This window comes from Giraffa tippelskirchi, chromosome 1 (genome assembly GCF_054371585.1).
Source record: "Giraffa tippelskirchi isolate mGirTip1 chromosome 1, T2T-mGirTip1v1.2.pri, whole genome shotgun sequence".
Taxonomy (NCBI): Eukaryota; Metazoa; Chordata; class Mammalia; order Artiodactyla; family Giraffidae; genus Giraffa; species Giraffa tippelskirchi.
In genome coordinates, this window is record NC_137275.1 from 63,858,212 (window position 1) to 64,002,390 (window position 144,179).

Sequence of the window (144,179 nt, forward strand, 5' to 3'; positions counted from 1 at the left end):
TCTTTGATGCAGTTATGATGAAAGTTTCATGGTGAGCTAGGGTGCAATTTAAGATGATTGAAATAACAAGAATGCGTACTGAGGTCTGCTCTAATACAGCAAGAAAAACAGCCATGGGATAAGGATGAGTGAGAGAAGCAAGGGATGATAGAGCTTGTTCCTATTTATGTTACTATCGAAGAAGAGGGTGTAAATTCTAGGGTGGATACTTCATCTGTTTCCATCTTTGTTACATCTTCTGAAAGAACCTAGAACATTATATGGCCTATAGAAGGTGTTCAATAATATATTTACTATTAACAAAAGAACGGATGATTATTTATTTCATTATTTATTTTTATCTTTCATTATTTATTATGAATGAAATGCAGTAGATGGAGATGACGCAGTCACATATGATATTGTTAATTCAGCACCCCGTCCAATGAGAGACAGTATTTTGTTTGGCAGACAGTATTACCTTGCTTATACAGTTGTCTTGATTAAAAGAGAAATAAAACTTTTAACATGACTATGCTTAATAAGAGATTCTGCTTTTATCAGAATTAATAATATCATTCATTAATACAGATTGCAGGGCTCTAATTTCAACCAGATACACTAAGTTTGCTAAGTGGTATTTTGTACCTCTTAGAATTTAGGTGTAGGGTTAAATAAAACATAAATCATTGCATGCATTTACTCAGAAATGATGGAGCAACTTCCAGATGAAAATGTGTGTGAGTGTGTGTGAGAGAGATAGAGAGAGAGAGAAAGCAAGAACTTGAGAAAAAAGTTATTTCATTATTTGAAGGGAAAATTTATGTGCTTCATAAATTACAAAAAGAAACAGGAGCAAATTTTGACTTAAAAATGCCAGGACAGTGTACTGGGTGTACTGCTCACATATTCTAAAGCTGGTAGGATTTCAGCAATGCCTCACAATTTTGCATAATACAACAATTAGCTGTGCTGTAGCCTTAGATGCATTAAAGGCAAGTAATTTCTCAAATATTAATGTTAATGAGGTTGATTAAACCAGTTTTATCATTTTGAAAACATCTGTTGGGCATGACTAGTTGGAAAAAGAATAGTGATCAGAATTTCTGAAACATCCCTTTCATATTTTATTATAAAGAAGCAATTACCCTATGAAGTATAAAATGAATATAGAACACAATTATGAGTTTTTTTATTATTCAGATTTCAATGCAAATATTCAAAGACAAAAAATTAAATTTATACCAGTGGTTTATAAATCCTGTTTGCTACTCCATTTCCCCTTCATATCTAAGTTAGAATAGACATTGCATATTTTTGAGAGCAGAAGAGAGAATGTTTTCTTCCACAGGCACTAAATTTGTGCTTTCATTTTCAGCCCTGCACTGCAAGATATTACCAAACTGGCAGTATGGTGTGAAATAGGGCAAATATCCTAGTGGAACCAGCTTGTGATAGTCTCAAACACTTGTGTGCCTCAGTTTCCTTAACTGTAAAGTGGAAATAACAGTGACTTGTAGGCTCAAGTGTAATGATGTTTACAAACTGTTTAGGACCATGTTTCAGTTCAGTTCAGTTCAGTTGCTCAGTCATGTCTAACTCTTTGTGACCCCATGGACTGCAGCACACCAGGCTTACATGTCCTTCACCAACTCCTGGAGTTTACTCAAACGCATGTCCATTGAGTCAGTGATGCGATCCAACCATCTCATCCTCTGTGGTCCCCTTCTCCTCCCACCTTCAATCTTTCCCAGCATCAGGGTCTTTTCTAATGAGTCAGCTCTTCACATCAGGTGGCCAAAGTATCAGAGTTTAAACTTCAGCATCAGTCCTTTCAATGAATATTCAAGACTCATTTCCTTTAGGATGGACTGGTTGGATCTCCTTGCAGTCGAAGGGACTCTCAAGAGTCTTCTCTAACACCACAGTTCAAAAGCATCAATTCTTCGGCACTCAGCTTTATGGTCCAACTCTCACATCATGCATGGCTACTGGAAAAACCATAGTTTTGACTATCGGACCTTTGTCAGAAAAGTTTGGCAAATAGTTTGGCCAAATTTGGCAAATAGTAATTGAAAGAAAGCTACTGTTATGTGGTTTCCAAAAAAGTTTAATCCAGGGCTTCCCTGATGGTTCAGTGGCTAAGACTCCATCTCCCAAGGCAGGGGCCCTGGGTTTGATCCCTGGTCAGGGAACTAGATCCCACATATTGCAGCTAAAGATCCCATGCGCTGCAACTAAGACCTGCAGCAGCCAAATAAATAAATAAAAATAAATATTAAAAATATTTCAATCCAGATACAAAAATAATCTTTTGATTTTAAGTAAATACATTCAGCTATTATATAAATATTTATGGTCTAATATATTAAAGTGTTCCTATTTTGATTATATGGTAAAACAAACACAAGGACTTCCTGGGTGGCTCACTGGTAAAGAATCCACCTGCCAATGCAGGAGACATGGATTTGATCCCTGAGTCGAGAAGATCCCCTGGAGAAGGAAATGGCAGCCCACTCTGGTATTCTTGCGTGGAAAATCCCATGGGCAGAGGAGCCTGGTGGGTTACAGTCCATAGGATTGCAAATGGGTCAGACATGACTTAGCAATTAAACAACAACAACAATAATGCAAATATAAACTTAAATACATATGAGATATTGATGTTTCCATTTGTTGGGTCCTAATAAGTTCAAGTCAATACATTTAGCTCAAGACAACTAAGATTTATGGAGCAAGTATCAAATGCCAGAATTTATGCTCAGCACTGTATAGATAAAAATCATCAAAATTCCATTGAACTCACAGCTTTGATTGTGAAATAGAAGCAATCATTTTACTTTAATATGCGCAGCAAAATTTACCTATTTTTTCTAAACTAGACTATAAAACCTAGACTCTGGTGTCTACCTCTGTATATTGGAAAGGTCATTTGAGTGTGTGCCTGTGTATGCACATGTGTGTGTACTTTGTTTTGTTTCTTTGATGATGGAAACTGCATTTCCAAAGATGAATGTTATCTCGATTCCTAGAGCAACTAATGAAAACAGAGGCAGCTTTTAAAACATCAATTCTTTTCCATTAACTATGTATCAGCAGATACATTCATTTAATCACCAAGTATTTATTGAATACCTACTTGACATTCTGATAAAAGCTGAGAGATACAAACATACAAAGAAGTAAACCAGAAAAGACTCCACTCTTCCAGGGTTCAGACTCTATGGAACCTACAAATATACATCATATAAACACACTTATTAACCCAGGGAGCAAACACTTATATGTGTGTGTATATATATATATGTGTGTGTGTGTGTGTGTGTGTGTGTGTGTACATATAGATAACAGGTGCTTCCTCTATCTCACAACTTAAAATTTTACCAAAGGAAGAAAAATAAAATGTTTGTGTACATTCAGGATATCTGTATCTTCTCATGAGAAAGCATCCATTCATTTGTGTAATAAGTATTTACTGTGCAGCCAGATACTTTGCTGAGTACTGGTTACAAAGATACAAAAAAAAATCTTGTCCTTGGCTCAAGTTGATCTCAGGATTTCACTCTAGTGACAAACAACAACGAATAAAGAACATTAAATCTTGGAGTTTGACACCCTCCTCCATGTCTATCACCACCCACTAACATAGATATTCTTATATAATTCAACTCTTGAGAGTCACTGATCTTAAAGTGGGAGCTAGACAATGAAAGTAAATAAATGCAATAAATGCTAGAGGTATTATGGTAGAAATATTTACAAAGTTCAATAGCCTCACAAGTGTTGGTTTGAATAATTTAATCTTGCAGAAGGAAGGTGTTTGGCATACAAGAAATAAATGAGTGGACTTTTGAAATAAAATTTTAAAGGTAAGTGAAATAGTCTAACCTGATTTCCTAAGCTATTGATGGTGGAGAAGAGGCAGGCATTTAGAAAGCAGGAGTCCGAGGTTAAAATAAAGCATAGATGAGATGTACTTCAAGTGGTGTGGTGTGAGTAGAAAGTAATTTTTAAAGAAAGTGGAGAAACAGAGCCTAATTTTACACAAGCACACACACACACACACGCACACACACATTTATACCATGTACTGAATAATGTGGGCTTTTTCTAATGGGTGATATTGAATTATTTTAAATTGGCAATAAAACAATTAAGCTAGTCATTTTGAAAGACTTCTGTGGCAGCAACATGGAAGCTGCGTTACAGGGATGTAAAATTTTAAATCAAAATTGCTACATGATGATTTCAACAAACTTGTTGAGTTAGACTATAAAAATATCAAAGAAGGAAAGCTCAAGCATCCAAAAATTCAATTAGTTTTGTTCATAGGCAAATGAGATACAGTCATAAAAATATTTTTTTCTCTTAGATGGAAAAGTATACTTGATAGTCTTCTTCACAAGATTTTGCAATCAGTTGTTAACGGACTGGCACATAGAACATGTGGGAACCAGTTCTTTGATTTCTTCCTTTGCCAATGTAAAGACAGAATGTAAAAACCTTACTTGGTAAACATTCGTTTGAACCAAACTTTACCTGTTAAACATCTCAACTGAAAGAATATCTTGCTATGCTATATTCTTATTCACAGCTTTCTAAACAAAAGGTCAAATATTTTATTTTCAGGTTGTCATATAAGAGCTGCAAGAGTTTTAAAATAACTGGCAACTTGTGTGTAAAAAGTTGACTTAAAGATATCTGCTTATACAAAAGCTAATAAACATGTAAATTTTGTCTGAATGTGAATTTTGCTTGCTTACCAAGATTCCTGGACTGTTAGTTTAATCCATAGGGTAGTAGAATTCTCTAGGCTATTTTTCTTGCTATATTAAGAGTGTTCCTGAGACAAATACTAATTCAGCATAAAGATAACAATTTCAAGGAAAAAGTCCCAGAGAAAAAGAAGCTTGAATGGAAGATAAAATCTGTTAAATTTCTAGTGAATATGGAGAACATCTTAAAAGTCTAACAATGTTTGGTAATGTTTAAGGTTATAAATTATAGACTCAGTCTTTAAAAGTGACTAAATAGTTTAAAATTTATTTTGCTTCAATGATTATTAGATATTTAAAAACCAATCTTAATTTGGCATCAGTGACTTGTAATCTATACATAGAATTTGATTATTTTTTTCAAAGAGTACCTTTGAGTACACACATGGAGCCCTCACTCTTAAAATAATGATAATAATAAAAGAGCAATGTAAATTTCTATGAGATAGCAGTATAAAAGTAGTAATCATTTTTCCCCCAGCTACTATGGTCAGTTGTTAATCCACAAACACCTTTAAGTTTTCTTTCATATTTCAGTATCACTTCCTAATCTCTCTTAACCATCTCTTTCACCAACATTGGAACTTACTTTTTCTTAGTCTCCTTTACAATTTTTTATTCCTTTTTTCACACTTTAAAAATACACAGTTACATTACTTTTATGAACATATTTCCTGGTCAACATTGCTAATTCAGTTCACAGAATCAGAAATTTTCATCCAGTTTTAGAATAGTAGAACTGTACAATTCAACTGAATTATGTAGTTGATGCCAAAAACTCACAGAAGTCTTTGACTTTTTTTTTTTTTTTTTAATTTCTAATGACAGTGAACTCAGGGTTTCTCTCAAAACTGTCAATTCCACTTTAGAATACTATCTTAGAGAGTTTTGCTTATATAGAGATATGATTGTGTTTCCTAAATCTTAAAAGCTGTATCAGCTTACTTGGGCTGCCATAATGCAGTACTACATACAGAATGGCTTAAACAACAGAAATCTAGTTCTCACATTTCTAAAGGCTGAAAATCAAGTTACCAGCAAGGAAAGTTTCATTCTCAGGCATCTCATCTTGGCTTGTGGGTGGCCACCATCGCACTGTGAGTTCCCATGACCTCTTTGTGTGTGCATGGGGAGAGAAAGAAAAAAAGAGAGAGGGGAGAGTGAGCTCTGTGGTGATTCCTCTAATAAAGACACCAATCCTATGAGATCAAGTGAAAATGAAAGTGTTAGTCACTCAGTTGTGTCTGACTCTTTGCAACCCCATAGACTATTGCCCACCAGGCTCCTTTGTCCGTGGATTCTCCAGGCAAGAACACTGGAGTGGGTATCCATTCTCTTCTCCAGGAGATCTTCCTGATTCAAGGATCAAACCCAGGTCTCCAGCATTGCAGGCAAATTCTTTACTGTCTGAGCCACCAGGGAAGCCCATGAGATCAAGGCCCCATCTTTATGACTTCATTTAACCTTAATTACTTCCTCACTCCAAATATAGCAACAATGAAGATTAAAGTATCAGCATGTGTATTTGGTGGTACACAAATACTCAGTCCATGAAATGTACAAGTAAGACCCCTTGAAGCTGTATGGAAAAGTCTATTTTTCATACCATATAACTGCTATAATTATTTGAAACATGAGATGTTTTTTTGGTTTTCATACACCTCCCAGTAGCTACAAATGTTCTTCCTAGAACATCTCATTGGTACATTTCCTACAGCATTAGTTATTAGTTCACATGTTTCTTCTCCATTTGAGGAGCCATGGAAAGTTCTGAACACTGCTACCCTTATCTACTATACCTATATCCAAGAATAAGTAAGTATAACAGAAAACAGTTCAGTGAATTTTCCACAGACAATGGTTCACAAAAAAATAAAAATGTTTATGGAAAGTAATCTAAGAGGAGTCTCCCCGTGTGCTGCATAAAATATTAAGGTGCCATGTTTTGCAAACATTGATGAGAAAAGGATGAAAATGTTCACTCTGAGAAGCTGTTTTCTTCCATCCCAAAGTTGATAGCTGGCAGTCTGGCATCTTTGTTTACATCCTGGACATTAAACCTGAGCTATAAATATACCTAATGGGGTTTTCAATAGTTTTGTTTATCTCCACAAGGACAGAAGAAACCTGATGCTTAGAAATGTCAGATCTTAAACCTTGTTTCTGTGAGCTGTTTTTATTTATGTTCCATCTTGTGTTTCTCTGACACACACACAAAAGTCAACTTCAAAAGCTATTTGTCATATTTGAAATTCTTAAGTATTTAAGCTTTAGTTTGAAGAATCACCTGGAAAAATGTAGACAGGCAGCAAGTACATCCAGCACATTAAACCCAGAGTATGAATATCTAACATTTTTTATACCACATTTTTGTATTCCAAAACACCAAGCAAACTTGACATTATGTAACATCATAAATATAGTGTTATATTGTATAACATTATAAAACATTACTTTCTTCATGTTCTACTGTGAAGGAATTTTGTTTGTGCATATCATTGTAATATTTTTAATAACTTCAAAAATTCTATGACATAATTAACAATTTTCCATATGCAGAGATTCTGGGTGATGAATAAATTTCATCTTGAGTTTCAAGCATAACAAATATGTTTTGTTCATACATTATCAAAGTCAGGGTTTTTAGACATATTGTCTATGTCAATAGACATTGAATGTTTATTCAAATGATTAAAGCTATCATTTGTATCACTGATTTATCTTCAGTGATAGATCAGAGTTGATGAGCTTAGACATAGAGTACTAGAATGTTGTAGTTGTAAGAACCTTGGGGTAAATTTTCAAATAATTGATTTTGCAGAAGTGTTTTAGAAGTGAAGTGTGAAGCTAGTGAGTAGCAAAGCCAAGGAATTAATCTAGCACTTCTATAGGTTAATACAGTAACCTTCCTTGGACTCTGTCTAATCCATATTATAGTAGGCTATTTTCTTATAATTTTTCAGAATCACCTATTGGTTTCTAATAAACTATGAAATTATTTATTCATTACTTATCATGTGTTCCATTTTCCCTTGTACATTGTTAGTACAATAAGGCAGGATTTTTTTATGTGTCTTACTTACTAGTATATCCTAAGTGGTTAGCAAGTGATCAATAAATATTTACTTAAAGAATGAATGAGCTAATTGTTGTTGTTCAGTCGCTAAGTTGTTTCTGACTCTGGGACCCCATGAACTGCAGCATGTCAGGCTCCTCTGTCCTCCACTATCACCTGGAGTTTGCTCAAAGTCATGTTCATTGAGTCAGTGAGGCTAACTAACCATCTAGTCCTCTGCCACCCCCTTCTCCTTTTGCCTTCAATCTTTCCCAGCATCAGGGTCTTTTACAGTGAATCAGCTCTTTCCATCAAATTATTGGAGCCTCAGCTTCAGCATCAGTCCTTCCAATGCATATTCAGGTCAATGTTGATTTCCTTTAAGATTGACTGGTTTGATCTCCTTGCAGTCCTCAACTGACTCTAAGAGTTCTCTCCAACATCACAATTCAAAAGTGCCTGAAATATATGTAAACTTGTAGAAATCATTTTTATCCTATTTCACATATATTTATTTGATGCCTACGTATTCCAAAGCCTGTCAAGATATTAAAACTGTAACAGCCTCTTCAGTCATGGTACTTAACAATGCATTGAGAAGGCTGAATATTTCACAAGTAATCATAATTAATAACTGACATTTTAAAGCCAAATCAGTTGTCATTTATGTCAGTTCACATACTGTTCATACTGTGATATTGTTTTGATTATTAAATAATACTTCTTATTACAGAAAGTCAAATAGTTTATTGAGTTTGTAGAAATAGCAGCACATTTAAGGCTTTTGTGCAATTATCTTTGTTTATCTAGTCATGGCCTTGGTGTCAAACTCCACCATGATTGAATTTTCATATCAACCCTATTTCCAGCTATATAACATAACTCTGGCAGCCTGAATGCAGTCTCATCTGCTAAATGTCAATCAAAGGTTAAGGGAGGATTCATTTAGTTCTAAGGGAGAATTCATTTAGTTCCACCAAGGCAGTATTTTACCTGAGAATCTCATCCTAGATATCTGGATACCAACAATCCAGTCCGACTTCTCTTTCAAAAAGTTACATTAGAGGAAATCCTTAAGTCATTAAATCTATTTCAAGAAACTATTCAGAGTTGTGAAAGGCTTGTTTTTTAAATATCCTTTTAACATTTACTTAAATTATTTCACAGAATTTCTCTCTTTTTCTCTCTCTCCCTCTTATCTTTAATTTTTATCAATCAGTTACTCTGGAAATGACATTGCTAATATCTCAATTAGAAACTTATTATGTTATTGCAACGAAATTCCGGTTTTGGACTGTGAATTTTAAATCTTTATAACCAGGCTCAAAAACATCTGTATTAATCAAAATAGGAACCATTACAATCAACATATTTTTGCCAACGAGAAATAAGTTTGCTTATTCCTGTAGCATAAAAATCCATGCATCCAGATTTATAAACTCTTGGAAAGCATTTTCTGCTTCCTGCTGGTTGTGGAAGTGTTTTCCCTGCAAAAGTTATCAATTAGCTTGGAGAAGTAGTAGTCGGTTGGTGAGAGGTCATGTGAACATGGTGGATGAGGCAAAACTTCATAGCCCAATTTGTTCAACTTTTGAAGTGCTGGTTGTGTGATGTGCAGTCAGACATTGTCGTGGAGAAGAATAGGGCCCTTTCTGTTCACCAATGCCAACTACAGTCATTGCAATTTTTCGTGCAGCCCATTGATTTGCTGAGCACACTTCTCAGATGTAATGGTTTCTCTGGGATTCAGAAAGCTGGAGTGGATCAGACTGGCAGCAGACCACCAAAGAATGACCACAACCTTTTTTGATACAAGTTTGGCTTTGGGAAGTGCTTTGGAGCTTCTTCTTGATCCAACCATTGAGCTGGTTTGCTGTTGGTTGTCATATGCAATCCACTTTTCATCACATGTCACAATCTGATCAAGAAATGGTTTGTTGATGCTTTGCAGTTATTGCATAAAATAAGAGAAGATGACACTTCAAATTGATGATTATTTTTGATTTCTGCTCAGCCCATGAGGCACCCACTTATTGAGCTTTTTCACCTTTCAAAGTTGCTTCAAATGCCAAAGAACCATAGGATGTTTGAAGTTAAGTTCTTCCTTTGATAACTTCTTGGGAAGTTATAAGAGGATCAGCTTCCACAATCCTTTTAATTTGCCATTGTCAACTTCTAATGGCTGGCCAATATTCTCCTCTTCAAAGTTTTCATCTACTTTGCAAAACTTCTTGAACCACCACTGCACTGTATGTTCATTAGCAATTACTGGGCAAAATGCATCGTTGACATTGTGAGTTGTCTCCACAGCTTTATGATCCATTTTGAACTCAAGTAAGAAAATTGCTCAAATTTGCTTTTGTCTAACAGCATTTCCATAGTCTAAAATAAATATAAAGTAAATGGCAGGTAATAAGTTATTAGCAAAAAGACATAAAGTGAGAAATTCACATCAAAATGATATAAACATAACCACATTCATTTAAACTGTATCCCGATATCAAATGACAAATTTCAAAAATGCAAACACATTATTTTTGCATCAACCTAATAATAAGCCAATAATGCTCATATTTTCAAGTGAAGAACTGACTTGAGTTCTCATAACACTGAGAAGAATTGGATAGTATTTGGAAGTGATTAAATGAATTATTGAAAGTTTTCAATCACTTGATTATGAACACAGAATTTAATGTTGTACACAATATGGTCATAATTACTGAAATGTTTCTTTCTTAAAGCAGAAAATGTGGAATAATTCTAAACTCAATATTATGAAAAATGAATGTCTTCACTAGACATTTTGTAGGTGAGGTTATCTATATAATTCTAAGAAGAAGTAAAGATAAATAACTGCCCATAATTTAACATTAATAGTCAATGCATGCTCTCTAATTCTAACTATTCAGGCCAAATTCATTATATGTTTGCAAATTATAAGAGCTATAAGTCTTCACTGTTCACAGATGTAAGGATCTTGGGGAAAATATCGTTTATTAAGGAATCTGTAAGCAACTCAGATTTGTTATATAATTTTTAGACAAAGTTAAAACTGCTAAAATCATTGGTGAAAATAATTTGTGATTAAATTGAGTCTTTTTAATTTAGAAGATAGTCAAAATTATACATTTCCTCAGAAAGCATTCAACATGAATATAAATATAATGTTCTCTGTTTCCACACACACACATATACATACACATATACAATCATAAAGATACATTAAAAGTAAATGTATAGCATCGAACATAATTTAGAGTATTGTCATCAGTGGAATTTGAAATAAATTACCTTAAGTCCACCTGCCAAATTTATAACTGGTAGACATATATTTAGATATCTAGATGAATGATTTTATACATTGTATTATATAACTAATTTATACATATATGACATGGGCTTCCAATATGGCTCAACAGTAAAGAATCTGCATGCAATGTAGGAGACATGGGTTCGATACCTGGGTCAGGAAACCACCCTGGAGGAGGAAATGGCAACCTACTCCAATATTCTTGCCTGGAAAATCCCATGGACAGTGGAGCCTGGAGGGCTACAGTTCATAGGGTTGCAAAGAGTCACACATGACTGAGTGACTGAACATATGCACATACACATTCACATGTAACACACTACACTAAAACTTGGCAAACTGAAGATCTAAATAAATCTAAAGCTTATATTAATGTATTTTCAGATATTTATAGCTTAAATATATGTAAGAAATGGTTAATATGTTGACACATTTGCATTCCTACTTGTTATTTCTTGTAGTTTAATTATCATCATTGCATAAATGTCATCTTGAATTAATCACTGTGGCTTTGGAAGATAAGATGTGACATAGCTGGCAGTTAAATTCTTAGATAATAGTCCTAGCTCATGCAGCTCTACTACCCAAAACATTTCTGAATTGCTAGGTACTACAAAGTACAAAAATTAATGACCAAGATATCTGACTGCATGTGTGCATGCTAAGTCGCCTCCAGTTGTGTCCAGCTCTTTGTGACCCTATGGACTGTAGCTCGCCAGGTTCCTCTGTTCATGGTATTTTCCAGACAAGAATACTGGATTGGTTTGCCTTGCCTTCCTCCAGGGGATCTTCTTTACCCAGGGATCAAACCTATGTCTCTTATGTATTCTGCATTGGCAGGTGGCTTCTTTACCATTAGTGCCATATGGGAAGCCCATATGTGTCTCACTACCATTTAATTTAAATTTTAAAAACTAAATTTGAGAAGTAAAGACTTATGTTGTAATTTTCAGGTCAAATGAGTTCTGGCTCTGGCAGACTAAAATAAACACACTTAAATTTCATGCTATACATAGACTAATTCTATGTCGTTATTTTCTCATTCCCACCACTTACATGACATATAATAAAAATAAAAAAAAAGACTAAGTCCCATTATGACATAGATTAATACTAAGAATATTTTTCTACTGTTTTCATTTAAAACCATCTTTTTAAAATGTGTGAAATACTACATTACTGGAATAGCACAGAGGGCCTAAAAAATGGGACTCTGATTGATAGTATTACTGGGAAGTAAATATGCACCATCCCCATGCAGGGTCTATACTTTCCCATCTCATGGATGTTGTATCTGGGCTTGTGACTTGCTTTGAGTAAGTGATGTGTAAGTAGGCATGACATACATCATGTGGGTTCTTGCTCAATATTACTTAGGCCCTTGGCTACTCTCATCTGCAGTAAGAAAACTACACTCCATCTAGCAGTGCCTTTTCTACCTGGATGGGTGAATGAGGATGTGTCAACAGACCTGGAGCAGAGCATCTGTAGTTCATCCACAGGACTAAGGATGAAAGATGAATGTGTGTTGTTGTAAACCATTGAGACTTTGGCAGTATTATCTAAGCGAAAATTAATGAAAGAGTGTCTCACAATAGAAACAATAACAAAACAAAACAAAATAGAAAAACCATAACACCCTTTCAAATGTCACAGAACATGGATTATACTAGGATTTCCCTGGTGTCTCAGATGGTAAAGAATCTGCCTGCAATGCAAGAGACCCAGGTTCGATCCCTGCATTGGGAAGATCCCCTGAAGAAGGAAATGGTGACCCACTCCAGTATTATTGCCTGGGAAATCCCATGGACAGGGGAGCCTGGCAGGCTATAGTCCATGGGGTCACAAAGAGTCAGAAACAATTGAAGCAATTAACACTTACTTACTTACTTGTGGATTATGCTATAAAATAATATTTAAAGTTGTATGGCCTAAAGGTTTATAATGGGGATATGTGAAGACTAAAATAAGTTATCTGATTTAAAATGTATAATTGAACTTCTTTTTTTGTAGGTTATCTGCCCAATCAGCTTATATTTATTTAAAGCACAGCTGCAGAGAAAAGCTAATCCATTTATTCAGTGCTCATTCAATAAGTATTTGTTGTGACTACCGCAGTTTAGTTTCTGATGGACTTAAACAAAAATAGAGAGAGATTTAACAAAAAACAAACTATAGTATGTAAACATAATGGTTGCTGTTTTCCACTCCAGATGACAAATGTTTGCTTATGTTCTTGTAATTAGAGCTATTTGAACATAGATATATATATATTAGACATCTAAATGAAACTATAAGAATATTTTGTTAGAGTCAATACTGATTTATTTAATAAATATCCAATAGTTTAGAGTAGTTGCATTAATAATAATGAAAATAATAAGCACTTGAATTTATTTATCTCATTAGTATTCACAACTCACGCACTGTTTCTATATGCATTTTCTAATTTTACAGGAATTTACTGAGCCTGGATTGATTTCCCCAAACAAAACCTGTAGGATTGTGAGGAAGTTACAGTTTGAACAAATGTCCTTTGATTCTCTGATTGTTTCGATCACTCACAGAAGAATTTTTTTCCCTTGACTTAGTGGCAGCAAGTGGACTGTTCTGCATAGCTAGTAAATATTTGAAGAATAACCAACTATGATATTAATTCAGCTTCATAAGATCTTTCATCTGCATAAATATGCCCTAATTTCTACATGGTAGTTTACAGCACTCAAAATTCAAATTTCAACAAGCTGACCTTTTATTTTCTTTCCACACAAAAGCTATGACTTTTGCCCTCATGCAGTTTTCTTGACCTTCTGCTTGTGAGGGCAGAGTCAGTGCTTACATTGTTATTCTAATTAAGAGCATTTTTTAGACTTCTACAGCATTTTGAGGCTTAGAATGAATCAAATTTCATTTCCTCATTTTATGGAAATAAAATACAAGTCTCATGATTTCACAGAGTACTGTTTTTATTTATTTATTTTTTTAACACATCCATCAGAGAATTTTTTTAAATTTTTGTGTTCACTTTAGGGAAAACAATTTTGTATTTCTCAGTTTTATTTTGAGTAGATTTAGTCACTTTAATTCCAATTGCATTATGAAAGGTCCCTCAGAAAATAGCATGAACATGGAGTTAAGTGGGAACAGGAGAATAGTGGAAAACTATTTAAACTCCCAACCCAGTATAACTGCATCTAAAAAGTTGCCATTAGACTTCAGCTTCTGGTAACACATATTTCAATGAGTTTTAATATTTAGTTCATTCTTACTTTGAACCAAAACCTGGCTCTCTGAAATATCTGCTTCTGATCATTGATTTTCCAATCAGAATCAAAGCAAACTTGATTCCTCTGTACAATGCAACTTCATTGATTTGAAATCACTGAGAATACTTCTAACCTAAGTCCCTTAAATTCCTCTACTGTATCTCATTATAACTTATATCCTGTCCTTGATGATTAAACTGCTAGAGTTTCTTAAGTTTGTCAAAGTCATCCATGATATAGGGTGCTCTTTACCAAAAGAGCACTGAGAATATAGTGGGAGTATAATGTAAAGTTGCACAGCCTTGAATTATATAAACATTACTTCAAAATTAGCATGCAGCTTTTTTAACCCCTCACAAGAAAAGCTATTAAGTAACTCATTTGCCCATAGAACTGAAAAAAAAAAATAATACAGTAAATGAAAAGGTAAAAAGTATAACAATATAATTTTTCATACTCAATTACTGCTCTGTTTCCATTTGGGTCACACATTTTTAAATTGTATATATATAAAAGAAAAGACCACTAAGACACGCAAGATCATGCTTTTGACATTAGTTACAGAAACCCAGTTTTAGTACAGGATAACTCTAACTCAACCTGACACATGGCCTTTGAATTTTCAGCTACAAAAAATGAGTTCATTTTTTTGTTGTTGTTGTTGTTTTTAATTTGGGCTTAGTAAAATGACTAAGTCAAGCTTGCACAGCTAGTCAGAAGGGCATGTGCGCTTTTATACCCTGCCATGTTTTTGGCTACAATTTGGTATTTCTGGTTGGCAATCACCTGTTCCTCTGTAAGACAATGAATCCTATGGCTGACTCCAACACTGACAATAGTGTCTGTGATCCCAGGTATCTCCTGATCAACTGAGATGGTGTAATTGATGAGATCTCTGGAGATCAAGCATGGTGAATAGCAGAGGATATGTGGATTAACTCTGTGCCTCCAATGATATCTCAAGTCTGAATGAATTTTAACAACCTTCTGAGTCTCAGTCACCACAACCATCTTGCCCCTCAAGACACAAACACATGGAAGAAATTTCTTCTCACCCCTTCTGAGATAATGCTGGGAAGTTAATAGAGTTCCATATAGAGTTAAGAGCTGCTTGTTGCAGACAGTTTTCTCATTATTGTAAAGCATGTTAGTTTGGTTTTCCTGTAAGTTCTTAATCTTCTCTTGGTATTAGTTATTGGGATACCTGATAATTCACCTCAAATATGTCCCTTGTCAGATATTTGCCAAGCTTTTTAGACATTAAGCCCTTATTTCTAAATCTAGTTACAAATCTGATTTACCTATGACTCAGGGAATGGAGCAGATAAATAGAGTAAGACATTATTTTAGTACTTCTTTATGAGTTTCTGTTTTATATTTTAATATTTAATGCTTCTGTTCAGCTTGCTCTTTTCTTAGATATATGTTGTTTTCATTTTTCTTCAGGGACTCTATTTTTCCTAAGAGTTAATCATTTTTATGGCTTTCATTATTGACTAAACGGCAGAACACATAAGCACAATATTTCTTGTACTTAACATCTGACAAAAATGCAATGTTTGATGACCTACCATAATGCTACCAACTCAAGTGTTATTTCTCTAGGAAAACTAATATTTCAAGGGCAATGTAAGGGACGAGTAAGAATATGAAACATTAGCTAATTCATAGCACCAGATTTCACACTCATTGAATCTCCTAACTATAGGAGATGTTATTGATAGTGGCTAAAATATATGTGACATATAAGTTCAATTACTCTCTAAGTACTGGCTGTATTTCATGGTTCTTCATTCAGTTCATTTGGAAGTCTCAGGTTAGAAGAGTCTTATGATTCTTAATGAAGTCAATTTTTGCTGGATAGCTCTGTATGTTAGAAGTTCATTTTAGTGCTATCTCTTTTTATTTCTTTGCAATCTCACTTTTTACTCCTAATATACCCCTTGGTGTCACACAGAGGAGAAAAGTCTAATTCTCATTTCTCCTGATTAGATATCATTTCACCACCGAGTCATCATATAACCTAACTTAAAAGTTTTCATATATATCTGTTCTTCATTCGCTAATGAAATATTTATATTAATAATATATAACAGATAAAAGAACATAGCTTAGGTTTAAAGGATCATACTCTGGACCTAATATCTGGGAGCTTCACTGTTTATAAACTATGTGAATTTGGGTAAATTATTTAATCTTTCTGTCTCAATCTTCTTTCATGTAAATGTGAATAATAGGATAATCACAATAATATATTCCTTATTAGATTGGCAAGGAGAATTAAATTATTGTATCCAATAACAGGCAAAAATATTATTTCAAAATGCATATAGAATATTTAAAAGATTCACTCATGCTGACTCATAAAGCATGTTTCAAACAATTTTTAAGAAAATGGAAACTATTAGGCTATGATCTCTGACATAAAATATTTAGCCAAAAAACCCAATAATAAATATATAATTTGAAAATTATTTGATAAACACTTGGAAATTAAGTAATACATTGCTAAATAACCCATGAGTCAAACAGTTTATACTGAATGCTTAGTCATAGCTGAAATTAGAAGTATTTTGAGCTGAAATATAATAAAAATATAATTTTGCAAAAGCATTAGGATCATGAAGAGGAAAGATATTTACCTTCAGATACATATATTTGTTTTTAAAGGAAGACAAAACAAATTATCTAATCTTCCATTGCAAGAGGGTAGTAAAATAACAGCAAATTATTTTGAAAGAAAGATAAGGAAAACAATGAAAAATAGCATAAATTGTTAAAAAGATAGACTCTCCAAACCAAAGTTTGATTGGTTTAAAAAATTAGTGAAACGATCCCTGTCAAAACTGAGAAGAATTGTTGTGTAGGCAAAAGGAAGTATAATGATTGGGTGTGGGATGTAAACTGGGCAAGCAAAGTAAGAATATTGGGAAGAATGATAGGTGTATTTCCTCCTGACCTATCTACTGCTCTTCCAAATTGCTCCAGTATACACTGCTTTATATCCTAGTCCCAAACCAAAGAGCTAGGAGGTTGATGTCTACTCTTCCATTCTCCCATTGATAATCCCAAATTATTTAACAAAGATTACAGGAATCTACCAACATATGGAGGTCTTTCTCTTTTTCTTCAATGATTTCATTAGTGGTTTACAATTTTTACTAACTCAAGCATTAAGCACTTGGATAAACATGCTGATATTTCTCATAGTCATTCTGGAATCACAATTATTTTTTCTGTTCTTTTCTCCCACTCTTTCCCCTTTGTTCTTCAATTCCTTCCATCCTTTCCCTTCCTACTTTTCATCACTCCTTCCTTTTTTCTTCCTCTCTTTACTTCCTTCCATAAAGATTTAAGAAGCATGCAGCATCTGACAGGACCATGGGGATTTCAAGTTGAACCGAGTAGCCCCTGCCCTCAAGAACCTACAGCCAGTGAGGATAACACAAGTAGAAACATGAAAGACAGATACAGCATTTCTTTTAGCATCACCTCTCTGAATGTATCATCACATTTTATCATCATAGTAACCCTCTGGTACTAATATCACTTCCACTTTACAAATGAAAATAAAGTGAAGGAAAATAAAGAATTGACCTATGATTTTGCTGAAAATGAGTACTGAAACAGGGATTAAGCCTAGACAATCTGTAAATATTACTACCCTGGGCATGCCTCCAAATTTAAGATCATGTATAGGACTTTCCAGGTGGCCCTAGTGGCAAAGAACCTGCCTGTCAATGCAGGAGATGTAAGAGACACAGATTTTGATCCCTGGGTCTGGAAGATCCCCTGGAGGAGGGCACAGCAACTCATTCCAGTATTCTTTCCTGGAGAATCCCATGGACAAAGGAGGCTGTCCTTTGCCCATAACCTGTAGTCCATAGCCTGTTCATAGCCTGTAGTCCATGGCAGGCTACCGTCCATGGGATTGCAAAGAGTTGGACACCACTGAAGCAACTTAGCATGCACACATGAGCTTTTCATTTTTACTGAATTCCATCTCATTTCTTTCATGGCTCTCTCACACCTAACAACATACCCACCCAACAACATGTGGGACACCTGACAACCTGTCCCACAAAATGCATTACCATCAGAATCACAAGTTTTGAAAGACTGCTGATATATCAGGTTCACAAGGCCAAGGTTTAAGTTATATGCTTGCCATTTATCTTTTCTTTTTGAACCTCAGTACTTCCCTGGTGGCTCAGACGGTAAAGCGTCTGCCTACAATACGGGAGACCTGGGTTCAATTCCTGGGTCTGGAAGATCTCCTGGAGAAGGAAATGGAAACCCATTCCAGTATTCTTGTCTGGAAAATCCCATGGACGGAGGAGCCTGGTAGGTTATGGTCCATGGGGTCGCAAAGAGTCAGATATGACTGAGCGACTTCACTTTCACTTTCTTATTCTAAGACAGAGAACTTTATTTGTTTGAGAGGAACTGAACTGATTTTTTCCCTACATTTTCATCTTTGAAATTCCTTGATATGCAAATGTGTAAAATATTTATATACTTACAAGTTTGGACCAGTGTGTTATAACATTGGAAATATATATTGTATAATGTTTTATTATTTAACTTATCTCTTTCCCTGAGACATGGAGGGAAGATGTGGTGGAAAAATTGAATTCTGGAAAAAGTTGCAGAAGTTAAATATGAGAAGCAAACAAACAAACAAAAATATTAAGAAGGTATCTAAAGTGATGTTGAAGTTAGTAAAAACCATAGAAATTTAAGAGACAAGTATATGAAGGCCATGGAACACTGATTTTAAAATAGCTTTGGAAATATAAAACCAAGAAAATATACTCTGGATAACAGTATGATTAGGTGGTTGTAAATATATTAGTGGATCATATTTCAAGATTTTTGATTGTCTGTGTCACTTAACTTTCACGTGTGTGTGTGTGAGTAACAAAGCAAACCACACCAAAGCCAAAAATGTTAAATTTATAAACACTCTTGTAATTTATCCTTTTCTGGGTTGATAAATTGAAGTTGGGTTAGGTGAAAGGTGCTAACCAGTGTCAAGCTCAACTGAGTTCAGTTGCACTCACTCAAGCATCAGTTTAGCCTGCACCCAGTTTGGCTGGAGGATGGTTCACTTATGTTCAACATAGTCAGTTCCTCTTCCTTTAGTGGGCTTAGTTTTGTTTACATACCCTTGCCAAAAATCTGTATGTGATTTTTTTTCAGGCTCCATCATAGGCAATTATAAAGGCATTTCCTGATGAGCCTGAGGGAAAAGTTGCCCTTCAAGCTCCAGACTTGGGTTACAGCCAGTGCTTTGCAGCTTTTGAAGTGAGTTGCGGTCAAGAGCACAGGCCCCACCATGCTCTTGAATTTATCTGCATTTCTAGCCCTGGTGCCTCCATTCAGAGGCCTCTTTACCTAAGGGCAGAAGCCAAGATCTTTGGCAAGACCTCTATTTACAGCAAGACAGGAAAAGTACACCTCGAAGACATGTTTCCACTTTGACTCAGTACTTAACACTTTTGTCTGTCTCCACTGTGTCCCTTCCACCTCCACCACTTACTTGAACTCACGGTCCTTAAAACTACAAGAAACTTTTGGTTGGGGCTTCAGCAGTGAGATGACCCCTTAGATCTGTGTTGATCCATCTGGCCCTTGGCCTTCAAGAAAAATGGAAAAGTCCAAGCCTTTTTTAATTTAGCCTCTTCCTTACGTTATTTCAGGAAGCAGTTAAAAATTTGCCCTCTAATTGTGACTTGTCTTAATTGGTTAGTCCCACACCTGGAAGCTCAGCTCAGTTCTCTGCAGCTCAGCTGAGCTCTAGACAGGACTTCAAAGCACAGGAATGAAATTGAGACCCAGGTTTCCAGCTCGCACAATGTTGCCTTCTCAGTTTGGTCAACTCAGTCACTCTGGATTAAAGAAAAAGAGACTCACATAATGGAGGAACCGTAATGAATAGTAGACATTACACATTCTACAATGACACTCTGGACACTGTAGTTTAATGGCACAATTCAGAGCTCTATCATCTGCTCTTTACTATTTGTTATTTCTTGTTGATCAGTTGTATTATTCATCTGTTCAAATATATTCATAATCAAAGGTATGATTACAGTGTAGAATTTAAATTCTGGGACCAGAAAAGTAAAGTCACAGAATCTCCAGATAGAGAGGAGAAGTAAAACTGAGTGTTCAAATCCATGGCTAAAAAACTGGGAATGATTCTTTCAAGAGGAAAAAATTAGTTTTGAGATTGTCACGTGAGTGTATTCTCCTCGGTTCTGTCTTGCTTCAACAAAAATTTGAAGCGATGGACATTAGAGCCCTCAGCGTGTCATAGCTCTTGGACAGACCGTGTTATAGCTCTCAGGTCTCGAACAGACTGTGTTATAGCTCTTAGACAGGTCAGTGTTACACCTCTGTGTTACAGCTCTATTTTATTTAGAAAATCGCAGGAAAATCTATCCTTGAGGGGTGAGGGCATGCCGACCCAAAGACACGAAGAGAAGAGAGTGGGGGAGCGTGCCAGCGCATGTGGTAGTGGTGGAGGAGAGAGACCCCTGGCCCTTTGGCTCCTCTTTTTATGTGTTTTTTCCTCCCCCTAGGCCTGCCCTATGTAAATTGGGCTAGCCAGGAGTGCTCTTTGTTCTACCTGAGGTCCTCACTCCGTCCTCAGACCTTCCTTTGTTCTATTTTCGTCCTCAGACCTTCCTTCGTTCTATTTTCGCGAGCTTTTCCCTTCCTTGTCTTTTAGCCACCGCCATTCTGGACTCCTGTTTCCTATTCCAAATACCTCACAAGGTGATAGTTATAGAAGAAGGAATAATCTTGTTTTATATTATCCCAAGGGGAAGAATTATATAAAAAGTACAAACTAAGAAATCAAGATTTAAAATTTTAATATGGAAGACATTTGTACCAATTACAACCTTCTGAAAATAGAAGAGTGACTTGCAAAAAACTGATGGAGATGTAGAGTGACTGAAATATCAGAGATATTAAAATGAGAAAACTTTTAATATCTTTTACAATTTGCTTCTTTGGTTTTATGTCCTGTCCTTTTATTTTTTAAATCTACTTTTTAATTAAGCTTTTCTTATTCCATCAAAACAAATTAAAATATATAAATATAAGTAAATGAATTGTTTTCAGAGGAAATGAATAGAAAATTAAATTATGTTTCACATACATGCTAATTATTTAGAGATGCACTTACCAGGTTTATGTGTGCATGCAACTATGTGAGTGTTAAAGTATACAACATTGGAAGGAACTGGAAAGTGGAATACTTGTTCTCATAACATGTAACCTGCATTCCTTTTTAAAAAGGATATGATTTTGCCATTGATATCAAGCTATACTTTTATCAAGGTAGATGTATTTGGTATTAAGGTAGCACTTGACTTCAGGATAAGGTGCAATATTTTTGTGCAGTTTTAGGAATTCTTTCAATTTCTGAGGAGCATATTTTACTAACTGAAAATTATGTTAGCATTAACTCAAATGAAATTAACCTTTTGACTTTTGGCATTACTATATGTGTAAATGTGAGCACACTACACTTTAGCTTCTTCATTAGTAAAGTGAGGATAATAAGATTAACACTATTTTAATTTTTTTGTGTTTTCATTGACAAAGCATGCAAAAAAAATGTGCACTTTGCATTATAGCTTACAGAAAATAAATGACCAATAAGTGTTATTTACTTATAACTATTGTCATCATGATCATCATTACAGTTACCATTAATTTAATTATAAAATTATATGATATAATAATTCAAAGTACAGACTTTGGAATCCATCATTCTGGGTTCAAATCTTAGTTGAACCACTGAATAGCTGGTGACTACAGATAATTTAATTAAGTCATCTATATTTCAGCTTTCTCATCTGTAAGACAGGAATCGTATTACCAAGTTATTATAGTTGTGTGAGTATTCAACTGATTGATGTAAAATTCTTAGAACTATGCCAAAACCATAGCAAATACTCCAAAAGTAAAATTTCTATTATTAGACTTCCTATGATGGAATTTGCTTTTTATCATCATTGCATCAGAAGAGGTAATTTCTTGAAGAAACTGTAATAGACTGCAGTCATGAGGTTTTTTTTTTTTTTTCTGTTAGTTTCCTCATAAAAGGCATCTAAATACTCCTATAATTTATAATTTATTGATCCACATCAGTTCAGTTCAGTCTCTCAGTCGTGTCCAACTCTTTGCGACCCCATGAACCACACCACGCCAGGCCTCCCTGTTCATCACCAACTCCCTGAGTCCACCCAAACCCATGTCCATCGAGTCAGTGATGCCATCCAGCCATCTCATCCTCTGTCATCCCCTTCTCCTCCTGCCCTCAATCTTTTCCCAGCAACAAGGTCTCTTCCAATGAGTCAGCTCTTCACATCAGGTGGCCAAAATATTGGAGTTTCAGCTTCAACATCAGTCCTTCCAATGAATACCCAAGACTGATCTCTTTTAGGATGGACTGGTTGGATCTCCTTGCAGTCCAAGGGACTCTCAAGAGTCTTCTCCAACACCACAGTTCAAAAGCATTAATTCTTCGGTGCTCAGCTTTCTTCACAGTCCAACTCTCACATCCATACATGACCATTGGAAAAACCATAGCTTTGACTAGACTGAACTTTGTTGGAAAAGTAATGTGTCTGCTTTTTAATATGCTGTCTAGGTTGGTCATAACTTTCCTTCCAAGGAGTAAGTGTCTTTTAATTTCATGGCTGCATTCTCCATCAGCAGTGATTTTGGAGCCCAGAAAAATAAAGTCTGACACTGTTTCTACTGTTTCCCTATCTATCTTCCATGAAGTGATGGGACCAGATACCAAGATCTTAGTTTTCTGAATGTTGAGCGTTAAGCCAACTTTTTCACTTTCCACTTTCACTTTCATCAAGAAGCTCTTTAGTTCTTCTTTACTTCCTCCATAAGGGTGGTGTCATCTGCATATCTGAGGTTATTGATATTTCTCCCAGCAATCTTGATACCAGCTTGTGCTTCATCCAGCCAAGCATTTCTCATGATGTACTCTGCATATAAGTTAAATAAGCAGGGTGACAATAGACAGCCTTGACATACTCCTTTTCCTATTTGGAACCAGTCTGTTGTTCCATGTCCAGTTCTAACTGTTGCTTCCTGACTCACATCCAGGTTTCTCAAGAGGCAGGTCAGGTGGTCTGGTATTCCCATCTCTTTCAGAATTTTCCACAGTTTATTGTGATCCACACAGTCAAAGGCTTTGGCATAGTCAATAAAGCAGAAATAGATGTTTTTCTGGTACTCTCCTGCTTTTTCGATGATCCATCGTATGTTGGCAACTTGATCTCTGGTTCCTCTGCCTTTTCTAAAACCAGCTTGAACATCTGGAAGTTCACGGTTCATGTGTTGTTGAAGCCTGGCTTGGAGAACTTTAAGCATTACTTTACTAGCATGTGAGATGAGTGCAATTGTGAGGTAGTTTGAGCATTATTTGGCATTGACTTTCTTTGGGATTGGAATGAAAACTGAACTTTTCCAGTCTTGTGGCCACTGCTGAGTTTTCCATATTTGCTGGCATATTGAGTGAAGCACTTTCACAGCATCATCTTTCAGGATTTGAAATAGCTCAACTGGAATTCCATGCCCTCCACCAGCTTTGTTCATAGTGATGCTTCCTAAGACCCACTTGACTTCACATTGCAGGATGTCTGGCTCTAGGATTGATCCACATGCTATGTAACAAATGATGCAACACGTGGAAATAAATGAACCAAAAATTATAAAGCACAATTATATATTTGTGTTGATTAGAGATTTTAATGAGTAATTTTCTGTTAAATATTAGATTCTTGAGCTTTTTTCTTTTTTCAATATTTGTTTGTCAAAAATGTGTGAGAATCAAGGTTATAGCAGGAAGTATAATTTCCTGATCTATTTTCTCATTGAGCTTACAGTCTAACAAAATAGTAAAATATTAAAACCATTTAAAAATATATGTTGGTGTCTAGTTTTAATTATCCTGGAGATGTTGATGTAGTAATAAAAAAAAAGAAAATATCTAATTTAGATTTAAAGTGAAAAAGAAAAAAAATCTATAATATCTTTATACTTCCTCATCTTAATTTTCTCCTTGAGTCAATCACTTATGAAACTTTCCCACAATATAGCTTCCATTTCTGTCTTCACAACATTCACCTTTTATTGAGAGCCCTTACCCATTCTTCAAAACAGAATCTTTTTCTAATTGTTTATAAGTCTCACTCTCTCTAGATCATATTTTCAATGAGGGCAGTGGCCCATGGAATTAGTTTCATGGAATTATCAATTGCAGTATGGACTTAAAGAAAGTAAATGTTTCATTAAATGGAATTATAGAGATACCATTATTCATCTCTGACTTAGGACCTGAAATACAATGATAATTTCTATGTTGAAAGAGTAAGCAATTTCTACGTAAGAAAGAAAACTTGAATTATGTTCACAAAATAAAGTCACATTCTCTGCTGTTTAAAAAGGGGGGTCATGGGTTATTCAATAAGCCAATTGGCTCATAATTTGCATGTAATCTGATTATATGAAATACAATCTTCCCTTTTTTAAAAAATAAATTGTACTACTGTGTTGGCCTGTTTTAATTTCCCAGGTTCTAGAAACAGGCATGTGACATGGAGGGAATGCTTATTGATTTTTGAAGAGCCAGTATATGTTATTTCAAAAGTGTTTAGAATAGAAAAAGAAAAGGAAAAGAAAATTCCCTTAGGTAACATTTTTTTTTTTCAAACACTAGTGTGGTAATAGCTAGACCCACATTATTAAAAGAGTTTATTGATTTTTTTTTTTTTTTAGAGAAGTAACCTACCAATTTCATTCACAACATTTTAAAGTATAGGAGTTTATTTCACTTGCATCACAATGATTGTGACAGTTTTAGAGATTTCCCAAAGGCTGTGACATAAGTCAGGAAATCAAAACAATCTTCCTGAGATTTTCTAAATATTATCCATTACTCCCATTTGTCATTATACACTCTACTATAACTCTTACTTTGATTTCATTTCTCAATTACCTTAAAAATGATTTAAGAATGAGTCTTATATTAATAATAGTAAAACAAAATACCCTCTACTCTTCATCAGTAGAGTGTGTCTACTTCTATAGATGTATAACTTTTGATGTTTCTAATGGTAACTTTTTTTGAGAATGCACAGAAAAACCATACAAGCCATGCCAACAGTTTATCATCTATTATCTACCAATTATTAGAGTTTTGAATCAGAAAGAAAATGAAATAACTTTTTAAATTAACAGGCTGCACAAAGAGATTGATTACACACTTAAGTCAACATATATATAATATATATATTATATACATATGTATAATGGGTGTAATTACTTTGTCAATAAATGAAAAATACACACCATATCAAATACTCTGAGTGGAATAAATTAAACCACTCTTAAATCTGCAAATGTTTCTATTCCATTTTTAGTTACTTATTTTTTTTTTGCTTAATGCTTATCCTAATATATTCAAATTGGAGTAACCATAAGACAAACCCATGTAATCATCATTTGGTTCTGGAATATTCTCTATCAATATTTCTGCCTACTGACTGAAAAACAAGACCAGGAGCAGACTGTGGCTCAGATCATGAATTGCTTACTGCCAAATTCAGACTTAAATTGAAGAAAGTAGGGAAAACCACTAGTCCATTCAGGTATGACCTGGATCAAATCCCTTATGAGTATACAGTAGAAGTGACAAATAGATTTAAGGGACTAGATCTGATAGACAGAATGTCTTTTGAACTATGGACAGGTTCGTGACATTGTACAGGAGACAGGGATCAAGACAATCCCCATGGAAAAGAAATGCAAAAAAGCAAAATGGCTGTCTGAGGAGGCCTTACAGATAGCTGGGGAAAGAAGAGAAGCGAAAAGCAAAGGAGAAAAGGAAAGATATTCCCATCTGAATGCAGAGTTCCAAAGAATAGCAAAGAGAGATAAGAAAGCCTACCTCAGCGATCAATGCAAAGAAATAGAGGAAAACAACAGATTGGGAAAGACTAGAGATCTCTTCAAGAAAATTAGAGATACCAAAGGAACATTTCATGCAAAGATAGGCTCAATAAAGGACAGAGATGGTATGGACCGAACAGAAGCAGAAGATATTAAGAAGAGGTGGCAAGAATACACAGAAGAACTGTACCAAAAAGATCTTCATGACCCAGATAATCACGATGGTGTGATCAATCACCTAGAGCCAGACATCCTGGAATGTGAAGTCAAGTGGGCCTTAGGAAGCATCACTACAAACAAAGCTAGTGGAGGTGATGGAATTCCAGTTGAGCTATTTCAAATCCTGAAAGATGATGCTGTGAAAGTGCTGCACTCAATAGGCCAGAAAATTTTGAAAACTCAGCAGTGGCCACAGGACTGGAAAAGGTCAGTTTTCGTTCCAATCCCAAAGAAAGGCAATGCCAAGGAATCCTCAAACTACTGCACAATTTCACTCATCTCATATGCTAGTAAAGTAATGCTCAAAATTCTCCAAGTCAGGCTTCAGCAATACGTCAACCGTGAACTTCCAGATGTTCAAGCTGGTTTCAGAAAAGGCAGGGGAACCAGAGATCAAATTGCCAATATCCGCTGGATCATCGAAAAAGCAAGAGAGTTCCAGAAAAACATCTATTTCTGCTTTATTGACTATGCCAAAGCCTTTGACTGTGTGGATCACAATAAACTGTGGAAAATTCTGAAAGAGATGGGAATACCAGACCATCTGACCTGTCTCTTGAGAAACCTGTATGCACGTCAGGAAGCAAGAGTTAGAACTGGACATGGAACAACAGACTGGTTCCAAACAGGAAAAGGAGTACGTCAAGGCTGTATATTGTCACCCTGCTTATTTAACTTATATGCAGAATACATCACGAGAAATGCTGGGCTGGAAGAAACACAAGCTGGAATCAAGATTGCTGGGAGAAATATCAATAACCTCAGATATGCAGGTGACACCATCCTTATGGCAGAAAGTGAAAAAGAACTCAAGAGCCTCTTGATGAAAGTGAAAGAGGAGAGTGAAAAAGTTGGCTTAAAGCTCAACGTTCAGAAAACTAAGATCATGGCATGTGGTCCCATCACTTCATGGGAAATAGATGGGGAAACAGTGGAAACAGTGTCAGACTTTATTTTTCTGGGCTCCAAAGTCACTGCTGATGGTGATTGCAGCCATGAAATTAAAAGACGCTTACTCCTTGGAAGGAAGGTTATGGCCAACCTCGATAGCATATTTAAAAGCAGAGACATTAGTTTGCCAACAAAGGTCCGTCTAGTCAAAGCTACGGTTTTTCTAGTGGTCATGTATGGATGTGAGATTTGGACTATAAAGAAAGCTGAACGCTGAAAATTTGAATTGTGGTGTTGGAGAAGATTCTTGAGCGTCCCTTGGAGTGCAAGGAGACCCAACCAATCCATCTTAAAGGAAATCAGTCCTGAATATTCATTGGAAGGACTGATGTTGAAGCTGAAACTCCAATACTTTGGCCACCTCATGTGAAAAATTGACTGGAAAAGACCCTAATGCTGGGTAGGATTGGGGGCAGGAGGAGAAAGGGACGACAGAGGATGAGATGGTTGGATGGCATCACTGACTCGATGGACATGGGTATGGGTAAACTCTGGAGGTTGCTGATGGACAGGGAGGCTTGGCGTGCTGTGATTCATGGGGTCGCAAAGAGTCGGACACGACTGAGTGACTGAACTGAACTGACTGATAAACTACTTCCTGAATACAGCATTTAAAAAAAAATTATCTGAATTAAAATGTATTTTATAGAGCCAAAGTCTGAGTCTCTATAATTTTATCCAGTAGTCAAATTCATTTGCCTACGTTTTGATCTATTTATTCATTTAAAATAAAATTATTCATTACCAAATTCTAGTATTATAAATGGTGAGCAAGACAGACTGGGTTTCCATTCCCCTGAAGATTTAAGTCTAGTGAGAGTATTGATCAAATAATTCACAAAATTATGAGAAATTATAAGTATGATAAATACTTGAAGAAATGGTTTAGATTCCAAGGCAATCTTTACTGGTTGAAGAGAAGTTAATGGAGTGAAGGGGGAAAGGAGAAGTCATTGTGAAGAATTAGTATTTATAAAGGCCCTTTTGGAATACAAGAGAGCAGAGCATGGATTGGAGAGACATTTATAAGGTAATATGTACATATGGATAGGTCATGAGGAGGAGTCAAAGATTAATTTCAAGTCTGTGTATGGTGGAACAGAATGCATAGTGGTGGTAGCATAAAACAAATATAACAAATACAAAAGTTATAAAGAAAACTAATAAAGAATAAAATAAAAAACAATAAAATATGAAATTTAAGTAGCCCTGAAATAAGTAATCAAGACAAAAGTTGATTTTGGAGGGAAGGACTTAAAACAGTGAACAAACTTCTAAGACACCAACCAGGAAAAAGAGAAAAGAATTCACAAGTCAGTAGCATTATACACAAAAAGGACATCGTAACTATAGTGTGGCCTAACCTGGAAAGTGGTAGAGCAGAAATATGTGTGCTCATCTTCTCCTGAGAGATCTCCAAAACTACAACTTGCTGCTGAACAACCATTGGCTGGAGAATGTTGGATCCCACCAAAACAAAAAGATACTCCATGCCCAAGGTCAGAGGAAAAGCCCCAGGAAGATGGTAGGAGCGGTGAAATCATGTTTAGAATGAAACCCCTTACCCACCAGAGACACTCAGAGGGCTCAAACAAGCCTGTGCACACCAGGATCCAGAGACCCCACAGAAACTGAGCCAGAACTGTGTTTGAGGGTCTCCTGGGTTAGCAGTGGCCTCTCACACTCATAGAAAAACAAAAAAGTCCAAAATGCAGTACTTGGATGCAATCTCAAAAACAACAGAATGATCTCTGTTTGTTTCCAAGGCAAACCATTCAATATCACAGTAGTCCAGGTCTATGCTCCAACCAACAATGCAGAAGAAGCTGAAATTGAATGGTTCTATGAAGACCTTCAAGAACTTCTAAAACTAACACCCAAAAAAGATGTCCTTTTCATTATAGGAGACTGGAATGCAAAAGTATGAAGTCAAGGGATACTTGTAGTAACAGGCAAATCTGGCTTTGGAGTACAAAACAAAGCAGGTCAAAGGCTAACAGAGATGTGCCAAGAGGACGCACTGGTCATAGCAAACACCCTCTTCCAACAACACAAGAGAAAACTCTACACATGGACATCACCATATGGTCAATACCAAAATCAGATTGATTATATTCTTTGCAGCCAAAGATGGACAACACAGTCAGAAAAACAAGACTGTGAGCTGACTGTAGCTCAGATCATGAACTCCTTATTGCCAAATTCAGACTTATATTGAAGAAAGTAGGGAAGACCACTAAATCAAATCCCTTACGATTATACAGTGGAAGTGACAAATAGATTCAAGGGATTAGATCTGACAGAGTGCCAGAAGAACTATAGACAGAGCTTTATGACATTGTACAAGAGGTAGTGATCAAGACCATTCCCAACAAAAAGAAAGGCAAAAAGGCAAAATGGCTGTCTGAGGAGGCATTACAAATAGCTGAGAAAAGAAGAGAAGCAAAAGGCAAAGGAGAAAAGGAAAGATATGTCCATTTGAATGCAGAGTTCCAAAAGAATAGCAAGGAGAGATAAGAAAGCCTTCCTCAGTGATCAGTGCGAAGACATAGAGGAAAACAATAGAATGGGAAAGACTAGGGCTCTCTTCAAGAAAATTAGAGATACCAAGGGAACATTTCATGCAAAGATGGGTTCACTAAAGGACAGGAATGGTATAGATCTAACCAAAGCAGAAAATATTAAGAAGAGGTGGCAAGAATTCACAGAAGAACTATGCAAAACAAGATCTTCACAACCCAGATAATCAGGATGGTGTGATCACTCACTTAGAGCGAGACATCCTGGAATGTAAAGTCAAGTGAGCCTCAGGAGGTATCACCACAAACAAAGCTAGTGGAGGTGATGCAATTCCAATTGAGCTATTTCAAATCCTAAAAGATGATGCTGTGAAAGTGCTGCACTCAATATGCCAGCAAATATGGAAAACTCAGCAGTAGCCACAGCACTGGAAAAGTTCAGTTTTCATTCCAACCCCAAAGAAAGGCAATGACAAAGAATATTCAAACTACTGCACAAGTGCACTCATCTCACTCGCTAATAACGTAATGCTCAAAATTCTCCAAGCCAGGCTTCAACAATACGTGAACTGTGAACTTCCAGATGTTCAAGCTGTATTTAGAAAAGGCAGAGGAATGAGAGATCAAATGGCCAACAATCGTTGGATCATAGGAAAAGCAAGAGAATTCCAGAAAAACACCTACTTCTGCTTTATTGACTACGCCAGAGCCTTTGACTGTGTGGATCACAACAAACTGTGAAAAATTCTGAAAGAGATTGGAATACCAGACCACCTCACCTGCCTCCTGAGAAATCTGTCCACAGGTGAAGAAGCAACAGTTAGAATTGGACATGGAACAACAGACTAATTCCAAATTGGGAAAGGAGCATGTCAAGGCTGTATATTGTCACCTTGCTTATTTAACTTATATGCAGAGTACCTCATGAGAAATGGTGAGCTGGATGAAGCACAAGCTGGAATCAAGATTGCGGGGAGAAATATCAATAACCTCAGACATGCAGATCACACCACCCTTAAGGCAGAAAGTGAAGAAGAACTCAAGAGCCTCTTGATGAAAGTAAAAGAGAAGAGTGAAAAAGTTAGCTTTAAACAACATTCAGAAAAATAAGATCATGGTATCCAGTCCCATCACTTCATGGCTAATAGATGGAGAAACAAAGGAAACAGTCACAGGCCTTATTTTCTTGGGCTTCAAATTCACTGTAGATGGTGATTGCAGCCATAAAATTAAAAGACACTTGCTCCTTGGAAGGAAAGTTATGACCAACGTAGATAGCATATTAAAAAGCAGAGACATTACTTTGCCAACAAAGGTCCATCTAGTCAAAGCTATGGTTTTTCTAGTGGTCATATATGGATGTGAGATTTGGACTATAAAGAAAGGTGAACGCTGAAGATTTGATGCTTTTGAATTGTGGTGTTGGAGAAGATTCTTGAGCGTCCCTTGGAGTGCAAGGAGATCCAACCAGTCCATCTTAAAGGAAATCAGTCCTGAATATTCCTTGGAAGGACTGATATTGAAGCTGAAACTCCAATACTTTGGCCACCTGATGTGAAGGGCTGACTCATTTGAAAAGACCCTGATGCTGGGAAAGTTTGATGGTGGGAGGACAAGGGTACGAAAGAGGATGAGATGGTTGGATGGCATCACCGTCTCCATAGACATGAATTTGAGTAGGCTCTGGGAGTTGGTGATGGACAGGGAAGACTCGTGTGCTGCAGTTCATGGGGTCACAAAGAGTTGGACACGACTGAGGGACTAAACCAAACTGAACTACAGTGTACTAGGCATTATAAGGCTAATAAAAAGTACTATCAAAGTCTATGGTGATATATTTAATAAGATAATAATACTTATAAAAAAATCTAACTTGTTATCATCCAATCTGTCTTTGGATGAATTTGAGAGCCTGATAATATTGTTATATTTATTAAACTCTTTGAAGTCATATTTCAACATCTTTTTTTTTTTACAAAGAAAGGCCTTTAAAGCACATATCTCCCAAAATTTCCAGGCTCATATCAATAATGTTTTTCTTAAAAAGAGTGAATACTCTGCATCTCATTCTGTGGGGCTTATATAACCTTGATTATCAATACTAAACAAATAATGTGAGAAATGATAATTATAGGCTTACTTGATACATGAATATAGATGCATACCTCCTAAACAAATTCAGGAAAATTTCCAATAACACAAATTAGAAAATAACGCAACTGGTAAGTTAATGTCATCATACAGTCAGCTCTTTTAGTCTGGAATAAAAGTAGGTTAAAAATTTAGCTTAGCAAAGAAAATAAAGAGAGGGGAATGGTCTGCTAGAGAAGTGGTATGAAATCTTATTTTGAGATTCAGTGGTGTAGAGATATGTCCTTGTGTTTAACATTTTCCCAGGTCAATATCTCTTGCTGCTACTGATGCTAAGTCGCTTCAGTCAAGTCCGACTCTGGGTGACCCCATAGATTGCAGCCCACCAGGCTCCCCCGTCCCTGGGATTCTCCAGGCAAGAACACTGGAGTGGGTTGCCATTTCCTTCTCCAATGCATGAAAGTGGAAAGTGAAAGTGAAGTCATTCAGTTGTATCTGACTCTTAGCAACCCATGGACTGCAGCCTACCAGGCTCCTCTGTCCATGGGATTTTCCAGGCAAGAGTACTGGAATGGGGTGCCATTGCCTTCTTGATTGGGCCACTAATATTTGCTTTAATGAATCAGAATGATTCTGAAATCTGCAATATTGTCCTAGAAGTCCAGGATGTGTCATTTTTAGATGACAGAAATTATACACACATGCATGCATGCATGCGCAGACACACCACAAACACATTTGTTACTGATCATAAAAGAACTATCATACAGTATCTGTGAATTTGGACTTGCATTGAAATGATGCAGGAAAATCCTTCTGTAACTCTCTCCCAGATCTACTGTGGTCATTTTCTTGATCTCATTGTATCAGCAAGTCGAATTTTGCAATGTATTTTTAAAAAGCCAACACTTACTGAACTAGTATTTTCTTGGCTATGCAAGAATGTTTAAATATTATACTTTTAAATGTTATTAACTCCATTAAGAGATTGAAGGAAACAAATATGATCATCTCAGTAGATGGAGAAAAAGGTTCTTATAAAATTTAATATGTATTCATAATTAGGAAAAACAAAACAAATAAACAGAGAAACTATTTGTGAACTAGGTCTTCTGGAATGTAAGTTTCAGGGGGACAAGGCATTTGGCCTATTCTGTTTATTGGTATACCATCTCAGTATACCGAAACTGCTCCTTGCTCATTGAATACAATATGTTAACTGTTGATTGAAATAAAACAAAATAGTGAAAAAGAAAACTTACACCATGCAGCATGCAGGATCTTAGTTCCCTTGCCAGGGACAGAAACTGCCTGAGCCCCCTGCAGTGAAAACACGAAGCCCTAACCACGGGACCACAAGGGAATTCCAAAAGAAAACTTTTATAATTTGATAAGTGCTACACATTCAACTTAAAATATTGATAAGCAACAACTTAAATGAGGACACATTAGAAGCATTTCTTCTAAAATTGAGAAGTATACTTTCTATTTCCTCTTGTATTTAGTTTTGCACTGGAGGCTTTATACAGACAGTCCAGTAAGAAAATAAAATTAGATAAATACATTGGAAACAAAAATAGGAAAATAAAACTGTCATTATTTGTCATCAATGATTTTCTATATGGAAACACAAAGAGATATGCAGACAATTCATTATAAATAATTGAGAAGATTTGAAGGCTCACTGGATATGATTTAAAAAGCCAATTTTATTTCTGAATATCAGCAAAAAATATTTGAAGAACAGATTATATGATATAATTTACAATAGCAATAAAACTGTATTTCACTTGGGAGTAAATTTAGCAAGTAATGCACAAGAATTTTTTTATAATGAATAATAAAATAATGTACTGAAAGACATCAAAGAATACTTCAGAAACTGAAGAAATATCTCATGTTCAGAAGGCTTAATATTATACAGCATCATTTTCCCCAACTGATCAAAGAACACCATTAGTGATCAATAGAACACCTCTGATAAATATCCAAGCAAGGATATTTGTGAACATTTTACAAGAGCTACACATTTTACGAGAAAAAGTATACAACTAGGATAGCCTGGAAAAGACCAAGAAAAGTGGATATGCAGCATCAGTTTGTCAGGTTGCCTCTTAAGTAGCATAACGTGTTCTAGTTAGTCCCCTACGTAAAAAATGAGCTCTGTTTGGAGAGTGCGTTTGTAAGTTCAATTCATTTATAAGTTCAAGTTAGGTACCCAACTAACACAATCAGCTATATAGTACTGTACAGTAGTAGGTTTTATATAAATAATGCATATATAAAAAACAAACACAAAAAATAAAGTAAATGTTTTTGATCTTACAGTAGAGAAGCTTGAAAAGTCTAGTAGTACAGTACAACAGCTGGCATACAAGGGCTAGCAATGAGTAAACAGGCAAGAATTATTGACTGGAGGAGGGAGAGGAAGTGGGAGATGGTAGAGCTGAAGGATTGTCAGCAATAAGAGACAGAAGGCAGGCTGCAATTTCATGCATGCCTCATGCTGATTTCACAGGTTCTGGTTCCTTGCTGGATTCAATTCTGTCTGCCCTCTTGAACAAAATGATCTAGGTCTTCTTTTATCATAGATGACAGGGTAGCACTGGAATGCATTCTGAATGGCTGCTGCAGTCTTTGTGTACTGTTCTGCCTCCAGGTCCTGGGCCTCAAACATTAACAGTGCCTCCTCAAATAAAGAAAATCCCCTAGGCATTTCCTGCATCATGGATCACTTCGGTTTTTCACTTCTTCCTCCTGTCTCTCTTCATCCTTTCTCTGTGCCTGTAATTCCATCAGGTCTTTATTAGTAAGCTCCTCATGTTGCACAGCAAGGGGTTCAGTATTATAAGAACAAGCTATGACTACCATCTTTTCACCTCGCTCCACTCTAATTATTTTCACTTTTTTCCATCATTATCAGTTGGTGCTTCCTAGCAGTACCGGCTACATCAGTACTGTTTTTATGCTTGCTTCTGGACATCCTGGGCTTGAAATAAAATTACTGTACTACTGTACTCTATACAGTCCTATACTGTGAAGCACACCCACTTGTAGAGAATGCTCATGCCTGACAAGGTACACCAGACACCTGAACTAACTTAGGTGATTGGACATGTGAACGCATGTTTGCATCTTTCAAAGTTTGCAACTTGAAGGTTTGTATGTAGAGGTAAAAAAAAACAGAACTGACCAACAAAACAGAAAGGAGAGGCAAGAAACAGACCCACACATATATAGAAATCTGATAGACGCCAAGTAGTATGACATAGCATTAGGAAAAGTACATGCACATGTACTCAATGAAGAGGGCTTTAATCAGTATTTATTTGGAGGGGGAAAGTTAAACTGGGAGCCTCACATACACTATAAATAAAATTTTCATATGTTGGTTAGTTTCTGGGTTCCCCATTGTGTTCCACTGGTCTATACTTTTGCTAAATTTACACTCCTGTTTGAATATTTTTGTTTTGATATCACGTCTCATCGACCTCATTAAGTTTGTTTGTATCTCTTTTACTATTTTTTTAATCAGATCAATCAGTCTGCAAGAGTGGAAAAAATACCTTTCAAGACAGTACATTCCATTAGAATAGCATTAAATTTCTGTTTGAATTGCAGAAGGAAATAAATAACATAATGGGAGATTCATAAGCTTGGGTTCATGAATTCAGTGGATCATAAATGGGAATATGTGAACCTTTACAAATTGGGTGATACTTCAGTTTTATATGATTAAGGATATTTTTAAGGGGGGCATAATGCATTTTGGGGCTTCCCTGGTGGTCCAAATGATAGAGAATCCACCTGCAATGCAGGAGACACAGGTTCAATTCCCTGTTTTGGGAAGAGCCCCTGGATAAGGGAATGGCTACTCACTCCAGTATTCTTGCCTGGAGAATTCCATGTACAGAGGAGCCTGGGAAGCTACTGTCCATGGGGTCACAAAGAGTCAGACACGACTGAGTGACTATACTTTCACTTTCAATGTGCTTTTAGTGTATATTTGACCTATTTACTTGAATATTATTCATTCTGCATTAGAAAATTTTAAAGCAAACACCCTTGTCTTCAATCTTTGAAGACAAGAGCCTATAAATGCTATTGAATTTATATATACATATACACACACATATATATATAAATTTTAATATTTTTAAATCAAGTAACGTAGTTGTTTAAACCAGGAAATTTTAAGACAGTTGAATCCAGCAAAGTAAAATTTATTCTATTAGGATAGTCACTATGAAGAAATTCCTTAGTAAGTGAAGTTGAATTCCATTCAAGTTTGACACTAGACTGAACACTAAACTAGTCTAAGCCAAAACTTTCCCTTTAGAGTTTAGAAGCCCTGAAGATTTTCCCACAGATTTAAAAAAAAGAAAAAAGAAAAAAAGGAACTGCTGTTGCATTTATATTTTAATGAAAACAACATTTTATTTCACCACCATGCAAAACAGTTTCTCGGAAGGTTTAATGCCCCTCTTTTCAAGGATGAAAAAGTAATATGGTGGTCTCAACATCTTTGTTCCTAAAATGAGAGGTGAACAAATATTTTTCTAGCTTTATTTTAAGCTCTAATATTTGGCTTCTTTACTATATATTCAGTCATTATTACAGGACTATTTGAATCTGCCTTAATAAAGTGATTCTTGTTAAAATGAGTAATATACATCATTTATATGCATACATAATTTAAAAAAGGTGAAATGCATATCTTAGTAGCTCTTCCATTGCCTAATGATTCCTTAAGAGGAAATGGGACCAATAGAACTGATAATAAATATTCCCCTGTGATGGCTTTATTGCAGTTTAGAAAGCTACAGAGCTGACACTATGTTTCATGCAAAAAAAAAAAAAAAACTTTCACCATAATCATAAAACATGTATTCTTTGTGGCATGCTCACAGAAGCATGACACTTTGATAAAGTTTCATAGACTCTTCAAATCCTATGAAATGAGAGTAAATATCAATACTTTATCCAAAGAAGGTTACACTTATTAATAAAAGTTTGTGAACTTTGAAAATTGTGGAAGATGGTGATATCTAGATATTAAAATAATTTCACAGACCTAAATTTAATTAACTTCTTCTGAAATAAATGTGTCTTTCTACAGTAAATCTATTTCTATGAAGTGCCTGGGAGGTAGGTAAAACTTTTTAATCTCTGCTAGTTATTAAAAATAAACAATGATAAGCTTTGGAATACTGTTTCCATAAAATATGAGCTGTTTGTGTCCAGATTGCTTTAGATGTCAGCTTCAGAGTCTATGGAATTACCTGAGAGTTGGCAGGTAATTTCAAATGTTGTGACATTCCTATTATATTTGAGAATGAAACAGCACAATCACCTGCAGCCCTGAAGGCAATAATCTCTTTAAGGACTAATTAGTGTTTTAACTGCTGAATCAAACCTCTTGAAGAAGGGAATCCTTGATGACATTTTGCAGATCTCCTATTTCAAAAGAGGCCCCACCCTTTGTGATCTTTTTAGCATGATGATTTAACCCAAAACAAGTCTGTATACAGGAAAATGTGCAAACTCGATCCAAAAGTTTGTGACATATCAGATGTTGAGGTTAATGGGATACTTGCAACACAGATTGCTTTACCAATGCGGGTGGAAAATCATTCTTCCGCTTGGATTGTACTGTATAACATAAACTTTTATACTTCATCTTTTACATTTGTATAAATAAAAAATGCTTAATTTTTCTAGGTTTTGAAGATGTATAGATATATAAAAAAAAAAGAATTTAAAGCTCTGGGCTCCAGTACAATTTTCACGTGAGTTAAAGACCACCAAGTTCATTGTTAAAGTGAGATGGCAATATTCCATTTGTGAAGTAAATGGTAGTTTATCATTGACTTTGTCATAGCCTCACAAAGTACGAGGCTACTTAGATAGAAACTATTCTAGAATCATTCATTCAACTTTTTCATTTTAAAGATGAAGAAAGATTATACTCACGGAGTTTCATTTCTTTCCTCCCTGTATCATTCTATGTCCCATAAATGATGACATGCAAGGTATGTCTGATAGAGTCACCCTAGATCACACACTCTGATCGATTTCTTCACTTATCTATCAAAATTAACCCTGTGTAGGTAATTATCTCAACTCTCTGCTCTCAGCCAACAACTAAATAAACCATCTAATGCATTATGCCTCCTAGTATAAGTTGGTCCTAAAAATGGTATAGTTTTATTGTATTTCTCATCCCGTAGACACTAGTAAGGATGTGTTTCTGACATTCTGGAATAAGACGATTTAAACTGAAATTCAAAGTTGTACCACATAAACGTACATTATTTTAGTTGTTTAATCACTAAGTCATTTTCAACTTTTTGTAACGTCATGGACTGCAGTGCTCAAGGCCTTCCTGTCCTTCACTATCTCCTGGAGTTTCCTCAAACTCATGTCCATTAGGCCAATGAGGCCTTCCAAACATCTCATCCGATGCTACTCCCTTCTCCTGCCCTCAATCTTTCCCAGCGTCAGAATTTTCTCCAGTGAGTTGGCTCTTCACATCAGCTGGCCAAAGTATTGGAGCTTCAGCTTCAGCACCAATCCTTCTAGTGAATATTCAGGGTTTATACACGTGGACATCACCAGATGGTCAACACCGAAATCAGATTGATTATATTCTTTGCAGCCAAAAATGGAGAAGCTCTATACACTCAGCAAAAACAAGACCGGGAGCAGACTGTGGCTAAGATCATGAACTGCTTATTGCCAAATTCAGACTTAAATTGAAGAAAGTAGGGAAAACCACTAGTCCATTCAGGTATGACCTGGATCAAATCCCTTATGAGTATACAGTAGAAGTGACAAATAGATTTAAGGGACTAGATCTGAGAGACAGAGTGCCTGATGAACTATGGACAGAGGTTCGTGACACTGTACAGGAGACAGGGATCAAGACAATCCCCATGGAAAAGAAATGCAAAAAAGCAAAATGGCTGTCTGAGGAGGCCTTACAGATAGCTGGGAAGAGAAGAGAAGTGAAAAGCAAAGGAGAAAAGAAAAGATATTCCCATCTGAAATGCAGAGTTCCAAAGAATAGCAAGGAGAGATAAGAAAGCCTTCCTCAGCGATCAATGCAAAGAAATAGAGGAAAGCAACAGATTGGGAAAGACTAGAGATCTCTTCAAGAAAATTAGAGATACCAAAGGAACATTTCATGCAAAGATGGGCTCGATAAAGGACAGAAATGGTATGGACCTAACAGAAGCAGAAGATGTTAAGAAGAGGTGGCAAGAATACACAGAAGAACTGTACAAAAAAGATCATGACCCAGATAATCACGATGTTGTGATCACTGACCTAGAGCCAGACATCCTGGAATGTGAAGTCAAGTGGGCCTTAGAAAGCATCACTACGAACAAAGCTAGTGGAGGTGCTGGAATTCCAGTTGAGCTATTTCAAATCCTGAAAGATGATGCTGTGAAAGTGCTGCACTCAATAGGCCAGAAAATTTGGAAAACTCAGCAGTGGCCACAGGACTGGAAAAGGTTGCTTTTCTTTCCAATTCCAAAGAAAGGCAATGGCAAAGAATGCTCAAACTACCTCACAATTGCACTCATCTCACATGCTAGTAAAGTAATGCTCAAAATTCTCCAAGTCAGGCTTCAGCAATATGTGAACCGTGAACTTCCAGATGTTCAAGCTGGTTTCAGAAAAGGCAGAGGAACCAGAGATCAAATTGCCAATATCCGCTGGATCATTGAAAAAGCAAGAGAGTTCCAGAAAAACATCTATTTCTGCTTTATTGACTATGCCAAAGCCTTTGACTGTGTGGATCACAAGAAACTGTGGAAAATTCTTCAAGAGATGGGAATACCAGACCATCTGACCTGTCTCTTGAGAAACCTGTATGCAGGTCAGGAAGCAACAGTTAGGACTGGACATGGAACAACAGACTGGTGCCAAATAGGAAAAGCAGTATGTCAAGGCTGTATATTGTCACCCTGCTTATTTAACTTATATGTAGAGTACATCATGAGAAACGCTGGGCTGGAAGAAACACAAGCTGGAATCAATATTGCCAGGAGAAATATCAATAACCTCAGATATGCAGATGACACCACCCTTAAGGCAGAAAGTGAAGAAGAACCAAACAGCCTCTTGATGAAAGTGAAAGAGGAGAGTGAAAAAGTTGGCTTAAAGCTCAACATTCAGAAAACTAAGATCATGGCATCTGGTCCCATCACTTCATGGGAAATAGGTGGGGAAACAGTGGAAACAGTGTCAGACTTTATTTTTCTGGGCTCCAAAATCACTGCTGATGGAGATTGCAGCCATGAAATTAAAAGACGCTTACTCCTTGGAAGGAAGGTTATGGCCAACCTAGATATCATATTGAAAAGCAGAGACATTACTTTGCCAACAAAGGTCCATCTAGTCAAGGCTATGGTTTTTCCAGTGGTCATGTATGGATGTGAGAGTTGGATGGTGAAGAAAGATGAGCGCCGCAGAATTGATGCTTTTGAAGTTTGGTGTTGGAGAAGACTCTTGAGAGTCCCTTGGACTGCAAGGAGATCCAATCAATCCATCCTAAAAGAGATCAATCCCGGGTGTTCATTGGAAGGTCTGATGCTCAAGCTGAAACTCCAATACTTTGGCTACCTCATGCGAAGGGTTGACTCATTGGAAAAGACCCTAATGCTGGGTAGGATTGTGGGCGGGAGGAGAAGGGGACGACAGAGGATGAGATGGTTGGATGGCATCACTGACTCGATGGACATGGGTTTGGGTAGATTCCAGGAGTTGGTGATGGACAGAGAGGCCTGGCGTACTGCGATTCATGGGGTCGCAAAGAGTTGGAGACAACTGAGCGACTCAACTGAACTGATTTTCTTAGGATTGACTGGTTTGATCTCCATACAGTCCAAGGGACTCTCGAGTCTCCTCCAGCACCACTATTCAAAAGCATCAATTCTTTGGCATTCAGCCTTCTTTATCATCCAACTCTCACATCTGTACATGACTACTGGAAAAAAAATCATAGCTTTGACTAGACAAACCTTTGTTGGTAAAGTCTGTTTTTTAATACGCTGCCTAGATTTGACATAGCTTTTTTAAAATCTGTCACTGTTTCCACTCTTTTCCTTCTATTTGCCATGAAGTGATGGGATCAGATGCCATGATCTTAGTTTTTGTTTTTTTTTTTTTAATGTTGAGTTTTAAGCCAGCTTTTTCAGTCTCCTCTTTCACCCTCATCAAGAGACATTTAATTCCTCTTCTGGTTTGGAACCAGTCAGTTGTTCCATGTCCAGTGCTTCTTGACCTACATATAGATTTCTTAGGAGACAAGATGGTCTGGTATTCCCATATTTTTAAGAATTTTCCATATTTTCTTGTGATCCACACAGTCAAAGGTTTTTGAGAGTCAATAAAGCAGACATAGATATTTTTCTGGAACTCTTTTGCTTTCTCCATGACCCATTGAATGTTGGCAATTTGATTTCTGGCTCTTCTGCCCCTTCGAAACCCAACTTGTACATCTGGAATTTTTTATTCAGATACTGCTGAAACCTAGCGTCAAGGATTTTGTGCATAACCTTGCTAGCATGTGAAATAAGTACAAATGTACTGCAGTTTTAACATTCTTTGGCATTACCTTTCTTTGGAAGTGGAATGAAATCTCACCCTTTCCGATCCTCTGGCCACTGTTGTGTTTTCCAAATTTGCTGGCATATTGAGTGCAGCACCTTAACAGCAGCATCTTTTAGGATTTGAAATAGCTTAGCTGGAATTCCATCACCTCCACTAGCTTGTTTGTAGTGATGCTTCCTAAGGCCCACTTGACTTCACACTCCAGGATGTGGCACTCTAGCTGAGTGACCACACCATTGTGGTTATCCAGGTCATTAAGTCCTGTTTTGTATAGTTCTTCCATGTATTCTTGCCACCTATTCTGCTTCTGTTAGGTCCTTATCATTTCTGTCCTTTATCATGCCCATCCTTGCATGAAATGTTCCTTTGATACCTCCAGTTTTCTTTAAGACATCTTTAGTCTTTCTCATTCTATTGTTTCCTTCTATTTATGCATATATTTTCACAATAGAGAATTAGATGCCTGAGAATTAGAAAGCAGAATGATGAACAGACAGCAAGCTTCATAACAGTTAAATGCAGGCATATCTCAGACATAGTACTGGTTGAGTTCTACAACACTTTAATAAAATGAATATTGCAATCAAGCTAGTCACTCATCTCCCCCCCCCCAGCATATCATGTTTACACTACACTGCAGTATATTAAGTGTAATAACACTATGGTTCAAAAAAAAACAATGTACACACCTTAATTAAAAAATACTTTATTGCTAAGAAGTACTAAGCACCATCTGAGCCTTCAGTGAGTCATAATCCTTTTGCTGGTGGAGGGTCTTGACTCTATGTTGATGGCCTCTGATTGAGTAGGGTAGTGATTGTAAGAGTGCATGGCTGTGGAAATTTCTTAAAACAACAAGGAAGTTTGCCACATTGATTGATTCCTTCTTTTATGAACTATTTCTCAAGGCTGTTTGATGGCACTTTACCCACAGTAGAACTTCTTTCAAAACTGTAGTCAATCCTCTCAAACCCTATTATTGCTTTAATCAAGTAAGTTTATATCATAGTCTGAATCTTTTGTTGTCACTTCAACAATCTTCTTAGCCTCTTCACCAGGAGTAGGCTCTGTCTCAAGAAAGCACTTCTGTTCATCAGTAAGAAGCCACTCTTCAACTGCTAAAGTTTGATCACAGGATTGCAGGAATTCAGTCTCATCCTCAGGCTTCCCTTCTAATTTCAGTTCTGTTGCTATTGCCACCACATCTGCATTCCTTCCTCCACTGAATTCTTGAATCCCCAAAGATGGCAGGAAAACTTCTTCCAAACCACTGCTGGTGTTGGCATTTTGACTACCTCCCAAAAATCACAAATGTTTTTATGCTATTTAGAATTCTGAATCCTTGCCAGAAAAATTTAATTGACTTTGTCCAAGCCCATCAGTGGAATATGAAACCTATGGCAATATGAAACATAAGCAGTAAAAAGACTTGAAAGTTAGAATTAGTCCTTGACTTGTGAGCTGCAGAATGGATGTTTTGTTAGCAGGCATGAAGACAACATCTATCTCCTCATATCTCTCCATTAGAGCTCCTGGGTAACCAGATGCATTGTCAATAAGTAGTAATATTTTGAAAGGAATCTCTTTATGGGCAGTTGGTCTCAGCAGTGGGCTTAAAATATTCAGGAAACCATGTTGGCAACAGATGTTCTGTCATCTAGGCTTTGTTGTTGCATTTATAGAGCACAGACAGAGTGTATTTAGCATAATTCTTAAAAACTCTAGGATTTTCAGACTAGTAATTGTGAACTGGCTTCAACTTAAAGTTGTCAGCTGCATTAGCACTTATGAAGAGAGTCAGCCAGTCCTTTGAAGCTCTAAGGCCAGGAAATGGCTTCTTCTTTCTAGCTATGAATGTCCTAGGTGGCATCTTCTTCCAACAGAAGTCCGTTTCATCCACATTGCAGCCATCTTATTAATTATCTTAGCTAGATCTTCTGGATAACTTGTCATAGCTTCTACTTGAGCACTGGCTGCTTCACCTTGCAGTTTTATGTTATGGAGACAGCTTTTTTCTTCAGACCTCATAAACCAAGCTCTGTTAACTTCCAACTATTCTTCTCCAGCTCCTTCACCTCTCTCAGCCTTTGCAGAGTTGAAGAGAGTTAGGGCCTTGCTCTGGACTAGGCTTTGACTTAAGGAAATATTGTGGCCTGTTTGATTGCCTATCCAGACCACTAAACTTTCTCCATAGGTGCAGTAAGGCTGTTTCACTTTATCCCTCATGTGTTAACTAAACTAGCACTTTTAATTGCCTTCAAGAAATTTTCTTTGATTTAGAACTTGGCTAACTGGTGTAAGAGGTCAATTTCCCAGCATCTTGGCTTTTGGCAAGCCTTCCTCACAAAACACAATCATTTCTAGCTTTTGATATAAAGTGAAGACATGAGATTCTTCATTTCACTTGAACACTTACAGGCCTTTGTAGAGTTATTAACTGGCCTGACTTCAATAGATTAGTGTTTCTGGAAATAAGAGGGGACCTAAGGAGAGAGAAAAATAAGGTAACAGCCTGTTGGTGACACAGTAAGAACACACACAACATTTATCTAAATTTGCATCTTACATGGGTATATTTCATGGGCACCCCCAAAACAGTTACAATGGTAATATCAGAGATCAGTGACCATAGATCATTATAACAAATATAAAAATAATGAAAAATTGAAGTACTGTGAGAATTACTAAAATATGACACAGAGACATGATGTGAGATAATTTTTAAAAAAATAGTGCACATAGACTTACTCAGTACAGAGTTCCACAAAACTCCAATTTGAAAAAAATAAAATATCTATGAAACAATAAAGAGAAAAAGAACAACAGCAACAACAAAATAAGTTATGCCTGTATGTGGATCAGGTAGAAACATCAAATTCAAAATTAAAACAGAATTGGAATTTAGCAGTAATATCAGGATATCAGCAAAACTATAAGAAATGGAGTAAGTTCTGCTTAACTTTTGTCTCAATGGCAAGGACAGATTATCATGGTATTACTCTAGTTTGTAAATATGTGGGTGCCTTTTGAAGGAAAAATAGTGCTATTATGTGGGAGTTAATTGCAAACACTAGGTAATTCATGTGTGTGTGTGTGCTCAGTTGCTCAGTCATTTCCAGCTCTTTGCTACCCTATTTACTGCAGCCTGCCAGACTCCTCTGCCCGTGAGATTCTCCAGGCAAGAACACCATTTCCTCCTTCGGGGGATCTTCCCAACCCAGGGATTGAATTATGGGTCTCCTATGTCTCCTTTATTGGTAGGCAGATATTTTACCATTGAGCCACCAGGGAAGTCCAGGTAATTCATAGATCTTGGTAAATAATGAAAATAATGGATTAGTAGAAGCTTTTATAAGTCAGGCTTTCAAAATACTCAAGTTTAACATAAAATGAGGCCAGTTGATTGTGATTGTGTCTCTCATCTTAATTTCATACTAGTTTTATTAATCAAAAGCATTTTGTGTTATTACAGTGGATTAAACCCATTGCTAGGAACTGGTCAAGCTCATTTTTTTTTTTTTTCCCTATGTGACTCTGTTTTAAAAAAAATCAGAAAGAAGCTGTTGATTGATATAAAGTTGCTGAGGAAAAAGAAATGCAATATAATTTTATTTAGACACTGAAATATTATAGGGAATACCACCAATGGAGTAAAATCAAAGCATTCTGTATTGAAGTTATTGAAAGTCTTTTTTGCTGTATTAGAGATCTTTACCATGCTCACTTTTCGTCAGACTCAATTTTGTCTGCCAGGAAAAATCAGTAGGCTTCTGAGAGAATGGTTGTTGTTGTTTAGTCAGTAAGTCATGCCTGACTGTTGAAACCCCATGGACTGTAGCCTGTTATGCCCCTCTGTCCATGGGATTTTCCCAGCAAGAATACTGGAATGGGTTGCCATTTCCTTCTCCAGGAGATCTTCCCTACTCAGACATCAAATGTATATCTCCTGCACTGGCAGGCAGATTCTTTACCCTAAGCCACCAGGAAAGCCCTCTGAGAGAATAGTAATACTTTAAAAATGATTACAAGATTCAGTCTAACCTCCAAACAGTTTACTAGACAAAAATGAAGGCTGACACTAAAGTATTTGCTAAATTAACTATGGAGGTTATATCTTTAAACTTCTAAAGCTATATCTTAGGTATACTGGTTCTCCCTTTTTTACTCTCTGATACAAACACAGTCATAAAAGACTGTTTGAACTGTGTTCAAAAACACAGTTTGAAAAGATATCGATCTCTGGTAAGGATTTCTATGAATTAATTTTCTTTTTTCTCCCTTAATTTTCCCTATAAATTTCATAAATATTAGAATTCATAAAAAGTAGTTACAGAGAAAATTAAAACAAAATAAAATGGAAATAAAAATAACACAATGGAAGATTAACAAGCAAACACAGGTATATATATAATCTCATGACATTAAAATAATGATTAATTATAGGAAGTTATAAGAAAAAGTGAGAACGTTCGAGTATACACACATTCAGTTCAGTTCAGTCGCTCAGTCATGTCCGACTCTTTGTGACCCCATGAATCGCAGCATGCCAGGCCTCCCTGTCCATCACCAACTCCTGGAGTTTACCCAAACTCATGTCCATCAAGTTGGTGATGCCATCCAGCCATCTCATCCTCTGTCGTCCCCTTCTCCTCCTTCCCCCAATCCTTCCCAGCATTAGGGTCTTTTCCAGTAAGTCAACTCTTCGCATGAGGTGGCCAAAGTATTGGAGTTTCAGCTTCAACATCAGTCCTTCCAATGAACACCCAGGGCTGATCTCCTTTAGGATGGACTGGTTGGATCTCCTTGCAGTCCAAGGGACTCTCAAGAGTCTTCTCCACACACATTACAAATATATAGATCTTAAGAATATAAAATCAACTGTCAAATGGCAAGTTGGAAAGCAATTTGCTCTATATGTCACTCAGAAAATTAAATTCTTAATAAAAAAGGAAATAGACAATAAGCAAACTACCAATTGGTACAACTCTAAAACCATGCAAGCAATCTCAAAAACTACAAATGGTTAATGAACACAGTAAAATACTCAATATGACTTACAATTAAAGAAATGCAATTTTAATATCCTGCTTGTGGGAATACAAATATATGGAAACTTTCTGGAGGGCAATGTGGCAACATTTACCTAAATCATCAAAATACCAATACTCTTTGACCCAATGATTCCATTTTAAGAATACACCCTAAGGAAATAATCAGAGATGTACACAATGAATTATGCATAAGAATGTTTATTGCAGCATTATTTATGGTAGCAAAACCTTGGGACAAGGCACAGCATCCAATACTAAAGGAATAAGGTGAGTAAATTACTGCAAAATATGAGAACCCAATAATATAATGCAATGGTATGCAATCTTCACAATAAATTTTCACAAACTAAAAATGTTACAAAATACATAAAAATGAAAATGTGTGGGGCTTCCCTGGTGGCTTAGACAGTAAAGAATCTGCCTGCAATGCTGGAGACCCAGGTTTGATACCTGGGTTGGGAAGCTCCCCTGGAGAAGGAAATGGCAACCCACTCCAGTATTCTTGCCTGGAGAATCCCCATGGACAGAAGAGCCTGGAGGGCTACAGTCCATGGGGTTGCAAAGAATCCGACACGACTGAGCAATTAACAATGTTATGCTAAGTAGTTTCAGTCGCCTCCGAATTTTTGCGACCCTATTGGACTAGCCTGCCAGGCTCCTGTGTCCATGGGGATTCTCCAAGCAAGAATACTGGAGTGCGTTGCTGTGCCCTCCTCCAAGGGATCTTCACAACGCAGGGATGGAACACTTGTCTCTTAAGTCTCCTGCAACGGCAGATGTGTTCTTTACCACTAGCGCCACTGGGGAAACCCCAAAATACATGATAGAAACTGTCAAATGCATGTTTTAATTTTCTTTAATTTTATATCTATACTCAGAGACAAAATATGCACGTAGATTCCTAGAAGGAAATACCCTAAAATTTAATATTTTACATTGACTTGTGCTGTGATTCTAGACAATTCCTTTCTTTTCCTTTGCTTTATTTCAGCATTTTACAAAAACTGTGCATTAAACTTAAACTAATTCTATTAGGAAAGACACTACATGTTAAAGAAATGTCTGTATATTTTCACTTTCTAAATAAGTTAGGCAAAAAGAATTATCACTCTGAAACAAATGAAATGTGAATATGATATTAATATAGTACAAAGTGAAACAAAATATTTTTATTGCTATTATGTTGCAGAAAGTACAAATTACAAACTGATTACTTACTTACAAATAATTACATAAAGTAAAAATTTTAGAACTGTAGATGAAATTGCCAAAATTACAATTGAAATATGATCAGCTAATTTAAAATTGTAAAATTTATTCAGCCATGTAACATTAAGAGGGTCATTTGTAAAAGCATAAACAGAGTACTGTTCATATCCTACATTGATTTATATACCTAAACATACAACAATTCAAGTTACCATAAAACATTTTTCAGTATTTGTTAAATGTATTTAATATTAATACTTTAATTGAAAAAAGATATATTTGTAAGGTTTAAATTCCCTGATAGTGATGTAATAAAAGTATATCATATTTTTAAATGCATTTAAAACTGACCACTTGAGAATTTAAATATATGTTCCAAAACAATTATTACTTCAAAAATAGAATCAAATATTTTTAGTAAAATAATTAAAATAAGTACAAGATTTAAAAATTCAATAATATGAAGAGAACAGTTTTATCTATATCAGTGCTACTCAGTGGTATGTCTCTGAAAACTATCTTATGGGTCAATATTTTTAAAAATTAAAATATGTTGTTTTTATTCAGAGTGAGGAATTTTCACCATACATACATGTAATATTCAATATGTGCTAGAATTTGTTCCAGGCAGTCAGTAAAGAACACTGAAGTACAGTAAGGGAAGAGATAGAGACTTGGAAGGTGTCAGGACACCTGCAATAAGACTGTTGGCCAGAGACATAAAAAGTGAAAAAAAATCTTAGTGGGGAAAGGATGATGTGTTCTATGCAGATGCAAAGAGGCATGTGTGGGTAAACCCACAAAAACAAGGGGAAAGTGGAAAGATATATGTTCAAAAAACTAGCAAGTAGCCAGATAATTTAGGATATTATAGCTAGTTAAGGACTTTGATTTTTCTCTGAACAAGATGGAAAGTTGTTTAGATATTTGACATGAACACCAAAAACTAAATTTCACCTAATTAAATTTCAGAAGGATAATTCTATTGGGTGGCCAATAGACTATACAATGACAATCCATGCATTGGATATTATAACTTAGGCAATATATGACGGTTGCTTGGAAAAAGGTGATAGCAGTAGAAGAGCTGACAATGCTCAGAGTTGGTCTATTTCAAAGGCAGCCTCAATAGATTTAATTGGTCGATTCAAAGTGGAGCATATGAGAGAGAAATGATAAAGTATATCGAGTTGTATGGAGTCACTATACATTAAAATACAGTAAAACTGAAGCTGAAGCTCCAATACTTTGGCCACCTGATATGAAGAGCCGACTCATTAGAAAAGACCCGTATGCTGGCAGTAGGAGAAGGGGACGACAGAGGACGAGATGGTTGGATGACATCACCAACTCAATGGACATGAGTTTGAGCAAGCTCCGGGAGATGGTAAAGAGCTGGGAAGCCTGGCATGCTGCAGTGCATGGGGGTGCAAAGAGTCGGACATGACTGAGCGACTGAACAACAACAATACATTAAAATGGGGAAGACTATGGATGAAACAGATCCAATACAGTGAACTTTGTTATCCCTCCTCTTGAGAGGTTGGATGTAAGTCTCCTCTCTTGAATTTGGATAAGTCTGTGATTTGATTTAACATTAAATGCTGAGGAAAGTGGTGTTTGGTAATTCCAAAGTTAGATGAAAAGAAGTCTTTCAGCTTCCATCTGAGCCTGTTGGGATAATAATCCTGGGAGTTTCCAGTTATCATGGTCCTAATACACAGACATCTCTCTAATGTGAGAAAGTGATGTAAAGAGGACACATGTAGACAGAGAAGGCAAAGAGGCCATGGATGTCCCAACTCAGGTGCCAGACATAATGAAACTTTCAAAGGGCTTCTCCCCGTCTTTGTACAACCCCACAAAAATTTCTGAGTGAAAACACTTAGCTGATTCTAGTTGATTCACAAAGCTATGGAATATAATAATAATAACAATGCGTTGTTTTAAATCTGTAAGCATTGTCATGACTTGTTACATAGTAATAGAGAAACAGAGCAGTGAAAGAAACAGGGTTAGAGGGAAATTAAGTTTTATTTTTCACATGTTAAGTTCCAGATGGACATTAATCATTCAAATGAAAATGTTAACTAGGTTAACAGTCTCTGGAATTCACACATATTTCGTTTGGACCACTGGTCCATGAAGGCATTTATGTTTAAGGCCCTTATGGGAAACGTTGGATTGTTATTACAATGGAGGATAACTCTTATTTCATGTGAGAGCTCCTACTTTTTCATTATTAAGAATGAAGTTTACTCTGGATTTCTGATCAATAGAAAATGTATGCAGTTTTTTTCTATTATTGGCTGAGAGCTTTTCTTTTATGAGGGTACATTAATATTTGTCAGATGTGTTTTCTGTATCTAGTGATATAATCAGATTTATTTACATGCTGAATTTTCTGTTGTGAATAAAGTATCACCATCATCCCATTCTAGTAAAGTTGGTGCAAAAGTAATTACAGTTTTGCATTGTTGAACTTTGCTGTTTGATATTGGAATACATTCTTAAATAAGTGTGGTTATGTTAGACAGCATTTTAATGCACATTTCTCACTTCATGTTTTTTTTTCTAATGATGCTGTTTATTTTATATTTATTTTAGACTAGGAAAGTGATGTTAAACAAAAAGTAAACTCAAGTGATTTTCTTATTCAAGTTCAAAATGGGTCATAAGGCAGCAGAGACAACTCGCAACATCAATGATGCATTTGGCCCAGGAATTGCTAATGAAAGTACATGCAGTGGTGATTCAAGCCATTTCACAAAGGAAATGATAGCCTTGAAGATGAAAAGCATAATGGCTGTCTATTGGGAGCTGACAATGACCAATTGAGAGGATCATTGAAGCTGTCCTCTTACAACTACAGAGAACTGCTGAAGAACTTAACACCATCCATTCTATGGTCATTTGGCACTTGAAGAAAATTGGAAAGGTGAAAAAGCTTGATAAGTGGGTGCCTCATGAGCTGATTGCAATTAAAAAAAAAATTGTTTGAAGCGTCATCTTCTCTTATCCTATGCAACAACAATGAACATTTCTCGATTGGATTGTGACCTGTGATGAAAAGTCGAATTTACATGGCAACTGACAATGTCCAGCTCAGTGACTGGACTGAGAAGAATCTCCAAAGCACTTCCCAAAGCCAAACTTGCACCAAAAATTGGTCACGGTCACTGTTTGGTGGTCTGCGGTTCATCTGATCCACTACAGCTTTCTGAATCTCGGCAAAACTATTACATCTGAGAAGTATGCTCAGCAAATAGATAAGATGCACGGAAAACCTGCTGCCAGCATCGGCCAACAGAAACGGCCCAATTCTTCTCCGCAACGATGCCTGACTACACGTCACACAAACAAAGCTTCAAACGTTGAAAAAATTAACGTTGAAAAAATTAGGCTACAAAGTTTTGCCTCATCCACCACATTTATTTTGACCTCTTTCCAACTGACTACCACTTCTTCAAGCGTCTTGACAATTTTTTTTCAGGGAAAATGCTTCCACAGCCAGCAAGAGGCAGAAAATGCTTTCCAAGACTTCATCAAACCCTGAAGCACACATTTTTCATGCTACACGAATAAACAAAGCTATTTCTTGTTGCAAAAATCTATTGATTGCAATGGTTCCTATTTTGATTAATAAAGATGTATTTGAGCCTAGTTATAATAATTTAAAATTCATGGTCTGAAACTACAATTATGTTTGCACCAACATAATAAGATTTCTTCTGTCTTACAAAGGAGGAGCTAGAAAATATTAATTTCTGAATTGTCTTACCTAGCTTGTTACAAGTTAAAACCTGACAATTAAAGGACTTTATAGAAGCTCTTGAAGACATAGAGACCATTATTATGAGTATTTGCAGACAGACACATCCTCATATAGTGTTTGCATTAGTTTCCAGGTAAGATTCCTGAGAATTACTCTGCTAATGTATCTTGAGTTAAGTAGAAGATCCTCCCAATGGTTCTTTAGATTTGTCACAGTAGGTCATCAGCAAATTCTTGAAAACCACCTGATTCAATAATATTAGTGGACTTTTGGTGTCACCTTCTCTGACCTTTATTCCATTAACACTTTCAATAACTGTGCAAGCTTCCAATTCCCAATATTAAGGCATTTTATAATTGAAATGAAGAGAGGGCTTTGTGCTCCATACAGAATCCTGACTGACATATTAATAGATTTTTTACACAGCTAAATCATCTTCACATTTCTGAGATAAATCCTACTTTGAACTTGTGGTAGACCTGGGTTGGAAAGATCCCCTGGAGTAGGAATGGCAACCTACCCCAGTATTCTTGCTGGAACATTCCATGGACAAAGGAGCCTAATGGGCTAGAGTCCATGCAGTTGCAAAGAATCAAACACTACAGAGCTCACACACACACAAACACACACATTCATCAACTCTCTCCTCATAATTCCCCACATTTTGGACACCTGGGTTAATTACACTTCTGGGTCTTCTGATTAGTTGTGACCATGGGACTTACTCTATCCAATATATTGTGAGATGAGAAGTCTCACTTCTAAGGCAAACATCAATTTGTTGGTATAGGGCCTTAGATTATTCTTCCCTCTCCTACCACCATTAACAGTGGTTGTGGCTGATCTCTCCATCTGAGATGTGGAATAAATATACAGAGCATAGTCACCAGTAGATTCACCATGGATATATAACATAATCCTAGTCACTGTCACTGATGATAATTTATTACTTTTAGTATAACCAAGACCATTCTGATTCATACAAAAATTGATACTGGAATCAGGGTACTACTCCAATACAAATATTAAAATATTTGTTATTAGAGAACAGGAAAAGGACAGGAAGAAAAATGTCTTCATTAGAGCCTGGAAGGATGTTGATGGACATTCTATATTAGTGAAACACTTGGTAAAACTGTCACCTTAATGAGCTTATATCTTGAGGGAAGAGGTTGCAGAATAGAATGTTGAAAGTATTTAATGTTTAAGGTAGATGCTATGTTGCAAGTATTATTAGAAACTGAGCTCAGAAAAGAGTTTGTTGTTTTGAACCGAGAAAGGAAGTGTAGTTCATGAAGTTAGGGACCTTTCATGTTGGAAAGACAACTGTTTCTTTATCTCAAATAGTAAGAGATAAAGTTAATTAGGTTTTTGGTGCCTCAGTCAGTAAAGAATCTGCCTGCAGTGCAAGAGACCCAGGTCCGATCGCTAGATTGGGAAGATCCCCTGGAGAAGGAAATGGCAAACCACTCCAGTATCCTTGCCTGGAAAATCCCATGGACAGAGGAGCCTGGTGGGATGCAGTCCATGGGATCACAAAGAGTCAAGCGTGACTGGGGGACTAACACTTTGACATCAAAAGCAAATTCAAATTGATTTTCAAGCAAGGATTAAATACAAAGGATGACTTTTACAACCATGGATAAAATCTTTAATGAATTGTTGGCATCCAAGAGATCTTCCTAGACAAAACAACTCAGGAAAGGTAAACTAAAATGTGGCTGCTCTCCTACCTATGGTCTTCCCCGGTGGCTCAGACGGTAAAGAATCTGCCTGCAATGCAAGAGACCTGGGTTTGATCCCAGGGTCAGGAAGATTCCCTGGAGAAGGGAATGGTTACCCACTTCAATATTCTTGCCTGGAGAATTCCATGGACAGAGGAGCCTAGCAGGTTACAGCTCATGGGGTCGCAAAGAATCAGACACGACTGAGCAACTAACACTTTCACTTTTTCACTCCTACGTAAGTGGCCCAAAGTTTCCTCTATTTTCATTTGGAGAGAACAGAAGTCTGAGGGCAAAGAAATACAGAAATGTTTCAAATCTTGGAAGAATGTCTTGAAAAGCACTGAAGATATGGATATTTCCATGTGGGGCTGGCAGGAATCAATTACACCAAAGTTGATTAAATTTGTAAGAGGTTTGTACATAAAGAAGCCATAATAATTCTAAGCATAAAAGGTTAGTGAGAATGAATCTAAAACAGCTCACTGTGTAAGAATGAAAATGACTCTTGGGCCCCAAAATTTTGCCTTAATCAAATATTTACATGAATTGGACAATCAATATGGAAAAATTTGCCAGAAGGTGGAGCAACAAGTTAAAGATATCAATGTGATGGATGATTCTTTCAAAAGGTAGAATCAGGGACTTCTCAAGTATCCGCATTCCCTGTGTGATGGGACTTTTGCAACTTCCATCCATGGTATTTGAATTTCTGTGAACTGTATCTCAACTGTTTTGTTTTCAAAATGGCAGCATGTATTTTGTAGTTATTCTGTTTTGGGAATTGTAAAATACTGTAGACTCTCAACAAGAACCTGGCTGCTCCCTAGTAAAATTTAGTATGTGCAATTCTATGACCTAAAAGTTTTGCCTCTGGGGGCATACACTTAATAAATAAAAGTTTAATGATGTTAATTGCAGTATCTCTGTCCATAGAAGAGAATCAGAGGCAATCTGCTTGTGTCACAAGCAATGATGAATAACAACTGCGAAGAAGGGCGTGATACTTAGTGAAATCACAACATGGAGTTCTATGCAACAGTTGAAAGGAAAAAAAACTTTGTGTGTGTAGTCTAAATGCATGGATCTTAAATATAATTTGATTAGTGAAAAGTAAGTAATATATGAAACCTATTATATATAAAACAATTAATTTATATATTATATATTAACACAAAGCAATACATATATATCTGTAATGACACAAATACATCAAATAATTGAATGACTGTGGGGAAGGAGGATTAAAAGAAATGGGGTAGTTTAAAGGAAATACATAAATAAAGATGGATGATGTTGTATGACTGAATGATGTTAATGTACCAAGAAGTTAGGAAAATGATACTTGAATCCTGGGCACCTGCTTGTACAAAATAAAACTGCATAAAATTTAAAAACAAACCAGTTGGCTCTCATAGAGATTATAGGAGATTAAAAACCAATTTATCCTCAATCAGTGACAGGAAATAGAGTGAAAAATCCTGGGAATTGGAACCCTCAAGGTCAGCATTTCAATGTGTATATAGATTTGGTTTAATGAGATATGGGGGTAAAGGGCAGACTCATGCCTGAACAGGAGACAAGCCTCTTTTTCTACTGGTAAAGAACATTACATTTAGAATCACCAGGTCTGTTTTCAGGACTTTCCACCTCTATTACTGGGTGAGTGATTTGGGGCAAATGCCTTAGCTTTTGTAATAATTTGTAAGTAAAATATGTGGTACACAGTCATTGTATGGAGTTAACTAAAATACAGATAAAATGCTGAGCATCTCTGATATGACAAGCAATTTACTACAATCTCTGGAAACACATTGCTAATAATCTAGTAGAGAAGACATACAATTAGAAGGCACATAAATGCTACAATGGATTATGAATAGTGCTATTGAAGGGCTCACAAAGGATCCAAACCAGTCTCAGACAGGAAACAGAAGCTTTCTAAAAAGAAGTGTTCCAAGTTCACATCTGCAGAATGAGTACAAGTTAAACAACTGGGGACATGATGTGTGTGTGTGTAACAGAGACCTACACAGAGAGTTAATTTAAAAGAAGAAATCAAATAGGAATGTTTTGCAAGCATAAATTTAAAATTTTAATAACTTATTGACAATATTATTATTGAAAGTTGAAGCAGCAAGAGTTAGGAATTAGCAGAAGACCAAAGAGGGTTTTTATACCATCTGTTCCTAGAAAGTCACATTGCTATTTTCCTCTTAGATTCTAATGGTTAGAAAGCATCCTGCTTTCACATCTTTGTTTAATTCATGGTTTAGTTTTTATGTCTTCCAATTGTCTTGATTTGTCCACCCAATCAAAAAAAATAACTATTTTGAGTTTAAACAGAAATGAGTTAACCTTTGAAAATAAAACAGAATGTAAGACTTGCAAAAGAGTTCTACTGACTCTGAATGCATACCATGTTTGTGCTGTTTGTGCATGTATGTGCACTTATGTGTGCCTGTGTGTGTGTGTGCATTCTTTTTCTTATCCTAAGAGAGAATCTTTACCTGGAAATTATCTGGTTCAACATATCTTTTCGTTCCAGTTATTTGGATGTTTCTCAGTGGGGAAATTAAAATCTACAGACCTATACATTTTACTAAACATCAAACTGCCATGTAATTTCTTATTTCTGTCATGAGACACTATTGTAAACCAGGGACAACAATGGAAATATATACTATAACTTTTATAAATTTTAGACTAGCATTCATATTTTGTTATGGTGCTTTAAATATCAGAGGATATAAGAAATTATATTGTAAAATAGCATATAATAAAATAACAAAATGCCTCATGTGGAGTGTTTTACTATAATAGGATCTATAAAGCAGATTTATATGTGTCACATTAAAATTTTAAATTCAAAAAATAAAGTATATGGAATAATGTTTTAATAAACTATTGATTTAAGTTTATTGCTCAAAATGATACATTTTAAGAGCAGAACCACTTTAATAAACTTGAATTATGTATCTGTACCCTGTACAAAATGTATCTGTGCTTTTAAAAGCGAGCTAACCCTGAGCTTTAATTTGTTTGATTTTATCTTTATTTTTTCCCACAAGATACTAAAACTGAACACAGAACCATTCCAAACCCATTTCCATCCACCACTTTTCCTCTTTTTTTGGTAGAGCATCTTCTTATTTTTATTTTTATTTATTTTTTTAACCATTTATTTATTTATTTATTTTAGTTGGGGGCTAATTACTTTTACAATATTGTAGCAGTTTTTGCCATACATTGACATGAATCAGCCATGGGTTTACATGTGTTCCCCATCCTGAACCCCCCTCCCACATCCCTCCCCATCCCATCCCTCTGGGTCATCCCATTGCCCCAGCCCTGAGCATTTGTCTCATGCATCGAACCTGGAATGGTGTTCTGTTTCACATATAATATACATGTTTTGATGCTATTCTCTCAGAACGTCTCACCCTCACCTTCTCCCTCAGAGTCCATAAGACTGTTCTATGCATCTGTGTCTCTTATTCTGTCTCGCATATAGGGTTATCGTTACCATCTTTCAAATTCCATATATATGCATTAGTATACTGTATTGATGTTTTTCTTTCTGGCTTACTTCAGTCTGTATAATGGGCTCCAGTTTCATCCATCTCAATAGAACTGATTCAAATGTATTCTTTTCAATGGCTGAGTAATATTCCATTGTGTATATGTACCACAGCTTCCTTATCCATTCGTCTGCTGATGGACATCTAGGTTGCTTCCATATCCTGGCTATTGTAAACAGTGCTGCGATGAACATTGGGGTACGTGTGTCTCTTTCAATTCTGGTTTCCTTGGTGTGTATGCCCAGCAGTGGGATTGCTGGGTCATATGGTAGTTGTATTCTCAGTTGTTTAAGGAATCTCCACACTGTTCTCCATAGTGGCTGTACTAGTTTGCATTCCCACCAACAGTGTAAGAGGGTTCCCTTTTCTCCACACCCTCTCCAGCATTTATTGCTTGTAGACTTTTGGATAGCAGCCATTCTGACTGGTGTGAAATGGTACCTCATTGTGGTGGTTTTGATTTGCATTTTCTAATGATGAGTGATGTTGAGCATCTTTTCATGTGTTTGTTGGCCATCTGTATGTCTTCTTTGGAGAAATGTCTGTTTAGTTCTTTGGCCCATTTTTTGATTGGGTCGTTAATTTTTCTGGAATTCAGCTGCAGGAGTTGCTTGTATATTTTTGAGATTAATTGTTTGTCTGTTGCTTCGTTTGCTATTATTTTCTCCCATTCTGAAGGCTGTCTTTTAACCTTGCTTATAGTTTCCTTTGTTGTGCAAAAGCTTTTAATTTTAATTAGGTCCCATTTGTTTATTTTTGCTTTTATTTCCAATATTCTGGGAGGTGGGTCATGGAGGATCCTGCCGTGACTTATGTCGGAGAGTGTTTTGCCTATGTTTTCCTCTAGGAGTTTTATAGTTTCTGGTCTTACATTTATATCTTTAATCCATTTTGAGTTTATTTTTGTGTATGGTGTTAGAATGTGTTCTAGTTTCATTCTTTTACAAGTGGTTGACCCGTTTTCCCAGCACCACTTGTTAAAGAGATCGTCTTTTCTCCATTGTATATTCTTGCCTCCTTTGTCGAAGATAAGGTGTCCATAGGTGCGCATCCACCACTTTTCTATTTTTTATAAACAAATAAAGCTCTGTTTACTATAACTGCTAAGTGAAGAATGTAGTAGAATTTCTAAAAAACAGAGGTGTTTGGCAGAAATTTAAGGCACTAAAAATATTTTGAGTATGGCATTACTGAACCATCATGACCAGATCGTACCTGTTCCATTTCAGTCACTGTAGAAAAAACTCTAATATTTCTAGACTTTTTGAAACCTAAACACTTGCATCAAAATTACCTGAAATCCACATTAAAATTTCAGATTTTAAAAACCCATCTTAGATTTACCAAGTCAATATTTGTGGTGGTTGAATAAAAGAGTCTGCTACTTAATAAGTTCCCTTGATGATTCTTATGCATGGAGATGTTTAGGGAAATACTACTCTGGAAACATGGTATCATGTTCTGCTCTGCTTCATCTCTTCTTTCTTCTCAATCTTCTCCTTGAACACACATCCTGGGAAAAAGATCTAGCATGTGTGCAAGTGCTATTTCCTTAGTGAACAATTCCTCATTTTGAAGAATCTGTATGATAGTAAATTTGTAAGAAGATAACCATGGAGTTCAGTGTTTTGTTTTACTCTATTTTAACTTCAGTTATTTCACTTTGAAAGGTCTACTGGAAAAATAGAGACGTTTAGATGCCAATAATTCAAACATTTTAAAATGGCACTTTTACAAAATCTTTCTAAAAGTCTCTGGGCTGGTTTTGCAAAGCTGGGCCTAATTAAGCAGTCTTCCCCAGGCCACCCAGATGATAAACAGCAGCATTGTGTATCAAATCCAAGTCTTCCACCTACAGTAAAGTATACTTTATTCCAGTGGTAAGAAAACAAATATAGAAGGCCTTCTTCCAGGACTGCAGCCTGAGAAGCTCCTTGAAAGTAACTCCATAGCAAAAGAAAGAAAACTTGAATAGTTCCAAGACTCTGGGATTTGTGATAAGGGCCTAAAGCAAATGCTGCTGCTGCTGCTAAGTCGCTTCAGTCGTGTCCGATTCTGTGCAACCCCATAGACGGCAGCTCACCAGGCTCCCCCGTCCCTGGGATTCTCCAGGCAAGAATATTGGAGTGGGTTGCCATTTCCTTCTCCAATGCATGAAAGTGAGAAGTGAAAGTGAAGACGCTCAGTCGTGTCTGACTCTTCACGACCCCATGGACTGCAGCCTACCAGGCTCCTCCGTCCATGGGATTTTCCAGGCAAGAGTACTGGAGTGGGGTGTGATTGCCTTCTCCTAAAGCAAATGATGAGTAATTTATTCAAGAAAATGTAGCATGGTAAGAAAAGTCTTTGGCATTTGACCAATACCAACTTTTACTTTCCTTGCCTCCAGCTCAACTTGAATTAAGCTCCACTTCAGGAGAGTATAGACATGAAAATTGGGCTTCATCTTCCCTCAGCTTCCAATCAAGGGTTATCTTATCTCACCAGGAGGGGGTGGCCATCAGCATTTCTCATCCTCTCAAACTTAGAATTGAACAGGCGAAATTCCTCTTGAGTACAGATAAGAGATCAAAGGCTTCCTTTCTTCTCTGAGCTCCACATAGATGATGGGAGGATCTCCCTCAGTCGCAGCTGGCTGAGAACACTTTAGTGCCAATAGTCTTCATCTCAAGTTACACATAGGGTATGTGTCTCATACCTGGTTGGACAAGCCATTTAGACCATGGGCCTTACCCAGTGCCGAGTGTTGTGACTCAAGGGTTTTTCTCAAGAGGTGAGACATACTAATAGTATTTTTTCATAATAAAGTCCTCTTCTACAGAAAACATTTTGTATGAACTTCATTTGAGCAGAGGGAAGCACTCTCTTCATTCCAGTCCCCTGTACCTTTTGCATAGTGATGAGAGCTACTGCAGACAGTGACTGCAGCCATGAAATTAAAAGACACTCCTTGAAAGGGAAGCTATGACAACTCTAGTCTGTGTATTAAAAAGCAAAGATATCACTTTGCCAACAAAGATCCATACCCATATAGTAAAAGCCATGATTTTTCCAGGAGTCAAATATGGATGTGAGAGTTGGACCATAAAGAAGGCTGAGAACAAAAGAATTAATGCTTTCAAATTTTGGTGCTGAAGAAGACTCTTGAGAGTCCCCAGGGCAGCAAAGAGATCAAACCAGTCAATCCTAAAGAAAATCAATCCTGAATATTCATTGGAAGGACTGATGCTGAAGCTGAAGCTCTAATACTTTAGGCACCTGATATGAAGAGCCAACTCACTGGAAAAGACCCTGATTCTGAGAAAGCTTGAGGGCAAGAGGAGAAGGGATAACAGAGGATGAGATCATTGGATGGCATCACTGCCTCAGTGGACACAAGCCTGAGCAAACTCTGGGAGATAGTGAAATACAGAAATGTTAGTGTAACAGACTAAGATTTCTGTTACAAAGTCAGTATAACAGAAATGTTGTAATAATCAAAGAATCTAAAACAATTATGATTATTAAGTTAAAGGATCTAAAGATAGAAGTAGACAACAAACAAAAGTATAAAATGTAAACTGGAAGATAGAAATTCTAAGAAAGAATCAAAAGGAAATACTAGAAATCAAAGACACTGATAGAGGCTGCTTTTGATGTACTCATTATGAGACCAAACATGGCTGAAGGAAGAACTGATTAGCTAGAAGATCAATACACAATTCTAAAACAAAAGTCAAAAAGAAAAAAAAGAGAGCATCTGAAAACTATGGCACAATTTTAAATTTTATCATTTATCATTGGTATACAAGATTCAGAATAAAGGAAGAACAGAGCAGAAGAAATATTTAAAATTATAGTTAATGAGAAAATTCTTAAACTGATAGGAAGCTCAGAGAATGCAAAGCAAAATAATTACCACACCCCAAAACAAAAATAAATAAACTAAACATACCATATTTAATTTGCAGAAAGCCAAAGATAAAATTATTTAAAAATTCTGTGGAGTCAGGGCATCCTACCAATGAGGAAAAAAGAATAATAATTATGTTAAACTTCTTATCAAAAAACATGGAAGAAGAAAGTGGAATATTTAGAGTGTTGAAAAAAGAATTCACCAAACTAGAATTTATTCTCAGCAAAGTTATCTTTCAAACGTGAAGGAGGAATACAGATTTTATTAAACAAAGAACAACTGGAGAAATTTATTACTGGCAAACATGCCTTGCAAGAAATGTTTAAAGTTCTTCATGGGGAAAGAAAATAGTATAAGTCAGAAATTTCTGCATAAAGAAAGGAAGAGCATCAAAGGAGGAATTGAAAGAAAGCATATTATGTTACCTAAAAATATGTCGCTTTGACATAAAAATTATTCTGAGCTCAATGCAATTAAGAAGTAGAAAATACAGAAAAATGTCTATGAATCTTCCTTAGCTACCTAAAGGTAAGATATAAACTTTCCTTTAACCAGAGACATACTTTTGTCAACCCATAGAGAGCACCAGAGAATCTACCAAAAACAAACAAAGCAAAACAAACAAACAAACAAAACCACCTTACTCAATTAGTTTCCTCCTAAATATCTACCTTCCCATGGTTTGCTACCCTTGGAAACCTATAACTGTTTTCCTTTGTCCAGTCATCTCTCTACAAATTTAATGTTCTTTGTTGAAAGTACAACACAAGCTGAAATTCTAAGCCACCACTTTGTTATAGTTATAAATGTATACTGCAAACTCTGGAACAATCACTGATTTTGTTTTTCAAAATACAACTGTTGTGGGAGGAGATGTTGGAGTCATATAAAATCTTAAACTAAAACTGGGAAAGAAAGAAAAAGTGAAAAAAGAGTAATAAAAAATATCTGCAATGAATAAAAACAAGTCTGCCAGGCTCCTCTGTCCATGGGATTTTCCAGGCAAGAATACTGGAGTGGGTTGCCATGACCTTCTCCAGGGGATCTTCCTGACCCAGGGACAGAACCCACATCTCTTATGTCTCCTGCCTTGGCAGGTGGGTTCTTTACCACTAGTGCCACCTGGGAAGCTTCCAATCAGAAACATAGAACATGTTAATTCAACTATATGATGAATAATCATTTCAAATAAGAATCGTCTAAATACGCCAAATAAAAGGCAAATATTTAGAGTGACTTTAAAAACAGATCCAAACTGTTGATGATTGAATCAATCAATCCACTTTACTAACAAACATTCAGATGGGTTAAATGAAATGGAATGGAGAAAATTATACAATGCTAACTAAAACAAAGCTGCAGCAGATATATTAATTTCAAAGCAGGACTTGGAATAAGAATATTATCAGGAGTAACAAGTGGTAACATAATAACAAAAAGTAATATAAAGGGCCCAGTTATCCAGGAAGACATAACAATCCTTGATGAATACAAACATAAAAACAGAATGTCAATATACAAGAGCAAAATCTGTAGAAATACAAAGAAAAAACACTAATATACTACTATAATAGTAGATAAATACTCTTTTTTAATAATTGATGAATTATTCAGGCAGAAAATTAGTAAAAATTATAACTGATCTGAATAAAACTACTGATCCATTTGATCTAATTGACATTTATAGAATATTCTATACCACCTCAGCAGAATACATATTTGTGTCTCAATTTCACATAGAATGTTCACTGAAATAAATTACATTCAAGCTATAAAATATATTATCAAATTAAAAAAATAATAAAAACCCACAAAATTTATTTCAGACAAGTGAGAGCTGAAAATCTCCACATTTATAAATTAAATAGAGCACATTTAAATAATCCATTAGCCAACATATTCTCAAGACCAATTAAAAATATTTCTAACTAAATAAGAATAAAATTACAACCAATCAAATTTTTTGATGCAATAAAATATGTTTACTTGGAAATTAATAGTACTAAATGCATATGTTAGAAAAGAAGAAAAATCTAAATTCAATAACAACATTCCTACTTGGCATCAAGAAAAATAATAGTTGAAACTTAAAAGCAAGTTGTAGAAAAAGAAATAATAAAACTCAGACTACAAATCAATGAAATTGGAAAACAAAGAGCAACTCAATGCAATCTAAAGCTTTTCTTTGAAAGATGTAAAATTGATAAACTTCTAGTTGGGTAATCCAGACTTAAAAGAGAGAATACACAAACTGCAAGTATTGGAAATGAAAGAGTAGACCATGGACATTAGTCCTACAGAAATTAAAATATTAATATAAGAATACTATGAATAAATCTATGCTCACAAATTTCATAAATTAGATGAAATGTAGCAATTTTTTTTAAAGATACAGCTACCAAAATATACACAAATTTCAATACATAATCAATAAAGAAATTTAGTATCTACTAAAGAAATTGAGTCAATAATGAATAGCATTTCCAAAGAGAAGGCACCAGACCAGTTAAAATCTGGGCAAATAATCTGAACAGATACACAGATGGCAAGTAAGTATATAAAAAGATATTCAACATTATCTGTGTTTAGAAAAATGCAAATTGAGACAGCTATGAGATTAGAATGAGTGAAATCCAAAACTGACAATAGCAATTTCTGGAGGTGATACAGAGCAACCAGAACTCACATTGATTGCAAGTTGTTGTTATCTTTGTTCAGCCACTAAGTCTTGTCCAACCAACTCTTTGTGACCCCATGAACTACAGCATGCCAGGCTTCCTTGTCCTTTACTACCTCCTTCACTAAACTCCCAGAGTTTGTTCAAACTCATGTCCATTGAGTACATCTTGCCATCCAACCATCTCAACCTCTGTCACCCACTTCTCCTACTGCCCTCAATCTTTCCCAGCATCAGAGCATTTTCCAATGAGTTGGCTCTTTGCATTAGATGGCCAAAGTACTAGAGCTTCAACTTCAGCACCAGTTCTTCCAATGCATATCCAGGGTTGATTTTCTTTAGGATTGACTAGTTTGATCTCCTTACTATCCAAGGGACTCTCAAGACTGTTCTCTAGCACCACAATTTGAAAGCATCAATTCTTCAGCGCTCAACCTTCTTTATGGTTCAATTTTCACATCTGTACATGACTACTGGAGTAACCATGGCTTTGGCTATATGGACCTTTGTTGATTGCAGGTAGAAATACAAAAGGGAACATTCACTTTGGAAAACAGTGTAGCAGTTTCTTAAAAAGCTAAACCCTTTGATCCAACATCGTGCTCCTAGATATTTACTTAATGATCTGAAAATGTATGTCCATGGTAAAAGCTACTTGCAAATATTTATAGCACTACTCATAATTTCCAAAATATGGAAGCAACCAAAATGACCTTCAATAGGTGAATGGATAAAAAATGCTGTGGCACATCCATAAATTAAAACATTATGCACTGATAAGAGCATAGCACTACTGAAATAATCAAGGCCTAAAATAATATATGAGTACATTTATATAAATTTCAAAATTAGAGAAAAGTACCCTATGGTGTCAGAACCTAGTGTTTGTCTTTCAAGTGGAGAGAAGGAGTCGAGACTGCAAAGACACAATGGAATTACAGGAGTTCTTGTCAGATTCTTCCTCTTGTCTTGCTTGCTTGTCTTGTCTTGCTTCTGAGTGTGTTCACTGGCAACAATTGATTTAGCTATATGCTTAGTATTTTCTCATTCTTTTACCCATTAGCTTTGTTTCCTTGGGAAAGTTGTTTAACCTCTGTGAATCTAGATTTATTTGATATGTAAAATTGTTATGAAAATATAGAGTTTTTGAGGATTAATTAAATATGAAGTATCTGGCACAAGCATTAGCAAATACAAAAATGCTAAATAAATAGCAGCTACAGTTTAAAACCTAAAAGGTTATTCAAGCTATGAACATTTTTAAAACCTGAAATCTAATAGTTTAGATTCAAATGAAATGTGTCACTTTTTTGAGAATTGTGTAGTCAAGAAACAAACATTTATTTCACAAATAGTTACTAAGGAAAAGTATAATGTGGACAGAATTATTTTAGATACTTGCATACATCAGTTCTCAGACCAAGTGAAAATCCCTGTCTCTTTGGAAGGGATGATCATGGAGTTATCAACCTTTATGAGGTAAGAAATAGATACATTATAGATACATTTTAAAAAGATTTTTTGATGAGGACCATTTTTAAAGTATTTATTGAATTTGTTACAATATTGCTTCTGTTTTATGTTTTGGTTTTTTAGCTGCAAGGCACATGGGATCTTAGCTCCCTGACCAGGGTCAAACCCACAACCCCTGCATTGGAAGGAAAGTCTTAACCACTGGACCTCCAGGGAAGTCCTTACATTATATTTTACACGGTACAAACTACAAAAGGAAAATAACAGGATAAGATGTATTCATTATTTGAAAGTAAAAATGAGTTGTGATTTTAATAGAAGAGGTAAGCATCATGAGAGAGAGAGAGGTAGAAAGAGGGGGAAATTTTTGCAAAATCTTGAATGAAGTAAGAAATAAGTAGGGGAAAAGCAATGTGCTCTAAGAGGACAGGGCTTCCTGGTAGCTCAGCTGGTAAAGAATCCACCTGAAGTGCAGGAGACTCCAGTTCCATTCCTGGGTTGGGAAGTTCCCCTGGAAAAGGGATAGGCTACCCACTCCTGTATTCTTGGGCTTCCCTTGTGGTTCAGCTGGTAAAGAATCCATCTGCAATGTGAGAGACCTGGGTTTGATCCCCTGGAGGAGCGCATGGCAATCCACTCCAGTTTTCTTGCCTGGAGAATCCCCATAGACAGGGGAGCCTGGAAGGCTACAGTCCATGGAGTCGTAAAGATTTGGACACGACTGAGCAACTAAGCACACACACACCACACACACCAAGAAGACAATCACAAAAGCCCAAAACTCGTAGTATCATTAACAGATTAGATATGTGGTAGGGAATGAAAAGAGGAATCATGGATGCCACTGAAGGTTTTGGCCTGAGAAACTGTTAAGAATGCAATTGCTATTAATTGAGATGGAAAAAGGTGGTGAAAAGTTCATCTATTATTATAGCACTCAAGTTCAAACAAAATCTTGGGTATGGCAGACACTGCTAGGCTCACCAATTTCTCATTTTGCTTTTAAGGGAAGGACTGGATTTACATTTCCTGGACACTACTATTTTAAAAGCAAATTAAAGAAATGGGATGGTATGGAAGGGATGATCATGGAGTTATCAACCTTTATCAGGTAAGCTTTTAAAAAAAATTCCTATTTTACAGTATGGTACTCACAATAAGTTACATATTGCATCTCCCAATGTAAGGATACATGTGTGTTGTGCATGCTCAGTCACTTCAGTTGTGTCTGACTCTTTGTGATCTCATGGACTGTAGCCTGAGTTGGGACGATACCCTGGAGGAGGACATCACAGCCCACCTCAGTATCCTTGCCTGGAGAATCCCATGGACAGAGGAGCCTGATCAGCTATAGGCCATACTGTCGCACAGAGTTGGAGACTACTAAAGCGACTTAACACACATGCATGATTAGATTCAATGGGATGAAATTCTTTCTTTCTTAGAGTATCTTATATGATGTTGTTTGTCCCAATTTCAGTGATTCTAGCTAGGTTCGGTGTTTGGTTCATGTGGTGCTCCACACATTTCTCAATGCTGGTATTATTATTTTTCTTTTGAAATTAAGTAGCTTGTGAAGATATATTTTGAAATTATGTAATCATCGTGTTCCTGATCAAACACATACCCTCTAGGTTGTGTATCCACTGGTAATTTATCACTCCTGGAATCCAGCTCTAAGAGATACTATTTATCGATTTGTTTACATACATGGGCACATGGCTTATCATTTTAATCAACACTGGATTAATAATCTGCCCTTTTTACTTACTTTGATGCTCCAATAGTTCCAAAAATAGCTAAAAGTGAGATTGTCAAGCAGGCATGTCTCATTTTGACATATTCCGTGATTCTTTGAGTTCTTGTTGTGCAATGCAATAGATTGTTGTAGACTTGTATTGCTCTTTCTCAGTTCTGGAAATAATAACCATTTCTCTAATAAGCCCTGGTCCTTTTAATGGGGGCTAGTATTCAGAAATCAAAATCTGGGAAGTGTGTTCTTTCTTCTTTTTCTTTCTTAGTCTCTGTTTTCACTCTTGTTCTCACATTCTTTTTTCTCAATCTCTCTCATTTTTTCCTGCACCCACATATATATGTATAATATGAATACATATTGATACTTTCAACGTCCATCTAAAATCACTTGGTACATAGTAGTTTTCTACTTTCACAAATTTGAAATTCTTTAAACAGTGAGAAACACGTATTCCTTTATCCTCAAGGTATTAACTAAGCTTACTATTCATTTACTTCTTTTATAGGATAAAATTGACATATAATGATAGTCACAAACTGAGAGCTGTAATTTAATGTTTTAACAAGGGGATATGCCCATTTAATGACTATGATAACAAAATAAAGAAAATTTCCCTCATACTAAGGGGTTCTTCATGTGAGGGAAAATTTCCCTCTCACTTAGAGGTTCTTCTGGCTTCCCTGATAGCTCAGTTGGTAAAGAATCTGCCTGCAATGCAGGAGACCTTGGTGTGATTCCTGGATCGGGAAGATCCTTTGGAGGAGGGATAGGCTGCCCACTCCAGTGTTCTTGGGCTTCCCTTGTGGCTCAGTTGGTAAAGAATCCACCTTCAATGCGGGAGACCTGGGTTCCATCCCTGGGTGGGGGAGATCCCCTGGAGAACGGAAAGGCTACCCACTTCAGTTTTCTGGCCTTGAGAATTCCATGGACTGTATGGTCCATTGGGTAGCAAAGAGTCGGACATGAGTGAGAAACTTTCACTCTCACTTTCAAGGGCTTATTCACGTTCCTTAGCAGTCAATCACAATCCTCTATATCTTTCAGCCAAGAAACAATTGCAGACTACTCTTTCAACATAGATTAGTTTTGCTAACTTTAAAAGTTTATAAAAGGGAAATCTTGCCACATGTACTTTTCAACTATTCATTGAAACATCTCTGAGATTTATACTTCACTAAGGGCTGGAAGAAACACAAGCTGGAATCAAGATTGCCGGGAGAAATATCAATAACCTCGGATATGCGGATGACACCACCCTTATGGCAGAAAGTGAAGAAGAACTAAAGAGCCTCTTGATGAAGGTGAAGGAGGAGAGTGAAAAAGTTGGCTTAAAGCTCAACGTTCAGAAAACTAAGATCATGGCATCTGGTCCCATCACTCCATGGGAAATAGATGGGGAAACAGTGGAAACAGTGTCAGACTTTACTTTTTTGGGCTCCAGAATCACTGCTGATGGTGACTGCAGCCATGAAATTAAAAGACGCTTACTCCTTGGAAGGAAGGTTATGGCCGACCTAGATAGCATGTTTAAAAGCAGAGACATTACTTTGCCAACAAAAGTCCGTCTAGTCAAGGCTATGGATTTTCCAGTGGTCATGTATGGATGTGAGAGTTGGACGGTGAAGAAAGCTGAGCGCCGCAGAATTGATGCTTTTGAAGTGTGGTGTTGGAGAAGACTCTTGAGAGTCCCTTGGATTGCAAGGAGATCCAATCAATCCATCCTAAAAGAGATCAATCCTGGGTGTTCATTGGAAGGTCTGATGTTGAAGCTGAAGCTCCAATACTTTGGCCACCTCATGCAAAGGGTTGACTCATTGGAAAAGACCCTAATGCTGGGTAGGATTGGGGGTGGGAGGAGAAGGGGACAACAGAGGATGAGATGGTTGGATGGCATCACCGACTCGATGAACATGGGTTTGGGTAGACTCCGGGAGTTGGTGATGGACAGAGAGGCCTGGCGTGCTGCAATTCATGGGGTCGCAGAGAGTCGGACACGACTGAGTGACTGAACTGAACTGAATGAATATAGAGAACAATGTGTATCCATTCTTTTGCTGATAGAATTTCATGTTATTTCAATTTTGAGATTTTATAAATAAATCTCATGTAAACATTTATAAATGCAGCAACAGAGGATGAGATACTTGGATAGCACACGACCTTGAGCAAACTCCAGGAGAGAGTGAAGGACAAGGAAGCCTGGCATGCTGCAGCCCATGGGGTCACAAAGAGTTGGTCATGATTTAGCAACTGAACAACACCAACAACATTAAAAATATTTTTAATGTTGACAGTTTGACTTGCTTCTTTTCAGTCTTTTTCTTTCCTTTTCTTACTGTCTTGCACTAGCTAGTACATCCAAGGCAGTGTTGAATGGAAGTTGTGAAAGGTGGCATCTCTGCATTTCTCTTAATCTGGAGGGATAGCATTCTGTTTCACAATTAAATATCATGTTATTTGTAGGATTTGTCATAGATGTTCTTTATTAGATTGAGGAAGTACTATTCTATGTGTATTTAGCTTATATAAATTTTATCACAAATGGATGATCATTGAGTTATTTTTATGACTTACTCCTTTATTCTGTTAATATAACTGATCTAAATGTTACATTAGCTTTAAATTCTTGAGATATATTGCTAACCTAAATTTATAATATTTGTATTTATGAGGAATTGAAGTTTATAATTTTCTTTTTATTCAATATCTTTGTTGTATTGCAACATCAGGGAAATACTGGCCTTATTAAGCAAACTGGTAAGTGTTACCTCCTCCTTTTGTACCTACATTTCAGAAGAATTAATATCCTCATGATGTCATGTTACTCTCAACCATGAAAACAGATTCTCCATTGCTTTTAGGTGTTATACATTTTAATAAAACTTTATTGCATTTTTTATAAAGTCTAACATACCTTTGGTTGGACTTATTTTAGTTACTTGATATTCTCTGATATTACTTTAAACAGTCATTTAAATTATGTTCAGCATTATGTTGCTGATATAATGAAAGTCACTTGAAGTTTTTATATTACCATAATATTCTGCTATCTAGATAAACTCTGTAACTACGTATAACAATGAATTAATTTTTTTTTCTAAGTAAATGGACATATACTATACAAGCAACGATAGTTTCACCCCTTCCTTTCCAATCTTCAGGTATTTAATTCCTTCTTACCATATCATTATTCAAGCTAGGTTCACCAAAGCATTTGTGATCAGACTTGTAAAAATATATTTCACATGTAGTTAATTTTAAATAGGAAGCTCTCTATATTGACTCATTTAGAATAATGCTTGTTGACAAAGATATTTATTACATTAAGTATATTCCTTCTTATTTCTAATATACTGATCATTTTATCATAAACATATGAGAAATGTACCAAATATGTTTTTGCATTCATGTAAATAATCATGTGGTGTTTTTAGTTTAATTTGCTAATGTGAGAATATTTAATTCATAGATTTTTAAGTATGAAAACTTTCTTGTATTTATATGATGAAATAAATACGGTCATGGTATTTTATTTTTTAAATATTACTGGCTTGACTGTATAGCTAGATAAAATATTATAAGTACTATTGCTTTAATTCTTTAAAAAATAATTATCCATTATCTTCTCATTTCTAGCAATGTGGTCAAAAAAATCTGATATTAAAATAAAATCTTGTTCCTTTGAAACTGATATTATGCATCCTCAAAGAAATTTTATATTAAAATTATTTTCTTATTTTCTTTATATTTTAAAATATCACTATAACATATCTCAGTTAAGTTCAGTTGCTCAGTTATGTCCGACTCTTTGTGGCCCCATGGACTACAGCATGCCAAGCTCCCCTGCGCACCACTAACTCCCGGAGCGTGCGCAAACTCATGTCCATGACTTATTTCATCATGTCCATGGAGTCAGTGATGACATCCAGCCATCCCATCCTCTGTTGTCCCCTTCTCCTCCTGCCTTCAATCTTTCCCAGCATCAGGGTCTTTTCCAATCAGTCAGTTCTTCACATTAGGTGGCCAAAGTATTGGAGTTTCAGCTTCAACATCAGTCCTTCCAGTGAATATTCAGGACTGATTTCCTTTAGGATTGACTGCTTGGATCTCCTTGCAATCCAAGGAACTCTCAAGAGTCTTCTCCAACACACAGTTCAAAAGCATCAATTCTTCGGTGCTCAGTTTTCTTTATAGTCCAACTCTCACATTCATACATGACTACTGGAAAAACCGTAGCTTTGACTAGATGGATCTTCACTCCCAGCAATATAATGTCTCTGCTTTTTAATATGCTGTCTAGGTTGGTCATAGCTTTTCTTCTGGGTCTAAGTTTTTCTTTTTCTCCTCTCTAGCACACAATGTGCCATTCAAATCTTTCAACTTTATTTCAAGTAAGTATACCTCCTTTATGTCTCCAAATGTTTCCTCCACTCTATTTTGCATAAGATTTTTATGGATGATTTTAAATTTAGTTACATTTGGAACAAAATATTTAATTTCAAATGTTTGATGAACCCTCATGGGGAGAGATCTAGTATTTAATGAAATATACATTCCAAGACATTTATCCCATGCATTTTCTTTGATTACTGGGTATTGGTTAGATCTGATGTGATAACCACATATTGGTTAGATCTGATGTGATAACGGGAGAAGGCAATGGCACCCGACTCCAGTACTCTTGCCTGGAAAATCCCATGGACAGAAGAGCCTGGTAGGCTGCAGTCCATGGGGTCGCGAAGAGTCAGACACGACTGAGCAACTTCACTTTCACTTTTCACTTTCATGCATTGGAGAAGGAAATGGCAACCCACTCCAGTGTTCTTGCCTGGAGAATCCCAGGGACAGCGGAGCCTGGTGGGCTTCCGTCTATGGGGTCGCACAGAGTCGGACACGACTGAAGCGACGCAGCAGCAGCAGATGTGATAACTGTGTATTTTAAAACATCTATGCTCAAGCTACTTTAAAAATCTGGTTTGATTATCAATTACTAAGAGTTACTCATCCTCCAGTGTATTTATTTATTTGTTACTCTCTTTTTGTAACAATTTTATATACATATTTTTAGTATATTTCATTTGAATATGTGTATATCTACCTGGTAAATTTTGCATGTAGAATAGATAGTATTTTATTTTAATATTACATTTTGCTTTTCACTCTCTGTTATAAATTATTACAGCAACTCTTTCATGTAGTACTTGCTATGTCACAAACATTCTGATTAAGAGTCTTAATTTATAAAGGTGAAAGCCATGGTCTATGTTTCAATAAAATGATACACAAAAATTAATTTGCACATTTGGGCTGTATACGTATATTTGAAAGACTGAACAAGAAAATAAATGAGATGATAAATATATGCCATCTGCCCTCTAGCAACATCATGTAATGGGGGTCATAAAGATCATTAACATACACTGCCATGTGGTTATCATTTCTTTTATGTGGGATATATGACATTGTATTTCAGTAATACAGCTCCACTGAATTCCGCATCAGTATTCCAAAATATAAGTTGATATAGAAATCCATCCTGGTTAGCTTAACAGACATATAGATTTTAAGTATTCAAAATCTTCTGTGCATATACAAAATGTGAAAAGATTCATTCTATTAGATTTTTAATACTTTAATCTTGGGTGTATTATCCCTTCTTTGATTTTCTGAAGTATCCAAATCTTGCTTACAGTGTGGAAATATAAATATATGGTCTTGTACATAAACATGCATAATAATAAACAGCTTTTCTCATCTCAGTGGACGCACACAAGGTCATAAAAACAAAATTATTTATGTGTTGTTTTTATTTACCAGATAATCTGAAAAAAATCCTTCAAATCAGTAAACAGGAATATCAACAAAAGAAAAATCAACTTCTCAGAGCTCTCATTACAAAAAATATAAGATCTCTTACATATTTTATCTTTTTCTTGGACTGATAGGGCCCTATAGGTATCTATTATGAAAAAGAGAGCTCACTAGTTACTTATATATGCAAGGTAAAACAGAAGTCCTGTCTATTACTATATGTCAAAGAAGTACATTGAAAGTTAGTGCCTTTTTGATAATAAATAGATATTAAATAAGGCTCCATCCTGAGCTCACATATTCATTAAGATATATCCTTTTTATGAAGAATTTATTGAAATGTATTATTTATGAAATACCATGACATGCAACTGCATGCTAAAACAGCAAGTGAAAGACTCAGTGATTGTCCAAAAATTTTTATATGAGGTTATGGGAAAAAAGTCATTAAGACAAACTCATTAAAATAGACACATTCTAAACATTGATAAATTCAAAATAATCCCACTAACTCTTCCTTTTCTGTTCTTTAGTCCAATAAGTAAAAAAAAATAGGCACTTAGAGGACAGGAAACAATTTGAGGTACTAATGGTAAGCTGCTTTATTCTTTAGTGTGTTAGATTATGCATGCCAAACATGTATTTCTCTATATTCACACATATATTAAATTTGATACTAATAAGACTTTCTCATATGGCCCACCAAAATTATCAATAAAAATATGACTTTTTAAAATAAATGAAAAACAAGAATATGTAGATAATAAGCTCTTCTCAATTAGGCAATGATGTACTAATTATTTATTTGGCCAATTATAATGTTTCCCCTAATAGTATTATAATTTTAATATATACATATTTTAATAATGTTTTTTCTTGACCTATTTCTTCTTCAATACATATGATAGCAATTTTTCTTACCATTTAGGTGTTTATTTTATTGCTTGGTGTAGAACTTACCTTTTTTCTATCTTTCATTAACTAACTCATTCATCTCTATATCCAGTTTAAATTCAGCCTACTCCACAAATGTTTTTTTTTTTTTTTTCCTGCCCGATTCTTTCCTAAACTAAAAGTAATTTCTTATTTCTTTGATTTTTCTTAAAAGCTATTCTGTCATAGTTCTTACAAGCCTTATCCAAGATCTGGTGTTGACCTTTCAGATTCACTAAGGAGACTGAAAGCTCCTTGAGAGCAAGCACAGGTCTGATTTATCATTAAATTCACAGTTAGACAGGAACCAAAATCTCAAACTGGACCTTAGCAGACCCCAAAAGAATCAGCAATTTGTGTCACAAAGAGAAATGTAGATGGTAGCATCCTGTAAGTGACATCAGAAATCCACAGTCTTATTGTTCAGAAATGTATGCCTCTCGTTCACAGTGAGCTAGCAGTCAAATTTATTCAGTTACTGTTGCTAGAAAATCTTCAAATTATTATTAATAGTCAAGTTCTACCAAATACAATTTCCTTCCAGGAATTATATTATTTTCTTCTCCAAAAAAGGAAAAAGCTTTCCTCATGACAGAACAAAAGGGAATACAACTCTGAAAGCCTGATTGCAAAAGGGTAATCATCTTAGTTGAGAAAGAAAACTGCATGATGTAAAAGTTTAACATAATAGTATTTTTGAGATTTTAAGATCCAATACACATATACATGTACACACATGGATTCTTCCTAACCTTTTTTATTACAAACTTAGTATTATGGTTTATAATAAACTAAATCTTTAGGACTCTAAACATGTAGTTCTAAGAATACTACTACTATAAACTTTTCTGCCTAATAACCAGAATCTGGTATCCTGAGGAATAAAATCATGTGAATTTTCATTTTTAACATATTACCAAAATTTCGTAGCATAGGTAACTCACACATCAATAAAGATGGACAACTCCTCAATTCAAAGCTCAGCAATGCTAGCTATTCTTTTTGTGATAAAATTTGCAATTTTTTTTCATTCAGTGCTTCAAAATATATTAGCCCATAACTGCTTATCATTGAATTTATTTTAGGTATATATATTCTTTCTTTAGATAATGAATAACATTTATGTGATGACAATCTCTATTCTTATTGTTTTCAACACAGTACTGTTTATTTTTAGGAACATATTAAAACCAAGCATTTACATTTGATGAATACAAAATTAATAGCCAGAAAACCAGCCTAACACATGACTTCATATGAGTTACCAGAAGAAAAATCCTTTCCTTTCACCAGTTTCAGAGACTAATGGCACCATATGGTTTAGAAAAAAGTATCATATGCAAAGGAAAAGTTAAATTTTAAAACTGATACAAAAGCTTTATAAAATTCTGAATCCTGATAGTCATGCCAAATCATCAGATTATACCTTACTTGTCTCCTTTGCATCACTGTTAACTAAATGTTAATCACAGTTGTTCATCCTGTACAATGTCTCAGAAGATTCAAAAATAAAATGTCAGCTTACTTATTAAAGAGTTTGATTAAGAAGAAAATATTTTATGAAATGTAAAAAAAGAGATTCAAAATCAAGTAATAGTATCTTGTTCTTGGGAAGTTTGGAAAGAATAGTTCATTCAAGTTTGCAACACTTTGCAAATAGCTTCAAACGATGTGGAGCACACTAGAAAACAATAGCTAGCTATACTTTCAATATTTAAACAATATATACTGGAGAAACTGATGCTAAAAAATCGTCATTTCTAATTCATCTCTAAACTAAGCTTTCAAATTTAAAATATTCAACTGAATGAACTCAAACAATAATTTTAAAGCTAAGATAAACTTATATAAACTATAATCTATTCCATATAATCTAAGACTAAGTAATTTTAGCATAAGGAAATGTTCTAATTTCCTGTTGATTAACTGTACAGAGAATTCTTACAATTAAATTTGGGTACTATAATTTGTAATTTGTGTCATGTAACTTCATAAAGATTAATTTGCTAATCTTATGTGTATTTGTTTGATATTCAAAATAGCTGAGATTGCTTATTGGCAAGATTCAAAATAATGAATTTAGTCACCTTTAAATTTTCCTTTGACTTCCCTAGTGGCTCAGACGGTAAAAGTGTCTGCCTACAATGCGGAAGACCTGGGTTCGATCCCTGGGTTGGGAAGATCCCTGGAGAAGGAAATGGCAGCCCACTCCAGTATTCTTGCCTGGAAAATCCCATGGACAGAGGAGCCTGCCAGGCTACAGTCCATGGGGTCACAAAGAGTCGGACACGACTGAGTGATTTCACTTCACTTCACTTCACTAAATTTTCCTTTACAATCTCCTAAAAGAATTTTCAAATATTTTTTGTTTCATTGCAATTTTAAAAATCATTTCTGAGATATAATTTTTAAAATAAGTAAATAAATTATGTATGGCTTTTAAAATATTTATGTATTGTCAGTATATTTAATGTCAGTTTTTATGCTTTGCTCTCTGAGGAATAATGTCTAATTTCCTTCCCTCTTCCCTACCTGCCTCCCTCTCTATCCTCCCACCCTTCCTTTCTCCTACCCTTCCTCCTTCTCTCCCTCCTTCCTTCCTTCCTTCTTTCATTTCTAGCAAGGCCAAATGAAAACACTGACTTTGTTAAATAACTCCTTGTCATCAGGTCTCATAATTCAGAAAGTCTCAATACAGATCAAAATACACAGTTCCTAATATCAAGCTTCAACATCATTAGAAATATATTTGAGTCATGAAGTTCCACTGTGGGTTTGTATTGACTTGTTAAAGATGCTCTGTTACACCCCAAATTCTAAGGTATATCTGTTATAAGAAAGAGTTCATGTGGAAGTGGAGTATCTAGAAGTTTATTTTTCTAAACCAGTGGTTATAGAGGGGAGACAATTCTGTCTCCCTATCAGGGAACATTTGGAGATATATATAGAAATTTTTTGGGGGGTGTCACTGTCTGAGGAACTGTGTTACTGGAGTGAGTAAATGCCAGAAACTTGCTAAATTACCAATGTATAAGACCATCCTTTTCAACAAGGAATAATGCAGCCCCAAATGTCAAAAGGACTGAGATTAAAAAAAAGCCCAGCTTTAGAACAATCTTTGCCCTTAAGAAGTTTTCATGTATACTCAGGGTCTATAAATCCAATTTTGAACATTTTGCTGGGGCCATTCTACTATTTTTATTTTCAACAGTTCATTGACTTCTAATTGGGAGTTAAGGATAAACACTTGAATTGTCAAACACCACTTCTTCAGATGGAAAAAGGAGAATGCTACAGAATGGGAAAAGTTTTACACCAAGCATACACACCTACCCATATACTTGCAAATATACCAAATACCATACATATTTGGAGGAATCATGTTTTGCCTGAATGGGAGATATTAAAGTAGTAGTTCTTCATTGCCCAAATATAATTGCATTGTCTCACCTGGATTGACCCTTTCCCACACCTGTACTTTTCCTTGCCTGCTTTCATCTTCATGAGACAACCTTTCTTGTTCTCATATCACAATGTAATTCTTATAGTCCCATTGCCTGGGGGGAGTTTAACTTTTACTTCTTAATTTTTGTGAATCAGTTCAGTTCAGTTCAGTCGTTCAGTCATGTCTGACTCTTCGTGACCCCATGGACTGCAGCACGCCAGGCCTCCCTGTCCATCACCAACTCCCAGAGTTTACTCAAATGCATGTCCATTGAGTCAGTGATGCCATCCAACTATCTCATCCTCTGTCGTCCCTTTTCCTCTTGCCTTCAGTCTGTCCCAGCACTAGGGTCTTTTCAAATGAGTCATTTCTTTGCATCAGGTGGCCAAAGTATTGAAGTTTCAGCTTCAACATCAGTCCTTCCAATGAACATTCAGGGCTGAATATGTCTATACATTCATATTTTATGGATATATGTCTATAAAATGCATATGCATTTTATATGCATATAACAGATTAAATAATGACATTTTACATTAATGTTACATTGAAGGAGGCTTCTAGAGGCACAATGCTATGATAAAAAAGAGATTTTAATGAAGAGAATTTCAGCTTATATGGTAGACTAGTGGAGAAAATAAACTAGTGCAACGGGCAATTCCATATCCCATCATTAAAAATTTGTCTCTGACATGAAAAGTATATCAGATGATTTTAGTGAAAAAAGAGTTACTTACGTCTTTAAGTAAAAAAAGTTTACTTAACTTTCTCAAAAGTTAGAGTGGACTATAACATCTAAGTCCCCAGTCTGTTCAAAGCTATTTACATGACTGGTATATTGAGATAAATCAGACAGAAAATAAATTATTAACATGGTTCTTGGTATTCCTTTACGAAAATGATTCAGTTCTAACTTTGGGTCCTTACAACAGCCATATGCATACACAGACACACACACAAAAACACACACACACATAAATCCTTACTTTCACCTTTTAATAAAGAGTCTAAGGGAAATTAAAATTTAATTTGAAATTTAATTTTAATTCTAAATTTAATTTGAAATTTAATTTTAAATTAATATCGACATGGTTAATTTAATAATTAAAATATTATTAATATTAACAATTAACATAGTGAATTTAATAATTTAACATAGTGAAATTATTAACATGGTATTTGGTATTCTTTAAAGAAAATGAGTCAGTTCTAACTTTAGGTCTTAGGAACAGACACATGCACAGACACACACACAAACACACACACAAACAGAAATCCTTACTTTTACCTTCTAATAAAGAGTCTAAGGGAAAGCTTTACTCAAATATCCTGGAATGCGAAGTCAAGTGGACCTTAGGAAGCACCACTATGAACAAAGCTAGTGGAGGTGATGGAATTCCAGTTGATCTATTTCAAATGCTAAAAGATGATGCTGTGAAAGTGCTGCACTCAATATGCCAGCGAATTTGGAAAACTCAGCAGTGGCCACAAGAATGGAAAAGATCAGTGTTCATTCCATTCCCAAAGAAAGGCAATGCCAAAGAATGCTCAAACTACTGCACAATTGCACTCATCGAGGAACCAGAGATCAAATTGCCAACATCCGATGGATCATCAAAAAAGCAAGAGAGTACCAGAAAAACATATATTTCTGCTTCATTGACTATGTCAAAGCCTTTGACTGTGTGGATCACAATAAACTGTGGAAAATTCTGAAAGAGATGGGAATACCAGACCACCTGACCAGCCTCTTGAGAAACCTGGATGCAGGTCAGGAAGCAATAGTTAGAACTGGACATGGAACAACAGACTGGTTCCAAATAGGAAAAGGAGTACGTTGAGGCTGTATATTGTCACCCTGCTTATTTAACTTATATGCAGAGTACATCATGAGAAACGCTGGGCTGGAAGAAACACAAGCTGGAATCAAGATTGCCGGGAGAAGTATCAATAACCTCAGATATGCAGATGACACCACCCTTATGGCACAAAGTGAAGAAGAACTAAAGAGCCTCCTGATGAAAGTGAAAAAGGAGAGTGAAAAAGTTGGCTTAAAGCCCAACATTCAGAAAACTAAGATCATGGCATCCGGTCCCATCACTTCATGGCAGATAGATGGGGAATCAGTGGAAACAGTGTCAGACTTTATTCTGGGGGGCTCCAAAATCACTGCAGGTGGTGATTACTGCTGCTAAGTCGCTTCAGTCATGTCCGACTCTGCGCGACCCCATAGACGGCAGCCCACCAGTCTTCGCTGTCCTCGGGATTCTCCAGGCAAGAACATTGGAGTGGGTTGCCATTGCCTTCTCCAATGCATGAAAGTGAAAAGTGAAAGTGAAGTCGCTCAGTCGTCTCCGACTCCTAGCGACCCCATGGACTGCAGCCTACCAGGCTCCTCCATCTATGGGATTTTCCAGGCAAGAGTACTGGAGTGGGGTGCCATTGCCTTCTCCGATGCAGCCATGAAATTAGAAGACGCTTACTCCTTGGAAGGAAAGTTATGACCAACCTAGACAGCATATTAAAAAGCAGAGACATTACTTTGTCAGCAAAGGTCCGTTTAGTCAAGGCTATGTTTTTTCCAGTGGTCATGTATGGATGTGAGAGTTGGATTGTAAGGAAAGCTGAGCACCAAAGAATTCATGCTTTTGAACTGTGGTGTTGGAGAAGATTTTTGAGAGTCCCTTGGACTGCAAGGTGACGCAACCAGTCCATCCTAAAGGAAATCCGTCCTGAATATTCATTGGAAGGACTGATGCTGAAGCTGAAGCTCCAATACTTTGGCCACCTGATGGGAAGAACTACCTCTTTGGAAAAGACCCTGATTTTGGGAAAGATTGAAGGCAGGAGGAGAAGGGGATGAAAGAGGATGAGATGGTTGGATGGCATCATCGGCTTGATAGACATGAGTTCTGGAAGCTCTGGAAGTTGGTGATGGACAGGGAAGCCTGGCGTGCTGCATTCCATGGGTTCACAAAGAGTTGGACATGACTGAGTGACTGAACTGAACTGAATATTTTAAAAATCTACATTGCAATTATAACTCACGTTAAGATTAACAGGGATTATGCATTTATTAACTTCAATGAGATACTATGCACTAACATATCTCATTTGTTACGAAACATATCTCACTTCCCATTTATGTGAATATCTTGGAAGCTCCATGCATGCATGCCTGCATGCTGTGTCACTTTAGTCCTGTTCAACTCTTTGCCACCCTACAGACTGTAGCCTACCAGGATCCTCTGTCCATGTGATTCTCCAGGCAAGAATACTGGAGTGGGTCACCATGCCCTCCTCCAGGGGATCTTCCTGACCCAAGGATAGCACTCACGTCTCTTGCGGCTCCTGCATTGCAGGCAGATACTTTACCACTGAGCCACCGGGGAAGCCCTGGAAGCTCCATATATATATGTCAAAAGGAAAAGTGTCCATCATGAATGTCATTTATTTTTATATACCAACACAAATTCTGTGTGAAATACGAATAAAATGCTTTGTAAACAGTGTTAATCTTAAGCAGAAGGAAAATAAAAGAGAAATTTTATGGTGACATAAGAAGCTAGTACTATGCAATTCTGCATCCTAATAATAATTATTTTCTATTTATTTTAAATTTGGTACTATTTAGTTATTAGAGGGCCTTATGAAGATTAAAGGAAAGATAGCAAAGAAACTCTCCTAACTTCTTAGGATATTCTTCTTTTAAAAATAGAACCCAGTGACAGTGTTTGAAGAATTGTCTGAGCTCTAGTTGTTTTGCAGATGATTCATTTTCAATGGAGTTGACCCCAGTCTCATACTTAGATGATTTAAGTGGCTGATATGGCATCAAAGTGGTAAATATATGAAGTAGGAGAGCTTCACATTTTCACCAAAATTAATACAACCCCATTTCAATTTCCATAAGTTAACAAAAATAAATCAGGTTTTAAATTATTATTTGATCTGATAACATCCTTTGTTATCATTCTCATTTACAAGAATACAGAACTATAACTATTAAATATTCAGAAATCTAATATATATCTATAGAATCCACAAAGTCAAATAAGATGTAATTATAGTCTCTCCTCTGATTTAAACTATTTTTGTATTCTAATGCAACTAGAATAAGAGACAGAACTCTGAGCATTGGCTTTGAAGCCCTGCATGGAGTGGTTCCTGGCTAATCTCCAGTCTCAAAGCTCAAAAATCCTCGGTGTTCTCATAAAATCCAGCCACACTCGTCATGGCCTCCCCTCTGAGCCCCTCTAATTCTTGCCCTTGATGACCTTTTATAAACCAAAACCAGCTTCCATGATCAGCCTATGTTCACCTAGTTTTAAATGCTCGATAAAGTACCCCGATCACTCTAAATCCCTTGGCCCTCTACATTTTCTTCATGGCTCCTATAATTACTTGCAAATACTTGCTCTGGTTTATCTTTATCTATTCATTTCTTTATTGTCTGTTCTCCCACTAGGTGTTTTAAACTGCCAGGTATTTCAATAGTGTGAGCATTTCCTTGGTTTTTTGTTGTTGAGTCACTAAGTCGTGTCCGACTCTTTTGCAACCTCATGGACTGTAGCCTGCCAGGCTCCTCTGTCCGTGAGATTTTCCAGGCAAGAATACTGGAGTGGGTTGCCATTTCCTTCTCCAAGGGATCTTCCCAACCCAGGGATCAAACCCTTGGCTCCTGCCACGTCTCCTGCATTGTAGGCGGATTGTTTACCACTGACCTACCAGGAAGTTGGCTATTCTCTTACCTGCTTTGGTTCCTGGCTCCTTTTAAAATCCCTAACAAAGAGAAATTGTGCATTTAAGGCAACCAATATTTAAATAGACCCTTCCATGTGTTTATGTTCCAGAATATTTATTTGACACAGTGATTCTACATATAACTATCCACTCATGTTTTTCTCCATGAATGTGAAAACAGTAGAGCATTTCCCTTTTTTGTTTCAGTTTGTGTGAGTAAAGAAGAAGCAAACCTGTTTTGCTTTTTTTTCTTAAAGAAAGGCAAGAGGTAGAGTTTTGGGTTTCTTGCTCACAGCTGTATTCTTGGCACCTATACAAGTATAGGCATATTAGGAACTCAATGAATACTTACAGAAGAAAATGAATGAATCAATCTGGTAGGCAATTTGGTATATAAACTTATATGTGAGATACTGGGTGACAGCTTTTGCTTGTTTGTTTTTATTGTTATTGCTATGTATTTGAGATTTCCTGTGTGTTTGTGTGCATGTGTGTGTGTGTGACCTTGTAAAGAGATTGAGAGCAGTTAAAAACCAATCTATCATACTGGGAAATGACTACAAAGAATAATGTTTCAATCAGAAGGGAAAATAAAATCACTTTAGACATAAGTACTTGAACTATCACTGTTCCTGTGCATCAAATCTGCTGGCAAACTCCACTCAATATTTTTTCTGTTTTCATTTAAAACAAATCAAAATGTTTTCCATGATACCTAGGCCCTTCAAGCCATTCCACTAACTTCCTTGTTTTTGCTTTTGTTTCTTTTAACAACCAGGATTTTTGAAAGAAATTTTTACAATGGTTTCCTATCCCCAGTGTGATTTCCTTTTACTTTTTCTCTTCTTCTAGTATATATATATATATTTTTTCTTTTTTAATAGTCTCGTTTTTTCTTATGTTTCAAATTATTTGGAAATAATAATTATAGTAAGTGTCCAAGACCTATTGCTTTTGGTCTTCAAATAACTATTATATTTCCCTTTCTATTTGTATCACATCTCCAATAACCTTTTTCCTGGACATATCAACAATTCCCTTGTTTTTTCACATCTAGTCCTTATGTGAAATAAGCAGTCTCTAATAATACAGTTTTAAACCAGTGTAATAAACTTTTGTGTATATTAGTATATTAGACTATATTATATTAGTACTACATATTGTATATTGTATACTAGTATTATATTAGTATATACTATATACGAATACTATAATATACAGTATTATATTATTATAGTATATAATATAATTTATTAGTATTTTATTAGCATATTAGAGTATTGTGTTACACTGGGGGAAATGTTTCTTAGCTGGTTTTACTGGTCTCCTGATTTTTTGTCAGTTTATTTTACTTTATTACTTTATTTCACTATTTTACTGTAGTAACAACTCTTAATATGATATCTACCCTCTTACTAAATTTTCAGGAGTATAATACTTCCCTGGTGCCTCACACAGTAAAGAATCCGCCTGCAATGAGGGAGATCTGGGTTCAGTCCCTGGGTTGGGAAGATCCCCTGGAGGAGGGCATGGCAACCCACTCCAGTCTTCTTGCCTGGAGTAGCCCCATGGCCAGAGGAGCCTGACGGGCTACATGGGGTCACAAAGAGTTGGACATGACTGAGCGACTAAGCACAGCACAGTTGACTGTAGGAACACTGTTGAGCAGAGTATCCATAAAGTTTACTCATTTTGCTTTAACTGAAAGTTTATACCTTTGCATAGTAACTCCCCATTTCCTCACTTCCACAACTCTTGGAAACCACTGTTCCACTATAAATCTCATTATTATAGATACTTTGAGCAGTATTTGTCTTTCTGTGACTGACATTTTATTTAGTATAACGGCTACAAGTTTCATTTACATTGTAAATTGAAGATTTTCTCTTTTTTAAGACTTGAAATGTAGTCTGTTGTGTGTCTATATTTACCTATCAATATATAGAAATACACATATTATATTTTATTTATTCATTAATCTGTCAATAAACATTTAGGTCGTTTCTACATCTTAGCTATTGGGAATAGTATTGCAGTGAACATAGGAGTGCTAAAACTCTTTGAAATTCTGATATTTATTATTTTGGATAAATACTCTGAAGAGGCATTTCTGGATTATATGGTTGTTCTACTTTTAGTTTTCTAAAGAATTTAAACACTGTGCACCATTTCTAAATTCCATTAACAGTGTGTAGGGATTCCAGTTTGGAAAGCATGTGATCTACATATGTTTGTCAATACTTAGTGACTTCTCTTTTGGAGGTAAAAGCCATCCTGACAAATATGAGTTGAAATATCATTGTGGTTTTTATTTCTATTTCCCTAATTATGGAACTGCACATTTTTCATATACCTATTGGCTATTACTATGTCTTATTTGGGGGAACTATTCACATGCTTATCCAATTTTTGATTGTGATATTAGATTTTTGTTACCAAGCTGTAGGAATTCTTAATATTTTGAGGATTAACCCCTTATCAGATGTATGATTCATCAATATTTTCTCCCATTCTGTAGACTGCCTTTTCACTTTGCTGACTGTATCTTTTGCTGTGCAGAAGCTTTTAGTTTGATGTAGTCTTCTTATTTATTTATTTATGTTGCACTTTTGGTGTCATAGCCACAAAATCATTGCCAAGGTCAGTTGACCATACACTCATGTATTATTTCTGGACTCTCTATTCCATTCCATCAGTCTATAAGTTTGTCTGTGCGCCAATGTAATGTTTTTGATTATTGTAGTTTTATAACACAGTTTGAAATCAGGACATATAATGTCTCCAGCTTTGTTCTTTCTCCCCGTTGTTTTGGCCATTTCTGGTCTTTTGTGATTTCATGTGAATTGTGAATTGTTTTTCTATTTCTGGAAAGAATATGCCACTGGATTTTGATAGAGATTGCAATGAATCTGTGGATTACTTTGGGCATACTGTGTACATTTTAGCAATATTGTATTTTCCAATCCATGACCATGACATTTTTTTTCATTTGTTTGGGTATTCTTTCACTTTTTTCACCAAGGTTTCATAGTTTTCAGAGCACAGTTTGATGATTTTTATCTCCATAGAGAAGTTTACCCCTCAATAGTTTATTCTTTTGGGTGATGCTATAAATGGCATTGTTTTCCTGATCTTCCTTTCAAGTAGTTTGTTGTTAGTATACAGCAACACAACTGATTTTTGTATGCTGATATTGTATTCTGCAGCTTTCCTGTATCTTTTGATTAGCTCTAACAGTTTTCTCTATGCAGTTGCTAGGATTTTTTCAGTATAAGAAAATGTCATCTGGAATGCTACTAAGAGGGTATGATGAGCACATAAAATTGACATCAGGGTTCTAAAAGGTCTATCCCTTGGTATCATTCTTGTGGTCATGAAGGCCATTTTTGTGGAGTTATGGGGATTAAAACCCAATTGGGGAGGGCTTGTTTGTGTTAGTCACTCAGTCCTTACCAACTCTTTGAGACCCAGTGGACTGTAGCTCACCAGGTGCCTTTGTCCATAGGATTGTCTAGGCAAGAATACTGAAATGGGTTGCTATGCCCTCCTCCAGGGGATCTTCCTGATCCAGGGATTGAATCTGCATGTCCTGCATTGCCTGCATTGATGGCAGGTTCTTTACCACTAGTGCCACCTGGGAACTCAGGGAAGGGCTAATGGTCAGACAAATATTGCAAAGAACAACTCTTCCAGAAGTGAAATATGAGATGGATATCTTTTCTTATTTTAAGATGGTTGTTCTTGCTAATTATTTTTCAAAATTTTATACTAATATATATGATTATTATACGTGAAAGTGAAGTCGCTCAGTCGTGTCTGACTGTTTGCGACCCCATGGACTGTTGCCTACCACGCTCTTCCATCCATGGGATTTTCCAGTCAATAGTACTGGAATGGGTTGCTAGTTACTCCTCCAGAGGATCTTCCTGACCCAGGGATTGAACCCAGGTCTCCCTCATTGTAGGCAGATGCTTTGCCATCTGAGCCACCAGGTATATTAGGCAATATTTGTGTTTATTATATCAGTAAGTCAGTGTAAAAGAGCATCTTTACATATGCCAAAGAATCTTTGATGGTGTTTAACACATTATTTTGTAATTTGCAAGTCTGTACAGTAAACTGTTCTAGGAAAATGCTATAGTATATGAGTTGTGCACAGATTGATATCTAAATACATAAGTTTTAATTAGAAATCCCAATACCTTGCTGTAAGCCAGCCAAGTGATAGTTGAGTTCACGTAAGAAAAATTTTCTAATGGAATTGTCAAGAAAATTATAAAAGTGAAGAGTAACAAGGATAGATTTGTATTATCTGTATATAAAACTTTATTACATTGTGAAAAATACATAAGTTGATTTTTAAACAGGATGAAAAGCTTCTTAAAAGATTCCATGTGTGACAGTGTGTGCATGTGTGTATATATCTCTGTTTATAATTTTTTATCTGTACACAAAATCATAGTGTCTCAAAATTGTGTGAAAAGGCAGAACACTGACCAAATTATACGTGAACACATGATTTATTGTTTTAAATAAAATCAAATAAAATTTTACCTTTTAGAAATAAATATTTAAAATGTAAAAGAACAATATTGTAATTGGAAAATTAGCCAAAAAGATAGATATGCATTTATTTTATATGATCAGGGAGACATTTCATATACTTAAAATTTTGCTATATATGATCATGTCAATATTTTAATGTGCACCTTAAAATACAGTGTATATGGAGATAGAAGGTAAGAGCAAGCATAAACTGAGCATTTTCTTCATGTATACATATCTTGCTTAATACAAATAAAAAATTATTATAGATAATTATAAATCAAAGAGACAAAGAAACCAATAAATTCGGGCAATTTGTAAAGTAGATGTATAGATATCAAGAGGTATTTCCCTAACACATTTGCAAAGATGAAAACAATCATAAATTCCAATAATAGCATTTGGAGGAAGAAATCAACAATTCCCTACACTATGGCTGCAAGTTCAGAATGGTATAATAGTTCTGGATTCCCTGCAATAAACTTGGCAGTTTATATCAAGCACAATTAAAAATAAGATTCTTTGTCCCAAGTATACTACATTTAGGAATTTTCTCTTTTATGGTAACCATAAATATACAAACAATTAATACAAAGTTATTTTAGATAGACAAGTATGAGGTATAATTTAAAACTTGGCAATAGAAAATTCCTAAAATAAAATAGGCTCATTTATAAGGTAAGTTGTTAAATATAAATGTAAAATGCAGGGGATTTCTGATCATGAACATGAAAAAAAATCTATAATATGTTGGTAGAGTTGGCAATTTCTAACTTACATACCATGATGCTGAAACTGAAACTCCAATACTTTAGCCACCTGATGCGAAGAACTGACTCATTGGAAAAGACCCTGAATGCTAGGAAAGACTGAAGGAAGAAGGAGAAGGAGATGACAAGGATTAGATGGTTGGATGGCATCACCGACTCAATGGAAATGAGTTTTTAGCAAGATCCAGGAGTTGGTGATGGACAGGGAAGCCTGGCATGCTGCCAGTCCATGGGACTGCAAGCAGTTGGACAAGACTGAGCAACTGAACTGAACTGAACTGAACTTACATCCATATTCATGTTCACATGTACATACCAGAGACAAACTTCATGTTTGAATTAAAGGCTGATTTTAATTTGAATTTAAAGGCTGAATTTAATTAATTTAATTCTGTGAGATTTTTGTGCATTATTTTAATTTTTATCACGAACATATAATAATTATATGATCAGAAAATACAGTCCATTTAAAGTGCTAAAATTAATGATAATTTTAAGAGATAAACCACTTTTCTTCTCTCAGTAAGCAAATCTGGCTTTTCATTACTTTTTTTTCTTTTCATTACTGTATATGATATTATTTCAGCATGCATTCACACCTGTATGTATGTGTATATATATATTTCAGGTGAACTGCTACCGAAGGCAAGAACCGTCCTTCATAATCAATGTCCACCTTCCACTGGGAATCAATCTATAGTCTGCAAACCAGAAAGAAGGTCCTAATGACAGGTATTCTCTGAGTTCTTTTAATAAGCCTTTTAAAAATTATTACATTGTTAAAGATACATAACTTTAGATTTACATTTTTCTTTTATATGGAAATATGGCTGCAAATTGAGAACATGTGATATGGGACCTTCTTTTCTTTTAGAGAGTAAAAGCAACACGCAATCCATATTTCATGACCTAGCTCTGTATTGCCAAATTCCTTGGCAAAGAACAAATCACTATGAATCCCATGACTGTATTTACATGTGATTAGTTTGAAAATGTTTTAAGGCTTCATTACATACAAATCTCCTTCTTTCAGTCTCCCTCTTTCTTCTCTCTCTCTCTCTCTCTCCCTCTCTCTCCAGAAAGCTGGAACTTATAAAATTGGATGACTTTTCAAGAGTCAATTTAGCATTTTTCCAGGAAAAATCTCTAGAAATTGGTTCTTTGCTTACCTTGAATTACCTATACAAGAGATAATGTAGTTGTACCTAGCAAATAGATTCAAAAAAACAGTACTTGGACATCTAACATTATTTTTTTTTTTTAATAAAAAAAAATAATGGAAAGTAAACAAAAGATCTTATGGAACAACAACAACAACAACAAAACAGAAATAAAATTTCTCTTATTCTAAATGTTGTCAAATAAAGTCAAATTAACTCATGTGGCAATTCAAAATAACAGTGCTAAAAAGACCAAAATTAATGGGTTTGTTATGAATATAAACAGAGTTTTATCACTCTTATCACCCAGAAAATTCCAAAGTTTTTAGGAGTTTTTGGCCAAAAACTAAAAGTATAAATAAACCTGTTTACTATAAATCACAGTATTACAACCATGTTAATGGATAGAAAGGGTCAGTACTGTCAAGATGTCAGTTCTTTTCAATATGATTTATAAATTCAATGTAGTTATAATAAAAGTCTCAGCAAGTTTAAAAAAAAAGAGAGAAAAATAACTGGTAAAACAGTATTAATACTGAAAATAGAAAATGTTCTCAAATGGCATAAAACAATTTTAAGGACTATGTGCAGAGTAGTTATTATTACTTGATATTATTTATTATCTCATCTGTTTAAACATTTTTCTATTCTCCCTCATTAGTATGGAAATTATGAGTCAGCAAACTTGCTAAACTTTCAGTGATTAGCAAAGTTATATTTAATGGCATCATTTCCATATATGAATTCTAAATTATTTTATTTTCAGTGCAAATTATTTTTGTAAGTTTTATTCTTAGACAGTTTTTAATTGTTTTTTTAGACCCTTTCATGAGAAATCTGTATGCGGGTCAAGAAGCAACAGTTAGAACTGGACATGGAACAACATGGTTAAAAATAGAGAAAGGAGTACATCAAGGTTGTGTATTGTTACCCTGCTTATTTAAATTATATGGAAAGTATATCATACAAAATGCTGGGCTGGATGAGGCACAAGCTGGAATCAAGATTCCCAGGAGAAATATTAATAATCTTAGATATGCAGATGACACCACCCTTATAGCAGAAAGCAAAGAAAAACCAAAGAGTCTCTTGATGAAAGTGATAGAGGAGAATGAAAAAGTTGGCTTAAAACTCAACATTCAGAAAACTAAGATCATGGTATCCGGTCCCATCAGTTCAGTTCAGTTCAGTTCAGTCACTCAGTCATGTCCAACTCTCTGCAACCCCTTGCATTGCAGCACGCCAGGCCTCTCTATCCATCACCAACTCCCTGAGTCTACCCAAACCTATGTCCATCGAGTCAGTGATGCCATCCAGTCATCTCATCCTCTGTCGTCCCTTCTCCTCCTGCCTCCAATCCTACCCAGCATTCAAATACGCTATCTAAGTTTGTCATAACCTTTCTTCCAAGGAGTAAGCGTCTTTTAATTTCATGGCTGCCATCACCATCAGCAGTGATTTTGGAGCCCAAAAAATAAAGTCTGACACTGTGTCCACTGTTTCCCCATCTATTTCCCATGAAGTGATGGGACCAGATGCCATGATCTTAGTTTTCTGAACGTTGAGCTTTAAGCCAACTTTTTCACTCTCCTCTTTCACTTTCATCAAGAGGCTCTTTAGTTCTTCTTCACTTTCTGCCACTTCATGCAAATAGGTGGGGAAACAATGGAAACACTGAAAGACTTTTACTTTTTGGGGCTCCAAAATCACTGCAGATGGTGACTGCATCCATGAGATTAAAAGATGCTTGCTTTTTGGAAGAAAAGCCATGAACAACCTGGACAGCATTTTAAGAAGCAGAGACATTACTTTGCCAAGAAAGGTCCGTCTAGTCAAAGCTTTGGTTTTTCCAATAGTCATGTATGGATGTGAGATATGGACCATAAAGAAAGCTGAGCACTGAAGAATTGATGCTTTTGAACTGTGGTGTTGGAGAAGACTCTTGAGAGACCCTTGGACTGCAAGGAGATCCAACCAGACAATCCTAAAGGAAATCAGTCCTGAATATTCATTGGAAGGACTGATGCTGAAGCTGAAACTCCAGTATTTTGGCCATCTGATGAAAAGAACTGACTCATTTGAAAAGACCCTGATGCTGGGAAAGATTGAAGGCAGGAGGAGAAGGGGACGACAGAGTATGAGATGGTTGAATGGCATCACTGACTCGATGGGTATGAGCTTGAGCAAACTCCAGGAGTTGGTGATGGACACGGAAGTCTGGTGTGCTCCAAAGAGGTTGCAAAGAGTCAGACACAACTGAGCGATAGAAGTGAACTGAAGATCCTCTCACATTAGCTTCCAAATTCTTACAAAAGATCTGTTTTTCCCATGTATTAATTGCTTGTTCATTGACATGAAATGGCCTGGGTAAACTTTTCAAAGTATGGTTTTAAGTCACTTATTCAAAAACTTTAATATACTAATTAATTATAACAGTCTCTTGTATTACTAATATGCAGACTCTTTGTTGGACTGCAGATTCTGTGGCAGAGATTCTCAAAATTTTTCTGTGGAATTCCCCTGGAGTTCAAAGCAACATATGTGTGCTGGATACTGTCACTTTAGCTCTAGCTGCATCCAGGCACAGCTGCACTACTGTGGTAATGTAATAAAAATGTCATTTTTACCTGAATAGAAAACATTAGGGCGCACTGATCAATGACATTGTACTACCCTCATTAAGAAATTAGATGAGGTTTATCTGGCCTACATTGTTCTTGCACATTCCAAACTGTAACCTTTTGATCACTTTTAAAGCAATTAGTCCCGCAAATTATTTCTTTAACAAATGGATTCCCGGGCTTCTAGCATTGGTTGTGATATGGTAAGTCAGTCCAAGGCTCTGTGAGAAGCCATAAGAAACCTCAAAATGTGTCTGGTGGACAAGCAAGCGAGGCCAAAAACTATATGCAAATAGAAGAAAGAGACATTGTTAGAAGGCAGGAAGGAAAATTAAAAATAAGATCAGAAAGGAATCTAATTTCAGAGTAAACATTAGGCTGGGCTAATCTCCTTAGAAGACCCTGATTTGGAGTCTTTCTATTCTGGTAGGTACATACCAGTAAGTTAGTTCTGATTTTTCTCACCTTTCTTCCAGGAATATACTCAGAAGGATAAGGAGAATGCAATCTCTAGAGCTAAATCTAGAGACAATATAAACTTCAACTCTAAATTGCATGTTGGCTTCCCAGGTAGTGCAGTGGTAAAGAATCCTCATGCCAATGCAGGAGATGCAAGAGGTGTGGGCTTCATTTCTGGGTCCAGAAAATCCCCTGGAGCAGGAAATGGAAACCCACTCCAGTATTCTTGCCTGGAAAATTCCATGGACAGAGCCTTAGAGGGCTATAGTCCATGGGATCACAAAGAGTTGGACACGACTGAGCAACTGAGAACACACACACGAACTGCATTTACTTGTGACCAAAACCAACTGAGGAATAAATGAAGCATAAAGAGGTGATAGAGAAGCCATAAATAAGAGGAGGATGAAGTGCTTAATAAAGGCAGAGATCAGAAGTATCTGGACTTGGTCACTCTTTCAGAAACAGAGAGTTATTTCCAGGGCCCAAGAAGGAGCAGACAAGATTCCTCAAGTTCCATTTTGGCAGTGGACACATTTTATTTTTTCTGTTTTATCCTTTGACTGAAAGGATAGAACCTTAGCCTGACTTAATAACAGATATCAGTTCCAACTCTCTTGCTTGTATGGCTGAAAACTTTGCCTCCCCTCCTTTCGTGTTCAGTTTATTACCTTTCATGTTCAATTTGTGTTTTATTCTAGTAGGCTTTCACATTCTTGAATTCACAGTCTTTTACTTTAAAATATCATCAGTATATTTAATTTCATGTATCTAATTTTCTTGCCTCAGTATTTTTTAAAGAATTGAATGGGTTCTCATGGTTCATAGATCATAGATTCCATATAACTCAATATGAGAGAATAATCTGGGCAAAATCCAGAGCAGAATGTTTGACAAATAAATGACTTAAAAAGAAGGGCAGGAAAATTTTCAAAGAAGAAAAGCAAATAGTTCCAGCAAACAATATTGTACGTATCTGTGGTAGAGAAGGAAAGGATTCAACTAGAAAAAAAGGTACAGTTGTCTAAAACAATCAGCTCAACCTTCTTGAAAGTATAGAGGAATGCCAGAAAGAAATTAAATACTAGAATTAAATCACATATATACGTGTGTGTATACATACATACATATATACATATATGTGTATATAAATATATATATATATATATAGAGAGAGAGAGAGAGCAGAAAAAAATGCCTCTCACAATCTGGAACCTTTAATATATGAGGGGAGACAATCAATGTTTGGAGGGCAAATAGCAAATACCAATATATCCTCACCAGGCCAATAGAGTCACAGGGGTCAGGATCATCAGTAATAGATTAAGTTTAGAAACCTGTCCAGGACAATTCTCCACTTGGAAACAAAAAGGAGATGGTACTCTCCCAGGAGATGGGTTTCACAGGCCTAAGCAATTCTATACTAGGATCTGACAAAAGAAATAAATATGTCCTGGGACTGAAAATGCATAATTACAAGGAATAGTGATGGCTATGTCATTAAAATTGCCTATTTTAAATAATTGTAGAAGAAAAATAACAAAAAAGGAAACAACAACAGCAACTATCTGTTAGACACTTTAGATATATATCTCTCTCTATATATACAGATACATGTCTATCTATATATAGAGAGAGAGATACATATATATCTATCATATTTGATCCTCACAATAACCTGATAAGTAGATGATATTACTAATCTATTGGAAGAAGAAAGTGAGTTACACAGAGGTTAAATAGCATGCCCTAGATCACAGCTAGTGAATAACAGAATTGGTTTGTAATCCCACACACATACGGTATGACTCCAGAATTAAGTCCTTAAAGCAATGTATGGAGTGATAAGCTATCAAGTCAACTATTGAGTGTGTATTTATATGAATCCATTTAGCTCCTTAAGGTTCAGTATAGTTACTTTAGTTGATTTAGATCAGTTCTCTACACTGATCTTGACCTTCTTGTCTGTCTCCTTAGATGTACTTAAAATAAAAACATACAGAATGAACTAGGCTTCCAGTAAATGAAAAGGCACTTCACAGACAATGCATGATTAGTGTCAACTGCTCTTAATGCTGTTGACAAACAGCAAATTACTTTCAGACAAGCAATGTGATGTTTCAAAATGGACTTGTGACAAGTGATTAAAAAAAAACAAACCTAAGTTCAAATCCCACTCAGTCTCATACCTGCTGTTGAGACAGCTCTGAGTGAGTTTTACAGAAAGCAAATGAAAGGCCAGTTCTCTGTCACTGCATCACTCCATCAGTTTATCAGTGAATATTGTTTGGGAATGTTCTTCACTTTCACCTACTTATTCTAGGTTCCTGGGAATAACAGAGCTAACTGTGTGTTAGTCACTTAGTCGTGTCCGATTCTTTGTGACCCCCATGGAGCGTAGCCCACCAGGCTCCTCTGTCCATAGAATTCTCCAGGCAAGAAAACTGGAGTAGTTTGCCATTTCCTTCTCCAGGGGACATCTTGACCCAGGGGTTGAACCCAGGTCTCCTGTATTGCAGGCAGATTCTCTACCACCTGAGCTACCAGGGAAGCCCAATATACTTAATAGCAAACAACAAATAAAACATAGAACTTCATTCAATTAATGCACTAAACTTCCATTTGCTTCATTAAACTTCATCATTCTTTTTATTTATTTATTTATTTTAGTTGGAGGCTACTTACTTTACAATATTGTAGTGGTTTTTGCCATACATTGACACATCATTCTTATTCTGCATCCTGAAACTTCTTCAATGCCTCTCTTTCCCAGTAAGGTTTAAACTCCATAGCATCAGAGACATATCTCAGTTTTTCAATCATTTTCTCTAACAACACTATGCACATAGTAGAAGATCAATAAATATTATCGAATGAAAGAATACATTGACTCAGGAGCACAATTAATATTTGCAGAGTGAACTCATAAATATTAAGAGAGAAAAGTGTTCCAATGCTAATCAGAAAGATTTCAAATATTTTATAAAACATTTTCTATAAATCATGAATTTACCTAAAATATGAATAATCACAATAAGTCTTCATCATTATCAGTGTCTCTGGCCATTCTCCCAGCCTATCAAGTTCTTATTAGAGATGGTCTAGTTTCCTTGTCCTCACCTTGGGTGAACTGCTCTTTCCCACTTGGTCTGTGACTCAGCACTTGAAGACTTGTTTAGAATGGGCATTTGCAGATTTTGTTATCTGAAGGGAAGCCTGGAATCAATCACCCAGGGGATTGGCCTTGTCCTTGTTTTTTAGGCTAACCACAACCGTGAAATTCTGGATGTTCAAGCTGGTTTTAGAAAAGGAAGAGGAACTAGAGATCAAATTGCCAACATTCGCTGGATCATCGAAAAAGCAAGAGAGTTCCAGAAAAACATCTATTTCTGCTTTATTGACTATGCCAAAGCCTTTGACTGTGTGGATCACAATAAACTTTGGAAAATTCTTCAAGAGATGGAAATACCAGATCACCTGACCTGCCTCTTAAGAAACCTGGATGCAGGTCAGGAAGCAACAGCTAGAACTGGACATGGAACAACAGACTGGTTCCAAATAGGAAAAGGAGTATGTCAAAGCTGTCTATTGTCACCCTGCTTATTTAACTTATATGCAGAGTACATCATGAGAAATGCTGGGCTGGAAGAAACACAAGCTGGAATCAAGATTGCCGGGAGAAATATCAATAACCTCAGATATGCAGATGACACCACCCTTATGGCAGAAAGTGAAAAGGAACTATAGAGCCTCTTGATGAAAGTGAAAGAAGAGAGTGAAAAAGTTGGCTTAAAGCTCAACATTTAAGAAAAATAAGATCATGGCATCCGGTCCCATCACTTCATGGCAAATAGATGGGGAAACAGTGGAAACAGTGGCTGACTTTATTTTTCTGGGCTCAAAATCACCGCAGATGGTGATTGCAGCCATGAAATTAAAGACGCTTACTCCTTGGAAGGAAAATTATGACCAACCTAGACAGCATATTAAAAAGCAGAGACATTACTTTGTCAACAAAGGTCCGTCTAGTCAAGGCTATGGTTTTTCCAGTGGTCATGTATGGATGTGAGAGTTGGACTAGAAAGAAAGCTGAGTGCCAAAGAATTGATGCTTTTGAACTGTGGTGTTGGAGAAGACTCTTAGAGTCCCTTGGACTGCAAGGAGATCCAACCAGTCCATCCTAAAGGAGATCAGTCCTGGGTGTTCATTGAAAGGACTGAAGTTGAAGCTGAAACTCCAATATTTTGGCCACCTGATGCGAAGAGCTGACTCATTTGAAAAGACCCTGATGCTGGGAAAGTTTGAGGGCAGGAGAAGAAGGGGACGACAGAGGATGAGATGTTTGGATGGCATCACTGACTCAATGGACATGGGTTTGGGTGGACTCTGGGAGTTGGTGATGGACAGGGAAGCCTGGCGTGCCGTGGTTCATGGAGTTGCAAATAGTCGGACACGACTGAGCAACTTAAATGAACTGAACTGAACAATCTCTTGAATTTGTTATGGTTATTGCAATAATAAGCAATTCAGTACACGAGTATTTTAAAAATCTAGAGTGATCCTTTTGGTGTTACATACAGCAAAGGAGCAATGCAAAGTTTCTGGTATACTTTGTTTTAGAGTGAAATAAGATAATGCAAAGGAATTTTATACATAAACTGTATTATAAGTGAATGTGTAAAAATGAATAAGTAATTCATCAATAATGGATTATCTCCAGTACAAAACTCTTGGTTGTCTTTAAATACTCTGCCCCACACTGTTGTATAACTTTACAGACCTCAGTTTTTAGAGTTTTCCATTAAAGGAAAGTCACAGAAAGTCAGAGGAAAGGATTAAAATAGAGAAGTACTTAAATGAAGTTGCAATCTGCATAGATTTCTGTCTAGAAATATATATTTAAAATCATGTTAAATGAATAACATATCATATAGACATATTCTTTCAAGAAACTGAGTAAATTAATTTTCCTATCTCAATCTTCTCATCCTTAAAATGAGAACTATAATAAATAGTTTACATTTTGAGGGAGAGAAAATGTATACTAGAATTATACAATCTACCTCCCTCAAATTTTCAGATTTCTGTGAATAGTTTGAATTTGCCGTTCCATTTTTTCTTCTATTTAAAACTATTCTAATCTGTTTTGGTTATGTCAATTGTAACTATTTTTCTATTCTTCATTTCATTGATTTCTATGCAAATCTTGATTATTTCCTTTATTCTGCTTGCTTCAGAGTGACTTTTTCTTTTTCTCCCAGTGAATTAAGCTGAAAACTTGTTATTTAAGATGATTCCACACATTTAACATAGCTCTTACAGCTATAAATTTTCCTTATAAGTACTGTCTTTTGTTTTCATTCATCCCAAAGTAGTTTCAATTTCCTTAGCAATTTTTTCTTGGCTCATTAGTTATTTATGTGTGAGTTGTTTATTTCTACATATTTGTTCATTTCCTATGTTTCTGTATTGATTTCTAATTTTATTTTCATTATGTATGAAGGACATACTTTGTATGATTTTAATAATTTTAAATTTATTGAAAAGCCTTGTCTTTTCAATAAAGTTTATTGGCCTTGTCTATGATCTATTCTGGAGAATGATTCATACACAGCTTTCTCTTGGTATCCCTGGGGGATTCCAGGATGCCCTTCAGATACCAAATTCTGCAAATACTCAAAAATGATGTAGCATCTGCATACAACCTTTATACTTTAAATCATCTCTAGATTACTTATAATACCTAATACAATGTCATTGCTATTTAAATATTGGTAAATACAATATTAACCATGTGTAAATAATTGCTGTCACACAGCAAATTCAACTTTTGCTTTTGGGAACTTTCTGAAATTTTTTTTCCAAATATTTTTGATAGGTGGTTGGTCTGCAAATGCCAATCCAAGAAAACAGTTGGCCAACAAAAGTACCTTGAAAGAATGTATACTATGCCATTGTTGGGTGAAGTGTTCTATGTATCTGTTAGAATAATTGTTTTATAGTGTTGTTCAATTTTCTTTCTTTGTTATCATTTTCCTATTTGTCTATTCATTATTGAAAATGTAATACTGAAATCTCTGTTACTGTTGAATTTCTGATTTCTTTCTTCATTTTCTTTTCAGCTTTTCTTTATAAACTTTGAAATTGTGTTGTTAGGTGATATGTGTTTATAACCGTCATAGATTTCTGATCGACTGATGTTTTATCATTATAAACTATCTCTCCTCATCTCTAGCAACACTGCTTTCTTTAAAGTTTATGTTTTAAATTAATATTGCCACTTCAGCTTCCAAATGGCTGCTATTGCATGATATATCTTTTTTCTTCTTTTTATTCTGAACCTATTCATTTCTTTAACTCTGAAGTGTTTCCTGAAGACAGTATATGGTTGAAATATTTTTTAAAATCCAGAATGATGAATTTTCCCTGGTTCTTTTCAAGATTTCTCTTTGTTTTTCAACATTTCTCTTTGTTTTTCAACATTTTTACAATGGTGTGTCTGGAGGCAGATCACTTTGTATTTATCCTATTTGGGTTTTGTTAAGTTTCTTGGGCTAGAGATCAATATTTTTAATCAAATTTTGGATATTTTCAGCTATAACTTCTTTGAATATTTTTCTGTCACTTTGGTAGACAGAATGATACCCTTCTCCTAAATATGCTGAAGTCCTAATCTCCAGAATCTGTGAATAGTTACCTTAACATGGCAAAAGAGACTTTGCAGATATGATTGAATTAAAAGTTCTGATGTGGATAAATTATTCTGGATTATCTGAGTGACGTCAATGTAATCTTGGAGATTCTCATAAGAGAAAGGTGAGACATACTGATAGGAGAATTTGATAAAAAAATGAATAACCATTCTATGAAGATATTTACCATGGACATTTTAAAGTTTTTTTTTCTATTAAGTCAAACACCAGTGTAACAGGCAAGTTCTGTTGCTTGCTTATTTTTCTGTGAATGAGTCACATTTTCTTGTTTCTTTGCCTGTCTTGCTATTGTTAACAAACTACTATTTTAGATAACATACTATTTCAATTTGGGATTAATGACCCACTGCCCTTTCCTGGGGTTCTTATTGTTGTTTGTCTGTTTCTTTCTTTATCGATTAGGCTGGACTAGTTTAGTAAAACATATTTCTCTTGCAGGGTAAATTCTCTACCTTTGCTCCTCAGAAGGTACAGCCTGAGGCATGCATGCAATCACTGTGGGATGACAATGGTTTCAGCAGGGCTCTTTTTACTCTTTCTCTAATCTCTCTTGAGATGTCTATCTCATTGGGTGTTAAGCCCAGATGTTAGCCTCCAGTATTTTCCTGTTGATTGCTCTGTTCCTTTCAAAGTCTCGGGACTTAAATTCATCCATAGTCCAATACTAATCTTTTCCTTTTCTGCAGGAGTTACTTTTGAGGACAGGCTTTGTAGTTTGTTAGCACCTAAGAAAGTCTTTTCCAATCTGTCTCTTTCCCTGGTTTTCTCTAGTAAACCAGGAAGACTATGACTTTGTTTATCATTGCCACGGAACTACTAGCCTCATCTTAATAGTTCACCACCCAAGTATCCACTGATTTTTACAACTCCATTACTCTTGAGTTTCTGCACATTCTGTTCCAAATAAAGTCAGTTTCCATGGAGACAGCTCCAGAGATCTCTATTCTTGTGGAGATCTCCAGAGATCTCCAGAGATCTCTATTCTCTCTCTTTCCCTTGACAGCATGTTTGCGCCTTTTCTTAGGAGCTGAGACTGGCTTACCCATTTCAGAGTGACACCTGCTTTATGAGCAGAGCACTCGACAGGAGCACTAGTCTCTGGTCTTGGATTTTCTCTTCCTGTGTGGCCCATTTTATGAGTGAGTGTGATGAAGGCGATAGGGTTCCCAGTGTTCTTTGCTTGTCATCCCTGAAATAAATCCTCTATACTGTGACAGTAGACCTGGTAAAAGAGGGAGGTTCTGATATCTTGAATATTTACCTGAAATTTAGTTTCTGCTATACAGAAATGGGGTATGAGGGTGAAAAGTGCTGATAACTCCCCATCTCTGGAGTTAGAGAAAGAGAAATTCTATCTTATTGATTATACCTACACCAAAGGAAGTATCCATTATGCTGAGCTGGGGAGGGGGGAGGAAAATAAGGGAGTGAGTTGTAGTTCAAATGCCATAGACTTTCACTGTGCTTATTGAGATTTAGTAGATTTTTTAAATTAATGTTTATTTACTGTACATTTAAAAATAAGATTCAGAAACTTCAAATGGTTGCTGCTAAATAACTATTTAAAGTTATTTTTGCTTAATGGGGAAAGCTTTATACTACCATTCTGTAAGTGAATCCTCAAAAGGTTATTTTTAAGTTCCACTGAAAGTTGGATTTGCTTAAAATTTCACTTATGTTAAAAAAGTATCATTATCTGGTGAGAAATTTAATCAATAAATGATTGACTTTCTCTTATTCTTACATATTTAATATATTTGAAAATTAAGGATTTCCTTTTACTTTATTTAACTCCTAAAAATAAATGGTTTTATTAAAACAGATTCCCTATTTATCCATTTTGTATTTTAATAAATAGTACATTATATTTAATATGTTTTCACAAGTATAAAAATATAGAGATGAAAACATGTTACTTATGAAGAACTAACTCTTCTTAAAAGCAGATGTATAATACTTATTTTTAAAGTGTTTGTTAAAGAATTGGAGTACACAACTACAAACAATATCAATTTGAAAAATTGAGTATGAGAAGTCAATTATTTTTACAGACCCATAACATGTGTTTGGGCCTCCCAGGAGGTGCCGAGGTAAAGAATCTTCCTGACAATTGCAAGAGATGTAAGAGACACTGGTTTGATCCCTGAGTCAGGAAAATCCCCTGGAAGAGGAAATGGCAACCCACTCCAGTATTCTTGCTAGGAAATTCCATGGACAGAGGAGCCTAATGAGCTACAGTCAATGGATCACAAACAGTTGGACACACACACACATACACATGTGTTTGCCTCTATATGCCAGTGCTTTTTAAAATATACTTTCCAATATTTTATTATTTCAGCTGATTTAGGACTAAGCAATATTTTACTGGTGAATTATAATTATAAAAAAGAATAGAAATTATGGTTGATAAAATAATTGATTCCCTGAAAGAAAAATAATGTTTTTTATATTGTATACCAGCACAATCAATTAGTATATAAATTATTAATAGTAGCATTTTTCATCTATTTTAAAATCTCATTATTTTATTTCCTAATGCTTTTCAATAGTTACTTTAGAAGAAATGTTTTAAAAATTAAATGGAATTAATTACAGATCTTTTTTTGAGAAATGTGAGCTAAAACCAATTACTTTGCTTGAAGTTCACTTTTTAATAAAAAATGCTCAAAGTATATTCAGGTTAAAATGTTAAAACACAGAAAAATCAACCTAGTATCATTTATTTTCTTATTGTAAAATAGTTAGAAGTTTATGAGGATTTCTAGTATTGCCACTAATGAGTGATGGACTTTCTGTTTCATAGTTAAACAAAATATTGATTATGGCTGTTGCTTTTAAAATAATTATTCCAGGCAGAGAAACAAAAGTATATGAGTGCAGGCTTCCCCAAGTTTCATATCTTTAAATTATGCACCAGAGAGAAATTGGCTCAATTGTCTATTGGACCCTAAGTTCTAAGATACCAAGGAAGTTTCCCTTGGCAATATTTACTAAAAACTAGACCACAGAACTTGAACATATAAGATGCACTTAAGGATAAAAAAATTATTTTATCTATTTGTCCCCAATTTTCAATGCATACTGCTGTGGATTTGTGAGAGATTACCCAATGCCAGAAAATCTCCCATTGTCTTAAACATGGGACTTTACATTAGAAGCACTTGGATTTGACCCAGATGAAAGCAGACAATAGGAGTATAATAAGAGGACCAGGTACTCAAGTGAGCACATAGTGGCAAAAGAATAGAAGTGAACCTTCTGAATAAAAGAGTACCTTTTCCTTCAACCCTTGTCTTGATGTACATTTTTTATAACTTTGTAAACAAAATCAGATCAAAATTTCTTCCTTTATTCCCTTTCACTCAACTAAAAATTTTAATGTTCTAATTTTATAATTAGTTTTGTGCACCCTCATCAACATTTTCTAAAATGTTAACACAACTGTGACCCTGGGGCACATTGATAGGCACTGAATTTGGTGGGAGTTTGGTATGTGCATGTGTGTATGATTTTGTGTATGTGATAGAAGAAAGACAGGTGAATGGGAATATATACTAATATAAGTCAATAACTTGAAACCTGAAAAACTAAAAAATAGTCACATCACAATTATATCACTCACAGACACACATCAACTCTTTGCTTTCTTCTTATTATCAGTGTAAAATTACCTTATCAAAGAAGATTATTGTCAGAGAAAAATGTACTGATTTTGTAAGACTGGGTTCTCAATATTTTTAATATATGGTAAGATGTAGTAAATCTTCTTTCTTAGAAAATAATTTAAAAATTAAACTTTATAATGATTATGCTTTTGTACCTGTTAATTGGGAAAATATCCCTTGATTAAAAGCTCTATAAGTAAATATTTTCATTAAACATAATATCACTTACAATCATTTGAAAAATATATTCACTTTATATATGAGTATACATATATATATACACACACAGAAACACTTATACACACACACACATATATATATGTGGCAGTGGGGATGTTAATGAACTAAATGGGAGGAATCCTTTCACTATGTGTATGTACATTAAATGATCACGCTGCATCTTTTACATATCTTACAATTTTTCAAGCATATGCCAATAAAGACGAAAAGTATATCACACATGTGTGGACCACATGCTTTTTAGGTAATCTTCAATGTCCACATGGATTTAACATTTCTAGAAATAAATTCTTTCTCTTAGGTGTCCTAGTTCATAGAATGGGGATGAGTGGTTTTAAGGCAATTTTGGTGCATGAACATTTCTTCAATGGAAATTTTCACTTGAGAGCTCAATGCACTCAACAAATGGAGTGAAGTTGTTCTGCCAGGATTTTTGACTTTCTGTACAGTTCACCTGCCTCTCTTCCTCATGCACCATGTCTCCTCTCTCCTCCCTTCAGTTCCACCTTACACATAAGGAAAGAGTACTGAACCAATTTCCGTGGTTTATAAGAATATTTATCCATGTAGGCAAAATCAGATCAAAGGACTCTTTCTAAAGTACAAACATTTAAATGACTAGATATGTAGTTACAGCTTTAAACATAAAGTTCAAAGAACTTGAATTTCTCTGTTAAATCCTACTTGGAATTGTTTTTTCTTTCTTTTTTTTTTGAAGTACAACTCACCTATACCATGGCAGTTCCGGGTGCATGGGATAGTGATTTGATATTGCCATAATCACAGAATGATCACCATGATAAGTACAGTTACCATCCGCCACCACACAAAGTTATTACAATATTATTGACTATATTCCCCATGCTGTAGAATTCATCTCTCTGATTCATTTATTTTGTAACTGGTAGTCTGTACCGCTTACTACTTGAAATTCTTAAATCAGAATTTTTCTCGACAGTAACTGCAGGATTAGAAATTTATGGAAAAGAATTGTTGTATGTTTTGTTGAGTTAAATGTCATGGTAGAATGCATTGCAGTTAGTTATCTGACCTAGAATGGTGAACTCTGAGTTATTTTCAGTTATTATTCCATTATTCATTTTGTAACTAAGATGGATAGTTAGGGTTTCTAATAACATTGGCTCTTCCCTTTATTCACTTTTTTCCAAGTCTAAATTGTAAGGAGTTATATATTTGTTTTTCCTTAGGTTAAAAATTGGATTCAGAAGGTTTATGCTTTTCATCCTGTTGAAAGCATAATTACGATTATATATTAACATCATTGACTTATTGACTATTTACCACCAAGTTTTCTTGTTTTGAAACAACTTAATACGGTGCTCTGTGCTTCACATTATCGTATTCAGAACTTTCAATAATCCTAGAAATTAGACATTATTATAATAGGCATTTTTAGATGAGGAACTAAAATTCAGCAGGAAAAATAATTTACCCAAAGTCTCAGAGTGTTTGAAGTGAGAAGCCAAGTTCAAACTCAGACCTCACATCAGAGCTCTGATTCTTACTCATTTATCAAAATGTCTAATAAACATTTTTTTTTAATCTGCATTTCTCCTAAGAGGATATAAAGGTTGACTGGATTTAATGCACATTTTCCATAAAAGAATAATGAATACTTATTATAACATAAAAATACAAAACAACAGAAAAAGAAACTAAGTCATCCATTTTAATAATGCCTACCTTAAAACACTGCTGCATATTGTTAGTTTTTCCTAATATACAATATTTGCATAATTGTGAATATATTAGCTCTGGAACTTCATATGTTTCCTTTTAATTTACATGATATTTTTTCATATTATTATGCCATTAAAAATAATATTAAAAAATTCATAATATTTTATTAAAACAGTAACTAAGAATAGTTAGGCATTTAAGTTATTATAACATGGTCTCTATTATAAATCTGTTCATAATAGGACAGGTTTTACACATCAAAATTGTAATTATTTTCAAGAAAAGTTTATAAAACTGAAGTCAGCATTTCAGGTGCCTTTAAACACAGTTAAGTTTCTTTTTGCATAATGCCAATACTTTTCTAAGGCTTCTGTTTCTATAAGTTAAGTTAACCATTCCAATATGTGCATTTTACTGAATGTGATAAGTCTATATATTATATCATTCCATACAGCAAAAAAGCTATGTGGAAGATGCTATAGACGAAAGCTACATCTAATACCACCTACCTCTCCCCCTTTTAAAAATATCAGTGAAACAAAAAAGGAATGAAATGGATCCATATCTTTAAAGAGTTAAGGAGAATATCAAAGCACCGATGACAGTGAAAGGAAGTACACAATTTTTCCCCCAATCATCTCCTTTGAATGATTTTAAATGATTCATTGATGCCAAATCCATCTCGAAAATAACATATCTGTATCAGTACCTGTATCTATGTCTGTTATTGGTTCCTAATTTTCCTAATCTCATACAATATTTGCAAAATTGTGAATATATTAGCTGTGGAACTTCATATGCTTCCTTCTTAATTTACATGAGAATTTTTCATATTATTATGCCATCTTTAAAAAATCATATTAAAAACTTCATATTTTTTTTTAAAACAGTATTAGAGAACTTTAGTTATCCACAAATATCTATGCACATCATTTTCTCTCCTTACTTTCTGAATTATGTTTTTATTACTCCTTCTCTCTTAACTATTATTTTAATGGTTTAGAGAATCCAACAATATCCTTCACTTATCAACATTTACCATAAATTAATAACTTGAATACTTTCTTTTAAAACACTTTTACTTTATTTCCTTGTACTTTAATGCAACAGTTGCTGGATATTTACTTCTATATATGTTACACATCTACAAACATTATTATTGCCTTTTTAATTCAGTCAGTATTATCTTTGAGGCCATATACATAATTATGTATTTCCTTTCCTTCCATTTTGTTTTTTTTATTTCTATTTCTCTGACCATCCAGCTGGGATTACTTGCTCTCTCATAAAATGAAAATATTTACCATTTTTGGTTTTTTTTAGTGATGGTAACAATCCCCTTTTTTCTAAAGTATTTTAATTGTACCATGGTGACCCACTTCAGTATTCTTGCCTAGAGAATCCCATGGACAGAGGAGCCTGGTGGGTTACAGTTGTCCCAGGGTCACAAAGAGTCAGACATGACTGAAGTGACTAAACAACAATAAATCTGTGCTCTGTATATATATACATACACACACACACACACACACACGCATGTATATATAGTTATCTTCTGAAACTTTATTCTTTGTCTTCTGCATTTTAAAACACAAATATTTTATAGACATGTTAGACAAAATTTGAAGGAGTTCATCAAATATATACATGTATATATAAATCAGGGAGGACTTCCCTGGTGGCTCAGACAGTAAAGAACCTGCCTGCAATGCAGGAAACCTGGGTTCAATTCCTGGGTCGGAAAGATCACCTGGAGAAAGGCATGGCAATCCACTCCAATATTCTTGCCTGCAGAATCCCATGGATAGAGGAGCCTGACAGGCTACAGTCCATGGGCTCGCAAAGAGTCAGACATAACTGAGTGACTAACATTTCTACTTTTCATATAAATCACAGAACCCCTTAATTTCAAATCTGAGCAAAGAACTTGAACTTTATTTTCTAGCAAATTTCTGAATTTCTGAATTAAGTGAAATGATATTAAGAAGATTAAATTCTATTGTCAGAGTTATTTTTAAAAAGCATATTTACAATTGACACCTATTTTACAAGGTCACAATTGACTTAGTTCACCCTTCTAAAAATATTCAGTGATTATCTATTTCTGTTTAATAAATTCTATGCTATATTACAATATGGGAAATAATTAAAAATGTGTTTCAGAGATTAGATTTTCCCCTATATCTTCATAAATGATTTGAACAACTGGTAGATATTGAAATTATGATTGTCACTTCAATTATGGGGCAAATAAATTAGATATATATATCCAACAGCAGTCTCAGTTTCCACCCTCTTTTTGATGATCCTATCTTTAGGGCTGGACTAGGCATGAAGTCACAGAAACCTGAAGGACTGTGGTACTTGGGGCCAAGGAGGCAATGGGATGTACTCTTTTAGAATCAAAAACTAAATAGATGATCCAAATGATATACCATTATGAATGGTTAGACAGAAGAATAGAAATGACAAAAGAAACCAGAGAAATGAAGTTAAAGTTGAAGTTCAGATTAAGTGATGTGTTTGAGAACTGGTCAGGCACTGACCTAGCCCTTTCCCAAGAAAAAGAGAAAAAAACACCAAAATAATACTAATGTACTTTCCCAGCTCAGAAAATTTAACACCTCCAGACTAACTTGCCAGCCCTCAAATTCACCAAATGTTATTTTACCATCATGATTTTTCCAGCTGATCTTGACCTAGAATGCTTTTTCTCTTTCAACTGTGTACAATAGCCATCATTAAGGAGCAAGTTTAACTTGCACGCTTAACAGATACCTTCCCTATTTCAACTTCTCTTCCTTAAAAACATTCTGTGTCTTTCTGTTAACTCAGTACTTTGATTTTATTTCTTTTATCATTAAAAAGACTTTCTAACTATTATTCTTGAGGTTACACCTATGGTTATATCATTGTAAGTATGTTTGGTTTTAAATAATCTGGGATGAATTTCGCTACTTTATAAATTTTTCACCTGCCTTCTTGTCTGCTAAATAATATTCTCTGAATACTGAAGACTATGACTAATATGCCTTTGATTTTACCAGAGAAAAATGTCAAATAATATTAACTAAATATACATGCTGAAAATTATAAGAATTTTTCTAGATTTTTTTATAATGTATATTTTCTGAAATATGTGTATATGACTGAAATACAGGTAAATGACTGAAAAAATGTCATTGACCACATTGGGTAAATAAAAATAGTTTTAACTATAATTTGTTTGAATGGATCAGATTACAAATTCCTTAAATATTTCTTTATCTTGACATTTAATTCATATCTTGCAATAAGAATAAGGCCTTGCAGTATTTCTGCAAACTACTCACATAAAATCAAAACTAAAACTTCAGGTATACATGGTAATTTAAAATGATCCCATCAATTATTTTTAAATGATTTGCTATGCACAGAACATTATCAGAGATAATGTGAGAAATATAAAAGTACTATGAAAATGTCCTACCCTCAACAAATCAAATCTAACCGAGGTGGGAATAGGAATTCATGAGTGAAACAACATAAAAATAACACACAAGCTTAATTGTTAAGCTTTTCAGTTTGATTCTGTAAATAGTGAAAGTGAAGAAGTTCACCATGCTGCTGCTGCTAAGTCACTTTAGTCGTCTCCAACTCTGTGCGACCCCACAGACGGCAGCCCACCAAGGCTCTGCCGTCCCTGGGATTCTCCAGGCAAGAACACTGCAGTGGGTTGCCATTTCCTTCTACAATGCATGAAAGTGAAAAGTGAAAGTGAAGTCGCTCAGTCGTGTCCGACTCTTCGAGACCCCATGGACTGCAGCCCACCAGGCTCCTCCGTCCATGGGATTTTACAGGCAAGAGTGCACCATGACATCCATGTAAAACCTTTACAACTAGATTTAACTAAATGCATAAGAAAAAAATAATAACAAAGTTTTGTTTCAGCAATGTCAATGCCACTTTTCACATTTATGTCAGTACTTTCTATTACAAAATTACCACCCTATATACAGATCTCAAAAGTTAAACCAAATTTGTATTTGTTTTGAAGTTTAAAAAATACATAAGAACAATTTTCACCTTATGTACTAAAGGCTCCAACATGTTACAGCAGAATTTTAAAAATTTACAATTTCCTAACTGATGAATAGTTTTTTTTTTCCTGCGATTTATTAAATTGTTCTTTATTCAAAGAAATATATATGAGCATTATTGTCCACAGCAATGTACTTAAAGTCCTGTTCTATATAGCAAGTTTGAACGTGAAGAAAAATTCACAAACACCTCACTCACCCGACATAAAGTTGATTTCAGGCTGTCCTAACCACTTTGCTTTGTGGTAAACTATAGGTTTATACATACGAAGGAAAACCTCCACAAAATTGAGTAATCTGGGTTGGAAATGAATAGAGTACTTGGAGAATATTAAAAAGTAGAGTGGTAGATAGAAGGGAAATATAAATGAAATAAATATGTATAATACCTATGAATTTGACATAAGATAGGTAGACTGAGATGATCCTTGTGAAACACTATTACATATTCATGCTTCCAGAACACCAGGATGGAAAACAAGTTATGTACATAACTCAAAATATGGCTCAAAATATTTTCCCCTAACGATAGCCAAGTTTGGTAGAACATGTGACTAACCATTTGTAGAATCACTTAGAGAACTTAATAAAAATATAAGAATACAGACTTTGCTCAAGTTAACTACATTTATTGAGTGCTTAACATACTACCGCTACTTTTTCGAAAACTAAGTAATTCAATTCTCTAAATATCTTTTTGAAGTAGTTTCTATTTTATACATGAGAAATTTAAGTCTCAGTAGGATTAAATACCCATATAACTCAAAGAAATGAATTTCCATTGTCTTTACTGAAATATCTTCCCTTTCTTATCTTTAAATTTTGGAGTGATTTAGGCTTGTTTCTATCTGTACCACTATCATTTATGTGACCTCATCAATCTACACAGACTTTAATACCATATACCTGCTGGGCAGTCTTATATGCACATTTCTGGAAAAATCACACAAAACTCTACAAATATCTCTATGGCCCCACTTTGATAAGAGAGATGGGTAGGTTTTACAAACCAGCTACTATTCCTTAGTCAAAAATATACTATCAGTCAATGTATTATCTAGGCAATAGAGATAACAAATCAAAAGATCTCTCGGCTCACAGCCCCTATTATGTTTTGATAAAGATGATATATCCATAAAATGGATGTCTCTCCCACAGTTTCAGGATCCATCTGGTTCACTGACATGGATGTTCTCTATTAAATATCTTTTCAAAACATCATCCATCTTAGTCATGAGGCTTTAATATTACTTCTCTCAGAGACATGGTATAAGTATATTGAAAGCCAAAGGTATTCAACATATGTAATGCTTTCTGAAATATGTTTTCCTGCACTTTGAAGAACCCTAAGTCATCTGAAGTACTCTCTTGAAATCAAGTGCTTGAACTATTTCTGAATAGAATTCTCTAGATCATATACAATTATTTTTTTTTATCTCTTTGATGGTATGTATACATTTCCTAATGAATCCACATTGCCAGGTAAGTTTATTCTTTTGTATTTAAACAAAATCTACTCAAATCACCCTGTTGGAATAATCACGCCTTTTCTACTTATAACCACCCCAATATTTGATTTTGTATGTCTGCATTCTGCAAATGTCCTTATCTATCTAGTCAGTGCCATTTTGAAGGTGGAACATACCCTATTTTGCTTGATCTTCTCCCATTATTTTTTTTTAAAATAAGATAAAATGTGCACCCATGAAATCTGTGTACACAGAACTTAATTTTACTTAGGGAGAAGCTGGAGGAAGGCAAGTTTATATCACAGCAAAACAGCTTAAAATATTCAGAAACTTTCTCTTTATAAAGTCATTTGTCAACCTGTCACAGGAGATTGATTTTTTTTTTTTTCTTGACTATGCACTCCCACCACTCTCCAAAATCCAGTCTTATCCTATGGCTTCCATTTGTTCAAACCAGTTTTCTTCCTTCCTTTCTCCATATCCTCCAACTTCAAATTCATAGTCCTTAGGCTATGTTTTTATTTTACTTTAATTTATTTTACTCTTTCTTTCAAAATAATATCTTCTGAATCTCAACGTCTAGATTCAAAATGGTTTGTCAAGACATTTTATATAATAAAAAAGACTATCTCTTATCTAAGAATTCTGACACTGGTGGGACAATATATTTTTACTTTGTTAGGATTATTTATTTGAGCTTCTCTCTTAAGTCCTTTATCAGGGGTGACCAATGATTTCTTAACTGTAAGACTTGCTCTTTATATATCATTCAATGGATAGCATACATTTATGTGTGTGTGTGTATATATATACACACACACACACACACACACACGTGTGTGTGTGTGTGTGTGTGTGTGTATGCATACATACATAAATATTCAGTCACTCAGTTGTGTCCAACTCCTGGCAACCCTATGGACTGTATCCTGCCAGGATCCTCTGTCCATTGAATTAAAGTGGGTTTCCATACCCTCCTCCAGTGGATCTTACCAACCCAGTGATTGAACTTGGTCTCCTGTATAGAAGAATTCTTTATCATCTGAGCTACCAGAGAAGCCTGTGTGTGTGTGTGTGTGTGTGTGTGTGTGTGTGTGTGTGTGTGTGTGTGAATATGAATGTACACATGTATATGAATATATGTGTGTGAACACATATAACTATATTTTGTTTCTTGATTTCCATCTTTAAAAAAAACCCTTCCTAATTCAAGCTGACCTTAACTTTTTAGAATAATAACTATCATTAAACACAGTCAACTATGTTTTATTGAGAACACAGGTTATGCTTTATAGATTACAGTTGTCCTGATAGCAGGCAAATGCCCAGCAGCATTTGGGATTAACAACCTGTGTTTAGGAAGTCAAGTAAAAATAGATTAAGTGGCAAATTAAAAATGTATTAGTAAAAATTACCATTATCAATAACTAACCCTGAGAAATGATAAGAAAATAAAACTATGGAAAGAACAGTGAAGTAGAAATTTAAAAACTAGAAATTTAAAGTGATTTGAGGATGCTTTTGAGTCTCAATCAGGTGATGGCTGAATAGAAATAGATATATTTTGGTACACAAAACTCAGAGTTTAGTATCAGTCCCAACTTACATAACTCTATGAAAAAGATATTTTGTATGATTTACTTATTTTTTCTGTGATTTACTTATATTTCTGATATATAGAACAGATTTGTATATTGACATGCATAATAAATAAATGAGAGACTTGAAAAATCAAGACCAGAACTCATAAGGAATAACAAATGTGTTTATACTAGAGGTTAATATTTCATTCTTGCCTTGAGAACCCCATGAACAGTATGAAAAGGCAAAATGAGAGGATACTGAAAGAGGAACTCCCCAGGTTGGTAGGTGCCCAATATGCTACTGGAGATCAGTGGAGAAATAACTCCAGAAAGAATGAAGGTATGGAGCCAAGGCAAAAACAATACCCAGGTGTGGATATGACCGGTGATAAAAGCAAAGTCCAATGCCGTAAAGAGCAATATTGCATAGGAACCTGAAATGTTAGTCCATGAATCAAGGCAAATTGGAAGTGGTCAAACAAGAAATGGCAAGAGTGAACGTCGTCAGCGAACTAAAATGGACTGGAATGGGTGAATTTAACTCAGATGACCATGTATCTACTACTGTGGGCAGGAATCCATTAGAATAAATGGAGTAGCCATCATGGTCAACAAAAGAGTCCAAATTGCAGTACTTGGATGCAATCTCAAAAATGACAGAATGATCTCTGTTCGTTTCCAAGGCAAACCATTTAATACCACGGTAATCCAAGCCTATGCCCCAACCAGTAACACTGAAGAAGCTGAAGTTGAACGGTTCTATGAAGAATTACAGGACCTTTTAAAACTAACACACAAAAAAGATGTCCTTTTCATTAAGCAAACTGGAATGCAAAAGTCGGAAGTCAAGAAACACCTGGAGTAACAGGCAAATTTGGCCTTGCAGTACAGAATGAAGCAGGGCAAAGGCTAATAGAGTTTTGCCAAGAGAACGCACTGCTCATAGCAAACACCGTCTTCCAACAACACAAGAGCAGAATGTACATATGGGTATCACCAGATGGTCAACAACGAAATCAGATTGATTATATTCTTTGCAGCCAAAGATGGAGAAGCTCTATACAGTCAGCAAAATAAGACCGGGAGCTGACTGTGGCTCAGATCATGAACTCCTTATTACCAAAATCAGACGTAAACTGAAGAAAGTAGGGAAAACCACTAGACCATTCAGGTATGACCTAAATCAAATCCCTTATGATTTATACAGTGGAAGTGACAAATAGATTTAAGGGGCTAGATCTGACAGACAGAGTACCTGATGAACTATGGACAGAGGTTCGTTACATTGTATAGGAGACATGGGTCAAGACCATCTCCATGGAAAAGAAATGCAAAAAAGCAAAATGGCCATCTGAGGAGGCCTTACAAATAGCTGTGAAAAGAAGAGAAGCAAAAAGCAAAGGCAAAAAGGAAAGATATTCCCATGGGAATGCAGAGTTCCAAAGAATAGCAAGGAGAGATAAGAAAGCCTTCCTCAGTGATCAATGCAAAGAAATAGAGGAAAACAACAGAATGGGAAAGACTAGAGATCTCTTCAAGAAAATTAAAGATACCAAGGGAACATTTCATGCAAAGATGGGCTCAATAAAGGACAGAAATGGTATAGACCTAACAGAAGCAGAAGACATTAAGAAGAGGTGGCAAGAATACACAGAAGAACTGTACAAAAAAGATCTTCATAACCCAGATCGTGATCACAATGGTGTGATCAATCACCTAGAGCCAGACATCCTGAAATGTGAAGTCAAGTGGGCCTTAAAAAGCATCATTATGAACAAAGTTAGTGCAGGTGATGGAATTCCAGTTGAGCTATTTCAAATCCTCAAAGATGATACTGTGAAAGTACTGCACTGGGCATGCCAGCAAATTTGGAAAATTCAACAGTGGCCACAGTACTGGAAAAGGTCAGTTTTCATTCGATTCACAAAGAAAAGCAATGCCAAATAATGCTCAGACTACCACACAATTGCACTCATCTCACACGCTAGCAAAGTAATGCTGAAATTTCTCCAAGCCAGGTTTCAACAGTACGTGAACCGTGAACTTGCAGATGTTCAAGCTGGCTTTAGAAAATGCAGAGGAACCAGAGATCAAATTGCCAACATCTGCTGGATCATCGAAAAATCAAGGGAACTCCAGAAAAACATCTATTTCTGCTTTATTGACTATGCCAAAGCTTTTGACTGTGTGGATCACAATAAACTGTGGAAAATTCTTCAAGAGATGGGAATACCAGACCATCTGACCTGTCTCTTGAGAAACCTGTATGCAGGTCAGGAAGCAATAGTTAGAACTGGACATGGAACAACAGACTGGTTCCAAATAGGAAAAGGAGTACGTTGAGGCTGTATATTGTCACTCTGCTTATTTAACTTATATGCAGAGTACATCATGAGAAACGCTGGGCTGGAAGAAACACAAGCTGGAATCAAGATTGCCAGGAGAAATATCAATAACCTCAGATATGCAGGTGACACCACCCTTATGGCAGAAAGTGAAGAGGAACTAAATAGCCTCTTCTGAAAGTGAAAGAGGAGAATGAAAAAGTTGGCTTAAAGCTCAACATTCAGAAAACTAAGATCATGGCATCTGGTCCCAGCACTTTATGGGAAATAGATGGGGAAACAGTGGAAACAGTGGCTGACTTTATGTTTTTGGGCTCCAAAATCACTGCAGATTGTGATTGCAGCCATGAAATTAAAGGACACTTACTCCTTGGAAGGAAAGTTATGACCAACCTAGACAGCATATTAAAAAGCAGAGACATTACTTTGCCAACAAAAGTCTGTCTTGTCAAGGCTATGGTTTTTCCAGTAGTCATGTATGGGTGTGAGAGTTGGACTGTGAAGAAAGCTGAGCATCGCAGAATTGATTCTTTTGAACTGTGGTGTTGGAGAAGACTCTTGAGAGTCCCTTGGACTTCAGGGAGATCCAACCAGTCCATCCTAAAGGAGATCAGTCCTGGGTGTTCATTTGAAGGACTGATGTTGAAGCTGAACTCCAATACTTTGGCCACCTCATGCAAAGGGTTGACTCTTTGGAAAATACCCTAATGCTGGGAAGGATTGGGGGCAGGAGGAGAAGGGGACGACAGAGGATGAGATGGATGGATGGCATCACCGACTCGATGGACATGAGTTTGGGTAAACTCCGGGAGTTGGTGATGGACAGGGAGGCCTGGCGTGCTGCGATTCATGGGGTTGCTAAGAATTGGACACGACTGAGCAATTGAACTGTACTGAGTGTTTCATTTGACTCTAAGACCTCTGGAAATTTAGACCAAATTAGGAAAAAACCTCTGTTGTGTACTTCCAGGAGGCTACTGAATATGCCAGTAGTTTTCAAGAGACAAATCTGACAAATTTGCTGCCACCAGTCTCTGAACTTGTTTTCTCACTTACATGATGAACATCATAAAAATACTTCCCAGAAATTCCCTGGTGGTCCAGTGGTTAGGACTCCATGCTTCCACTTCAGGGAGCACAGGTTTGATCCCTAGTTGAGGAACTAACATTCTTCATGCTGTGCAACATGGCCTCTCAAAAATAAAAAAAAAAATCAAAGTAAAATTAAAAAAAAAAAAAGTAGATATCTGTATAACTGATTTACTTTGCTGTACATTTAAACTAACACAACACTGTAAATCAACTATATGCCAATAAAAAAAATTAAAAAGCTTATAATAAACTTATTGCAAAAAACTCCCAGAAATTCCCAATCACTTTCAAGACTCTTAAAAATTGTCAATGATACTGATTAAACCAGTTGGGTTGTGACCTTCTCATGGTAACTCTTTCACCCACCCAGCTTATAGATTCACACCAGGGAAGAAGAAAAAATTTTCCACCCTTCTAGGTTCTTATGGTTGCTTTAAGAATTAAATTGACCTGAAACCGATCAACAAGAGAAAATCAAAGTTTCAGTTCAGTTCATTTCATCAGTTCAGTTCAGTTCAGTCGCTCAGTGTTGTCTGACTCTGCGACCCCATGGACTGCAGCACACCAGGCATCCATGTCCATCACCAACTCCTGGAATTTACCAACTCATGTCCACTGAGTCGGTGATGCCATCCAACCATCTCATCCTCTGTTGTCCCCTTCCCTTCCTGCCTTCAATCTTTCCCACATCCGGCTCTTTTCAAATCAGTCAGCTCTTCACATCAGGTGGCCAAATCACTGGAGATTCAGCTTCAACATCAGTCTTTCCAATGAACACTCAGGACTGATCTCCTTTATTAAATAAAGTTTAGTAACATGGATACATAGGAGAGGCTGATAACATTGTCCAACAAAATGGACAAAACTGTCATCTTCAAAACCATCTGCAGCTAAAGGCAAGAGAAGTTGGGAGTAATGGTTTGGGACTTCAAAGGGGAGGAAGGCAATTCACATGAAGATGGAAAAGCAAATATTTCATAAATAAATGTTTTCTGGGCCAAGCACAGAGAATAGGACACACAGTGGAACCTGATCTCTACTGAGTTTCTTCCACCACACCTCACCCATATTATTTGCAGATATCTCTGGTGACAGCTCTATTCCAGTAACAAGGCCTCTGTCTATTAAATTCATATAGACAGTTATAGGGAAGGTCAAAGTTTCTTCCTGAGGTTTTGTTCCTTGACTTTTCAGTTCCAAATGTCTGCATGCCAAAGAGACATTTCAGGTGGAAAATTTTACTCTCCTACAGTCCCCAGTAAACAGTGTGCATTAAAATTTTTATACCTGGATCACATATAGCCCAATTGGATACTCATTATTGAGTATTTAATATTTGGACTGGGAAACAGCAAAAACCGGGGATCAATAGAATTGAGTTATATTAATGGGAGCTGCCTGAAAAGGTCAACAGACATCTTCAAAATTGTTCAGCTCTTCTCTTCTTAGAGTTACTCCATCTCCTTCTTACAAATTAAATCTGTTAGTAGACCTTAACAAATATAGGAACACCAATTAATCATAAAGTAAGATATGGTATAGTGGGGAAAATGATATAAATATAAGCCTTTCCTTTTCTCATTAGCAGTAGATCAAGTAAGGTTCTCAACATATTCAGTGAAGTATTAGCTGATTTAATTTCCCTATAATGTTTTTGAGATATTTCTTCTTGCAGTGTAGTTGAATATGCACTTGGGATTCTAAATAAACAGAGCTTCTAAAGAAAATGTATTTAATTACCAGTGTGTACAGAGTCATAGCAGTTCCATGGACATACTAAATTTGGTAACTATGAGAGAAAATCAGCATTAATGAAGAGTAATATTGAAAATCTTATCAGCTGGAGCATTTAAAACAAAACTATTAAGAGGCTTTCATTTCATTAGGCAACCACAATTGCTCTTAATATCATTTTGGGGCTTTAAAGAAAGGAGTTCTCTCTTTAACCTCAATTTAAATGAAAAGCTATAAATGATCCGACAGTGTTAATAGTTTTAAACTATAATTTCACTCATGGGAGTCTATGCTAAGAAATTGAACTCAACTGGAAAAAAAAAGACTTATCCTTAATAATATTAATCACAGCATGATTTATTGACTGAAAAAAAGGGGTAAATCCCCAATGTTAAAGGTAGAATGATGTAATAATGCAACAGGTAAATTGTGATAATTACAATCTGCCATGAAATGACCTGCCATGAAAGCTTTAAAATTATAGTGCCATGTTATGGAGAAACACTAGTGATAAAAATACTGAACATAAAAAGCTATTTATAAATGTTTATAAATAGTTCTACAATTTTCTAGCAGTTTAAAATTTAATTAGCATAGAAAAAATAAGAGATTTCCTACCAAATTCAGGACCTTGTTTGATTAACAAATTACTGCTATTGATACTGACAGAACTGCCTAAAGTTTCAGTTCTTTTGTTCCATCCTGTGAGTTAATTGGTCTCCTTCAAAAAACTGTTCCAAATCAAAAATCTTAAATTTAAAAGATCAAATTGCAGGAAAAAACCCAAACAACAAAACAAGGCTTAATTCAATATGAGTAAAAATTCTAAATCTATGTATGTACAGTATAGGCAAGACAATGAATATAGCAAAAAATGGAAAAATTCACACCAAGCCACATCCTACTAATTTGGAGAGGAGAATACAGAAAGGAGCTGGGATTTTCCAAGTTTTACTTTATACACATTTTTACAACTTGAGTATTTTGTAATACAACAAACGAAAATACAAAGAACAACAAAAAACAAAATAGGAAATCATACCAAAAACTATGTCTATTTTCAAAAGCTTATAACTATTAATGTTTTAATTTTCCTTTTATTTCTGTATATGGCTGTATGTGTGTTTAAAGATACAACATATTTTGTTTCCTATAGGAACTGTGGACTTTTATGTTATTTTTAGTCTCAAAAGGCCAAAGGGTGCTTGAAAATGCATTTGAATTGCTGCAAAGTGCTGAGTATTATAGTTGAATTTTAGGTTTAATTTATGTCTTAATAACACTCACCAGAGTTATCTGTTGAGCATCAAAATATCACTGAAAAACTCTTCAATAAACTACTGCAGCATGTAGCTTTCTAGTGTTTTGATTGGCCTGCAATTCTCAGCAATTTCATTTGTGTTTTTTGTAAGATATATGCACAAGCTAAGATTTGAGGTATTCTACTTTGTTTATTCAGGCCCTTGGAAGTAATCCCAACTGGAATTTTATAAAAATATCTGCATGGCAATAATGATAATCCTTCAGAATCTAGATTAGTTCACTATTTTATTCCACTAATGAATACTCTGGAGAAATATGTGTAATTTTATAGAACAAATTAACCCTAGAGCAGAACTACTTACAATGTTCATTTTACTGGACACCTACAAAGCAGAATAAATTTAAATACAGTTTAATTGATCCTTCCAGGCCTGGTTGAGATCAAATAGCTAGGACATAAATATAATGGCAATTAACATAAATTGATGCTAAGATTTTTTTTTTTTTTTTTACATAAGTACTTTAAATGTCACAATTAGGATCCTAATTTCAAGCCAATAGAGACTACAGGACTGAGGCAATAGCGTTATACTATGTATCACTTGAGTCACAGTAGTTCAGAGGTGGCTCTTGCTGGCAAGGAAATCTGACTTTTAATCACTGTGTTGTTTCCAAAATGGTCGTGACTTGTTTAACAGGAATACTGCTATATGAGCTGCAGTTTGTTTCCCTTCTGCCTTCATTTCATTGCACAATTGAAAAAACGTAACTCTTTGTCCTACTAATAGGGCAGCATGAAAACTAATTGGTATTCTCTGTTTTGAAATATTTGTATCCTCAAGCCTCTCAGCCTAAAAAAGCCTGACAGAGTCTCTTCATTATCTCATTATGCTATAATTATTGCATACTCAATTTCCAGGGCCTGAGAGTAATTTGTTTATGCTCTGCATCAATATAAACTCATGGCTCTAGAACTAGATTTAATCAACTTTAAAAAATTATAGTTTAGATTCACAAAATTGTCTGTCTCCTGGTGATTCAAGACATGAATCATCTTTTCTTTCTATTAAAAGAAGAAAAGTCTAAATCAATATACTAACTATTCTAGCTTTCAAAGCCTTGTTGATAATTGTCCTTTTCTTATACCATACTCAAAAAGGACAAGAAGCACCCTTTGATACTTTTATGCATTCCTAATCACCACTGGCTGGCATTATGTTCTCATTAATAAACTCTTCTGAAATTTACACATCTTTCCTCCTGTTTGTGGTATAATGATGATCATATTATAGTGGTATAGTGATGATCATGATTAGGTATTTCTTATTCTCCAAATACTCAAATTCAATGCATTCAATTAAAAAAATAATAATCTTCTATTTCATAATCCCAAGCAGAATGATTTGTAAATGGTACATATTAAATATATATTTACAGAATTGGCTTTTTCGTTGAGTAAAGAATCTGTTCCCCTTTTCATTTATGAGTAGCTTTATATTCCTTTCATTTTCAGTTCCATCATTTATTTTTCCAGTACACATAGGTAATCAATGAAACAGTTTTATCATTTTTCAAATAGATAAAACTATTTTAAGAACTAGAAATCTGACATTTCCATTAGAGAATCAATGTATTTTCCTGGCACCACATAAACCCACTTCCTTTTCTGTCTTTATTTTACTCCCCAGCCTTTCAAATCTTCAGTTTTATTGTTCCCACTGTAGTTCTATCCAATTTTATACATTTTTTAATTTCTTCAGGCATTAGATACAAGTAATTGGTATCCAGGAAAGTATCCAGGAAGTATCCAATTCCATAGAGGTATCCAGAAAGAAAAATTCCACAAATAAATTAAAAAATATTAATAATCAGAAACAAGCGAAAAAAAAAAAAAAACATTAAAAGAGGTCTGCAACAAGAAAATCAAGCCAGTCTCAGATGTCTCATAAAACTTTTTTTCCATTTCTCTTATTACCACCTTTGTCCCAAATGCCATCCTTTCTCAGTGGCTTCTCTGCTTCTAATGTGCCACCTAATACATTCTCCAAATGTAATAATCCTTTTTTCTAAAGATTTTTTTTTTTGATGTGGACCATTTTTAAAGTCTTTATTGAATTTTTTTACAAATTTTTTACAATTTTACAAATTTTATGTTTTATGTTTGGGTTTTTTGGCCATGAGACATGTAGGATCTTAGCTTCCTGACCAGGGATCCAACCTGCACCCTCTGCATTGGGAGGTGAAGTCTCAACCACTAGACTTCCAGGAAAGTCCCCACACAATAATCTTTTAAAATATAAATCAGGGAACTCCCCTGGTGGCCCAGTGGCTAAGACTCTGTGCTCCTAATGCAGGGGGCCCAGGTTCAATCCCTCGTCAGGGAACTGGATCCCACATGCTGCAACTGAGACCTGGTGTAGCCAAATAAATAAATACTTTAAAAAAATGTTTTAAAAAAATAAAAAATAAAATATAAATCAGATCTTGATACCTTCTTACTCCAAACATTGTAATAGTTTTCAATCATATTAGCATGCAATTTTAACTCTCCGTCCTGGCCTTTGAAGCCCGTGTCCAGTGCCCGCCTACTTGTAGAGCTGTATAACCCACCAGTTTCCTCCTTGTCCAGGGAACTGCAGCAATGTTGGCCTTACTCCTGTTATTTTAATGGGCGTTAAAATGTTCCAGCAATCTCTTTAATTCTGAATTGAATTTATTACTGGCTAATATTTTATGGACTTACATTTTTATTATCTTTGTTAACTCACTCAGTTTAAACTTGCCTGACACTGCTATCTCCCAAACTGCCTAGAAAATCGCTAGGCAATCTACAAACAGTTGCATAATGAACAAATGCATGGCTGATTGGTATACTGGTACTATATTCTAACTGACAAATGATTAATAAAATGAAAACTTATTTAATTTCAAGACAGTAAATATAAAGATAGGATGACATTATCCACACTGAGAAAACAAATATGGCTGAAAGGGATAGTGGAAATTCCTTCTAGAATCAGGAAGCACAGCATTTGGCTCTGTGTCCCAGTTCTGCTATTAATAAGGTGTTTAATTTTTTATAAGTAGCATATATTTCCTGAGCTTTATTTCCTTAAACAACATACATAATAGTGTAACATGGTGAATAAATTATTTCAAATATAGTTTTCAATGTTATATAGCACAGTATGGCAGAAACTCTTCTCAAGCTCCTCCAGTCCTCTCCACTCATCTCAATAATTTACCGTTTTATAAGAAAGGACATACTTATAACAATGTCTTAAAAAGCCTAGCTTTACATCTCTGACCATGTCTCCAAATACCCTAGCTCACTCCTATCTGCTCACCTTCACCCTCTCATGCTCATTGAACATCACAATAGTTACCATAGATAATCCTGCCTCAGAATTCTGATTTATCATTTCCTTTAACTAAATACTCCTAAGTCAGAAATCCAAATAGCTTCATCTTTCAACACTTTAAAGTCTCCAACCAGATGCTCTCTTATTACTGAGGTCTGCTATCACCATAGTCTTTAAAGTGGCATCCTTCCTCTTGGTCATTTCAATCCCATGTTTAACTAACTTTACATGTTTCCTTAATAGCCTATGTCATAGAACTACCATATAAGCTTTAAAAAGATTAGGTTCATTTTGCACCTTAAACACAGTAGGCCCTGCCTACATAAATAAGAATGAATGAGTACAAAGAATTGCCCAGTCAATCACTTTCTCTTTTACTTTGTTCTATCAGAGGAACTAGAATATGAATACTCAGTTATCCCTGCTCTCTTCCAGTGAGATGTGATCTAGTCTGTTTCTGGGCAGTGGGACAGGAATGGATATTTGATGACAAGGGAATCCTTTGCAAATAAAAGATGAACCTTCTCAGAAAAACAGCTTTTGAAATTTCTGGTTTTTTTGCTTGCTTGGAATGAGAAAGTAAAATGTGAAGGCTAAGCAGTCACCTAATGACTTCAGGGATAAAAGTCGCACACCAAGGGTTGAGAATAAGTAACATACACGGAGTCAAATGGCATAAAATGTTTGATGACATCTATGAATTCATAAAAGCAAATTATGACCAATTATTATTAAATCCTTCAAACCCAACCTCATGGGCATGTGTATTTTAAGGGGAAAATAATAGTCAGGGGTTGATATGCAGTGGTGGTAGTGAAAGCTTATGGAATCAGTAAAAGGATATTTTCTACAAGATTGTTACTGGAATTAGACCGAAAGATATGACCATGGATTCTCTTTTCTCAAGTGGATAGTCATTGTTTTCATGCCCTTGGAATAGGAGGTTACCTGGTCTTCTGAACTGAGAAAAGTACACGCCTATAGCAGTACCTTCTAAGGCAAGGTATTAGGAAGAGTTGGAATTTTGTAATAATCAATCCTATTGGAAATTAGAGATGCTAGTAGAGAGAGAGGACACAATCTGTTGATAAGAAGAAAAGCTCATTTCTAGCTTCTTTATACATAAGAAATCTTCAAAGAAATAAGGCACGTGTATTGAAAATACATAAAAACTAAGGGTAAATATAATTTTGTGCTCACCAAAGACAACCTTATTATCCATGTTGTTGTAACTTAAGTATTCTTTTGCAAATAATATTGGAAAAATTACAATAAAGAACAAGAACAGTAGTAAAAGACAAAACACATATAGGCAGTGGAATGCAAATATTCTGTAAGAAAAGGCATATATGAAAGTTAAACAACACTGACAGTTGAAAATATCCCCTTCTCAATTTCCACCAGTCAGTGCTGCTAATGAACTGAATTTTCCTTAGGATGGTAGAATGGACAGAGTTAGGTCTTTGAAATCAAACAGACATGATCCAAATCTCTCCTTCTCTTCACATTAGTTGTGATTTTAGACATGCTCTCTATGTGTCTCCAGTTTAGCAGCGAAAATCTGGGCATTATCACACCCATCTCATGTATAGGGTAGTGTGATTACTAAGTGAAAAAAATGCATATACATTTCCTATAACATTGTTCTTTCCAAACCAATTATTAGGGGATTAGGGTTCAAGGAAATCAGTCCATTGTTCTCCATGACTATTTCTATTAAGAAAAATGATCTAAAGCTTAGTGTGGTGCCATGAGGTTTTGGGAGTCCTCAAGACTCTTTCAAAGTCCAAAAGGTTTTGTATCTCTAATTGATTTACCTGTGTGAGGTCAGCTTTTATACAACAAATTTCAACCAAATGTACTGCAGAGGACGTACACTGCAGATTGAATGGAGATGAACATATGAGAGTCCAGATATCTTTTATCAAGGCACAAATCAAAATGATTTGCAAAAATGTAAAAAATGTCACCGTTACTATCAATTTATCTTGTTTCTGTTTTGTTAAATATATTTCCAAAAAAATATGTTAAAAGTATTAGTACATGTTTATCATTTTAAAATAAATAAATGAATATTTTTAAATGTTCTCGGTTTTAGTTCTAACCCCCAAATATTAATAGCTTTAACCTGCATGAAAAAAACCACTCTGGCCATGTTCAAAAATTTTTAGGAGTGATAAGGGTCTTGAGCCAAAAAGCACCGAAGACCTAAATAGATGACCCATGGGCGTTAACCACAATCATCAGTTCAGTTCAGTTCAGTTGCTCAGTTGTGTCCTACTCTTTGCAACCCCATGCACCACAGCACACCAGGAATCCCTGTCCACACTAACTCCCGGAGTTTACTCAAACTCATCTCCATTGAGTCAGTGATGGCATCAAACCATCTTATCCTGTGTCATCCCCTTCTCCTCCTGCCTTCAATCTTTCCCAGCATCAGGGTCTTTTCAAATGAGTCAGCTCTTTGCATCAGGTGGCCAAAGTATTGGAGTTTCAGCTTCAACATCAGTCCTTCCAATGAACACCCAGGACTGATCTCCTGTAGGATGGCCTGGTTAGATCTCCTTGCAGTCCAAGGGACTCTCAAGAGTCTTCTCCAACACCACAGTTCAAAAGCATCAATTCTTCGGTGCTCAGCTTTCTTTACACTCCAACTCTCACATCCATACATGACTATTGGAAAAACTATAGCCCTGACCAGATGGACCTTTGTGGCAAAGTAATGTCTCTGCTTTTTAATATGCTGTCTAGGTTGGTCATAACTGTCCTTCCAAGGAGTAAGCATCTTTAAATTTCATGGCTGCAGTCACCATCAGCAGTGATTTGGGAGCCCAAAAAACAAAGTCAGCCACTGTTTCCCCATCTATTTGCCATGAAGTGATGGGACCAGATGCCATGATCTTGGTTTTCTGAATGTTGTTTAAAGCCAACTTTTCACTCTCCTCTTTCACTTTCATCAAGAGGCTCTTTAGGTCTTCTATTTCCGTCATAAGGGTGGTGTCATCTGCATATCTGAGGTTATTGATATTTCTCCCAGCAATCTTGATTCCAGCTTGTGCTTCTTCCAGCCCAGCATTTCTCATGATGTACTCTGCATATAAGTTAAATAAGCACGATGACAATAGACAGCCTTGATGTCCTTTTTTTCCTATTTGGAACCAGTCTGTTGTCCCATGTCCAGTTCTAACTGCTGCTTCCTGACCTGCATACAGGTTTCTCAAGAGGCAGGTCAGGTGGTCTAGTATTCCCATGTCTTTCAGAATTTTCCACAGTTTATTGTGATCCACACAGTCAAAGGCTTTGGCATAGTCAATAAAGCAGAAATAGATGCTTTTCTGAAACTTTATTGCTTTTTCGATGATCCAGCAGATATTGGCAATTTGATCTCTGGTTTCTCTGCCTTTTCTAAAACCAACTTGAACATCTGGAAGTTCATGGTTCACATATTGCTGAAGCCTGGCTTGGAGAATTTTGAGCATTACTTTGCTAGCATAATGGATGAGTGAGATTGTGTGGTAGTTTGAGCATTCTTTGGCATTACCTTTCTTTGGGAGTGGAATGAATATTGGCCTTTTCCAGTTCCGTGGCCACTGCTGAGTTTTCCAAATTTGCTGGCATATTGAGTGCAGCACTTTCACAGCATCATCTTTCAGGATTTGGAATAACTCAACCGGTATTCCATCACCTGCACTAGCTTTGTTCGTAGTGATACTTCCTAAGGCCCACTTGACGTCACATTCCAGGATGTGTGGCTCTAGGTGAGTGATCACACTATCGTGATTATCTGGGTCGTGAAGATCTTTTTTGTACAGTTCTTCTGTGTATTCTTGCCACCTCTTCTTAATATCTTCTGTTTCTGTTAGGTCCATACCATTTCTGTCCTTTATTGTGCTCATCTTTGCATGAAATGTTTCCTTGGTATCTCTAATTGTTTTGAAGAGATCTCTAGTCTTTCCCATTCTATGGTTTCCTCTATGTGTTTGCACTGATCACTGAGGAAGGCTTTCTTATCTCTCCTTGCTATTCTTTGGAACTCTGCATTCAAATGAGTATATCTTTCCTTTTCTCCTTTGCTTTTCGCTTCTCTTCTTTCCATACAACTTAAGCTTAGGCTATCATTTCTCTTCTCATAAAATAATATTCAGATTGAATACATTTATACATATTCAAAATATGTCTATTATATGATAAATAAATCAATAACTTATTGGGATAACAGTATTTCCTTATATTAATTCCATGTTTTTATGATCTACAGTTAGCTTTGCCATGGAATCGAAAAAAAAAATTATGTGAATTTGATGATCTTATAGTACATTCCCAGGTTACACTAGAGGTGAAATATCCACCTGCCAGTGTAGGAAATGCAAAAGGTGAGATTCCATACCTAGGTTGGGAACATTCCTTGGAGTAGGAAATGGCAACCCACTCCAGTATTCTTGCTTGACAAATCCCATGGATAAAGGATTCTGGTGGGCTACAGTCCATGGGGTTACAAAGAGATAGACGTGACTGAACATGCACGGGGAATGGGGAATAGTACTATTGGAATTGTGCAAGATAACCACAAAAACGTGTCAGTATTTGCTATGTGCTGCCTTTCTGTTCTGATCCTAAACCTTGACAGTCCTGAACCTTAATCAATAATGAAAATGCTTACAGGCATGAATGATAAAGAGCAAAACTACACAAAATTATAGCATAAGCGTCTGTAATATATATCACTCTGTTAAAACCAAAAGACCTGGAAAGTAGATGCTTATAAACATAAGGGAAACATAAACACTCAAAGAGAGTAGCCTGCCAAGTTAATATTGAAAGTATGTTTAAAATCTTAATATAGAAAATAATTTAATTCCATTTGCAAACACTTGTAGTTTACCAGGGAATAAAAATATTCCTCCATTATTTTTAGTCACACAAGCTGTCATACAAATTGTATCATACACATATAGGTATGCTTTCTTCCTATTCACATTTATTGATTATACAAATTCTATTATAAGTAGAGAAATAACTGACTTCATTTAATATAATATAAAGGTACCTTAAAATTACAAAATTGTCCAGAGGGTGGTTGGGCTGACTTACCTCCCTTTGCACATCTCATGCTTTCTCTGAGCTCCCAGCTACACACTGCTCTAGGCTGCAGGGTGTTGACTTCATGGACTGCATCATTCCCAGCATCCCAAGTCTTCCATCCTCAGCTTTGATTTGGCCATAGAGGCAGCAGCAGAGAACTGGTGTGCTGGAGGGATAGAGAAGAAAGAAAAAAGAGAGGAAGAGGGAGAGAGAAAGAGAGAGAGACAGAATTTAACCTTCTCTCTCTTTCTTGCCAGGCAGCAGTTTTTATAGTGACTGGTTTCTTCTGCTTTGGGATGAAATTCCCACAACTGCCACTCTCACTAGGCCCTAGATTCCCCTCATTTCCCTATATCACATTGCTCCTTTGGGCAAACAGGTAGTAAAGGTGTCCAGCACCTGCTGGTGCCAGGATGCTTCACCATTCTTTGTTCAATCCTTTCATCCTATTCCTGTCTCTCTGGAAATAGATCTTAAATTAACCTTTTGTCAGACTTTCTTGAGTTAACATTTTAGATATATTCTGCTGATTGGTATTGCAGTTGTTTCAGAATCTTCCATAGTCCAGCATGATTTTCAGATACCACTGGTTGTCCATCTTTTAGGTTGTCATTTGGTAAACCAAACTGTTACTGAAAGCTCATTAAGGGACTAACTAATTCCCAATATAAGGAATCAGGTTTAGTATTTGCTATAGTCACCAATAAAAGCAATCAGACTATTTCATATAGTTTAATCTACAATACACAAAGGGCAAAACCTTTGCTGAGTTTTAAGCATTCCTATATTTCAAGCAAATTAGATATGCCCAATGTTTAAACTACCATGAGGAAATTAGTTACTAAAAAGTGAATGTTAACTCATTTTATATGTATTTTTACTAAACAGGGGAGAAGGCAATGGCACCCCACTCCAGTACTCTTGCCTGGAAAATCCCATGGATGGAGGAGCCTGGTAGGCTACAGTCCATGGGGTCGCTAAGAGTCAGACACAACTAAGCGACTTCACTTCCACTTTTTCCTTTCATGCACTGGAGAAGGAAACGGCAACCCACTCCAGTGTTCTTGCCTGGAGAATCCCAGGGACGGCGGAGCCTGGTGGGCTGCCGTCTATGGGGTCGCACAGAGTCGGACACGACTGAAGCGACTTAGCAGCAGAGAAGTGAAATGACAAGACACATGAGTTTCTTGATGGTACAAGTGTCGTATCTAAAAAATTGAGGAGGGATAGTGTCAAGTACTATAGTTTTTAAAAAACTAACAGCAATCATAACAGTCTAAATACTTTATATATATTAATCATTTTAACCTCTTAAAAATTCTATGAGGTAAGTTCTATTCTTCCTCCATTTTATAGGCAAGGGCTTCACAGAGAAATTAATTACTTGCCGCAAATCACACAGTAGAGGCTGAGCTGGAAATATAACAAAAGTATTACAGTAATTAAATTGGCCTTTGCAAGTGTCATTTTCTTTACTTTTTTTTAAATAAAAGTAATAATCAAACTTCCAAAGAGATTAAGAAATTGACCTTTGGAGGTAAAACTAAAATTCTATGCCCTATATAAGTAAATTTTATTTTATATTTACTCAATTATATTTTAGTTGAAGCAATTTTTACTAGAATATTATCTTAAGCTTCTCTCTTATTGTTTGGTTTTATTTTATGATAAAAGAAAAATGATGCCAATGTAACTGTACCACAAAGATAAGTCAAAGAATAAATGAAGAATCACAGGACACACAAAAAATAGTTATGTCACTGGCATTCCTAGTTCGCCCTTTCTCTATTTCTGCCAGTGACAACTCATCAAGTATTTATAAAATGACTGGGGTGTATGTGGTGCTGTCCCCGTGCAGTTGTTAAAAACGGGAAAACACACAAGCTCTCCTTGGCTCTCATGGGCATATCATTAGGGAGAAAATATGTGAATAAAATAATTACATCTGTGATCATTATTATGAAACAGACCTGAAGGAAGACAAGGTCTTGTCTAGATGGGAATGGGGTTGGTGAAAAGAAAATATTATGAGGAGGACAGCATAAACTTGAAGAAAGTAAAGACTGGAGGGAAAGGGAGTTCAGATTTTTCTGAGAGGTAAAATTCATCATTGTTTCTGGAATTCAGAATATTCTAGCTATTAAGGTCTAGATCTTACATTTTTAGAAAGAAAATAGATTACTTTCTACACTCAACTTAGGAGACAGAGTTTTAAGAAACTCTCCTTCAAATTTCTAATACCTACCTGTGTGAAGTCACTGACTCTCTTTTTCACAGTCTGCTCTCTGGGAGGGAGATTGTAACTGAGTGAAGTTAACGTGACCAGGCAATTTACCTTGAAAACAGTCTATGAAGGAAGTGTCTCAATAATTGCTCCTAAGGTATTCGATTTATAGAACAACTGAGTAACAAATGGAAACAGGGTACATTTTAACATGAAATTAGAGCTATGAGAGCTATAACTGAATTAGTAATTGTTGCTAGGTATTTAATATATATTATGTGTAATCCTTATAGAACCTTACAGTACTGGTACTTTTAGCCACATTTTACAGAAAAGAAAACTGAGAAGTCACATGACTTGTTCCTTTACATGATGGTATGTTTTACATCTTTACATGAAAATGGAATTATAAACATGGCTAGTCTGGCTCCAAAGTCCTTGCTCTTTCTATTCTACCTCTCTGAGGTGAAAAATGTGTCTTCTCAATGCTAAGTTCAAGAAAAGAACTAAGGAAAAGAAAGAACTAAGGGAACTAAGTCAACAAAGAACTAAGAAGGATGGGAGTTGATGAAATGTTGAAGATATATGGAAGCATATTGCATTTTAAATAACTCTAAATTCTTCTTTTGTTCATTGGATTTTTTTTTTTAATTTAAGATTTACTGTTTTGAGATGTTTCTCATAAAACTAAAAAAAAATGTATTCAATATTTGTGTATAATAGGCTTGCAGGGAGGATTCATGCAATAGAGAAAAAAAGAATACACATCTACTGACTTTCTTCAGAGAATGAATGTCCTTTGAAAGCTGATTCTATGTAGCCTTGACCATCTGCTTTGCGAGAATATTTTTGACTCAATTTTGAGTTCAGTAAGTTGGACTCAATTTTAAAGCTGGTACTACATGTCAAGTAATATTTACGTACTATACAACTCAGTCACAATTCAAATTTAATACTATTGAAAGCCTGGAAACAGACATTATAATCTGCATTTTACAGATAGGGAATCTGAGACTTGGCAACATTATGCAACTTACACTTAAGAGTCCGTGAAGAACGTTTGTGTGTGGTCATTACCTATCAGGAGATACGTTATTAAATGGTTTACATCTGTTATCTCAGTAAACCCAACACTACTGATAGAGATGATGAGGATAATAGTGACAATGATGATGAAGACTATGATAATATTCATTTTACAGGTGAAGACCTTGGGTAAACAGTGCCATCCTCTGCATGTTGCATAATAAAATTAAACTAAATTTTTGAGGAATGACTTAAAACTCAATTCCTGGAATATTCCCTTAGGAAATTGTAAATTTACCACTTTTTAACATGAGAATATTCTTTTTTGCTCCATTCTGATGACCACTCAAAGAATATACAAAATGTTAAATTCATATTCAGGGTTTGAAAGACTACTTCAAGTACCAGGACTTTGAGACCTGATTACCATCCATCTGTGGCAATTAAACTAATGGCTTCCATTCTAAGAAAAACTATTGCTTTGGCATCTCATTTATTTCATTACTCAAGTTCACTTTTCCAGCTGTGATCATATGCTGATTGGGATATGCACAAATGAAAATCAGAGAGTTCTAAATACCATAATATATGTAGTGGCTTAATATTCAACACCTTGGAGACTTCATGGGAAATTACTTCTTGTTTAGAAATATTTTAATAACCTTGGCCCTGAAATGCTCTTAGATGGCCAATTCAAGCAAAAGCTGATGGCATTAAAAGAGAGAGCAAAAAATTAGTTGGTTTTTGAGCATGAAAAGGAATAATTATAAATTTATAAATGGAATCAAATTTGGGGGATGTTAAACCAAAATGTAATACAGAAAAAGAGTCCAGAACACCTATGATATTTCAGTCTTTATTTGATCTTTATGTTTCATTTGATCCAATCAAACTGTATTTATCTCCTCCTCTTTCCCATTCTCTACGTCACTTGTATGTAAATAGCATGGGCTCACTCTTCCACATGCCTGTCTACAACAGAAAACACTGTGGATAATACATTTGCTCCCCTCTGCCTGTCCACTGTTTTCACTTTACCACTCAGTTAACATTATAATTTCTAAAAACTTGAACTATGATGAAGTTAATATAATTAAATTGATTGTATACACAGATAAAGTGATTACATTAATAAAAGGTTATATTGATAAAACATCATGTGCTGTGTGCTGTGCTGTGGTCAGTCGCTTCAGTCATGCTCAACTTTTGCAACCCTGTGGACTGTAGCCCGCCAAGCTCCTCTGTCCATGGGATTCTCCAGGCAAGAATACTGGAGTGGGTTGCTGTTACCCCCTCCAGGGTATCTTCCTGACCCAGGAATTGAACCAATATCTCTAGCGTCTCCTGCATTGTAGGCAGGTTCTTTATCCACTGATCCACCTGGGAAATCTGACATATGTACATATACGTCAACAAATATGAGCAGAGTCAGTAAGAAGAAAAACTGATTCATTTCAGAAAAGAAAATGAAATGATGGATTTTTTTTCCTTGTTTGCCAGTCCTAAAGATTAAAATCTATGAGTTTATGATTAAAATTTATGAATTTCAAATGTATCTGAAGGCCATCAACTAGTTACTATGTATATAGGAAGCTGGTTCAATTAAAACTTGTAAAGATAGTACTTTACATTATAAATTATATAAAATTACAATTAGTTCTGTATTTGAGGATGGATAAATTAGGAGCATGTTAATTTTCCTACTATTTAACATATCAGAACAGCTATTCTCAATAAGGAACATAAACCTTCAAGGATTTATCAAAAAATTATCACCTACAAAGAATTCAAATGTGCTTCTCCCTGGCCATCTTTTATTGGAGATTTACTACTACTGTTGGGAGCACCCCGTGTGTTTATAAGGTCCTACTTGGGGAATTGAGGGGATTTAGTGTAGAATTATTCAACCTAAATCACATCTGAAAGAAAGAAACATTGTCAGCATTTTTCAAAGGCTTTTGGGAATATTACTGAACAAAATACTGTGAAACTGAGATGTAATGATATACATAAGCAGTAATAAAGATTCCTGCAGCATTCTCATTCCCTCAGAGGGCCAGATTATTGAATCCAATTACTATCCTAAAGGATGTATCTCTGTTTTGAAGTAAACAAAAATGTTATGAAATTCACTGAGGAAAAGGGAAGTTGATTTTTAAGTGAACTTATGTTTAGTATTTATGGGAATTCTATTGCTATACAGGTTATTTTTCAAGTATTTAAATTATAATGTAACAAGGGCTGGTTGCAAAATATTCAAAAATAAGAAAGATTATTCTAAAAATCCCCCTTTCCTGTATTATACCTACTTTTAGAATAATTTTCTATTTGTACATATTCATGAGGAAGGAAGTGAATAACATTAGACAACAAATATGTATGTGCATATGAAAGTATATATATGTGTATGCTCATGAATTTTTAATATAATATCATGCTATAGAATCTGTTCTGTAATTTTTTAAACTTAACAACATGACAAGGAAGTCTCTTTGTATCTATTTACATGAAGTTACCTTATTCTTTTTAATTTCAAAATAAATACTTTTCTCTTATATTCATATACAATCAGACAGTTGCAGTATTGTAACCAGGAAGTGTTAATTTTGAATTTCTGCTGGATCTGCTTCTGTGACTTTAACCCAATGGCCTGCCTCAAGGAGATAACCTGAGCCACCCACCTGTGAAGGACTGTAAGGAAGTAAAACTAATACATTCCCCTGCCTGAGGCTTGCCATTCTAGGGGACATTTGCAAGGACTAAATAGTCTTTTTACTTCATTTCCTCCCCTCCCCTCCATCTCTGATCCATAAAAGAACAGGGCAACCAGGCACCTACAAGTTGGTTATTTTGAGGTGCTAGTCTGCCATCTTCATGGTCAGCTAGCTCCCAAATAAAGTCCCTTCCTAGTCCCAACACCTCATCTCATTGTCTCATTGACTTATCCTGAGACTAGCAGAGCCAGCTTGGACTCAGTAACAGTATGGGAATACTTAATTGTTGATTCTAGAAGTAGTATTTTTATATTCTAATTCAGACTCAGTCACTTACTAGCTGTATTAATGTAAACACTTTAAAGCTCTTTATGCCTATATTTCCTTATCTACAAAATGGCAGTAATAATAACATATCTTAATAACAAAATAATAATTTACTCAACTTATTCAACAAATATTCACTAAGCTCCTTCTAGATGCCAGAGAGATCAAGGCACTTCTTTCTCATTCTTCACTGAACAAAGCTGACAAAGATTATTTTTTATCCCTCATGAAGCTTAAATTCTAGAAAAGAACTACAAAATATTTACAAATAATAATAAAATAAATCCATTAATTACATAGCCTTTTATAATAAGCTGAACTGAACTGATGCACAATAGAAAAAGTAGAACAAGGAGGGCAGTTGGCCAGAACACAGTGAGTGAACGATAAAACTGAAGATTAGTTTTCATGGTTATAGATATCATTTACTAAGAATTTACTATATAACAGAAACTGTTCTCAATCTCTATGTGTACTGACTTGCTCAATCCTCTGAACAACTGTATATGGTAGGTATCACCTACCTATTTTATGGATTGTGTTCTATATTTGATAGATGACATAACTGAGACAAAGTAATTTGGCTCAGACTTTTGTAACATCAACATCCAATTTGAAAGTGGCTGGTGGTTAAAAGAAATACAAATAAAGAGCAATAACCTACTCCAAATCTACAGATATTAAAAGAGAAGAGGTGGGTTCTGAAACAAGATAGTGAAACAGGAAGATTCTGAACTCACCTCCTTTAAGGACACACCAAATCTAAACCTATCTATGGGACAATATCTTCTAAAAAAGACCTAAAAACTAGTAGAACAATTTTTGTACATCAGACAAAGGAAAAGTAGGAAAGGCTGAGATACAATCTCACCATAAACTCTACTTCCCAACCTTCTGCCCCACATGGTGACCCATAATTGTGAAGGAATTCAAAACTTGGCTCTTCTCCCTGTGGGGTAAAGAGTTCATATCCCACATGGGGCACCATAGCTTTTAAGACGTATACCTGAGAGATGAGTTTCCTCAATTATCCTACCTTTGAAAACCAACTAGGCTCATGTCTATGAGACCAGTGGGGCTGTGGTGAATGGAGAAACAGCTCTTAAAGGGCTCACAAACAAACTCACTCACCCCAGGGCCCCCAGTGCATAAACAGCCTTTAAAAGGTGTTCCAGCTTCATATGAAAAAGCTTATTTGGTAATTTTAAGACAGAATTAGGGGTAGGGTTGTGCTGGGATATGCTCAACCAACAGAGTCTGGTGGGCACCATATTTTTTACTTTAAGTTTTTAGTTTATTTATTTATTTAACTCTAGACACTTTTCCCTGGTGAGCCTTATTTTTTAGCTTCTATTTTTTCTTTTGTGGCAGGTACCATCTTCACATTCCCCCTTTGCCTCACTCCAGGATGTCAGTATCCCCCAGAGGGGAGTGTCTGCATGCATCTGGTGTCCTGTTTTTACTTCTGGTGACCCAGTTTTCACAGCTGCAGCCCAAGGGACACCCTTTCACCACCTGGCTCTGAAGAGCTGTTGGTAGATTGTCACCTTCAAGCCGCTGCTCAGACAGCAGGCTGAAACACATCCCCACACTTTTTGAGAAAGAGGCTTGTTTGCATGTACAGGAGCTTTGACCTGAGGGTCAGGCTTTAAGGAGCTTATGGAGGTGTTCTCAGGGGAGTTAAGGCTGGTGGATGCAATCTTTGAGTTCTCTTTCTGCTTTGTTCCAATTCAATAGTCATCCAGAAAGTGGTTTATGCTACTGTCTGGCACCCTGAATTTTAGGTTTGCTGCCAGGGGACACCTCCAGACTACCTGGCTCTGCAAGACAGTAGGGCCTATGCTTATGGTCCTACACAGGACTGTGTAACTGAGTTCTTTAAAAATTACTTCCTGAAGGACTGGCTTCCAACAGCCTGAATCTAGGTGCTCACTGAAGTCCTTCCTTTTGGGACTCTGGCTGGTCTTGGTACACTCTCAACTACAGTGAGCTATTACAAATAAGACAGGTTGCTTGGAAAATCACAAAGGTTTGAAAAACAACCAAAAGCTAGGGAAAGGTTGAACAATATGAATCCTTCCCTATACAGCTACTACTCATTCAAGACTAGGAGAGGTAGCCATTTCATTTAATGAACAGAGACTAACATGGAGAGTCAAGAAAAATGAAGAAACAGAGGGATATGCTCCAAACGAAAGTACAAGATAAAAGCCTTAGCAAAATGGAGATAAGCAATTTATCCGATAAAACACAGGAGGAGACCCACCGGCCAGCTATGGTGATGAGAAACGGCCAGCTCACACCCTGGCATATGCTCAGCAGCCTAGGAACAAGTTAACATGGCAAGAGAAGCACATTTCATATGAACTTCATAACTGTCAGTTCTGTGTTGTCAATCTTGTCTCAACAATCTTATGCTAGTCTCACACAAAAAGACGTAAATGTTAATCAGTTGTGTAATTTTGAATCTTAATTCACCAAATATCTGTTTAGCCAGACCCACTGGGAAACATACTAGTCATTTCAATCTTCTAAGTACTGAATTGGCTTACCTAATCACCTATTTTATCACTGAATAGTTATTGGCCTCTAAATCAGTTCATTTGGAGACCAGGTGTTATCATCTAAAATATGCCTCTATTTCATTTGCCTTTTCACCTGCTGCCATGCTTTGCAAAACACAGAGGTGCCAGGTCAATAAGCCCTACTTAAATATCTAACAGCAATGCCAAGAAACACCTAAGATACAATTTCAAAAGGTATCACTATGAAAAATGAAATGAATCATCAGTATTCCACAAACAACATAAGGCTGAAGCTTCTACTAATGAAAGCAACCCATTATAATGCACAAGGTTAAGTCTCTCTTGCAAGAGGAAATAGTAACTCACCACGTTCAATCTGCAGAACAGAAATGATGATTAGGTCAACATATGACATTATTCTTACAGACCCTCTTTCAAGAAATTAGTCATTGCCTAAGGACAAAACCAAATGGGAATAAGAAAATCAACAGAAAAAATGTACTCAAGATATTTCCCCATCTATCCATAGAAATCTATTCTTATTATAGTTGAATATATCATTATTTTGATAAAAAGTGGAGTTTACAAGACTTAATAGACTAAAGCTACTTTTATTTGTTCCAAAGTTTGGTATTTGTTTGGGTCTGTGGAACTTAAAAATAAATGTCTGAAATATCTTAAAAATATTTTAAGCCTTCTCCTCTGCTGAAAATTTCAAGTTCCTCCAATTTGGACAAACAAAAGTCAAATGTCTTAATTTCACTGACATTCATCAAATCTACTCACTTTCTGCAATAGTGGTTTCAGTTTCCTAGAGACATCTGTGTGATCTGATGACTTTGCATCTTGATGCTTTGCATGTGGTTGAGCACCAAATTCCTCTAAGAGAAAGGTTGTGATAGTTTTTTGTGTAATGTCACAGGGATCATAGGTAAGGTTTACTGATACCAGCTCATATCACAGGTGAGAGCAGGAAGCCTCAGGAACTTAGACTCAGAGTCTCAGTCCTGCAAGTTAGGAATTTGATTTTCTTGGTATGCATCTTTCAGGGATATGTCATCTTAACAAAACTCATAAGACTAAAAAAAATCAGGAATCTCAATTTATGAAATTAGAGACAAAATCAAAATATCAAATGAAATGGACATTTGCACCAATCCAGTCACCATATTTTCTCTGTGCAAAGAAAGAATGTAGGGATCCAAATTATCAGGTGTATTGATTAACTGACCACAAGAGTTAATTTTATGATTCAAATGTCAGAATGCTAAATTCTGATAGCCTGATGCAGACTTCTCACTCAACAAACCTGGTTTGTGGGCAAACAATCATGCCAATCCAACAAACAGTACACCACTCAGCTTAGCACTGCCATCTTTGGTATTTGGAATTGCATTTTTAAATTTTACCTGGCCTGACTACTGTCTTCTGTTTTTACAGTCTTTCTCCTAGCAAGATGAACATAATGTCTGATCAAATTACAGTATCATCAGCTCCTTCAATACTTAGACTATTGCGGAATCATCTTAGTTGGAACTCTGGGATTCTGTACCTCTTTTGTCCTATTGCTATTTGGTTGTACAATTACTGATCATTTGTTCAGCATCCTTTCATTCAAGAAGTATTTACTGAGAATTTGTTATGTCAAAATAACTATTTTAGTCCTTATGAGGATAATGTTATCCCAAGGTGATACAGGAACAGTCTTTGTCTTCATAAATCTCAATATCTAAAAGGGAAAATATATACAAAGCACATAATTAAAATAAAGTACACTGACTAGTATGATTAGGAAAGTTCTCAGCATTATTAAAAATCAGGAAAGTTCTTTCAAAATAAATGATGTTTACACTGACACTGAGAAATAGGGTAAATTCTTATTTTTTTATTACAGATGATCTGCTTACTTATTATGTCTGGACTTTATTGGTTTAGTTTTGTAGGAGTTTTTATTTCTCTTATTCATAAATTCATTTATGATATGTTGTAGTTGCATCCCATTGGACTGAACAAAATTAAGTCAACTATGAGAATCTATATTATAAAATAAAAGATGTATTTTTGAAGCACCTACACATCATCTAGCAAAAATGACCTCTCAAAAAGTCAATAGTATTGATGTTCAGTTGTTTAAAAATGAAAATAATTACACAGTACAGGATCTAGCTTGCCCTAAGTTCTGTACAGGAAAAAAAAAAAAAAATCCTCAACATCCTCTCTCCATTTAAACCCTCATCATTTCATTCCCTAAAGAATAACTCTCAGGACAGCTTTCCAATCCAAACCATTGATATCAAATTATACTTCTATTTTTAAGAGGGGAGGTTGGGGAATCTCCTAAAAGCTTCAATACACAGATGTTTTGAAATTAAGCCCAAGTCTTTAACATGATCAGAAGTTTTCTTTGAATTATATTAATGATATTAAAAGCTTCTAAGGCAAAAAGTTCAAATCAGTGACAATACTAGTACTATTAAACCAAGCTGACCTGAGGAGAAAAAGGGCAGATCTAGGGTGAGTTTACATTCACATTCAGTCCCAGCAGCTGCCTCATGATTCTAGCTTGTGTTGCCAACTCCTCACATTCCTAGTCATGCATCACCGTCACTCCTCCAACCACTGTGTAAGCTGCATGCACTTCCAGGAACCTAGGCCTTAAAGGCTGGCTTCTTTATAATTTGATATTTATCACAACTATCAGGCAACATGAAAACTATGAATATAATTGTCAACATGAGAATTAAAGAGCAAGAATATGAGCTAGCATTTAAAATCTGATCAATATACCTAATATGTCATAAGTTTTTGTAATAATTCAATCTAACCCTAAATTTATAACTATGACAGAATTCCAAATTTTTCCTACAGTCTTCTTGACTTTTAAGACCATCTACTTTCTGATTGTACTCTTCCTATTTTTCACTGTTAGATGTCATCACTTTTTGATACTCATGAAGACATATTTGGAGGTCTTTGTATTAATACAATTTCCTGAGCTACAAATTCTCTTTCAAAGCTCATTTTGCCTAGTGGCATTAAGTCTTTTTAAATTGCACTAATATTTTCTAAGTTGATGAGAAAATTTTAACCCAGCCTTTTCTTAAAATACCTCCACTAATTACTGTTTCTTAGTGTCACAGCGTGCATAGAGTTTTTGTTCCCTTCTAATATTACAGCCTTCATAAAATTTGTCTTTCAGATTTATTTTTAAAAATGTAAATTTTGCCTTAAACATCACTCTCTTAGATGTCTTTAAACATTCATCTCCATTATTACCTTATGTTTTGTTCTGATTTGTGAGTGTGTTTATGTTTCTGGTTTATTTTGTACAAGGATACCAATAACATTCTTATTTTCTTTTAAAAAAAATCACATCATATTTAATGAGAATTTAAATCACAAAATAGTGAGAATTGTGACTAAAAATGTTCATACTAAACAGAGACCCTAAACCCACTGATAGATGATATGATCTTAAGTAACAAACACACAGAATGAAACTAAGTTTGTGTTTCTTGTCATGAAACATTGAAGATACTCAATGTATATAAATGTATAGTATATATGTAAATACACACACACATAGACATATATATATAATGCATGCATATATATGAAAGGCTTCAACATTCATATTTGTATATAAATGTATAAAACTTACATACATGCATACAACTACACATTACCTAATATAAGCAAATCTAGCACAAAGAAGTTTTGATATCTGATATATTTTAGACTCAGTTTAACTGAGTTTCTTCATTAATCCAAATTGCATCTTTCTGAGTTCTCATTACTTCTTTTACCTCTTCAAATTTCCACATGCATTTATTTTATTTACTTAACTTGATGGCATGCTCTTTAAAGACAGAAATCTCCTAGTTTAGCTTTAAATTCCTTCATGGTACACTGTATGCTACAAGTATTTGATAAATATCTCGCTAGTTAGTACATTTTATTCCACAGAAATAAAAAAAGATTAAAGTATATAGATAAACTAAATAGATTAAAATATAAAAAAGACAAATATTTAAAGAAATAAAACAAGATGCATTTCTTAAGTCTTTATATTAGGATAAATAATGCATGTTTAAAGGTTGAAAGCTTTGCCATACTTGATAAATGATATATTTATGTTTCAATTTTCTGGCTTCCACATTCCTATGGATTTTGACCTGCGTTCATCACAATAATTAGGATATAAACATGTGAATGAGACACTTAACTTTCCTGGAATGTATTAGCATTTCCTGCAAGAGGCCAGGAAGAACTGTGAGGAAGCTGTGGTAAACTCAAGAAAGAATCACACTGCAGATGCTGATCATGTGAAAATGGAAGATCTTCCCCAAAGAAAAATATGTGTGGAAGATCACAGGGCTATGGTGAAAATGTCAGAGAAAAGTATGTGCTTTAATTTTTTTTGGTTTTACCATCATATCCAAGGAAGGAGCTATTGTGATTGTGCCTGCCAGAGGCTCAGCTGGCAATTAAGACCCCTGTGCTCATGTGACACAGATATCTGTTAAAATTACCTTGCTATAAAAACAGAACGTGACTGTATACTCTGGTAGAAAGTTAAAATAAAATAGCTAAAGTCTGACTTGGTGACAATTTGAAATACCATCTTCACCCTCTTTAAAAGTAACCATTTTATTAGTTTGCATCATTCCAGATACAAATATGTATGTATATACATATATATATATATATAATACACATATTATAGATGTATATATATACATATATATTATGCATATATATATATATAATATATGTATATGTTGTTGTTGTTCAGTCTCTCAGTCATATCCGAATCTTTTCAACTCCATGGACTGTAGCATGCCAGGCTTCCCTGTCCTTCACCGTCTCCCGGAGCTTGCTCAAACTCATGTCCATCGAGTAGGTGATGCCATCCAACCATCTTGTCACCTGTCGTTCCCTTCTCCAGCCTTCAGTCTTTCCCAGCATCAGGGTCTTTTCTAATGAGTCAGATCTTTGCATCAGGTGACCAACATATTGAAGCTTCAGCATCAGTTCTTCCACTGAATATTCAGGATTGATTTCCTTGAGGACTGACGGGTTTAATCTCATCGCAATCCAAGGGACTCTCAAGAGTCTTCTCCAACACCACAGTTCAAATGTATCTGGTTCTTTGGCACTCAGACTTCTGTATGGTCCGACTCTCAACGTTTGTACATGACTTCAGGAAAACCCATAGCTTTGACTATGAGGACCTTTGTTGGCAAAATAATGTATCTGCTTTTTAATATGCTGTCTAGGTTTGTCATAGTTTTTCTTCTGAGGAGCAAATATCTTTTAATTTCATGGCTGTAATCACTATCTGCAATGATTTTGGAGCCCAAGAAAATAAAGTCTCTCACTGTTTCCATTGTTTCCCCATCTGTTTGCCATGAAGTTAAGGGGCTAGATGCCATGATTTTAGAGAGACATAGAGATATAGATATATATCTGAAATATGAAGTGTTATCTTGCATGCTAGTGTTCATTTATTTTTCAATCATCTTAATCTTGTTCAGCATAATAGCTTCTCCGAACTGGCGTAGCTCTTGATGAGGACACCGAATAGGTTCAGTGAAAGTGGTTTAAAATTATCAGTTTGTTTGAGGGTTCTGCAGGCAGATAAGCCAACTCTTATTCTGTCCCAGGAATCATTTCACCTCTCCTCATTTCAGTTTGTACTATCTAGGTGTGACAAGAGCCTCTTGCATCCATTTTGCCTGCAATAAAGTAGACAGGGGTAGTAGATGCAGTGAAGACTTTACCTCATTGAATATTCAACACCTTCTAAGAGGGAGATGTGTGAGCGTGTGCTAAATCACTTCAGTCATGTTCAACTTTTTGCGACCCCATGGACTGTAGCGTGCCAGGCTCTTCTGTCCATGAGATTCTCCAGGCAAAAATATTCTAGTGGGTTGCCATGCCCTCCTCCAGAAGAGGGAGATATGAGGATGCTATTAAGTTTAGAATTTTATATTCAGAAATGAAAAGCTTACTGTAATAAATAAATAAGAGATTGTTTTCCCCTTTAAAACTCAGTGTAAACTGAGAAGTAATCAAAGTTTCACTGGTGAGCTTTGGCTCATGGGGTTCAGTTGACAAACTGATTTTTTCAGTTGAAATGTACAAATGTTGTAAAAGGGAAGTGATATATTTCCATAATAATGTGTAATGTGGTTAACAAAAATATATAAAATTTATTTGTCAATTTATTAGAGATACATATATTTGTAGATGTTATCAAGTAATATTTTATAAAAAAAATCATTAAACTTCTGAAACTCACTATAAAAGCAGTCTTATACCTTAATAGCCTGAGTCTTCAAATAATGAAGATAAATCAATAATATAGTAACTAAACTGTTTAATAATAAAAGAATCCAGAAAATGAAGTTTATCATATAGACACTTCAGTGATTTAATCTTACCATGATAATCTTGCCACAGTAGTATAGAAAAGAGGACATTTCTCTCCATGTTTTCCCACTGTTTAACAACTTACTATTTCCCATGATGCTACAGTCCATGGGGTAGTAAAGAGTTGGACATGACTGAGCAACTGAACTGAACTGATTTCCCATAGAATGAACCTCTTCAGCATTAGTGAAAAAATATTCAATTTGATTCCAACTACCTCTCCCAGCATCAATTACCTGACTTCACTTCAACCACTCTAAATCACAGACAGGCTCTATCCGTGTGACCAAAATCTCTCTGCTCAGTGACAATGTTATGTATTACAATATTTATAAACTCCATTTATCAGGTTATCTCTGCCATCACAGCTTGTATAAAATAACAAAGTAATAATATGATTCCACTAAATCTCCCTCAACATAAAACCATAATTAACTTTATGAATATTATGCTATTTAAAAAATACTTTCTAAAGTAAAAATGTTTTAGATATTAAAAACCAACTATTTTAGTAAAGTGTAACTCATTTTAGACTTGTTTCATAAAGAAACATAGCATTTTAGATAAGTCTGTGGGGTCTGCATTTAACAATTTTTTCAAGTCTGACTATCTTTCAAAATCATCCACTATAACATTTCAGTACTTTTAGAAAAAAAAGGACTCCTTATTTTAAAGATGGTATGCTTTTCATTATAAGTTCATTTAGACATTTTGAAATAGGATACAAGTAATAAGTGGAATGCTCATTACAGCTTAATTATCCTAATTACCTGAATATTCTTTTGGTGAAGCTCTGTCAATACAATTATTGAAAATCTCCATTTATTGTTCCTGTCACTCCATTTCTGTGTGCTCATGTGAAAGTTCTTATTAAAACTAATTTGTTTTATGCACTGACAGTCATGTTTAAAAGTCAGCAGGAAATATAAATCATCCAATTATTCCTATTGAGGAAACAGCACTGAAGTGTGGATAGATTTAGAATGATAATTTGTACAGCTTTGCATCACTGTGTGATGTGAGGGGCTCTGACAGTTTGATCCAGATTTGAATCTGTTGTTAATCCCTTTGTTCTGTGGAAGATAACTTATTCCTGCACACTCTGGAATGCATGGGTTGATGGGTAGAGAATACAGGAGAAAAAATGAAGATAAGATATTGTGTGGGCCTTCTTATAGAAGGGCATATGCTGTTGAAAGAGATGAAGTTTATCAATCTGGAGTAATTACCAATGCCTACCAAACATCAGTGTCAACTAAGCCACCTTCTGTGTCAGAACTTCTCCTAACCAAATTTATTAGAGATGTTAGCGTACACAAAATAATGATAATCTCCTTAATTGAAACAATCAGAAACCACAAACCATACCTCTCCACCCTCTGACATAGACATCAGGGGAAAAACTGCTCATTAAAAATCTGGAGAAGTGGATAAAAATTGGTGTCATTCTCTGAAAAGTTGAAAACTCAATGTGGTATACAACTTAGAGACTTTTAATAAAGCACTGCTGAAGACAGAGCAGCTGTTGCTTTGAAAGGCAACATTATTTTCTGTGTTGTCTTAATGTTAGTCTTTGATAATGAAAAAAGAAAACAGCCAATTTAAACTCAGGGATGTCCTTCGAGAACAGAGAAAGCTGAATGGCACACTGAGAGCATATCTGAGAAAAGTAAATGTCACCGTAACACTCCAGATGGTTGAGAGAACTTCCTCAATAAAGCTGTGTGGTCCCCACTGGGAACAGGGGCTAAGCTGGCCCAAAGTCCCACCGAAGGAGGTGGGCACCAACACATTTACTTGGTTAAAAAACACTACATTCTATGTTCTAGTTTTATTCAAAGCTCTGGTATAGAAGAGAAGAAAGATTCTATTCACGGACTAAATTCTGTTCTTAGGAAAGCAGAAACAAACACCAGTGTTCAGTTCAGTTCAGTTGTTCAGTCGTGTCTGACTCCTTGTGACCACATGAATCACAGCATGCCAGGCCTCCCTGTCCATCACCAACTCCCGGAGCCTACCCAAACTCATGTCCATCGAGTTGGTGATGCCATCCAGCCATCTCATCCTCTGTCATCCCCTTCTCCTCCCACCCTCAATCTTTCCCAGAGCCAGGGGCTTTTCCAGTGAGTCAGCTCTTTGTATCAGGTGGCCAAAGTATTGGAATTTCAGCTTCAACATCAGTCCTTCCAATGAACACCCAGGACCAATCTCCTTTAGGATGGACTGGTTGGATCTCCTTGCAGTCCAAGGGACTCTCAAGAGTCTTCTCCAACACCACAGTTCAAAAGCATCAATTCTTCCGCACTCAGCTTTCTTCACTGTCCAACTCTCACATCCATACATGACTACTGGAAAAACACCAGTGTAGGTCTTACTTAAACACTGGCAAACAGACACAGGCTACCCATAGACTAAGATGAGAAAATTTCCCTCTAGCTGACTCTCAGAAAATTCACTCTAGACCTATTCTAGCTAATCTGTTCCACCACAAAGCTGAGCCCAGCATGTAGCCAAGAGGCCACGTGCTCTCAGAGCCTACAAGTCTCCATTTATTTTCCCAGATCCCCAGGACCTTCCAGGTTCCGCCTAAAAGCCTTAAACTTTCTTCCAGTGATCCTGCGGGCATCTCCCACAACTCCATTCTTCCAAAGGCACATCATATATATGGTGTCTGTCTCTCATTTACCTGGTTGATGTTGTGGTGAAGTTTGGGTGCATGAGCAAGAGTATCTACATGGGTGCAAACAAAACCCTACACAGTGCATGAATTGAGAAGAGAGGCAGAATCTCGAGTCAGAAGACAGGGGCAAGCTCTCTGCATGAACATTTCTGTGTAGAAATCTGTCTAAACTTACACTGGGTATTGAGATGGTTCTTGACATATATTTGTCAGGTAAGATGAAACATATGTTTTAATAGCTGACAGAAATGGTATGGACCTAACAGAAGCAGAAGATATTAAGAAGAGATGGCAAGAATACACAGAAGAACTGTACAAAAAAGATCTTCAGGACCCAGATAATCACGATGTGTGATCACTCACCTACAGCCAGACATCCTGGAATCTGAAGTCCAATGGGCCTTAGGAAGCATCACTACGAACTAAGCGAGTGGAGGTGATGGAAATCCAGTTGAGTTATTTCAAATCCTAAAAGATAATGCTGTGAAAGTGCTGCACTCAATATTCCA